At 40.6% G+C, this 144,179-nt stretch overlaps 1 protein-coding gene across 1 annotated transcript; it reads left to right on the forward strand.

Annotated features, from left to right (window-relative positions):
• The first annotated feature begins 30,703 nt into the window (after positions 1-30,703).
• On the forward strand, positions 30,704-76,373 carry LOC149298371 (laminin subunit beta-3-like). Its single transcript, XM_089487516.1, has 22 exons — positions 30,704-30,728; positions 31,531-31,685; positions 55,124-55,238; positions 55,355-55,428; positions 56,339-56,521; positions 57,067-57,124; positions 57,847-58,040; positions 58,245-58,365; positions 61,161-61,349; positions 61,831-61,986; positions 62,413-62,609; positions 62,845-62,941; positions 64,125-64,494; positions 64,975-65,135; positions 65,411-65,616; positions 66,218-66,421; positions 67,107-67,251; positions 69,189-69,396; positions 72,223-72,364; positions 72,718-72,894; positions 73,509-73,662; positions 76,237-76,373. The coding sequence occupies exons 1-22, from the start codon at positions 30,704-30,706 to the stop codon at positions 76,371-76,373; spliced, it is 3,468 nt and encodes a 1,155-aa protein (XP_089343642.1).
• The last annotated feature ends 67,806 nt before the right edge of the window (positions 76,374-144,179 follow it).

The raw sequence follows: 144,179 nt of genomic DNA on the forward strand, positions 1-144,179 counted from the left end.
GGAGAACTGCTACAAGGTCCTCTCACGCTGGCATCTGACACCATCCAGACTTCATCGTATGTTCCCGATACTCTCGCCTCTTTGCTTTAGGGGCTGTGACGAGGAAGGGTCCGTTTTGCATACGTGGTGGACCTGCCCTCAGGTAACGCCTCTCTGGTCCCACTTCTTCGGCAGTCTGAGTGCAGCCCTTGGTGTCCGCCTGACTCCTGACCCTTGGACGGCCCTTCTCTGTAGAAACTATCCACTGGATACGTTGCCCAAACCGGCTCATCGTTTAATTTTCCGCATTTGTACGGCGGTCCGTCTGGCTATCGCTAAAATCTGGAAGTCGGGTGCCCCCGCCATCCCATTTATTGAGGCCAAAATATGGGACATTTTTAAGCTGGAAAAAATCACCGCATATTTGCATGGAACGTCACACATCCTTTACCTCACATGGGACCCATGGCTAGACAAATTCATGCCGCCCCACGTTGCTGTAGCTTGGCTGTGAGGGTCGTCATTTTCCCCTTCCCCTCCCCCTCCCTCCTTTTCCCTTCTTTCTTCTTTCCCTTTCTTTTTCTCTCTATCTTCTCTTCTATGCTCGCGGATTTCCGTAGCTGTGTTACGGTCTGTACAGGCGCTGGACGGGGAGACCGTTTTAGTGGCATTCTAGTTTCGGCTCAATCTTCTGCAATCAATGCTTATGTATTATGTGTTCCACCATTAAGTGTCTGTTTCTTGTGTGCGGAGCCCGTCCTCGCTATATGGCTCTCGACTGTTCGCCATCTATGTTGCCTGGTTTGGTGTACTCACCACTTGTCACCTATGTACCTCTGATAATAGCTATATTGGAAATCCTGCCTTGCTTTTCTGTTATACGTTGAAAAATACAATAAATTACTTCTAAAAAAAAAAAAAACAGTACAAGGGGGTAATTTACATGTAATAGTAACAGCCAAACACACATCAGGCCCTCCTTTCCCCACAGTTCAGTATTTGCACTCAGCCCACCTCACCCCTGTAGGGGGTCCCTATAGACTGTGGGGAAGATGGTAAAGACTGGCGGTTCCCTTACTTCTGGCTGAAACCGGCTGGATATGTCCTGTAACGGACATTATCTGAGTTTTCTACAAACTCTCAAAATTGGCTGTTTCTTTAAAAATAAAGTTCAGACGACTCTTAATGCACAAGTAGACAGACTATGCATGAGGACTTAAACCGGCAATAGTTTTGCTCTTGTTCTATGCCACAAACCACACATTTCTCTTCTATCCATTAGGTTACTTTAATTTAACCAGGGAGATAATAAAATACAAAACAATACTAACCTTTTCCACACCCTAGCAGCCATAACCAGCTATATAGTTCAGTCATCATGGAAATGTTGTGCTATGAGCTCTACACAAACAGTTTTGAGTGGGACCTTTTGGTTTTCTTATTGAATGACTGTATACAATGTGTGAGTCATTTCATTCATGACAGGCAAGATATGTCAGCCACTGGGTTTACTCATATCCCATGTGTGAAATGAGTCCCATTTGTTAGGAGGTGTCAACATAATGGATTTGTGTGAAGTGCAAAGTACTTGTGGTTGGTTTTTTGTTTTATTACTTTCATGACCGTAATGACTTGAACTTCATTGCCATTTTTACCATAATTTCCATTTCAAGTAGGAGTGGTACAGGGTGTTTGGGCACCGATTAGAATTTATTAAAATTATTACTTTTTTACATTCTTGATTGGAAGTGTCTCTTAGGATCAGATGGTACACGTTATCATGTCAGGAGGACATGACTGGGGTCTGTTTAGTTATCTATTAACTTTGAATTTAACTTCGAGGGTTTTTTTTAAATCCTTTTATTTTCTTCTGTTGCTTTGATCCTCCTACAGCTGAGCCCAGTAACAATGATCACAGTACTTGTGATCAGCCTGCAGAGGGTACTGATCAAAGTTCCCATGTGAGTCTCGATAGAATTTTTCATTATGTGATGTATATTTTATGGACTTACAGATTTTTTGAATTCTGCATCTTATGGAATCAAGTTTTTTTTTTTGAGAGAACACTGCTGTACAAGATGCATTGTATATACCACTTTATAAATATTAAAATGTTAAAGGCAGATGGGGGCTTTTAAGAAAAATACCGTATTTGCTTGATTATAGAATGACCCCCAAAATCTGAATATTAATTTAGAAGAAAAGAAAAAGCCTGAATATAAGACTACCTTATAAGAAAAAAAGTTTTATTAGTAAATATTAATTTGCATGTAATTTTTTTTTCATATTTAATCAAAACTGATTGATTCATTTTATTTGCCAACCTGCCCTCCCCCAGTTATGCACATCTGCCCCACGGCTTGCTACTCTGCACCCAAGATATGCCTTATACTCCCTATATGCCACTCTGCCTCCCTGATATGCCACTTTGCCCCCCTATATGCCACTCTGGCCCCCCGATATGCCTTACACCCCTTATATGCCACTCTGCCCCCAGATATGCCTTATTCCCCCCTATTTGACAATCTGCCCCCCTGATATGCTTTATACCCCCTAAATGCCCCCCAACTTACCATTTGTCACTATCCGGAAGTGAGCTGGTAAGTGAAAGGTTCCTAATAGCAAAAAACTCCAATACACACAGGACACAAATCCAGGCGAGGTACAATAGGGCACGAGCGGAGGCAGAGTCAAAAAACAAGCAGGGGGTCAGAGGCAGGCAGCAAATAGATAATGGTCAGTAAGCGAGAATAGGGTCTGGTACACAAAGGGTCAAAACACAGAGAACGCTTCGGTATAGGAATCCAACTTCAACTGATACTTCAGCAAAGGATACTGGGACTGAAGCGTCTAAATACGTACGAATTTGGCGCCAAAATGACGTCAGTATTTGAAACGTGTTGCTATGGCAACGGTGGAGCGTGTCCTGCGTCTCACTGGATTCTGCCGGCAGCTAGAGAGAGACGCGTCTCCCTGGCAACGGAGCGAGCGCCCCCTCCCTCCTGTTAACCTCCGGCTGCAGCTGCGTGGGAGTGTAGCTGGAGAGGCCCTGCTTGCTGCTGTGTCAGTAAGCCGGGAAGGAGCAGAGATGTCAGCGTGGGAACGATGGCTGGGGTAAGTACTTGCTTTATGACAGTACCCCCTCCCGAACGGTAACCTCCGGGAACCGATAGGACCAGGTTTAGAGGGGTAACTCCTGTGAAACCGACGAACCAAGACAGGTGAGTGAACTAAAGAGGCCGGTTCCCAGGAACGGTCAGCAGGTCCGTAACCCTCCCAATCCACTAAATAATACAAACGGCCTCCCCTAAGACGGGAATCCAAAATGTCTTGAACGATATATTCAGGATAACCTTCAACAATGACAGGAGGAGGAGGTAAGGAAGACCGTGTGGCCAGTCTATTGGCAATAACTGGTTTGAGCAGAGAGGTGTGGAAAACCGGATGGATTTTGACAGATGGCGGTAACGCAAGTCGATAAGTGACTGGGTTAATACGGTGAGTGATGGTATATGGACCAATAAATCGGGGTCCCAACTTTAAAGAGGGTATGGCTAGTTTCATATTTCGAGTAGATAACCATACTTTATCCCCGGGTTGATAGTCAGGGCCAGTACGTCTATGTTTATCCGCTTGACCCTTATATCGTTGTTGAGCAATCGTCAGATTTTGTTTTGCCATACGTAATGCTTTATGTATTATTCGCAGTCTTTTCGCCGCCTCTGGCACCATTACTGGGGTTATAGATATAGGTAGGTCAGGAGGATGATAACCGTATAGCAGAAAGAACGGGGTTTCTTGTGTTGATGAGTTCTTAATGTTATTGTGTGCAAATTCTGCCATAGGTAGCAAAGAGGACCAGTCCGATTGGAGGTAAGATGTGAAACAACGAATATATTGTTCTAGACTTTGATTTATTCGCTCCGTCTGACCATTAGTTTGAGGGTGATAACCAGAAGATAGGGCTGGTTCAATCTTCAACCCTTTACAAAATGACCTCCAGAATTTTGAAGTGAACTGAGAACCCCGGTCAGTCAGTATTTGAAGAGGAACTCCATGTAAGCGAACAATCTCTCTTATGAACATGTCAGCTGTCTCAGTTGCTGATGGGAGGTGTTTCAGTGGTATGAAATGCGCCATTTTGGTCAGTCTGTCTACAACAACCATGATGGTATTATATCCGTTAGATAAAGGTAATTCCACTATAAAGTCCATTGATACGGAGGACCATGGCGATTGGGGAGTGGGAATAATTTGTAACAATCCCGGAGGGCATTGGTGTGAGGTCTTGTTCCTTGCACAAACTTGGCATGAGTTCACATAGTCTTTTGCATTCATTGCCATGTTAGGCCACCAGAAGCGACGGCGAAGCAAACTGAGCGTTCCTGAGATCCCTGGATGCCCTGCCAACGGGGCGTCATGGCAGATGCGGAGAGCGTCGGTCACAAAAGGTGGAGGTATTATCAATTTATTTTGATGGTAAAAGAGTCCTCCTTTCCTCTGCAACGGTTGAACTGTAGGACGATGAACTCTGAATTTGAAGTAGTCCCTCAGGGAGCTAATAAAATCTTTCTTGGTGACCAAAAAATGTCTCGGGGGAATTATTGGTTGGGTGGTGTTGGGGTCATCCTGTTCATTGACGTATTGGCGAGATAAAGCGTCAGCCTTGCCATTTTTACTTCCTGGTCTGTAAGTTATGTGAAAATTGAATCTTGTAAAAAAAAGAGACCAGCGCGCCTGACGAGGTCGTAGTCTCTTGGCTCGTTGAAGATATTCCAGATTGCGGTGGTCGGTAAAGATAACAAACGGATGTCGAGACCCCTCGAGATGATGTCTCCATTCCTCTAGTGCACACTTTATTGATAGCAACTCACGATCGCCTATGTCGTAATTCTTCTCAGCCGGTGAGAGTTTGCGAGAGAAAAATGCTATAGGGTGAAGTAGATTTTTAGGTCCTTGTCTTTGAGAAAGGATAGCCCCCACCGCTACTGTAGAGGCGTCTACCTCCAAAATAAAAGGCAGATCAGAATTGGGATGTACCAGTATAGGAGCAGAGGTAAATCTTTGTTTAAGCGTGGCGAAAGCCTCCTCGGCCTTTGTGCTCCATAAAAACTTGGTATTTTTGGATGTTAGGGTTGTGAGAGGAAGGACGACTCTGGAAAAATTATGAATGAAACGCCTATAGAAATTAGCAAATCCAAGGAATCGTTGCACATCTTTACGTGATTGAGGCTGTGGCCACTGTTCAATGGCCTTCACTTTAGTTTTGTCCATTTCGATGCCTTTGGATGAAATGTGAAATCCCAAGAAGTCTATATTATTAGTTTCAAACTTGCATTTTTCTATTTTGGCGAACAAACGGTGGGCACGAAGACGTGAAAGAACCTGGTGTACATGGCTGCGGTGCTCTTGGAGGGTAGCGGAAAAGATCAATATATCATCAAGATAGACAACCATGAAAGTATCTAATAAATCCCGGAAAATATCGTTGACAAAGTTTTGAAAGGTAGCTGGAGCATTACATAGTCCATAGGGCATCACTAAGTATTCGAAGTGTCCATAACGAGTACGAAATGCAGTCTTCCACTCATGACCGTCTTTAATACGCACAAGGTTATATGCTCCTCGTAGATCTAGTTTAGTGAAAATAGCGGCTTGCTTTAAACGTTCGAATAGTTCCGGGATGAGAGGAAGAGGGTATCGATTTTTTATGGTTATAGCGTTTAGTTCTCTGTAGTCCACGCAGGGCCGTAAACCCCCATCCTTCTTTCCTACAAAGAATATTCCTGCCCCGGCCGGAGAGGTGGATGGACGAATAAAACCCTTGGCTAGGTGTTCGTCGAGGTAATCTCGTAGTACTTTCAGTTCTGATTCCGACAAGGGATATATACGGCCGTAAGGAATTTTAGATCCAGGTATGAGGTCTATAGGACAGTCGTATGAACGGTGTGGCGGAAGACATTCAACTCCCTTCTCATCAAACACGTCCTGGAATTCCATATAGCATGAAGGCAAACCCGGTATGGAGGTTCTGGATACAGTAGGGGACGTTTGAAGAGAAATATGTGCAGTACTGAGACAATGGCGGATGCAGAACGGAGAGGAAAATGTTACTTGTCCTGTAGTCCAATGAATGACGGGATCATGTTGCTTGAGCCAGGGCAGGCCCAAGATTAATGGAAATAAAGGGGAATTGATGACATCAAAGGTTATTCTCTCTGTATGCCTATTCCCTATAGAACAGGTGAGTGGGACAGTTTCTAAATGCACTGGTCCGGAAGACACGGGTGAGCCATCAATGGTCTGGATAAATACCTCATGTTTCTTAGAAGAGGTAGGGATCTTCTGTTTGGCGAGGTATTCTTTATCAATTATATTGCTGCTTGCCCCGGAATCGATGATGGCTTGGAGATGAAGTTGATGAGATCCCCACTGTAAACGCAGAGGAACAGATAGGTGAGTAGCGGTCTCCAGAAGTATGGACGAAATACAATAGGATCTGTTTCTGGACTCACCTCTAGGTGATTTAGGACAGATAGGGCAGGCCGACAGGAGATGGGAATCCGCTCCACAATATAAACATAAATTATTGTCCCTACGTCTGTTCTTTTCCTGAACGGACAGAGAAGATCTGGCTAGCCCGATCTGCATAGGTTCCACCTCCGATAGAGGTGAGGGTGTAGGAGTAGGATCCTGTGAACGAGGCATAGATGTTCTCCATGAGGGAGTCCAGGGACGTTGTTTCTTGGCCCTACGTTCTCGCAATCTCCGATCAATAGAAAGAGCCAAAGCCATCAGAGGTTCAAGTGAATCGGGAACTTGGCCATGAGCCAATTCGTCACGAACAGCATCCGAAAGACCCAGGCGAAATTGGTCAGCAAGGGCGTAATCGTTCCATTTAGTATCTGCAACGAGGCATCGGAACTCGGTAATGTACTCCTCCACTGGACGGCGGCCTTGCGATAAGGTACGGATAGCTGAACATGCCGAGGAGTGGAGGTGTGGGTCATCGTATAATGAGGACAAAGTAGCAATAAAGGAGGTGTAATTATGAATAACAGGATCATTTGAAGATAATAAACGATGTGCCCAACTTGCAGGTTCACCCTCCATTAACAAAATCATTGAACGAATCTTCACGGAGTCAGAATTATAAGTACGTGGTTTAACAGAAAAAATGAGTTCGCAATTAGTAATAAATGCACGGAAAGTCTTTCGGTCTCCGGAGAATTTGGTTGGTAAAGGAACTTGGGGTTCAAACGACGGTCCTAACTCTGGAGCTGCAACGGAGGGAGCAGGTGGTGGAGAAGGGTTAATAGGAGCAGCAACTTGGTTTTTGAGGTCAGCTACTTCATTATGAAGATTTCCATATTGAGCTTGCATGTCCATCATCATTTGGGCCAGCTTCTCCATCTTGTCGTTCATATCTGAAAGTGTGGCTTGGAGTCCTGCAGGAACCATAGTAATGGCTGAAGTATACTGTCACTATCCGGAAGTGAGCTGGTAAGTGAAAGGTTCCTAATAGCAAAAAACTCCAATACACACAGGACACAAATCCAGGCGAGGTACAATAGGGCACGAGCGGAGGCAGAGTCAAAAAACAAGCAGGGGGTCAGAGGCAGGCAGCAAATAGATAATGGTCAGTAAGCGAGAATAGGGTCTGGTACACAAAGGGTCAAAACACAGAGAACGCTTCGGTATAGGAATCCAACTTCAACTGATACTTCAGCAAAGGATACTGGGACTGAAGCGTCTAAATACGTACGAATTTGGCGCCAAAATGACGTCAGTATTTGAAACGTGTTGCTATGGCAACGGTGGAGCGTGTCCTGCGTCTCACTGGATTCTGCCGGCAGCTAGAGAGAGACGCGTCTCCCTGGCAACGGAGCGAGCGCCCCCTCCCTCCTGTTAACCTCCGGCTGCAGCTGCGTGGGAGTGTAGCTGGAGAGGCCCTGCTTGCTGCTGTGTCAGTAAGCCGGGAAGGAGCAGAGATGTCAGCGTGGGAACGATGGCTGGGGTAAGTACTTGCTTTATGACACCATTACATCCCTAGACTTGTCCCCTTGTGCTCCAGACTCCCTGTTGTCTAGTGGGGGCAGCCGGTGGACATCTGTGCGATTCGCGCAGACAACCTCCGCTGCTATCCGACACTTCCGCCAGGGCTTCTATGACTGAGCAACGGAAGGTCATGTCACGCTGTCGCTCCATCATAGAAGCCCCGGCAGAAGTGCCGGCAGCAGGTTGTCTGCGCACATTGTACTGCTGAAGGTCCAACAGACACTGCAACCTGTACTGCAGCCTTCTGAGGTCCCTTTTCTTATCACTGGCCTGCTGTCTATCCTTCAGGAATCAGCGAAGTTTGACCTTGGTGTACTACCACCACTGAGCTACAATGGGGAAACTGTTATTTACATATAGTGTATACTATGCGCAGTTCCTTCACAATCTCTAGTCTCTGCACTAGTGCAATGTTTAACTTCCAGAAACCCAGGCCAGGCCAATCCTATGTATAGAAATCAAACGGCCCTGTGGTAAACGAAATAGGAGGGGACTATAGAACACTGCCTATGATTCAATGACAATGATGTGAACATAGTCTTTCCAGAAGCGTACGCAATTGAGCCCATACTGTTCCCAGGGGAACCTCTGTGATCTTCTCTCTTAGAAGCTTGTAAGTTTCGTCCAGCTTATCTATACTAACACATGAGCTACATCCTCCTACCTCAATTGGCAGTTAAAACCCCCCTGAAGCCCTTTGGTGGTTGTCAACTGGGTACTCAGGGTGTGGAAGAGTTCCAGATATTGCTTCCCATACAGAGAGGCATACATGGAGATAAGCCACAAAAGCTCATTAATGATCAGAAGATGACCGCAGGTCTAGCTCCCTGACAGAATCAACTGTGAAATTGCTTCTCCTGGATCAGGAAGGCAAACCCTGCAGCCATGGAACCACTCCCTGCTAAGGTGCTGGTATGACTGGAAAAAATGGTACACCGTCTTCTAAAATCTATCGCTTACACAAAGCATGTTAACCATAATGAAAGTACTAAAGGTTAAGACTCACTAGACAGAAGCTTAAACTTCATCTATTGTGTGCTTGTCAAGGAAACGGTTTGGCCTACCGACATCCAGGTGGTTGAGGTTGAGGGCTTTGGTCTCTGTTGCCGGCTCATCGGATACAGTCAGTTCCTCAACCATTTTCTATATCATTGGAACCAGGAGAGGGTGGGGAAGAAGTTGGGGCCTCTTTTCTGATGGGAGCCTTTGTGTGGGTTTCTTGAACATGACAATGAGTTCACTGTACTCCCATGGCCCCCACAGTCACCAGATCTTAATCCAATAGAGCTCCTTTGGGATGTGGTGGAACGGAAGATTTGCATCATGGACATGCAGCCAACAAATCTGCAGCAACTGCCTGATGCCATCATGTCCATATGGATCAAAATCTCTGAGGAATGTTTCCAGCACCTTGTGGAAAGTATGCCATGAAGAATGAAGGTGGTTCTGATGGCAAAAGGGGGTCCAACCCAGTACTAGCAAGGTGTACCTAATAAAGTGGCCAGTGAGTGTATATATCACATACACAATGATGCACACACACTTATCATAAAGCCTTGAGAACCAGGTTGATTTCCGATGTAATAATATACAGTAATTACCAAACATGAGTAGTCTTAGACAATTTACCCACTCCATTACCAGAGATGAGCAATCTCTGACAGTGGGTTTCTTACCAGATACTGGCTGCAGTATACAATGAGCTCTGTGTGGAAGAACTCTCAGCCAATCAGGAAAGTGGAGCAGTCGCTCTTAATTGGCTGAGATCTCCTTTATCCTAGTGAGGGCTCCTCCTCCAGGCCCCTCTAGAGCAGTTGGTGAGATAAGATATCTCCCTTATAACTGCCCTATTTACCAGTGGCACACCAGAGGTCCTGATTACCCAAGAGGGGATGTACCCCCAATTTTGCACCAGGGAGACTACTACCCCTGATACGTTTGAGATGTCTAAGTTTATTCTTCCTACTAAAGCTATCACATTTTGACCACTAGGTGCTGTTCAAATAATATATAACCCGGCTTTGATATGATAAAATTAAACTCTTTTGGTAACATGCAATATTAATGTTTGCAGACAGCAGCTAAATAGCTTATGCTATTTGACAAGATTCCAAGGTTGAACAAATACAGGACTCTCTTTTTTTCATTTGGGACTCTTTTCTGTGGCACAGACTGTTTGGGTTGGCCTTTATCTTGGTAATAATTAACTGTCTGGAGTGCTATTTCCTAACATACAATCCTCTTAGGCCTGTGTCGCTTAACTCTTTCACATGCTTTGACAGTGGATAGAATTTTAGCAAAAGGCAACATTTAACATTGGTGTGATTAGTGTATCCTGAATGCACATTACCTATTGATTTGGTATGGCAAAAGAATAATGATTCCATTTTAATTTTGTGAAATTGAATTTGAACGCAGTATGTATTCAATTACTATATCGGTGGTCTTCAGGGCTGGACTGGGAATGAAAAGCAGCCCTGGAAATATTTGGACACCAGCCCGATGTATTGTATCGCGTGGTCGAGCTCTTGCAACCACACACCACACCCCTTACACACGCCTATCTGAGCCACGCTATTTGCCATCCAAATAGCTATAAATCATTATTTTTAAAACTATATTAAATTGTTCCTTTATGATAATAGAATACCACATTATTATTAAAATCCCAGGAACCAAAAGTGTTAAAAGGTCCAAATGAGTACCTGGGAATGGACAGAATCTCAACTCCTCACCATCCATGTGTGCTGGATTAAGATGACATCAGAGCTCGGCAGATGTATGCGATAGAATGTGATGGGATTGGGAGTAATCAGTACACTAAAAAAAGTCATGATACATCTGAAGCCACAATTTAGTGCCACTAATCCTTTCTTATAAAATATGCGGATTGAAATAGAGAAAATAACACAAAACCTTTACTTTTCCTCTGACTGATTTCTGGGCCTAGGACATTTTGTCCTCTGAAGTGACTACAAATTCTCTGGATAAGCAAAAATGAAATAGTTCTCTTTATTCCTACAGTAAGTAAAGTGTCAGGAAACAGATAAACATATATACACACCAGGACAGGCCCTGCCATACCGACACCCGAACACACACACACCACGACAGGCTCTGCAACACTGAAGCCTAAACACACACCAGGACACGCTCTGCCACACTGACACCCAAACACACACACCAGGACAGGCTCTGCCACACCCACACCCAGACACACCAGGACAGGCTCTGCCACACCGACACACACACACACCAAGACAAGCTCTGCCACACCGACACCCAAACACACTGACACAAGGACAGGCTCTGCCTCACCAACACCCAAACACACACACAAGGACAGGCTCTGCCACACTGAAGCATAAAAATGTATTTTCTACACTGCTTTGTCATTAACTGCGCTTTTTGTATTTTTGCCCCCTTGTGTATTGATGCCCCAGCCAGGCCCCCTTTACTATTGATTAATGTATCACCCCCACAACCTTGTGTATTGCCCCCCTTTGTGCATCTATGCCCCCACACCCTTGTGTATTTATTTATGTGATGTCCCAGCTAACCCCCTCCCTTGTGTATTGATGCTGTTTGTCATGGGCAGGGCTATCTGCCGTGCCGTGACGTGGGAGTATGGGTGTAACAAGGGTTAAACGCCACCCAGACTTCCGGTGCGTTTGGTCACTTTCCCCGCAGGGCACCAAGCAACCACCACCAACCCCAACCAGTCACCCCAAAGCTCCCAGTGTAAAACACGCTGCCACCACCAAGAACTTTAAAACTGGGCATCTTAGGTTACCCAAAAACAATCGGACTGCGATATATACACAATCCTCAAACTGATATCTATATAGTTAACCGCTTAGTAACGTGACATATATATATGTATACAAAAGGTTATCTCTAGGCTGAATTCGATTAGAGAATAAAGACAGAACTGATTAAAAATGTTTAATCTGAGTATGAAATGGGCCCCGTGCTGTTACACACAAAAATGCATATTATTGAGACATAGACTTAGATAGTACAAGTACATAAACAATTTAAAATAAATGGGGTAAAGCAGAATATCATACCATACTTCCTTGGAGCCTTGGTGTTGTCTCTGTGGTGGTAAAAACAGACTCTCTCCCATTACCAATTGCCCACCTTTTTATCCCCCCCCCAAGACCGCTCTTTTCCTGTTACCTGAGCAAGGGGATGGGAGTAGGGGGTTCAGAACTTTCAGAACCTTCTGGGATCACAAAATATGTGATATGACGCCGGCCAAGCTTGGCATAATTATGACACCAGGGTCATCATAATTCTCTGGTCCTAGTGATAATTTTCATACCAAACAGTTGGCACAAGGACACATTCGCATAACACTTGTTATGGTCATGCCTGCATGGCGTGTTTGGTCTCCTGGAAACCAGCACATCGCAGGCATAAGGATGTAATGTACGATGGGGCCCAAAAGTTATGCACCAATCATATTTTGGACATTATGCATTCAATAGTTTTAACCGGTGTCCCTGGATACCCTGTCTCCACACCCCAGGGAGATGTAGCCAGGATGTCTGGCCCTTCACTCTTCCACAGGAATCCCTTCCTGTCCAAGGTGACAATACCTAGCATGGGGTAATCAAGTTTTATTTTGGGTTCTGGCTCAAAAGAAAAGGTGTAAACAAATGTTAATGAACGTAGCCTCAGTCAAATCCCTTAAGCCAATCAGTGCCAAGCCCCAGTTACTCAATAGACTTGTCTATTGATGCCCCCACTGCCATGTGTATTACCCCCAGCCACACACACCCCTGTTTATATTTATCTTGTAATGCCATAACCCAGCAACCCCCCCCCTTGAATATGGGTCCGCTTTCCTATAACCCCTAACAATTTTTTTGGTAATACTTAAATTTTTGTTTTTTCTTTTTTCCTGCTCTCCTCCAATGGGATGACCCTCTCCTTGCCATGAAGAACACCTTCTGTGAGCCCTCCCCCTTGAACGTCATGTGTTCAAAGCGGCCGCATGGCCGTGAAGTTCAAAGCAGCCGTCGTGCGTCTGTAAGACCGCCTCCGCCAGCCGCCTAATGAAGTTAAAGCGACCGGCGGAGGCGGTCTTACACCGGTTTCCCGGTGGGCCGGTCTGACCCTGGTAGAAGTCAGAGGCTGGAGTAGACAGGGCTAGAGGCATGTGTGGGCAGGGTCAGAGGCATGGCAATCTGCCCACCTTACCCAAAGAGCCACCTTGTGGGATCTGCGATCAAGGTCTGTAGAGAAACAGCACAACCCTCCATTCATTTTATCTCACTGGCCTGTACTTGAACACCCAAAAGGGGCATCACACAAGCCAGTCATTTTTTTTTATTGTGCATCTGAGACACACACAACCTGGCATAAGAAACACATTGTACTCACACTCCAGAAGTATCTCACTTCCACGTGACACTTCTAAGCTCTTCAGGTATTGGTTTTGCCTCCAGGACACTTTTATACCGTGTGTTCTCTATGGTAAGATCATTCCTCTGGAGAGACTTCTGACAAAAAATTTGTAACTTATTTGTTGGCCTAATAAAAGGTATCAATGTCCAACTATACGCAGTTTAGTACCCTAGATAACCTAATGTAATAGTGTTTACAGATTAAAATAAACAATTGCAATCACATAATATGCAACATTTTAAACTAATCTTCTGGAGACAAGGTGAGCAATATTGGTGGATGGAAAGCTCCACAAATGAGTAATTAAAATATGAAGTGTGAACTGGAAGACAAATCAGAACTTGAATAAGGCAGAGATAAATTTGGGATGAAAGCTGAAAGATGTAGAATGTTGGCAAAGGTTCTGACTGTGATGATGGCAAGTAATTGTGGTCAGACATGATTGAATGATTCAGTGTCTGGCGATACACTGGAATGCACAATTATGAAGTTGAATATACCGTATTTGCTCGATTATAAGACGAGGTTTTTTTCAGAGCAAATGCTCTGAAAAATACCCCTCGTCTTCTAATCGGGGTCGTCTTCTAATCAGACCTCAAATAGAGGTCTGATTATGAGACTAAGATCCAGATCCCCCGCACCGCTGCAGGGGACCTGGATCCTCCTGTCTCCCCCCCCCACACTTACTTACCGGTGCTTCCTGCTGTATTGCCGGGGCAGCGGGTTGACGTCTACGCGATCCGCGTAGACAACGTCCGCTGCAGCCGGAAGGAGGTGTGGCTAGCAGCGGGGGTTGTCTGCGTCCGTCGCGGATACCTTCCCCGACTGTCAGAAATCAGAGTTCCCCGCACAGGTGCCGGAACTCTGATCTCTGACAGCCGGGAAAGGTATCCGCGACGGACGCAGACAACCCCCCGCTGCCAACTCCACCTCCTTCCGGCTGCAGCGGAAGGAGACGTCAACCTGCTGCCCCGGCAATACAGCAGGAATTTGGAAGCACCGGTAAGTGTGTGTGCGTGTGTGTGTTAAATGGGGGACATAGGGCATTTCTGGAATGCCTTATACCCCTATATGCCACTCTGGCACTTAGGGGGTTAAAAGGCATATTATGGGGCAGAGTGGCATATAGGGAGTTATAAGGCATTTCAGGAAGCAGAGTGGCGTTAAGGGGGCATTTAATAGAGCACTCTGCCTCCTGAAATGCCTTATAGAGTGCTCTATACAATGCCTTTTAACTCCCTTAATGCCACTGCCTCCTGGAATGCCTTATACCTCCCTATATGCCACTCTGCCCCATAATATGCATTTTAACCCCCTAAATGCCAGAATGGGATATAGGGGTATAAGGCATTTCTGGAGGCAGAGTGGCACATAGGGGGTCAAAAGGCATACCATGGGGCACAGTGGCATATAGAGGGTTAAAAGGCATATCATGGGCCACAGTGCCATATTGGTGTGGCAAGCCTGGGGGCAGATGTGCGTAACTGGGGGACAGGTTGGAAAATACAAGGAAATAAAAACAAAAAAAATATTTTTCTCAATCATAGCTTTTATTTAAAAAAATAGTTTACATGAATTAACATTTACTGGTAAAACTTTTTTCCTTTAGGGTCGTCTTATATTCAGGCTTTTTCTTTTTTTCCTAAGTTAATATTCAGATTTTGGGGGGTCGTCTTATAATCAGGGTCGTCTTATAATCGAGCAAATACGGTATATAACAACTGCAAGAATTATGGGCAAGTTACTATTGCACAGTATCTGTTGTAGGGCTTTGCTGGTAATTCAACCTCCTGGAGATGTTAGTGTTGTAGTCAGTGGCGACTCTAGAAACAATATATGGGGGGGCACACAAGATACCACAGTCAAACTGGGGGGGCATTAATAATTTCCACCATTAAATCACACCACTGAAAAAACACACACACATATATATATATATATATATATATATATATATATATATATATATATAGCCAAAAGTAATGTGCTATGGAATGATACTTTTGTTATTGGACAATACAATACTTGATCATTCAACATGGGAAGCCTGAAGCCACAATTTAGTACGACTAATCCTTGAAATCCTTTAAACACAATACCTTAACTTTTCCACTAAATGATTTCAGGGCCTAATATTAGTCCCTGCTGCCGATATATATATATAAATATATATATAAATATTAGACCCTGCTGCCGATAGCAGGTATAGATCAACACATTAACACACAAACCCAGCTTTGCATGTATAGATCAATTGAAATTCACTTGTGATCTCAGCACTGAAGGTATATATCAAATAAACAGAATCAGACATACAAATCCTGTATTTGCAGGTATACAATAATAATATATGAAATGTAGCATTGCAGGTATAGATCAAATCAATACATGGAAACAGCATTGCAGGTATTAATCAACTGAACAAGACATACAAACCCTATATTTGCAGGTATACATAAATAATGTATGGAAACATAGCATAGCAGATATGGATCTACAGAAGAACACACAAACCAAGCTTTGCAGGTACAGATCAATTGGAATTCACATAAAAACACGGCATTAAAGGTATATTTAAAACACCATAAATTACAGGGATAGATCACAGGTTGCACACCCAACCACGCTGCCCACATAGAACCTGGCCAGCACCCAGATAACACACATAAGATTTGCCATCTTTGTCCCATATACACCCTGCCTGTGCCATCCTGTTCCCCAAGGCTCAAACATCCTGCTAGTGCCATCTTTGCCCTTCCACAATTATACATCTATGATACACACAATCACATTAACTCATGCTCTCCCTCATTCAGGCAAATCATCCACATATTAACTCATGCTCTCCCTCATTCCGACAATTCATCCATTTTAAGAAACTACACCCCTTGGAGCTTCAAATGAGGGGTTACATGTATTTCTAGGACAAAAGTTGAGTGCACAAATAATGATGGAATATGTCGCTTTGGCTTGAAAATATGTTTTTTCTAACCATAACGACATGTTCATTTGTGTCTTGCACACTCCAGGTTTGTACTAGAAACACATGCAGCCCCTCATTTGATGCGCCAAGGGATGTCGTTTTTGCAAATGTGTACTTTTTGTGCCATAATTTAACTTCCTACGTGAGCAGTAATGCCACGTCAAGGCTTCAACCCTAATTACTGATCATTCACACGCCTTTCATATCTCCATTCACTCACAGAAGCACACGCCATTCTTTCCATACATTTACTCACAGTAGCACACACCATTCTTTCCCCTTACAATCCCAAAGAAATGGGAGAAGAAAAAATCACTTTTACAGCAAAAATAAGTTTTGCAGTAAAAATGCAAGGCGCTCCAGGGATGATATGGTTACTCACATACCGCACAGGCTAAATGGCTGATTTTAATAATATTTGCAGTTCATCAGGATTTCAAAAATTGCCTCCCTCTACCGTTGGCTAAATTTAACCCCATGATCAAAGGGATCATAGGATTAAAAATTAGTATCGGCCATTTTTAAAAAGGGAATGTGACTTTTTATAGCTATATGATCGCTGTGGTAACATTGGCTACCACAGTGATCATTTAGCTAGAATACTTAAACTTTATTTTTTTTTTTAAAGTTAAACTACTTTATGTTTAAATAATTTAATTTGGGGGTCTCTAGGCAATTTTTATCTTTTTTTATCTGCCTTTAGAGACCCCCAAATCATTTTTTTTACATTTTTATTTTTTTTTAACTTAATTTTTTATTCTTTTTTTACAATCTATATACCAATGGTATATGTTGGGGGTATGTAGCTGCTTAGATGCCTGAGATACAGGCATCTAAGCAGCATGCCCCGATACCTCTTTAACTGACAATTGTCAGTTGTTAATAAAGTTGCGCGGTGATGTCATCGCGTCATTGCGGAGACGTCACCGGGCAGATCGGGTGGCCCTGGTGATGCCCTTCAGTGTGAGGGGCAGATCGCCGGGGTAGGTGGTGATGGAGGTCCACAGACCTCCATCAAGGTAAGATAGTGCTAGTGACGGCATGGTGCCGTCATTAGCACCTGACTGGGACTGCTAGCGACGGCACCATGCTGTCGTTAGCAGTCAAGGGCTGTCCTGGGTGGTTACAAATTCGGCGGGGGGGCAATTGCCCCCCCTTGCCCCCCTGTAGCGACGCCACTGGTTGTAGTCATCAGTTGTGGCTCATCACAATAAGGATAACCTTCACATTTCTCTCTAGATCAACTTCGCTGGTGTGGCAGGCCGGATTTTGTCGGATCAGCAAGCTGTTGGCCGGATCCACAAGCACTAGCGCAAAGAGAGGTTGCACAGACCCTGACATAAACGTGTAGATTTTAAACTGAACAAAAAAGGGCTTTATTGTCCTGCTGGTAAAATGAGGTTAGTAATTCTACTTTTATCTTCTAACACAAAACCTCTATCAGGAACAACACAGGTCACTTGGGGCTTTAAATTGTTTTGCAACCTTAAGTCACTTCAGGGACATCTTGTGTACCTTTCTTTACCTTGTGAGTTTGGCAAGGGAGCAGAGAGATCCTTGAATGTATTGTTGCTTTCACATAATCACATCGCCTCCCATTTTTACCATGGGCATTATTTATCCATTAAACATAAGCTACTTAGCTGTAAATCTGCGCTTTAACATGTGTCGCTTTGCAAGCCCATCTGTCTTTAAACCTTTGCCTTGTCCATATCCAGAAGGCAGGTTCTGCCAGCCCTTTGGTTCTTCTAGTGTTTTGCAAAAGATTCTGACCACAATGTGAGGTATACTACCTATAATTACTTGACATGCTGTGCCCTGTAGATCTACATAACTTCTCAGTATACGCTTACCGGATCATATTCACCTTTGAGCTTTGTGTGCTATGAGGCAATTTAGAGTGATTCTCACAGCTTTGCCTGTTCTAGCTTGCATATTCAGTAATGTGAGGCACAAGATGAATATTTTAATGCACACCCTTACAATGTTATTCTGTTGCAGACGGGACTTTCCTGCATTTTCAAGTGTTCTGTTTAACTGTATCTTTTATTTAAAAAAATGCATTTCTTATTCACTGTTCTTGTTTTAAAGTTTATTTTCCAAAGCAAGAGTTAAGAAAAATTATAATTTCCCTACATAATGCATAGTTCAGGAAATCTCACTGATTTAAATACGCTTAACAAAGAGCTATCCAAGTTATTCTCAGAGCTGAAACTCACTGGGTAGCCCCTTTAAATGTAAAGTTAAGTAAGGTAGATGAAACAACTTGACTGACAATGCCCTTGTAAGAAATTAAGGGTGCCTTTAAAATGGGACATTACATTTATTGCATAATGTTTTGGGGACGATTTGGGTTTCTATAAGGTGAGATATCTGGTTTTACAATGTAAGGTAATTTGCATAGTAATGCATTACAAAGGGTTTGGAACAAAGGCTCCAACAGAGGTGGGATACCCCACAGGGGGTCAGACAACTGAAGCCGATGTATATTAACATAACTGTGTGCATGTTTGCATAGACTACCTGTCTCCTCCATAATTGGGTCATACAGGAAATGTCTGAAAAGAGGGGTTGGGTGAACCACTTTCTGGGAGGTACAAGGAATTCTGGGATGACTAGTTAGGGGCTGCAGGAGAAAGAGCAGTCTGAGAAAAGGAGAGTCTGAGAGAAAGAAGAGTCGGAGAAAGAAGAGTAAGAGAGAAAGGAGAGTCTGAGAAAGAAGAGTAAGAGAGAAAGAAGAGGGAGAAAAGAGAGTCTGAGAAAGGAGAGTCGGAGAAAGAAGAGACAGAGAAAGAGCGCAGTGAACAGAAGTGTCCTGGGTCAGGAGACTCAGAACAAAGCTGCGCAAGATGGCGTTCGGGAGAAGCCTGTGAGCTGAGAGAGGTTTCCCAAGAATGTGCTTAAGTATCCCTTTTGTTTTGTATTATTATCAAACGTTTTCTGTATGTTATATGTTTTATAACCTGTAACAGTGGCCTAGTTCAATATCAATATACATTTTTCTATACGCTTGTATTTGTGCTTTATTCGTCACACATTCCCTAAAAGAATAACCCTGTAAGAGGGTCAAAATTTCTTACATATTGGCGAGCCAGGTAGGAGGGATTTAGTGTGATTTATGAGTATATTTATAAGTGTATATATTGTGTGTTGAATTGGGATAGTGTTCGGGTTTTGCATATACAAATTTCAGTGAATTCTGCTTTGTTAATGATGGAGGGTTTATTGAAAAAGGTTGCTAGGGCCACAAACCCCGATGGTATTATTCAGTATATAGTAGGAACCTCAGATCCATGGTTCCAAGCTCAGGAGTATGTGGCCAAGGCAATTTATGAAAAGAAATTATCCAAATCAAAGGGGAAAACTGTTCTGGATTTTGCTGCCCGTTGGATAGCGGAGCAGTACAAATCAATGAAAGAGCAAAAAGAACTTTTGGAAGCAAAAGTTGTAAGTTTGAACATTGAACTTGAAAAGTGTAAGATTTTTGCACAGAATGCTGCAGCTTTATGTGTAAGCAACCAGCAGACTTTGCAGGAAAATGAGGAATTGCGTAGTGCAAATGAGCGGCTTACTCAGAGGCTAAGGGATGCAGAGGGGGAGATTAGGACCCTGGCAGCTTGCAGTAAGAGGGAGGCTGATCGTGTGCATTGCACAGCTAATGGTAACACCTTAAATGTACAGCTACAGAAAAGAAATGATGTTGTGGCTGCAGTCAAAGTGTTAAAAAATGATGATGTGAATGAAATAGATGGGCAAGGTTTAGATGAGAAGCACAATAATGCTAATCATAAAGTCATCCGAAATCACAGCAAAACCATTGCAAAGCCTGTGTCTATATTAAGCCCCTCGCTTCAGAGACAGTTATATCAAAGCAGGCTCCAAAACAATCAAGGACCCATAGGTAAAAGGGAAGCCTTTAAATGTTTTGCTTGTGGTAAAGTAGGGCATTTTGCCAGAAATTGCCACTCTCGCTCTGCCAAAGAACACCATGTTCAGGAAAGAGCCATGGTTGATAATTGGAGGCAGGGAGATAAGATTTGTTTTAATTATACTAGGTGGGGATCTCAGGGAAGAGGTAATGGTGTTAGAAAAGACTACATGAAGCCCTGGGTTCCTTACAAGGTTATTAAGGCACACAAAGAAAGAGTAGAAAAAGAGAAAAATGAGCTACAGTGTAAAGTAACAGAGTATATGAAGGAACTGGACACTGTAAAGACAGAAGTGTCCAGAATAAAAGAAATGCTAGGAAACAAAAAGATAGCTAAATCAGAAGAAAACTAGTGTGCTCTTCTAGATTTGTTGTAACATATGATGCTAATTTATTTGTTTAAAGTTTTGTTTTTCAGACAAAGAGACGATACTAAATGAAAAAGGAAAAAAGAAAGGAGACAAACCTGTGAGGAGATCGGGACATTAACACGTGTGATTTCTTGCAGGAAATTCAAAATATTAATAGAGGACCTTAATATCTATTTTTATTTTTCTTAAGGATAAGCCTCTAAATTTGTTCAGTACAGTCAGGTGGGCAAAATTTCAAATGATTTTTGTTTTATTAGTTTAGGACGCCTGCACTGCCAGCTACAGATACCTTAATTTTTGTTTGTTGCTGGATTAAATACATTTAAAATCATAGATTAGGTGAATTGTTGCCAATATGGGGTTTATGTTTTGATCACAGTGGAGAGATGTGATTATGTAACATTATTGTTGGTCTTCAGCAGTATATATTTTTGCTGCTCTAGATTTTTGTTTTGTTTTAATTTTTGATTACAAACAAAATATAGCCTCAATCTGATTTTTATTCATATTTCTGAATGGCAACAGACTTTTTATATTTTATTTTATATAGATTGCATTCTGCCAAGACATTGTGAATGTAATGGTAGCATTCAGTCACCTTTTTGTTCTCTCTCCATCTTCGTAGGGATTGGTTAAAATTAACATTCTCAAAGTGGATGCCGAAGACACCACAAGGTTACTGTTATGGGAAGTCTTAGTATTTTAGTATCTGTTATGTACTGTATGTATGTTTTGTGTATTTTATGTGTTTACAATGTTTTAGATCTGTAAAACCAGATATTAATGCTGAGACAAGAAGGATAAGAGAACCACTAGTAATTTGGGCAAGATAACAATACACACTTTCTGTGTAGAGTATCTTTTAATTTCCAGAAGCCATGGGCGAAGTATCAAACACCTTCAAGGGCTGAAGCACAAACCCACTCCAGCTATACAGGTTTCAGTAAACGTGCGCAAACACCTTCACGAGTATTACCACTACACACATTCAATAAACCGAGTTTCTCTCTGGTGTGGTCTCTTCGATACACTGTGTAAGTGAACAGCAAAGGGAATGCTGTTGGTGTGAAAATACACCAGATGTCACGGTGGGCAGAGGTCAGAGGCCTAGAACAAGGCATGCAATTTGAGGGTTAAAGGAAGCTATGGTGGGAGCAGCGTTGGTGGCACAGGTACCTGAGAGTGATGGGAGTGAACACAAATGGTTGCAGTGATGCCAAGTCTGTGAGGGTAATGGAAAGTTAAAGATATGGCTGAAGGAATTCAAACTATTAGTGAAAAATGATAACTGTGAGTGCCTCTATGATTTGGATAAAATATGCCTTACAGTACCCTAAATTTTAAATATCTGTGGTTGTCAGGTCACTCGTGTCTCAGTGAAAACATACAATCTTCAAAGCACACGTGGTAAATGTACTCATTTATTTGAGAGGGCTCATTTTCTATGGGAGTCATTCGCCCTCTAGGTGGGGACTGTAAGAAATTAAGGGTGCCTTTAAAATGGGACATTACATTTATTGCATAATGTTTTGGGGACGATTTGGGTTTCTATAAGGTGAGATATCTGGTTTTACAATGTAAGGTAATTTGCATAGTAATGCATTACAAAGGGTTTGGAACAAAGGCTCCAACAGAGGTGGGATACCCCACAGGGGGTCAGACAACTGAAGCCGATGTATATTAACATAACTGTGTGCATGTTTGCATAGACTACCTGTCTCCTCCATAATTGGGTCATACAGGAAATGTCTGAAAAGAGGGGTTGGGTGAACCACTTTCTGGGAGGTACAAGGAATTCTGGGATGACTAGTTAGGGGCTGCAGGAGAAAGAGCAGTCTGAGAAAAGGAGAGTCTGAGAGAAAGAAGAGTCGGAGAAAGAAGAGTAAGAGAGAAAGGAGAGTCTGAGAAAGAAGAGTAAGAGAGAAAGAAGAGGGAGAAAAGAGAGTCTGAGAAAGGAGAGTCGGAGAAAGAAGAGACAGAGAAAGAGCGCAGTGAACAGAAGTGTCCTGGGTCAGGAGACTCAGAACAAAGCTGCGCAAGATGGCGTTCGGGAGAAGCCTGTGAGCTGAGAGAGGTTTCCCAAGAATGTGCTTAAGTATCCCTTTTGTTTTGTATTATTATCAAACGTTTTCTGTATGTTATATGTTTTATAACCTGTAACAGTGGCCTAGTTCAATATCAATATACATTTTTCTATACGCTTGTATTTGTGCTTTATTCGTCACACATTCCCTAAAAGAATAACCCTGTAAGAGGGTCAAAATTTCTTACACCCTCTCTAGTGAATAAACCCCAACTAGGCACATAATCATGGGACGAGAGAGGACGTCACCGCAAGCACCACCATATTGCCCTGAGTTCGTGTGTGGGTAAAATAATGGTGCTTTTGGTGAAGATAGAAGACAAGAGAGAAGAGAAGGGAGAAGATAAAAGATAGAAGATAAAGAAAAATACAATGAGGAAGTGGTCTGCAGAAGTGTAAGTGTTTGGCAGATAAGTAGGGAAACATTTAGAGAGTTTGAGAGAGTGAACATGAGAATGGGTGAGAGGATGAGAGAGTGTAAGTGAATGTGGGCCCACACATTTTGGATGAAAATGCTGCACTTTTTGCTTAGTTTTCTTCGAGTTTGTAAGGGGTCTTGTTCAACTTTGTTCAAATGGCAAAATTTACCAAAATTTGGGAAATTTGCATTTCATACGAATTTGAATACAGATGTCTACTGGCCAGAATTAGGCTTGGCTTCTTAAGTAATTCTGGGGCTTTGCCTACCTTAACTTTGTTTAAATGCTCAACTACTTTTTCCTGCATCAACCAATTCTATGTTTGTTGCAATCAAGTTTTCTGCCTTTAGCTTTTTGCCATTTACATGCTATTTTGAGGGATTAGTTGTACTCGGGATTAGCAATCGGTTTGCTGATTTTCCAATGTTGCCTTTTTTGCAGGATTTGTTGGCATGATGGGGGAGGCCTCCAGCAGGCCCCATGTGGCAGTATCCCACGACGTCCAGCGGATCCTTCTCTGGCTAGCTCCAACTACAGTCCAACTGCTGGTTGAACCCAAAAGGCTCAGCCCGAGGGCGATGAACTAGTCCTACCCTGCACCAGCGTCTCCTCTACTGGGCTGTGCATGACACATTAGTTTAATTTGCCTCTTTTGTATTTGTTTCCAAAAGGTATATATTGATGTGTGTGTAATTTTGTACTATATGCTTAAAGGTATTCCACTTGTTTTCCGTGTTCTGTCCAGAGAACAATGAATCCCAGTCTGTGTGTTCAATAGATGCCCTAAACCTGTCAAATATGGCCCTTTTAAAATTACATGTTTCAGTGGAGTAGTTACTAATTTGCTTTATGTAATTAATCTCAAATGAAACCATGTTATGGTCACTATTTCTGTTACGTGGATGTTTGAGACACCCGAGGTCAGAACTTACCTGGCCCCTCAGGTCCCATGCAGGAGCCCTCTCTTCAATGCCTCCTGGCAGATAGTCTCCACACTGAATCCTGAAGCAGCAGACATCTGCAATCCGCCATCCCAAATGGCCGACGCATGCATTCCACCATGCGTTCCACAGCACAAAATGGCGGACGCATGCGTTCCACCATCCAATATGGCGGACACAAATACACAAAGAAAATACAAACACCTGAGGAAGATACACTCTCTGAAATTACAGTATCCAGGAATCTCTTTTTCCAATGATATTCCAAATGCTGCTGCTCCACCCTTCATTTCCCTGGCAACGGAGGCGTGACGGGGAGATCAGGAAGCATAAAAACCCACGACACCATGCCTTCAGTGCTAGGTTATTCTGAGCCTTTATGCAGAAGATATCCCAGAGTTAATATTCCTGTTTTTGTTCCAGTCGCAGTTACCAGACCTTGTCTCTCCTTTGGACCGTTACCTGCGGCGTCCTTGCAACTGTTCCTGACTACAGCTTGCCTACTCCTTCTGTTTAGACGTTCTGGGCCTTCTGTACCTTTATCTGGTCCTTGTCATTGGGTTCCCTATCCAAACACCACGAGGTACTACCTCCAAGCGTGACATTACCAGATCCAAACAGGCATCCATTCTGGTGACATAAATTTGTTATTTGGCAGGTTCAAAAACTTGCTGCTCTTAGTGAAACTAGTTGTTCCACAATTTCAATCTATATCTAGATAATGAAAATCGCCTGTGATTAAAACATCAATCAGATCTGCAGCTTTTTCAATTTGCCATAAAACCTGATCCTCCCCATCAATTTAAGGTTTGGTGGCTTGTAGCATACACCTACCACCTATCTCCACCAATAGGGTCTCCATATAAGTTATCACCAACATTTTCCTTAATACTGGGCTTTAATTTAGGATTCACATATATAAACAAATCCATCCCCCTTTTACTCTCTTGTAGGATTATAAAATTGCTTTTGCAACATAAATTCACAGAAAGCATTCCATGTGCCATCTTGTAATCAATCCAATATACATCAAGGGCAGATCCAGAGTCTGACGTTGGGAAGGGCACTCACACTAACACACACACACAGACACTTACACCAACACAACAAGACACTCAACACTTACCCCACTGGTAACAAGACCTTGCTCTGAATATACTCCATTGACTACAACCCTCTGTTATCTGTCACTCAGCCACTGTCTAATCCATTCAACAGTATTGGGATCTAAACACAAAGATTACAGTTTATTTATAAGTCTTCTATGTGAGACAATGTCAAAAGCCTTACTGAAATTTAGATACGCAATGTCTACTGCACCACCTGGATCAATTATTTTAGTCACCCAATAAAAAAAAATTAGTCTGGTATGATCTTCTTAAAGTAATCCCATGTCGTTTTAGTCTTAAAATCCATGTGAATTAAGATGCTCAACAATCCTATACTTTAACATAGTTTCCATTAATTTCCCCAATACTGACGTAAGACTTACAGGCCTGTAGTTGCCTGACTCCTCCCTACTGCCTTTCCTGCAAATGGGTGCAACATTTATTAATTTCCATCTCTTGGAACTAACAATAATTAGTTAAGTAAATATGTTAACTGTTTTGCTAGAACATCACTAAGCTCTTTTAATAACTCAGGGTGTATCACATCAGGCTCCATCAACTTATTTGTCTTTACCTTAGACAGCTGAAGTAGAACCTCCGCCTTGATAAACTCATAAAATCAAATGTCTGTCTTTTTCCTAAATGAGGTCCCTTTATTTCATTTTCATCTGTAAAAACTAAACAGAAATATTCTTTGAGGCAGTCATCTAGTCCTTTATCTTCTTCTACATACCTTCCTTTTTTTGTTTTTCATCTAACTAATCCTTGTTTTACTTTCCTTTTTTATTTTATCTCCCCTTAAAAATTGCTTTGTCTCTTTCTGCCTAATCTAAAATACCTACATACACAACATACCCATTCACTTACACTAACATACCCAGACAAAGACACATGTTCACACACTAACATACCCAAATGCACACTAACATACAGACACATTGGGACACCTGACCATTACAATTACCACCAAGTTGAAAGCATAGCATCCAAAATGGCTTGGTATGCTGAAGGAGCCATACCAAGGCATTTAGGACAATGTTATGCTTCCAAATTTGTGGAAACAATTTAGGGAAGTCCCTTTTCTATTCCAGCATGACTGTGCCCCAGTGCACAAAGCAAGGTCCATAAAGACATGGTTGGATGAGTTTGGTATGAAAGAACTTGACTGGCCCGCAAAGCCCTGAACTCAGAACTGGAACAGAAATTGCGAGCCAGGCCTTCTTGTCCAAGGAAAAGCATTGAACCAGAGTCATGGGTGGCCAAGGCTCAGTGATGCACATGGGGGGTGAAGGCTGGCCCTTGTGATCAATTCCAACAGATGAGCTAATGTAGCTCAAATTGCCAAAAAGGTTAATGATGGTTCTGATAGAAAAGTGTCAAAACACACAGTTTGTTGCATATGGGGATGCATAGCCACAGGCCAGTCAGGGTGCCCATGCTGACCCCTGTCCACTGCTGAAAGCGCTTACAATGGTCATGTGAGCATTAAAGCTGGACCACGGAATAAAGGACGAGGGTGGCCTGGTCTGATGAATCACATTTGGCCAGTTTTGTGTGTGTTGCTTACCTAGCGAACACATGGCACCAGGATGCATCGATGGAGGCCTCTCCCTGCAACGTGCAGGACTTAAAGGATCTGCTGCAAACATCTTAAAACCAAATATCACAGCACCCCTTCAGAGGTCTTACATTAACAAACTTATCACAAATTAATACATTTCATCATATTATATTTGATCATGTTGTTCAAAGGGAAGAAGGAAATAAGTAAAGGAGGAGGAACAAACAAGAGGGGGCAAGAGGCCCATCAGTGCCTGAATGAATGGTTCAAATCTCATACATGTTTTATACACTGTGGTTGTCTTGTTCCCAATCTAAAAATCCCCCCAAAATGCCCTCTTATTTACAAAATTCTGCTTGTTACCCCTTCTTTTTTTCAATAATCTGAAAATGTTTGTTATCTGTAGATGTTATTTCATTGGTAGTAATGCCATTAAGATGTTCCTTCATACTTTTTTCAGCGGTCTTATAGTTTGCCTTACATATTGTTTTTTCCATTTTTCACACTGAATGATATACTAAAAAAGGCATAATACAGTTCTCGAACTGAGTAATATTAATTTTTTGTTCCTGGATTGGAACTCTTTTCCTTGTTTTACATACGGGGAACAGAGACACTTTCCACCACATTTGTACATTCCTAATGTTTTTTTAGCAAATTTTTCCTTCTAAACATTGTTTACTTTTATTTTGAAATAGGCTTTATGTTATCTTATCTTTATATTGATCCTTTCTAAACTTTTTTCTGCCAATAAATCTTCCTGTTGTTTGTTGCTTGCAATTTTATAAGCTTTTTCTATATCCCATTCTGGATAATTTCATTGACGTAGTCCCTGCTTTAACCCCACTTTCAAATGTTATTATTGAAGAACAATTTCTTTGTAAAGGTAGGAATTCTGCTATTGGAACCTCTTGAAAAGTATGACTTGGATGACAGCTGGTTCCAAATAGTAGGGTGTTGCCAGCTGTTGCCTTCCTATAATTTTCAGAGAGGGAGGGGTAGATGGTAGACGAAGTTAACCTCAATTTTATGTAAATTTACCAGCAGTTTATCTCTCTCTGTTCATGCTCTCACATGGGAAGATCAGCTTTGAATGGAACTCTGGTGATGCTTGTGCCCTACGCAGCTGCCACTTTGTCCTCACCCATAAAGACAAAGGACATGAAAGCAAAACCTGGAATGGTTCCTCCATAAAACAAAGCCTAAGGCTGATATGACCGCTCTTAGGTTTTAATACTAAAATATGAACCTTAATTGTAGTGGCATGGTAATAAATTGCAAAGTCGCATACACATCACATACTCACCACCAGCCAGCTCTGGTGCTGTCTCCCGAGAGAGTTTTAGGGGGTCTTACAGGATTCTCTCTTGTGTATGCTCAGTAAGCACGCCTATCGATTTAAGAGTGGTGCCAAAAAATGGGCCACAGTGGGGGGGTGCAGTTTCTCCTTCACTTAAGTGCCTTTATTTTTTCCCCTACAGGGTTTAAAATAATTGAAGAAGGATTGAATATTTAACTGCATAAAATGTCCCTAGATTCTGAGAAGAATCTTACTCCAGCGTGGACTGGAAAATAATATCTGAATGATGGATTGGCTGATTCAAGGCATCACTGCTGTATTTTATATTTGTGAATGAAAAATAAATCACATTTCACTATTTACAAAATTACTATGAAAAACACACGTTCTCTATATGAATTGCTACAAATATGTTCAGTTAAGGAATTTGTCATATACTAACAAGCTCAGAAAGAGTACAGCGACGTCTTGACACATATTTGCTATGGAGGCGCACAGGAAAAGTGGCTGTACTGTGAGATTCATGTAAGCCTAGCAGACTTCTGCATGAGGAATACTACCTGACACACCCTGGGAGGTACACTAAGTACTACCGGAAATCAGACAGCCAAACCACAAGATCTTTTATATCTTGAGGGCATGTTATTTATGTCATTTGGGCCCTTCTTAAAATGAATCTGACATTAACCTATTCAGAACCAAAGTGAATAACATTGCAAAAAACTCCGCAATATCAAATCGAATTTTCTGAAGCTCACTTTACACTGTATCAAGACTTCACTGCAGGGGCTTACAATATAATATGTGTGCGTTGACAACATGTACATGCAGTTGCCTTGGAAGACAATTTGTGACTCTTTTAATATGAAATATTATTTGTGTTAATGGATGAATGTCCTATCAGCCACTACTTTTCTGGGTTGAGCAGTCTGGTGGACAACAAAGCTGTTGCAGAGAGACAAATGCACAAATGGATTGTATTATGCCATGTCGGTCTGCTTTGAGGGCATTCTTGTAATAGGTGCCAACATCTTCTGGTGGCATCAATAGCGTTAATTGCTGACTTCATTAGCATTGCTATAAAGAATCAACTCGGTGTGGTGTGTGAGCTGGACAAATCTATTAAAAATATCACATGAGTGACAGTAATAGCATAGCTCCAGGTCTGCAGATAAAAGAAGGGTGATTGGAGAAAAAAAACCAAGATAAAACCAAGTTTTTGTTAAAGTTATCTTATGGGATTTCCACTTTAAGTAGCTGGGTGCCTAGTATTAGTACCCTGCCCAGGACCCTATGTATTTATAATGCAAATGTTATTGCATTATAGACATAATTGTTATTGTTCATAGACATTAGTTGTTAAAGTGCCAGCAGACTATCAAGGAAAGGGTTACCAAGATGCATGTGGGTGTGTGATTTGACTGTACGCTGAATCCTATTAAGTTCTACCTGTCTATTGTGCAGAAGGCATGCTGTGTCTACGATCTGGTATGTGATGAGTAACCATGTTTGGGTGTGTGCGTCTGATGAGGATACTGACACACTCCCTTATCACATATATACTCAAGAAACTTGTAGGTGAGCCGGGGTTTAAATAGGAAGCCCTGGGAGGAACATTTCAGTAGAGATTTCAGGTGGAGGAGGAAGCAGGTTCCTAATACTGGATATCAGGAAGAAGTGAAAGTCCAGGTGAGTCTTACTACAATCCATCAGTACATTAACTCATTTCATTTCAGTGCCCTAAGGTCAAGGTTTTATACACAACGGATTTCCTGAATGTTTGCACAAAGAAAACGGTTGTCGAAGAGGGAGTTCCTGTACAACGATACAGAGTCTAAACCAGACATGCCGAGACCCTTTAATGTACTGTAATTAAAAAAAACATTTTGGTTTGAAAAATGGAGTCTATGAGCAGTTTGCATTGCCTCGATGTGATTCTGTCAACTTTTTCTGTGCCAGAATTGTTTGCAGAGAAGGCAATCGTCAGGAAGGTGTCTTCAGGATAGTCTATGGGAACATTTTTATAAAGGAGTACCCTACAAATATCTATGGAGAATAGTCCTTGTGTGCAAAGATGGCATTTTTCATGTTAAAAAAATCCAGTTAAATCTATTTGTTTCTAAACTGGCAACCACCGTGAATCATTTAGGGACACCGGTCTCCTGTGAACAGGTCATGGCCATAGAAGGAAAGTTTTGTTACGTTGTATCAGCTAAACACTATTTCAGTCCTTTAACTGCAAACACAACTCCTAACATCCACAAACATGGTGAGAACGATGGAAGTTGGAAAACAACAATCTCTGGTGCTCCTGTGATTGGACCACCATTCAGCGAATATATGTTCTTTCAGACTGTGGTTTTAACTTGAATTTAATAAACATACTAATAGCAGATATTTTCACAACCCTAAATGTGAGTGGTAGCAATAATAGTAATTAGGAATTGATATAATGTCTTTATGGAAAGATACATTTCCTAAGGTGCCATGAATGTTCTGTAAATACGTGTTTCTGTCCATCGCTGTACAGGTGGGGAGAGTTCAGACCCTTGGATGATGTGGCTGCACGTTATACTTCTGGGTAAGGATAGTTTTTCATTACTTAACAGCGGGTTATTTTTTCTGTACTAGCAGGTATAAGACTTTCTGCAGTGTTCACAATATGCATTGTTGTATCAGACAGTGTCAGGCTACATCATGTTTCTCAATGCCAGTAAAAAATAAAGGATCATTGTTGCTGTAATCTGAGTTACCCTGAGAAGTTTTGATATGCATAGTAAATAAACACTACAATTTTCCAAATATATGTATTACAGGCATACTACATATGATATATTTTTTTTAATACATTCTGAAAATAATTTACAGTGAATATACTTCTGAACAAAATTCAATTAATAAAAGTCATTAGAATCCTTTGTCTGGGATTCATATAACTATCCAAAGCCCATAAAGGAAATAAAATACTGGTTTATCCATCTTCCGTAAGCAAACCAGGTGCCAGCAAACAATGCTGAAAGACTATTAACACAGTGTTAAATGTTATTTATTTCATATTGATGACATTATCAAAATCACCTTTTTTTATTTTCCTATGTTTAGTATTAGTGTGGTTGTTATGTCACAACTTTAGATGCCATTGTGTTAATGGTACACAATGGTTATGTTTTAGTTACATTGGAAACGATTTTTCCAAATCATATTACTGATGTATCTGTGCGGGAACAGCTCAGACTTTCTTGTAGGACAAAAAGGCTAGGCCTTCATAATGCAAAGTGCATTATTCACACAGGTCAATTGGACTTTGACAAGCACCTTATACCTTGAAAATAAATAATATATCTCAAACACCAAAATATAACCACCTGCTGTCTTCGTCATAGTTTTGCCGGGCCTGCTGAACGCACAGAACGACTGTTTTCATGGCGCGTGCTACCCTGCAGTGGGAGACCTTCTTATTGGAAGAACAAACTATTTGAAAGTCTCATCTACTTGTGGGCTTGTGAAACCAGAGACCTACTGCACCCCATATGGAGAGGTAGCTACAGAACAGCTTTCCATTATACATAATCCCGAATTTTGATGCTTGATATAATATAGTTTGTTTTAATTCAGGGATGTTACTAATGTTTTCTGAGTGTTGAATTCACATATTTGTCTTATATTAATACGATTCAAAACACTTACAAGATATATTGCACATAATTTGAGATGTGCAGCTAAGCAAACAATCTAAACGGAGCTGGAGATGTTATCTTGATCCAAAAGACTTTATAAAGTGCTTTAGAAAAAGTGCTTCTCGAATTGCTTTAGTTTTCCAAGGTGCATCCCAAATAAAATCCTATATACCACATGTGAAAATGCTAATAGAGTCCACATACAAATGCCTGTAGCTTTAGAGCTTTAGGGTAATTTCTAAGCCCATAGCTTAATATATAGAAATAAAAATGCATAAACATAACTGTAAAAAATATATATCACAATATAAAAAAAGTCTTATGATAATCCTCCATGTGTTTCGCCTCTATGTGGCTTCTTCAGGAAGGGAAAAAAACATTCATAGTTTGATCCCCACGTCACTGCCATATCCAGCATGGCCAACGTATAACTTCCATGTGTAGGTTTCAATGTAGTGGATGAGTAGTTTTTCTTCCACACGTCATCACGCAATCCAATTCGGTCCATGCATAACTTCCGTGTCCATACATTGGGCCATATACATACATGCAGGCAGATGGGGAGGGGGGGTCATCTATGCTTACTAAAAAAACAATGTATAAATATAAACAAATACTATATATCATGTAAAAAAAAAATTATATTAATGCTTTAATAAAAGCAACTGTGCAAAGGCAGCCCCTTAGTGGATTCATATCATATTGAACATTTGGAGAATGTTTATCTTTGGTTGCTGCTGCATTTGGTTGGGAAGTATTTATATTGTATTACTTGGTGGCCACTTGTTTCCCTAATATTGGCAATATTAATTTTTGCTGTATTGATATTATGGATTCAAAGATCATGGTTGTTTGGAATATTGAAAGAATTTGATAATTTTAAGAAGTGAAATATTAAGATAAGTACTTGTGAACAGCAGGGCTTTGCCAGGTTAAAAACCCCAGTTCGTATCGGGACAAGCTGGCAAACATGGCAAGTCATTTTCTGGCTCTACACCACGTTTGATGACATAAACTGGTTTGACATTCACATTGAATGTCATGGTGCTTCATTCTCATTGGGCCTTAGTTTGGACAGACATACCTTAATGCCCTAGATAACAGATCTATTCTTTCTCTGGAATACTTGGCCGTGTCCATTAAAAACTTGGTTAACCCTTGCATAATACTTAGTTCTGAGAGGAAGCACAACATATAGTCTTACAAAACATTTCTTTTTAATTGCGGCTAGTAATTCAAATAATTTGGAAAATCTTCTTATGGGTATAGCTCTCTCTAGCAATTGTTTAAATTACAAGTTAGTGTGAATGCCACATGTTGACTTCACTCTTCATCTATTGATGATGTCCAACTTTGGATTCTTTACCTTTTTACTAGCTAATGGTATTTTCCTATTTTATATACTTTGCCTATTAATATAATTTTAAAAGTATTGCATAATTATAAGGCAACAAATAAGGGTCAATGATGGGTTATATTAATAGTGAATGAATCATTCAACTTAGCCTCAAATAATACTGATCCGCTAGCAGCAAGGGTACTGAACCTTGCACAGAGTTACATGGGAGGAACTATAGACCTATTTTGTAACTTGTCTGGTCTACGTGACCCTTGTAGAGCTGAATAGATTTTGGACTCTGTTCTGCCAGTCTGCAGCAAATGCCTTATGCCTCACTTGGCCTGTATGCCTTTGCCTTGGGTCAATAAGCAAGGGTTATAATCTAAGCCTTTTTGATCTTAATGGAAAATAGCAACATGACAAAAATAATCCATCATGTAGAAAGTGGCATTTATATGTCATAAAGACACAAAAATTAGTATATTCCCTTCAAGTCCTAATGGCAAAACATAATTATGGATCTCATACCGCCTTTAAACCTTTTGTTCAATGCTTCCTTCCATGGCTTCACCATTTGTAATCTCTGTTGCATCCTAAGTAAGTAAATGACTCAAGGTTCTCTTAATTTTTACTATAATTATTATTTACTATTATTATTTACTACCTTTTCTTGTATCACTCACTGTCCCACCATATGAGTTCCTTACTTTCGGAATCACTTTCATTTCTCATAATTCTCTAACCTGGGAAATATCTCTCCAATGTGCCATGTTCTTATGTAGTACATCACCAAGGCTCTAGTTGATGCATTTATATTGCAATTAAATTGTTGTTATTCAAAATCAGACATTTTGCCAGTCCTTACATTGGTGGTTTATATGCTCCAGGATACAACTTTAAGTCTTGTTACTGAGATACAAAACACTCGGTAATATGACTCTTATTTCATCTTAAATACCACCCAAGCACCTTTCCGTGACCTTGATTTACACCTCGGCCCTCTCAATCTGCCAGATTTACTCTAGCCTTCCAAACAAATCACTCGAGTCCGTCCTTCTGTTTCCAACCAATCAATAATCCAGCTATCCCAACACACCCCTTAAATGGCCCACTTTTTGCCCTTGCTCTTTAGCACTAAGTATCAGAGCCTTCAGTATGACTATACCAGTGGTTCGACAAGCACATTACATTTTCACTATGCATGGATTACAATGTTTATTGTTTCTTCATAGTTTACAGTTGCGTGTGTCATTTTCTACATGGTCAGTTGTAAGAGACAATCCAGGAAACAATTTTGTACATACAGTATAAAATATCAGTAGATTAACACTATGGGTTGAGTTGCAGCAAGGTCTAGAAAGCCAAATGACACCCTGAAACGACTACATCTTGGCAATAATGAGATACTAAGAAGAGCGGCCTGTGCCTCCCATTTTAAGATTTGTACATCTCTACTGGATGGTAGCTATGATAGAAGATATTTTGCTATGTACCGCCCTTCTCTTGCTTCTTGTTAGTTGTTTTGCTAGTATGGATTTGGGCTGCTAAATTCTCCCCAGGTATCAGTGTATACAGTGACAAAAGTTACTCAAAAGCAGGACATCTCACAGGAGATCTCTGTGAACCTTGCTAGATAACCAATGATGGACACCACTGTTAAACCAACTACTTATTTTTGGCTACGAGAAGTGGCATGGTTTTAAATTATTTAAAACCAGGAGCAAACCCTGCTCCTTGTTGTTATGGCGTCTCCTACTAGAAAACAAATAGGGGTCGAGATGAGAAGTGGGTTGTCTAAATATGTTGAAGCATGGGCTCTATAACCAGGAGCAGCTCCAAAGTTTATTGAAAACAAAACACTTAAGACTACACAGCTTTTGGGTCACCATTTTATAGATTTATTAATTTCATTCTTCAAGAGGCTCCTTTAAACAAAGTTTGCCACCATGCAGCTGCTCTGCTTCACCATCCCTTGGACTTTTTTTTCTTACTTTAAGGGGAACTTTTAACTTCACCATATTTACTATAACTAAATTATTAAAACAGCTTGTCAAACCAAAAAAAAGAGCGATGATATACCCTTTAACATTACAGTATATGAAGTTAGCTGTGAGTAACTTTTTATGCTTGTCTTGCACCAAAGCTAATTATTCCAAAGTTCACATCACTCTTATTTTGAAATGAACTTCCTCTCTGTGGAAAAACCCCACTTGGCTGAGTTCTGAATTGTGTTTTTTATACGACACAACATAGAAAGCTGTGTTTTTAAAGTCTCCATACATAGATACAGAACGGGGAAAAGAAAAAATGTCGGTGCGCTAAACTAGTCACAGGCTCAAATAATACAAATATGTAATACGAGGCCTACCAAACAGGTGTAAGCATGCAGCAAGAAACAGTGTATTGGCTGTACAATGTATACAAAAAACAAAAACTGTCTGCGCTTCTTACCCTAATAAAGTTGGCAACAAATATATAAACATAATATAAATGAGAGGTTTTGGTTATATGAATTGGCCAAAGCATAATTAAGCTCACCCGCCACGTCAAGGCACACTCTCAATAGGGTGAGAACCTACTCTCACTTCCTACATAGTGGACACACAAAGCAGTTTATACTGCTACCAAAACCTTATTAATGTGTTGGGGGAGGTGCAATTAAACCTCCTCCCCATTAACCCCTGGATAGCAAGCTGCAACCAGACTGATGAGGAGCCAACAACCTCAAATATGTGCAAACAGGGAAAAGAAAAAATGTCGGTGCGCTAAGCTAGTCACAGGCTCAGGTTTTTTGTATAGATACAGAACGTACTTATTTTTGTTGTGAAGAATGGAGGATTTTAATGTATCCACTTGTCTCAGATATAAAGTTAGCTGGCGGCACACATGCAGCTCAGTTTACCAGAAGACCCAAAGGTCATTGGCTGCTGATCTTTAACCATCAGTGTGTACTGTCTGGGTTTTGTGCCAAAATGAATTGTATCGAAGTGCGCTATTTTGCAAACTCCTTCTCTTTTGGACTGCTTCCAGAGCAAAAATACTTTCAAGTTACATTTTAGGGTGCCCTTTGTTTTCTTTAACTTGTGTGTGTGTCCAGATCCAGTTTAATTAACTCTATAGCTCGAAGACATCTTAAATGGTAAAAAAAAAACAAATGGAGAGGCTACAATCCCATATAGTTTCAAATAATAAATCCAAGCGTAGCTGGGTGCTGCAGCTCCAAAAGGACCCGGTCCAGGTTCCAAACAATGACGCAAAATCAAATAGCTTAGTGGTTTAGCCTTTCTGTTCGTGTTTTGGTTCTGTTGTTCCTTTTGATTTTATTGTCCACGGACGTTTAATAAATTAATTTTATACATTCATGGATATCCTTGTGTGATGCTGGCGTCGGCTGGCGCAACTATTTGTTTTTAATTCATGGTAGCTGAAAGCTCAGTATAGTAACCTATATTGAATACACACCTTTTGGGTGATAATTATATGGTCCTTATTGGTTTTTGGGTCCTGCTGCAACTGCTTCCTCTGCTTGATTACTGCTGGACACTCATTAAATGTCATTTTAGAGGCAGACAACATTACTATTTACTGTTTCAAGTAATCTGAAAATGTTGTTCCATCCTTTTTTTACCAAAGTAGCACTTCACTTGCAATGCCGGTGATTATGCCTACCTAAGCGTCAGGGGAGCTGTAGTTCCACAACAGTAGGATCAGTCATTTGAAGCCCATTGTATTCAACTTATCAAACTAGTATATATCATATGGGTCCAATATGTAAAACCCTACATCTTTGTATTTGGATTTTATTTACACTTACAATAAAATAACTGAGAGATAAATGAGAGATTTAACACATTTTTTTTAAAAAAATTGTCAACGCAGATATTGGATAGGTGTTTCCAAGAAGCTGCAGGTTGGGAATACAGACATGCTTGCAGCCTTAGGGCTGGGCATGGCACGACAGCAGTAAGAAGAGTTTTTCCCCCCCAGCACTTTACATCAACTCTTGAGTACCTGTTCAAAATTACTAACAGTCTAAATCTTCATATTGAACTGAGTCAGGTGCTGTAGGCTAGAGGAGACCTGTGCATGTACCTACTCAGAAGCCCCAATATGGTTGAACCCTCCACAACAACATATTGGTTGTCCCTGATGTCTAGTGGGGAGTTAGGAAATCAGTACCTCAATGGCACCAATAGCACCTGCTGTCAGTACCTGCCCCAGGACACAATGCCATATTCAAGCATCATCGCTGACAACAATAGACAGAGGGCAAGTGATCTCCTAAGGTACACTACTATCTATCCTGAATCAGCAACAATCAGAATCTTAAAAGTTAGCAACAAATCAATTAGAAGGAACAATTATACAGATCAAGTGAGCAGGAGCTTTCCCCATGATATAAACATAATGTAGATGTTCATACATTTATACGGCTTATTTAAAATTTGCAAATAATATTACATGGTTTATTTAGAATATTGAAATGTAATTGCAAGGGTTTTTTAGGGCAAAGACCAGCTTTATCTTCTGCTAAGTATTTTAACAAAGGGTATCACAGTGAGTGTCAAATTATTGAGGACGAACATTGACTGATGTAAGCTTCTTGCTGAGACAATGACTTTTAGTTACAAGGCTGGAATTGGGATTCCATCAGAGGAGAGACATTCGCTTCCATTAATAGACCACTATAATTAAAGCTGCACCTCATTGTATTATCTCTATTTGCTACCTACATCTGAAATGATTTTTGTTATGGATTACATGGTGTTTTTGTGTTCTGGGAACCACCTTTTCACCCCTCTGAGAGGATCTTTTAGCCCACCAAATAAATTCACTGAACATGAGGTTGTCATTGCTGATATATGAAAAACAACTGAGTTTGGCCTCTGGCCTACCATACAAGGTGACCTTGGATGGTGCTAGAAGAGCCAGTTTGACACAGGCCCAAATATCTTACTGAGTTGTGATCAAGCCTTCATCACCTCTATAAAAATACCTGACTCTATTAAACACTTTGGCATGACTGATAATTTTCACAAACTCTTCAAGCTGTTTCTAAATTAGTAACAGATAAGGTAGTTCGTGCTTCTTCAAAGTCTGTTTGCCAGTTTGGTATTTGCATGTTTGGGACTTTCCAGCTGAAATCACATATTTATCTGTGTTTTTTTTGCCTATGACCTTTTTTATAATATAGATATATATCTATATATATATATATGTATATCATCTCGTTGTAGTTTTTTTCTGTCCAAAACTATCGACCCAAAATCTTTTTCTCCAACGATTCTGGTACACAACACAAGTTTTGTTTGACCCTAGTGGTGACAGATCTAATGGTACGTTGTGCTGCCCAGTGTGGGTATAATGTGCTTAATTTTTAATATTTTGAGGTTTAGGTTTCACAATCTCAGTCTGCAGCTTTATGTAACATCAGATGCAGGATGATGGTACGTGACTAGACTGCTTGCTTCACAGTAGTAATGACTCAAGAACAGACACAGCTGACCCTGTTGTAAACCAGCAGACTAATGGTTAGAAGGTAAAGAGATAATTCTGTCCAGGGGAAAGGGCATTATGCTTCAATCTCTTTAAATAAGCTAATTATGGCCGCTTAAGGCGATCCAATGATTCAGCGTGCAGGCAACTGCTGGATTCACACAAGTGCATTCCGCAAAAATATAACATACAAAAAGTGTAGCATGTCATTTATTTGCCACTGACCTTAATGTGCCAGATCCGATTTTCATTCCCAGTCTGTTGCTGTTGCCGTTGCCGGTAAGCTGATGACTTCATATAAAAAATGTATATTTCCAAGGATCAAAAGTATATTTTTCATTTCTTTACAGAAGGTTGTAGTGTTCAAATTGGCTTAATTCCCTTGTGGGAAAATGTGCCCTCATCCCTGGCGTTTAAGGAATAAAATACTTTTTACATATTGCTACTGGGATATACAGTGGGGCAAAAAAGTATTTAGTCAGCCACCAATTGTGCAAGTTCTCCCACTTACAAAGATGAGAGAGGCCTGTAATTTTCACCATAGGTACACTTCAACTATGAGAGACAGAATGGGGGGAAATCACATTGTCTGATTTTTAAAGAATTTATTTGCAAATTATGGTGGAAAATAAGTATTTGGTCAATAACAAAAGTTCATATCAATACTTTGTTATATACCCTTTGTTGGCAATGTCAAACATTTTCTGTAAGTTTTTCACAAGGTTTTCACACACTGTTGCTGGTATTTTGGACCATTCCTCCATGCAGATCTCCTCTAGAGCAGTGATGTTTTGGGGCTGTCGCTGGGCAACACGGACTTTCAACTCCCCCCCCAAAGGTTTTCTATGGGGTTGAGATCTGGAGACTCGCTAGGCCACTCCAGGACATTGAAATGCTTCTTATGAAGCCACTCCTTCGTTGCCCGGGCGGTGTGTTTTGGATCATTGTCATGCTGAAAGACCCAGCCACGTTTCATCTTCAATGCCCTTACTGATAGAAGGAGGTTTTCACTCAAAATCTCACGATACATGGCCCCATTCATTCTTTCCTTTACACGGATCAGTCGTCCTGGTCCCTTTGCAGAAAAACAGCCCCAAAGCATGATGTTTCCACCCCCATGCTTCATCGTAGGTATGGTGTTCTTTGGATGCAACTCAGCATTCTTTCTCCTCCAAACACGACGAGTTGAGTTTCTACCAAAAAGTTCTACCTTGGTTTCATCTGACCATATGACATTCACCCAATCCTCTTCTGGATCATCCAAATGCTCTCTAGCAAACTTCAGACGGGCCCGGACATGTACTGGCTTAAGCAGGGGGACACGTCTGGCACTGCATGATGTGAGTCCCTGGCGGCGTAGTGTGTTACTGATGGTAGCCTTTGTTACTTTGGTCCCAGCTCTCTGCAGGTCATTCACTAGGTCCCCCCCCCGTGTGGTTCTGGGATTTTTGCTCACCGTTCTTGTGATCATTTTGACACCACGGGGTGAGATCTTGCGTGGAGCCCCAGATCGAGGGAGATTATCAGTGGTCCTGTATGTCTTCCATTTTCGAATAATTGCTCCCACAGTTGATTTCTTCACACCAAGCTGCTTGCCTATTGCAGATTCAGTCTTCCCAGCCTGGTGCAGGTCTACAATTTTTTTTCTGGTGTCCTTTGACAGGTCTTTGGTCTTGGCCATAGTGGGGTTTGGAGTGTGACTGTTTGAGGTTGTGGACAGGTGTCTTTTATACTGATAACAAGTTCACACAGGTGCCATTAATACAGGTAACGAGTGGAAGACAGAGGAGACTCTTAAAGAAGATGTTACAGGTCTGTGAGAGCCAGATATCTTGCTTGTTTATAGGTGACCAAATACTTATTTTACCAAGGAATTTACCAATGAATTCATTAGAAATCCTACAATGTGATTTCCTGTATGTTTTCCCCCCATTCTGTCTCTCATAGTTGAAGTGTACCTATGGTGAAAATTACAGGCCTCTCTCATCTTTTGCACAACAGGTGGCTGACTAAATAATTTTTTGCCCCACTGCATAGTGAGAATGGCTTTAGAAAGCATTTCTGTCATAACAGGATCCTTTTCAATGGACCTTTTATAATTTTATAATTTTTCTATGTATTTCTTTTCTGAAAATATATTTGAGACAGGACTGGATACTGCATGTGGAGCAAGAATAAGAGTCTTTTAACAAAATCATTGGTCAACAGTGATACACTTATAGCCCAAATATTCTTTTTTTCTATTTGCAAAATATCAAACTTCTTTCTGTTTGGCACAAAACATGGAAATATAGAGTGACCATCTAGTCTGCCCAACAGCTCACACCTTTAGTAGCCATCATGCAGTCCTCCAAGTTTGAAGAACAAAAGATCAATGGAGTTAAATGTTCTCCATCTACATCCTTACTGTGTCTTCCTTACATTTTACTCCTCTACGCAACAGATTAGGTAAATGATATTTGAGATTATTAAGCAGCTATTACTTTTTTGTGCAACTTTTTTTTCCATCAGATGTTCTCAGCTGTTAGGTACAAAATGTTCAGACTCTCAATTCTCCTGCAACATCACTGCATATTTTATAATCGTTTAACATTTTACTCTTCTTATCAGCCCTAGAGCAAATTAAAATAACAATTTTAATAAAATATTTGTTTTATTATCTTTCCTTTTTCCTTTAAATGATTCCAACAACTAATAATTATATAAACTAATACATTTGAATATCCCTTAAAAATGAAGGGGTTTATCTTGAATTTATTGCTCTAAAAGTAGTAAATTTAGCATTTGCAACTAGTCCTGTAAAAATAATAAAACCCAACTACTACGCTAACTGCTTCACAAAGCCACCTTCCCACTTGTCAAGTTTTATTGCTTCTTGTTATGTTAGCTATAAACCCAACCTAATGTGCTAAGCTCGAGCTTCATTCCTAAATTACTTGCTGTGTCTCTAAGGATACATCTAAATATGTTTTGTAGTTGGCATTGAGGAGTGTATGAGCATTTGCAAAGTAGGGCAAGAGGATGTACCTTTTGCCACTCCTAGTATGTTCTTCCCCACTGTTTTACACCTGAGCTCTTGGTCCGTCAGGACTGTTATATTGTTCAGTGTATTTGTCCCAAAAGGGTTTTCTGCCAGTAAAGCCAAGCATAGACCTGTCCCTTTCTCCATATTCCTATTGACAGCCATAGTAATTACTGTAGAGAGCTACATATGACATTGATATCTTTTAAATAATTATCTTGCCAAATATCAAATGGCTTCTTACATAGACTATAGGGTACAAATTTCTATCAAACTATGCCTGATCCAGGGGAGCACCCTTAGCTGCCCAATCTTTGGAAGCCCTCCATGCTGCTGCTTACTATGATGTCCTTTCCTGGCATTCTGCATCCTAAGAATGATTGGTAACAGGAAAAGTCTTTAAATGACCCATTGAGCACACCTAGGAGCTTAATTATTTCGCCCCTCCTTTTGTTATAAACCTGAACATGGTGCTGCATGTATATATCTATATCTACTTTTATATCTATCTCTCAATATCTACTCATTGTACATGCTACAAAATAGGATGGTGCTATATAAAACAATAAATAATAATAATAATGAAAATATTGTCAGTTGAGACCCAGACAAAAATACCACTCTGGGCAAAGAAGTACAAACAAAATTTATTTCAATAATCACTATGGTATAATCAAATATTCACACATTTGAGAAAAGCCTAAGATGTTAAAAAATAAAGAGATCAAAATCAGCCTTGGGGTAAAATGTAACAGAACTGAGCTATTCTATTGATCCTGATACCTTTGCCCCAGTAATTTACCAAACATCAACACTAGGTTGTCTGTGATTGTCCTACCTGCTCACCTGACTGGTAGGTAATAACTCAATGATGTAGCCAATGTAAGCCAATCAGTTTAAGCTGTAATTTCTGTGTGTCCTAGAGGTGCTTATTAATGAAGTAATAAGGGTGGGAGGGATATGACTTTTTTGGATAATAATTTCTTTGTAGCTCACCTGTCTTTTGATAGACTAATTGGATTAGCGTTTCCACTTGAGTCTTGCTTGAGGCTACTGAGGTGCAGGTTCATCTTGCGTGTATTTTGTGTGGCGGATGACATCTTAATCTTAACTACTAATGTCTGGTAAGTGTAATGAGATAGTCTGTCTGCTTCCCAAATAGACATTTAATTTGGAATGTAAAATACTTTACATTTAGATTATTTATGATAACCTTGCATGTTAATAATACACACTGTGAGGTAATATACAATAAAACGAATGGAAACTAAAGATAGTCCTGCTCACTAGAATCTGTGGATATTTGTCTGTTTTATGGTATATACAGACCATTAAAAAAAAGTATACATATTTTATTCTCTGGTAATTTAAGTATTCTTTTGTGGAGTATACATGCCTTTATATAGTTGACTAATTTCAACTTTTTGTAGTAATTTAGTTTATTATTATTATTTAAGTATCTAGTACATTGATTTAGAGCTTTTGATTCACAAGCTATCCATCCAAAGTTTTACTAGTAACAATAATATATCCAAGTACTTCTATCTACCTCATTCCAACATGTACCCCTAGTAGATCTATATCCAACCATATTATGTTACTGAATTTAGAAAGGTATTAAAATATGGCAAGAAGTCATCCTTAGTAGTCCATGGGTTACTTCTATGTACCAGAAGTTGAGAAGCATTTCAAGCATCAACAACCACCAAGGACCACATTTTACTAAAAGCGCTTGGAAAGGTCCTAAATAAAGAGAAAACCCAATAGCAATCAATGTAATGTTCTTGATGATCCACATTACTTTGCAGGAGAATTGTGATAAATATGGCCTTTAATGTGGATTATAAAAAAAGATTTTCTGCAAATAACATCATCAACTATTTTATAGATGAAGGCTTGGTTTTGTATATATATATATATATATATATATATACACACACAAAGTCATTCTGGGTAAGTAAACCCTATAAAGAATCTTCTGTAACCAGGTGTTATGCCCTGTGTTTAAATAACCCAACAGCATGGTGTCTCCCTGCTTCTGTCCTTATTACATATATCTAATCTCCATTGGTATTGATTTTAAATGTACTGCAATGTTTACATTTTGCAACACTCTCATATGTATTAACAGGTTCTAGGCTTGTGTTCAAAGAGAGCACTGACTAACAGTGTTGTTTATTACTATATTAGATTTAGATAAGGTGATGATGTATTTTGATCATGCAACTTTTACTCTATGGATGGATCCTCGTTGTGTCACATATGCTGACCTGTCTCTGCTAACCTGTCTTCTTTGAATGTCTTTGGGAGGACCAGGGCAGCCTGTCAGTAGCGTACCTAGCGTGGGGCCGGGGGGGGGGGGGGCGGTCCGCCCCGGGTGTCGCTCATCAGGGGGGTGCCGTGGGCTAGGGTGACCACATGTCCTTGATTGCCCGGATCTGCGGCAGCGTAATCATTTTTTAATTTTTTACGCGGAGGAGACAGAGCGGCCCTCAGTCTCCTTCGCGAGGCTTCTAACTCTGTCGCAGTGCTGGCATCTCATGCTGAGCGCCGAAATATGACGTCATATTTCGGCGCTCAGCAGTGAAGCAGCGCAGCGGCAGAGCAGGAAGCAGCGGCAGAGCAGGAAGACTGAGGCATCGTGCTCCCACCGCAGGACTTCTGAATGGTAAGTCCAAAACCTTTAACTACAAAGAGTGGGTAGATATTGGGGAGGAAGGGAGAGGAGCGTAGATAGTGGGGAGAGGAGGGTAGATAGTGGGGAGAGAGGGAGAGGGGGTTAGATAGTGGGGAGGCAGGGAGAGGGGGTAGATAGTGGGTAGGGAGAGGGGGGTAGATAGTGGGGAGGGAGGGGGTTAGATAGTGTGAAGGGAGAGGGGGTAGATAGTGAGAAGGGGGTAGAAAAGGGGGAAAGGTAGATAGTGAGAATGAGTGAATGTGTGGATGAATTGTCTGAATGAGGGAGATAATTAATGAGTTTGTGAGAATGCATTAATGAATGTGTAAATTTATGTGAATGGGTGAGAGAATAAATGATTGTGTGAATTAATTATGTGAATGAAAGTGTGAATTAGTGAGTGACTGTTAAAGTGTTTGTGTATATGATAGATGTATATAGCAATCATACTCCTATCATGCCAAGTCAGCTAGTACATGCTGGAATCTGGGTATGCCTGAGCATGATAGGAGTGTAATTGTTGTTAACAATCATATATATATATTAATATTGTTAATTATTATTTTTTGTCCTATTTTGCTGTGTTACTTACTTTAAATAAAAGTGAGATTTTTTTTATGGTGGGGGTCATATTCGGTTTCAGACAGGTAAATGCTGCATTTTCGGTTTCAGTCCAGAAGTTTCGGTGCATCCCTAAGCCAAACAATGAAGTGGTAGGCCTACACCACATCAATGTTTGGCTTAGTATATAGTGATAGGAGTTATGCTGCACTATTATCAATGTCTGGCTCAATGTATAGTGATAGGGATTACGCTGTACCACCATCAATGTCTGCCTCAGTATATAGTGATAGGTGTAATGCTGTACCACCGTCAATGTCTGCCTCAGTATATAGTGGTAGGTGTTATGCTGTACCACCGTCAATGTCTGCCTCAATATATAATGATAACAGTAATGCTGTACCACCTTCAATGTCTACGCCAGTATATAACGATAGAAGCTATGCAGTTTTAAAGTGTTTGTGGGGGGGTGCCACATACAGGATCTGCCCCAGGTTCCAAATGCTCTAGGTACGCCCCTGCAGCCTGTGTATTCCAAAAGTTTGTGGATCACAGTATTTCTGACTGCTCTTGTGAGGTTACAATATGCTATGAGTTGGAGGGGTAAAAAGAGAGTAGATGAGCCACTAATCAGGATTTTATTGTAGCAAAAGTCACATGGAGAAATCAGTGGCCTGAAGATCTTCAATGTGGTGGAAAGAGTTTCTAATTGCAATGGGGTTGTTGAGAGTGGTATATTGAGAAAGGAAAAGAGAATGAGAAGAAATTACTAGAGAGCCATGGTAGAAAATTAGAGCTAGTGAGATCAAATACTGAAATCCTTCCAGTTGAACTCCATTAAACTCTGTCAACTTATGATTCGTTTGTTTTGGATGAGTGACCTACATAGCTATACTAAGCAGGGCCCGGAATTTATAAGACTACATCTCAAATGACCAGATCAGTTGATTTGCATACACAACTGAAGGGCACCAAACGTTAACCTCTTGAAATCAACAGGGTAGCAGGGAAAGCCAAGCAAAATCAGAGGGTAAAGGCATGAAAGACATAGGAGTTACAGGAGTGAATCTCAGTTGCAGTGTGGTTGTACCAAGCATAAACACGGAGTCTAAGGACCTTCTCTACCAGGAGATGCCCTTATAAAGTAAATTGTGGAGATCAAGCTCAAAAACCCATCTTCTCTGCTACAGTGTAACAGCATACAATGTCCCTATCAGTTCAATAGGAACACATTTCTATATTCCTAGTTTAGCTTTTCAATATTCATTAAGCGGTAAATGTCTAGGCTACATATTAACTGCTGAGTTGTCAGCTTATTTTTTTCATTATCTTTCATTTAATTTTCTGGAACCATGTATTTTTCGATAACAAGTCCTCTTTCATCTCAGTGGAGGGCTTTTAATGTGCTTATGAATGACCATAAAAGCAGAAGTAGCAATTTACTTGGACAGTGAAACTAAACCGATCTTAATATAAATTTATATAATTTATATTAGATAATAAATTAAAAAGAAAACATATTTTCAGAATAAAGAAATAAAGGGATATGAGTCAGATCTAAAACCTTGATGAGTACCAACCAAGGCACAAAAAAAAAAATAACTCACAAAACTAAAAAAATGAAGTTCCTAATCAGCGTTCCCACTTTCTGAAACAACAAAAGGTGTATGGAAAGTAGAGGGTAACAGAAGCAGGGATGAAAAGTTAGGGAGAAAGCAGAGTGATAGTGCTGAATTCTAAATTGAGTAACTTATCCAGTAAGTATGTGATCCCTTTTAAGCACCCGCAGTTCATCGTCCTTCGCTATATGAAGGTTGTTGGTGACTCAGCATCCATTTGTTAACTGCCTGGCATCATATGTTGAAAGCTATTTGGTCCCACCTCTTCTTTCCTCTGGACAGCAGCCAGCTCACTGCTGCCATGCTCCCCATGGTTGGCTGTCCAACCGACTCTATAAAAAAGTGACATGGACAGGTGTTCTTGAACTGGCCAGCTGCTAAGCAGAATAGGCTTACTGATGTAACACTTAAATTTGTAGCCCACAGACTTAGTTCTAAAAATAGTAACAACCATATAGAAATATTTGTAAATGCCATGACTGGGTAGTTTATAATATAAATTGTAACTAATCTGGCCCTTTAACAGACCTAATTAACATCCTTAGGCACCCACTTGATTTTGGTGTATATTTGTAATGCTAGGTATTATCATCTCTTTATAAACTATTTTATTACCCAAGTTATTATATTTATTTTGTACAATGCCGATAATAATTCCTAAAACCTTATGTGGTACAATAAGCGAACTTGGCTTTCATTTTAATTTCTGAAATGTTTCCAGTGTAGATGCGTATTCAAGTGCTGCCATTCCTGCTCTGACCTTTAAAAGCATTTAACAATTAAGGTCAGACGTGGCTCCTTAAATATCCCCCACCTGCAGTGCTGCCGGCTGGTAAATGTAATTATTTTCTAGGTCCTGAAGTGAGCATAGACTGTGTAGGATTCTGAGTCCTAAATACCTTCCTTCCACTATATACTGTATGTGTATATATAGAATTACATTGCTGTCTATCAGAGCTGCTTTCTGGGATGCCTCTGGTGACATCACCTGTTGGGGTTCCCCTGCACAGCGATCAGGGGGTTCCTGTGTACAGCAGAGGGTTCCCAGTTGCTGTAGTCGCGGGGAAAATCCCAAAGGAACCCTCTGATTGCTATGCGCAGTCCCTTTCAGCATACCAAGACATTTTGGACAAAGCTATGCGTCCAACTTTGTGGGAACACACAAGTTTTTTTGACTGTGCCCAGGTACACAAAGAAAAGTCCATAAAGACATGGTTGGATGAATTTGGTGTGAAAAAACTTGACTGTCCCCACATAGCCCAATTGAACACCTGTGGTATGAACTGGAACAGAGATTGTGAACCAAACCTTCTCGTCCAACATAGGTGTCTACTGAATGAATGGACAAAAAGTCCAACAGAAACGCTCCAAAAGAGTGGAAGCTGTTATAGCTGCAAAGGGGGGGACCAACTTCATATTAATGTCTATGTATTTAGAATGCAATGCCATTGCAACTTGGATCTTTGTTCAACTCATGGTCTAAATACACAAGTTTTGCCATGAATGTGTGCAGCCATTAAAAACATGCACAGAATTGTTTTTTGAAGTCAAGTTGTAGGGAACCTTAAGTCTCTGTGCTCTAAGAAGTTAAGGTGCGGTATACACTATTTTACTTTGTATTAAGTTACATAAACCAATATAGTGCTATATATCTGATGTGAAGTGGTTGGAGAACCTCTTCACCTGTTTTTTATATGAATACGTCTGCAATAATGCATTTTTTTTATAGAAGACATCTGAGTTCTCACATTCGTGTTAACGTTAAACAAACTGGCTTTTTTCTTACACTAAAGAGAAAGCTATAAACTGAACCCCAAGCATTCTGCCAAACATTTGCAGAACAGTAAACAGACTGGACCAAGATATCTGCATATTACCGTATTTGCTCGATTATAAGACGAGGTTTTTTTCAGAGCAAATGCTCTGAAAAATACCCCTCGTCTTCTAATCGGGGTCGTCTTCTAATCAGACCTCAAATAGAGTCTGATTAGGAGACTAAGATCCAGATCCCCCGCACCGCTGCAGGGGACCTGGATCCTCCTGTCTCACCCCCCCCCATCATACACACTTACCGGTGCTTCCTGCTGTATTGCCGGGGCAGCGGGTTGACGTCTACGCTGCCCCGGCAATCTCTGATCTCTGACAGCCGGGGAAAGTATACGCGACGGACGCATACAAACCCCCGCTGCCAACTCCACCTCCTTCCGGCTGCAGCAGAAGGCGACGTCAACCCGCTGCCCCGGCTGGAAGCACCGGTAAGAGAGGGCTGAGAGGGGAGAGAGGGGAGAGAGGAGAGAGGAGAGGGGAGGGGAGGGGGGGGAGAGAGTGTGTGTGTGTGTGTTAGTTAAATGGGGGCATAGGGCATTTCTGGAGTGGCGTTAAGGGGGCATTTAATAGAGCACTCTGCCTCCTGAAATGCCTTATACCTCCCTATATGCCACTCTGCCCCATAATATGCCTTTTAACCCCCTAAATGCCAGAGTGGCATATAGGGGTATAAGGCATTTCTGGAGGCAGAGTGGCATATAGGGGGTCAAAAGGCATACCATGGGGCACAGTGGCATATAGAGGGTTAAAAGGCATATCATGGGCCACAGTGCCATATTGGTGTGGCAAGCCTGGGGGCAGATGTGCGTAACTGGGGGACAGGCTGGAAAATACAAGAAATAAAAACAAAAAAAATATTTTTCTCAATCATAGCTTTTATTAAAAAAAATAGTTTACATGAATTAACATTTACTGGTAAAACTTTTTTCCTTTAGGGTCGTCTTATATTCAGGCTTTTTCTTTTTTCCTAAGTTAATATTCAGATTTTGGGGGGTCGTCTTATAATCAGGGTCGTCTTATAATCGAGCAAATACGGTAATCTGTCATTGTTTTGTGTCATGTTATTTTCTTGTTTCTGTGCCAGGTATACCCATTACTCTTGTCTATGCTGGATAACCCAGTATGGGCATTCCTAAGCTATGTGACATTTTCTCCCTGATTTTAAAATGAATGCCATGCCTGTATTTTTCCTATGTCTGTTCTGTCTGTTTATCTCTGCTCTGTGCTTTTTCTGCCCTCTATCCAGTCTAATGGTATATTTTACACTCCCTTCTACTGCCCTAATAAAACCTGCCCCAGATTCCTACATCTTTCTACCACCTGCCCCTCTACCTTTTAGACAGTTGATCACCTGGTCTATTTAAACTTTAAGTCTTCAGCCAGTAGAGGGCACTAAAGAGACGATGTTTTTTCCACATATAAAACTTAACTTTTATTCCTTCGTTGTAAAAGCAAAATAGCATGGTGTGATGAGGAACATCTCCGCAAACCACCTGACGCATTTTGCCCATAGGAACTGTTTATATGGTTTTGTCTAAATCTAACTACAGCAAATCTAGGAACATTATCTCAATCTCCCATCACATTTCGTAACATCACATTACTTTTCTTTTTTTGTCGTTTATTTTTACCATTTTCTGATTGGCCGATCCATCTTGATGCTTGACTTAATTTGGAAAATGTATTCATGCTTTGATTTAGTCGACAATTTGAAATTCTCATTGCCCTATGGCTTAAGGAACTGGTGTGAAAACTGAGCCAAATTCCTCTTGGCATGGGATCCTGTAACCAGCAGCAAAAAAACCCACAAGGTGTCTGCTAGATAGGTTGCAATTATTGCCAAATGCAACTCCAATTCAAATCTGCTGTGCATTCCTACCGTAATGCTGGCTAGAGCCAGGCAAAAGCCTAGTCAATGCCTACACTGGCCCTAGGGGAATTCTATCATGGTTAGGAATAACATAGGTTATAGTCTCTAAGATATGCCTATTTTTTAACAGCTATCATATCTTGCATTCACTAAGTATAGTGAACACGCTTAATTTTCAGCAATAGAGCTTATAGGTGATCCCCAACATCCTTAATATTTCGTCTATACAAAATGAATTAGGCAATACAAATGGCATTGCCTTATGTGATCAGGAGGAAATCATCTGACAAATTTTTGTGATGTAAGACCATTACTAATCCTTCCAGTTTCTTCTAGTACTAGGACAGTACAGACTGTCAAAGTGTGTTTTTTTATTATTAGGTCAAAGAGTACTGAAATCTGTGGCTTATTTGGTGTTCCCCAATTTTTTTAATTACCGCTGGGAACGCATGTAAAATGACTCATACAGTAGCTGTCGGCATTACAGAGCCTTGTTTTAAGGTCAGTGTGACATTGTTACCCATGAACTTACATTATAGTAAATGAAACACATGAATGGAATGTTCCTGGAATCCAGACTGCGCTCGTTCTCATAGTAATGTGAAGTTTCAGTGCTATTTCTGAACGATAATTTCACAGATTCTGAAAATGTTTAAAAAATATTTTCTAGGAGGAACAGTGCTTGATCTATGTCCCTTTTTCGAAAAAATAATCGGTATACTACTGTAGGCTTCTCTCTAACCAAATTCCTGTGATAAGCCCTGGTTCCGTAAACATTAAGACGTCTGTTCATATTATTATTATTTTACAAGTTCCTCAACTTGTACACGTTACAGTTAAGTATACTAAATAACCCGATGAATGCCGTTTCATGTTTAAATAACCACCGCTGGGAACAGCCAATCTTTACTTCTGCTTGTTAGCATCATTATTATCCCTACCTGTTCATTGTTTCTCACCCATTATTACATTTCTGGTTGTTGCTAAATGTTTTGGTACCCTTTATAGGAAGGCCCAGACTAGTCATCTAGTAAATCAGGCAAATACCCAGCAGGCCATGAAAGATGGCGTGATCACTTTCCATTGGGCAGCTCCAGTCCTTTAATTTGCAATCACAGGCAGGTCACACAAAATGTGTATTCAACAAGAGGCCACAAGTATGTCATCTATCGATCGCTGGCCTTAAACTGTAGGGGCCAATTTAAATTCCCAGTATGGCCCTGTTTTTAAGGCTGGGATAAGCAGAAGGGAAATAACTTCATAACAGGGAATTAATTTGATATACTAACCAGTCCACCCTATGCCACATAGCTTTCTCAAAGTAAACTTTGCTACTAAGCATCTCCTCAATGAAATGCTTTGGTATGTCAAAATATGGGAAGATGACAGCATCTCACCAAGTATACTAGATCCCTTTTTAGTTCATGACCTATTTGTTCTGCATATGTGTAAACCTTTTTACCTCCCAGTGCTAAAACTGACATGTTTTCTGTAGACGAACCCTATCAATCAGGAATAAGGAACAGATTCTCGTTTTACATATTGTCTGACAGGTCAGTGAAAGAATTCAGTAGGCATCCAACATCCCACAGCATTTCAAACCTGGAGAGTAGTTAGAATAAGATGTATCTATCCAGGCCCAGATTGGCTGTAAGACACATCGGATGCATACTTTAAGTCCACCTGGATGGCCAAAGTAATCCTTAAGTGTGTGGCTGCCTGCTGCGTACAAGCAGCCACACACTGTAAACGTGTATCCGGCAGACACAAACCTGGTATTTATTGGTCTTTTACCTTAAAGTGCCAGGCTGATATTTTTTATTGCAGTCAAGTCCTCGGTGTATGTATCTTGTTATCTGTGCCTCTACGGCTTTGATCAGAAGGTCCGGCTGCATGGGATCCAGCCACTGGAGAGTCTCAAAGTCCCCCCATTGTCCCACCATCGTTTACTCGTTCCACATCTATATTTTGATTACTGATTAAGTGTTTTCAAGGTACAGGGTGTAGTTGTACTTAAAATTAGGAAAGCCCAGGAGAGGAAGATGTAGGTTTTTTTGGTTAACAGTGAGTTTTTTTCTTGACATTTACTTTGTAGTTCCTATCACGTTCCAGATAATGCCTGATCATAAGTTTTACACTTATTAATCACGTTTTACCTTTTACGTCCTGATATATGTGGGAGTTGGATATTAGTGTTGTATTATTTGCGGTAATAGCTTTAGAAGGGAATTGCTTGATTGTGTAAAGTCCAGGAAGCAACTTCCATCTTGGGCTGACAGTGAGACTCCAATGTAGTCTTGGGGAATGCAGGATAATACACTACAACTCCTGGTTATACCTCCAGTAAATGTCAGAGGTGGAGAATATAAACATAAATGTTTTAAAATGTAGCATTAAAGGCATTCTAATGCTGGTTTTACCTCAGACGTGATATTTTTTCTTTGAATAATGAGTGATATGGTCAGCAGTAAATATTGCATTTAAATTTCCATTTCCCTTTCCCCCTATTTCCATGATGAACAAATGTTTCAGCTCTTTGCCAAAAATATCCCACATTTCACAATTCTTGCTATAAAAATCTACAACTCACTGGAGGATGCATTTAAATTTAATATGCTTTTTACCATTTTGTTTTCTGCTTGACACTTGACCAGAATGTCACAATTTCAATATTTCACATTTTTTTAAATTTTATTGTCTGAGCGAAAATATTACAATAAAGGCTCATATGTGTATATATACCATATATAGGCCGCACTTTTGTCCCAAAGTGGTGGTGGTGCGGCCTATAATCGCAGTTTAGTGCAGGAAGGTGGAATTCGTATTGCGCGACATGCAGTTCCGGGTGCCGGGAGCGCTGCAGGAGACCTGGATCCTACTCTCCAACAGTCGGTGGGTGTGTGCGCGATGCACGTAGACAACCTCCGATGCCGGCACTTCCGTCGGGGCTTCTATGGTGACCAAACCTTCTGGTGCTCCACCATAGAAGCCCGGCGGAAGTGCTGCATCTCGCAGAAGTCCACCGGCCGGCCCCCACTAGACACCAGGGAGTCTGGTGGTGCATAGGTAAGTCTGGGGGAGTGGCATTTCTAGGGAGCAGAGTGGCATTTCAGGGAGGCAGCGTGGCATATTAGGGGGGGGCAGCAGAAGGGCATATCTTAAGTAAGGTGCATTATGAATTAAAGGGGGGACCTTAAAATGACCATTGGTTTTCCAACTTTCTGTATATATAACATATGGTCACTAACTGCAAAATAGATACCAAAAAATGTTAAGATACATGTATTTCTGTGTATTAGCTAAAAATCAGGTGCGGCTTATATTCGAGCCAATACGATATATATATATATATATATATATATATATATATATATATATATATAATATAATATACATTTATATATATACCGGTATATAAATATATAATTTCTAACCTCCAGTCAATAATCAAATTGTCTTTACAGATTTTATGATTTTGTTTTTAAATTGATTACATTAAACAGAAATGTTGAATTCAGAAATCCACCAATTACATAAAATGCAAATGTAGTAACAAAAAAAAATATTTAGTGAAGAAGACAACATACTCTCCCAGTGAGAAATTCTTCAATGTGTAAGGAGTGTATTATGTGAAACAGCTGTGTCTGTGGGAATCTTAGGAGATCACACAAAGCCTTTTACATTACACAGACTGGATTGAACCTTGTACAGACTGACTCCTTACCCAGTAACCTTTCACCTACTTCATGTAAAGCTCGGCATACAAAAGCCACTACACATCCCTGTTTGTGATGTCTGATAAATTTCATTTTGTTACCCTAAGATAACTTTCTCCCTTTTTCCAAAAATAAGAGTTTATTTATACAAATGATTTCCAGTAAATACCACTTAGTCACCCATTCATGATAGGTTCTTCTTTTATTTAAACTTGTCAGATTACCAGCTCTCAGAAAATTCTAAGATTTATTTGCCATTTATTCACCATTCACATGTCAGTGGGTATGAAAGTATTACACATTTTGCTATATAGTTCCTCCTTTTATTATTTCCATTATTATTCTTAATATATACACACATAAATATATATATATATGTTATATGTTATATATATATATGTATCTCGAATCTAATTTAAGTATTGATTCCGGTTCTTGTCAATACATTTTAGCTGTATATAAAGAAGGATGTAATAAAACCACTGCCCCACGGGACAACATGTATCAAAATTTCAGAATTTTCTGCGATATCCATACTCGGGAGCTTTCTACAAGAGCTGACCCTGAGATGAGACTATTGAAAAATGAACCTTTTACGAGCCCATCTTGAAGATTCTATGTAGTGACTTGCTAGATGGTTTAACCAAAACCTTGACTTGTCATTATTTAAATATACACTTCATTGCATTTAAGCAGGGATATCGACCATGACCATACCTCCGGTCAAGACCCGAAACCTCCAGGTCGCGGGAATGGGTTCTTGACACGCCCTGCTCCCCGCCCATTTTTTCCCTTTAAATGGGGGTGTTTCCCGCTGTCAGTGTGCAGTCCTGGCCGCGTCCCACAAGGGACTTACAGTTGGTGCTTAGGCTACCAGCATGTCATGGTCATAACTGGGAAATTCTCGGCTCCGGCTACCCAGGTATGACATGCTGGTAGCCTAAGCACCAACTGTAAGTTTTAGAAATGGTCCCAGCTGTGTAGAATATGAAGCAGTGAGACTATGTGAACCTGATCATCTGCCCCTTATGAGATTCGGGCAAAAAAAAACCTTGAGGCTCAGGGCCAAACCCTGAGAGTTCCGAGTATGGCTATATCTTACAGGTCTAATATTGTCAAGTGTCTAATCAGCACTGAAGTTTCTTAATATTGCCTACGTGTTTATTTTCCAGACACAACTGAAATGCTGTCGCTGTGATTCTCGGGAGCCTTTTACAGAAATTAGCCACCGGATCGTTAATGTGCTATCTCCCATTGGCCAGCAGCGTTGGTGGCAGTCTGAGAATGGTATGTTTCAGTGTTAAAAGTAGGTAGATTAATGGTACACAGCCAGGCTCACTGTCAGTATTTTCTTACATCTGATACAATAATGACAATAAGACGTAATGTTTTCTGTACATCAGGGGTTGATCATGTTACTCTTCAGTTTGATCTGGACAGGAGGTTTCAGCTCAGTGACATTATTCTGGATTTTAGGGTAAGGCTTGTTTTTTTTTGTTGAAAGATTCATATTTTGTCCTGACACTCCCTGAAAGCTTTAACCATATCATGATATAATGTACCTAGGTCACAAGAGTTCTGTATAGAGATAAATAAACCTTGATGTTTCTAAATTAGTATGTATTTAATGGAGAGTCGTCCATAAAATTCGTAGAATTATTACAATCAAAGTGTGTGAGGCAGTCATAGTGCGGTGTGAGCCAGGGCCAAACCATGCACCAGCTTGGCTTACGGAGAAAACAAGTAAATCTGTCTTTTCAGGCACACAGCAGTTCTCCATTATAAATGCAAGGAGTCAATGGCAATGGGTGGGGGGGACATTTCTTCTCCTTCAATTAGTAGTTCTCAACAAGTCAGGAATTGTACTAGAGGCTGGCTCAAGCCCACAAAGGCTACTTCAGCTCTAACCACAAACTCCTGCCTCTGCCCAAGTCCTATCAGAATGGCTTTGTAGGTAATTAAGAATATAATACAAGCCAATCTAGTCTAGGCTTGCATGCCAGGCTGTAGGAGACACTTTAGTACTTCCAGCTATGGCAAGCGTAAAATGTTTCAATGAAATGTCAGACCTACAGTAAGTACACATTTTCCCTGGGACCCAAAAAAAATTACTTATTGGCCATGTGCTTAATTGTGCATTATAGTTGAACATGGTGGGACATACCTTGGCTTTTGGAGTCAGACATTTAAACCTGTTTTAACCTTTAAGAACATTGCACAAGCCTTTGGCACTGAAAGATATAAAGATATGTAATCTTTCTTCAAAAAAACCTAACTCATTCGTGTACTCTCCTTTTCTCTTATATTTGTTGCCTCTTTCTCTGTCTGCCTTTCTCTTTATACTCATTTTCCCCCACCCCTCCTCCTCCCCCTCTTTTGCCTTCTAGAGCCCTAAGCCTGCTGGCATGTCGATGGAGCGTTCTTCTGACTATGGGAGGACATGGCAGGTGTATCAGTACTTGGCTTATGACTGCGCTGCCACTTTTCCGCATATCAGCCGTGGCCGTCCCCACAATCTAGAAGATGTACGGTGTCAGGAGCTTCAAGGACACCCCACGCAGGGGGGGCAGGTAAAAACCTAACTAGAACAAACCACTACCTGCATTGAACACACTCATTATGTTCTACTTATAGTTTCTCATATATTGTGAAGCTGTGGTATCATTATTGCCATCTATTTATTCTGACCAGGTTTTTTACACTGTCCTGCATTCACTAAAATGGGAAACAACATTCATTACAGTATTTCAACATAATCCGCAGTCCTGTTCAACATGTCTTAAACTAAAACCTTAAATCTTAGAGGTTCCCATTTGCTAAACAATAAAGGAAACAGGAATTGAATTAAAGAAACCATTTTTCATTTAGTACGGCAACCAAAATAAATGAGCGTTGCATTAAAACACATTTTTTAAAATCAAGGATATCATGTAATAATATGACTTCAAATATCTTTAACCCTATAGGTGACAGGGGGTGAAATGTGTTCTGTATTATGGCCTCATAACATTCTGGCATTTAAAAGGTTAATGCTTTGTACAATTGGCATTTTGTTAATTACATGAGTGATAATTTTCTTGTATTTGTGATAATTTGTCTGCATTTGCTCCTGTAGGTACGATTCAGTCCAATGGAACTAGCTCCTTCAGTGCCTGCATCTCAGCGAACATATCGTAAGGGCTTTACCTATTTTTGTTTTTTTTATGATTTTTTTTAAGGAAAAAATGTCAGGCATAATCATCTTATATTTTTCTTAGTCACATATTATAGAATATAATTTACTTTTGGCTAGATAAAGCAGGCAAACACCAAAATAACAGATTTAAAAATCCTCAATTTTGCGGTGGCATCGTTTTTTTTATTTTGTATATACAGCATCATCACTATGAATCATTATATAGTATACATAGAACCTTAAAAGAATTTCCATTTTAATCACAATAACTTTCTAATAAGGAATCTGTTAAAATATGGCCGCTTGTGTGATATATGAGAAAAAAAAAGTACAGAAATACCTATAAGATTTGGCATACTATACAAAAAGTGTATTTATTTATCATCTGAGATTTTAGGGTATGATGACTAAATTAAATTAAAGGTCCCACCCTGTTGTCAATTAAATGAAATACTTTAATCTTAGTATCTGGCTGATGAACATTCGGCATATGTTACATTATCATAAATTTTAAGGTTTAAATGTCAACATTTTAGTAGACACAGAAATGTAACTAGGTCAAAATCATGTAAGACATGACTATTTTTTGTTTTAGTGTTTTCCATAGACTGTCCTACTAAAGGTTTTATCCATAAATATTTCAGTGTTCTTTATTGCCTACTTCTTTTTAATTTTTTTTGTTCTTTTATCTTTTAGTCATTTTGTCTTTATTTTTTTCAGGCCTTGGAGAGTTTACCAATGTTAGAGTTAATTTTACGCAGCTCGTACGTCTTCCCGCCCGGAGGTATCGACAGCCCAACGCGTTCTATGCTGTAAATGAAATGCGTGTTCGTGGCACCTGCCTCTGTTATGGCCACGCAAACCAATGTGTACCGAGTGGTATTCAAGGCCGAGATCCATATGGTGACATTCAGGTACACTTACAGTAACAATCGCAATCTTAGCAAAGGCCTGGATAAACTATAGTCATGTGGCTGTTACATAGTTACATAGTTACATAGTATATAAGGTTGAAAAAAGACCTAGGTCCATCATGATACATAGATATGTATTACGTAAACTTATCTGAGTGTACTTGGTTTTCTTGGCTCATTAGCATTTGAATGTTCTCCCCACAGGTACACGATACATGTGTTTGCCAGCACAATACTGTTGGATCAAACTGTGAGCGCTGTGCTGACCTGTACAATGACCTGCCCTGGAGGCCAGCAGAAGAAAACAACCCAAATGAGTGCAAAAGTGAGTATCGGGCATAACAGGGCAAAAACTTTCACTTAAAAAAACAAGAAAAGTAAACAATGGAAATAGTTTTCACATAAAGCAAGGCATAGAAAAACGTGATAAAGTCCAGAGGGAGATCTTGAATGCCCTAATTGATTACAGGGAGATAATTCATGCCATAAAGGGCTTGAAGAGTGGTAAAATGCCAGCCCCTGGTAGGTTCTCAGGGGCATTTTATAAGCTACTGTGCCCACATATCATTGGCATCCTGAGGGAATTGTTTAATGATGTATTTCTGAGTGAGATTCCTGTTGATTCCCGACTGTAGCTAGGATAGTACTTATTCCTAAACCAAATGAGGGCCCATGACTCTCCACCTCATATAGACCCATTACCCTACCCAGGGCATCACGCTTCCGACTAAAATCAAAGCAGAAAAACTGCAGAAAATTCTGCCTAATACCCTACATATGACCCACAGGGGGTTCATTAAGGGTAGACATTCAGTTGTTGGTGCACGGTCAACCTTCATACTCTTGATGAAAACGGTCAACATTTCTGACACTATGACACTAGTTAGCTTGATAGTCTGTCATAGAAACTTCAGGATCTCGGCTATCACAGATGATTTATTGCTATTCGTTGCAAATCATCTTAGGTAGGGGAAGGCCCTCTTTAGGTTTTTTACGTGGGAAGCCCAGGCCCTGACATACGGGTGCGGATCCTGAAAGGCCTATCACTGTTATATTCCATGAACATTCTGCCGATGATCACTGTTTTACAAAATTTATATGGCATCTACCTATGCCAAAAAATTACAATATAGTAGTGCTAGCGGGCTTTGCAGTGGATATGAAAAGGAGATTGAACAGGTGACCTGTCAAATATAAAAAAAACCATTTCAGTGTCAGCCATGTATGTTATAACTCCTTATTTTCACTGGGCACTGTTATGGGTAGGCAATTACTGCCCTGGTCTAGTCCAAAAGTCTTCACAAAGGGCTGGTCCAAGAATTCTGGACTGGCAACAAGAGGCGGGAATGCAGTGGGGTTACATGACACACTGTGTGAGCAGCCAGAAAGAAAACTGTGGCTGCGGTTGAGGTGAGGGGATGAGAGAGGTGTATGTGAGCACGAATGTGTACGTGTGTGAAAGGGAGTGTGTGTAATTATGTGTTAGTTTAAGAATGCATGTGTGCGTATGTGTGAGAGTGTGTATGTAAATTTGTGTGACACATATGTGCAGTACCAGGGGGCCCAGGGGGCACGAGGGGTTGATGAAGGTGCCAGGTAGCTTTTGTGGGAAATGGGGAGCATGGCTGGTTGGGGAGATCCTTTCATCTCCCCTGAGTAGCCCAGGGAGGTCAGTGGAGGATATTGGTTTCCACCCTTACAGAAGGCTTCTATGAGTCATACGTTCTGTTAAAGAAGCAAAGACATATGTACTATATATGTATACATGTATATATGTACTATTAATGGGGGACATGAGACCAGCTTCTCTAGGACTAAAAAAAAGTTAAATTAAGTTCTGATCGGTCCATTGAGTAGGTAGCTGAATCTGGCCGCTTGCTACCATTGAAGGGGGGGATTTAAGTGCCAACAGCTGGTCTGCTATGAGATTATTGTGCAGGGATCAGGTATTGTGACAAATTAAACGATCTTTTTCAAAATGATAATTGTGATATATATATAGTTAAGAAAAAATAGATGTGCATCTGTGGACAACTCCCATCACCCTCAGTCAGAAGTATGATAGGCGTTGTAGCCTTTAAGGGCAGGTGCACCCCATGTGCATTTTCTACATATTTTATGTCTTTAGCGTGATTTTGGAATAAAACCTCTTCATTTGTGTGCCCAAACTACTAATTTATTGTGTATTGTCACCTACATGGGCTATCTATAGGATAAATTTACAAAAGCGGTGGTAGTTTGAAAGTTGTTTTGAATATTGTTTTTATTATTTGGTTTCAAATTTATGTGGGTTTTTTTGGGGGGGGTTAACTGTTTTTTCAGTGATTGGATTTGTGGTTTGCGTTAACCTAGGTGTCTATGAAAAGCTTAACTTGTCCTTTTGAAAAACAATTACGTTTCCCTAGATAAAGTTTAAAGTGTTTGTGTGGTTGTCACCTAAGTTTAACTTTAGCAAAACTGGCATAACAAAATTTGCCCAGTCTCCCAAGAGGAAAAGTATGCTCCAACCCTGCCACTCAAAGGGTTAAACAAACTCTTCTATAATTTTGGTTTTTCCTCTGAGGTCTTTTGGTGATTAAAATAATAACAAATGACATAAAGTTAAATTTGGAAGGAGGTTAAGAAAAAAAATATGATGTATACTAAATTTATCTGATGTCAGTTACATATTTTGGACCTTTTAGCTCAGGAGACATTTGAAATTCCACTTTGACATCCTGATATCAGCTGCGCTGGAAGACTCGTTGACCTTTCAATAGTTACCAAAGTCACTTTAGACTTAGAACTTTTTACATTTCGGCTCAGCCTTGTTTTAGTGCAGGGTGTCAGCGCCCTCATGTGGCCACATTAGTGCAAATTCACAAGTTTTGGGGTTTTTGTTATCCAGTTTGCCCTTTTTGGGAGATTTACCTTCCTCATACAGAAAAATGTATTTCATAAAAAGACTATAAGAAATCAAAGATGTATTGAAGTCAGAATTCTGTTATGTGAGTAACTTTGCTTGTACAATGATGTATATCTTAATGCATTTTAATATCTCCATTTGTTTGGAGATGCTTGACATGTAATGTGGCATTGCTGCCATATGCAGACCTGTGAAGTGTTGATGCTTAATTTCAGAATGTGACTGCAACAATCACTCGGACAAGTGCCGCTTTGACCCAGCTGTATATGAAGCCAGCGGTAGAGTGAGTGGTGGTGTCTGTGAAGATTGTCGAGATGGAACCACCGGAAGAAACTGCGAGAGATGCAAATCTGACTATTACCGGAATCCCAACAGAGACATGAATCACAGGGATGCCTGCATCTGTGAGTCCCCTTAACATAGGATAAAGAAGACCTTCATTTACCTGGAAGGGTTATTCTCCCATTCTATAATCCCCAATATTCTATATGTTGATTAGCTTGCTACTTTTTGTGGAGAGAACGCTTGGTGAATTCACCCCTTGCTAAGCTTTCAGCAGCACATATGATGTTATTGATTTTAAGTGAGATCCTCAAGATGCTATCCCCTGAATTATTATGTGTCAAAGGGAAATATTATGAAGGGCCAAGTTAGCCATTCAAACGTATTATGGAATTTCAATACATACCTTAAAAATATCCCTTAAAGTGTTCACACATGAACAGCTGTTTTTGAACGTTATTAGATATTTTTATTCAAATATCCAATACAAAGGCCAGCACGGCTGAGAAATATCTGTCATGTATGTTCTAGTGCTTATCCATGACCATAGTCGTATGATTGTGTAAGAAGTATGCTTACTGTAACCCGACTGTTCTATTATAGCATGCGACTGTGACCCTGAAGGCAGTGTCGAAGGTGGTAGCTGTGATTCTATGACTGGACGCTGCAATTGTAAGGAAAATGTTGGAGGTGAAAGGTGTGACCAGTGCAAGCCTGGATATTACCAGTTTAGTGCCTCCAACCCACAGGGCTGTACAAGTAAGTGATGAGGACACAAACAGGAATATGTCATGAAACATTAAAATATATATTTGATTCCACTGGCATCCACAAGAGAGCAGTCCAGTACCTTCTCTGAGTTTTAGTCACATACATAGACCTCAAATGCTACAATGTGTGTATATATGTATCATTACAACTCAATGCAAGTTTGGTCAGGATGACCATCAAATTCACTGTCAGTTAAAAACAACAAATTTTTTTAGTTTTTGAAGGAACCCCCATAGAATAAAGAGAAACTTAGAAGAAGAAAAACTCCAGACATGCTGTCCTGAGCTCTACTTCAGGGCTTTATTAACAGAATATCTGGAAACTACATGTTTGAAATATATATATTAAGTGCATAATTGCTTTAAAAAGACTATTTTCATACCAACAACTTTTCTTCTCCTCCTGATATTCTAGGATGTGTCTGTAACTCTCAAGGAACCCAAGGTAACCATCAGTGTAACAGTGAAACAGGACAATGTCAATGTCTCCCCGGTGTCAGTGGCCTACAATGTGACCAATGTGCCTCCCACCATTGGAACTTTGTCAGTGGAAAGGGATGCCAGCTTTGTGGCTGCCACCCCAGGAACTCTTACAGTCTCCAGTGTAACCAGGTAATATTAGACCACCAACCAGATTTCAGCCTTATAGAATTCACTCTTTTGTTGTAACATTTGACAATTGATACCCAAGTTATTAATCAAATATATAATCTTTTTAACATTATGGTTCATTATTTCCTAAATATGAAATCTCAGCTGTCTCCTTATGTTTCTGTGTGAAGCAAATTATATATTATGGTGATCAGAAAAAATAATAGCAATTTACTTCCTCACGTGTTTTATGCAGGTCACAGGGCAGTGTCTTTGCAGAGAGGGGTTTGGAGGGCGACTGTGTACAGAATGCCAAGATAGGACTTATGGAACCTTGCAAACAGGATGCCGAGGTTTGTGCGGGAACCTTATATCTTACATTAGTTTTTCAGATTGGTATATCTTATATACAGTGAAAAGGGTTTATTTACCCTGTAGATAGATATATAAATGGGAAAAAGGTTAATACATTTTGGGCAGCTCAAGATTAAAGCAGTGTAAAACTTGCACTATGGACAGATCCTTAGTTAGTACTTGATGCCAGAAATGCTCATTTATAAATACGTTCCTTTAGGTATGAATGATTACCATAGGTGTTGTACTCTGATAGACATTTTAAGGATGTGAGAGGAGACAGGATATAATGGCCTACACCCCTAGCTTGGTTATCTCGAAAGATCCGTAGGTCAACTTCATAGGTCACTCGGGATTTTATAGACCAAACCTTAACTTCATTAACACTTGCCAGATAAATATGACACTTATTTGGAAACTAAGTTAAATAAAATAATATAACAGCTGGGAAAATCCCAAGTTTTGTCTATTAAGAGAACTCCAGGACCCAGCAGAACTGAGTTCATCTCAAGTTTATGAATGGCTGAATTTTCTGTTAAGCCCAGTAGCTAAGTAAAATGTTTTGTTGACGTTCTGTTCAAAAGCAGCAGTGCCAATACCCTGTTACATCAGACTAGCATATTTGCCCATCATATAAATAATATGCACTTTTTTCTTACTTCTTTACTACCCCTTTCTCTCTCTTGTCCTCTTTCTTCTCTCTATTTTTTTCTGTTTGTTCCCTCTTTCTTCTATCATTCCCCTTTCCTCTCCCACCTTTTCTTCCTTCTCCACCTCTTTTATGTTCTATTATGTGTGTGTTAGAGTGAGTGTGAATAAGTGTTAGTGCGCATGTTTCTTGGACGTCAAGGTGCCCTCTTCCTTCCTTTTCTCTCCCCGCTCTTTCTTCTGCTTCTCTTTCTTCTATCCATCTTGCTTTCCTTCTTTTTACTTCTATTTCTCTTTTCTCTCTTTTGCTGTTTTTCTTTCTCCTCTCTCCTCTTTTTTTCTGCCTCTCAAACCCACCTCGCAGTCCCCCCACTTGGCAGCCCCATCGTGACCCCACTGCACACAGCATCATCAACCTCCTGCACCACAGCCTGCCCCCATTATTGAGCTGGTCACCAAAATAATATATGTTTTTAGACATTTAATGTGTTTTCTCAGATCAACCAATACTAAGTCTCTCTGTTTTAAACGCAGCCTGCAACTGTGACCCTCAAGGGACCATAGACATTGGATGTGATAAAGCAACTGGCAGATGTCTGTGTCGTCCAGGATTTGTGGGAGCTCGTTGTGACTCATGTGAACGTGGGTACAGTGATACCTTCCCCAACTGCATAGCCTGCCATTCCTGCTTCCAATTTTATGACCATGAGTTCAAAACTCTGGGCTCCCACCTGCAAACATTACGCAACACCAGTGCTATGGAGGAAGGAGAGTGGGACTTGGATCTTGGACCTCAGATGGCAGGGGTGGAATCTGAACTTCAACGCATCAGTGGTATTTTCAGTGGATCTGGTATATTGGACAGTGAGCTCTCACGTATGGATAACCAGCTGAAAAGAATGAGGTGAGGCATGACTGAATTTCCCTTAAAACAAAGTAGGCATGTGTCAGGAACATAGGTCTAGTATATCTAAATATTAAGCCTTCCAGGTGCTCAATGCTATGACCAATCCCATAAAGGCATGGCTGGTAACAACTGTGGTTGAATTTGTTTTTGAAGAAGAATTTCAAAATGTTATTTTACTTGATTTGGTGTTTGTAATAATAGGTTTTGACCTACTTATCTTGAAATGATTATGGTATAAATCACTCTTACTCACTTTTACTCATGCTCTCTTACATTCTCTGACAATAATTTAAACATGCATCGCATAGGCAATAGGCAAATGGCTAACCTGAATATAAGGTAAAACCAAGCACCATTTGGGTCTTTGTAGCCGGGATGCACTTGATGGGCAAAATGATTCTTATCTGCTGTCAAATTCTGTCTTTGACATAGTCAAAACTATAGGATTTTGATTTGTTTCTTTATTGGTGTTTGCAGAGGAGAAGCACAGCAGCTGAACCCCAACTTACCACCAGCAGAGGACATTGATTCTTTAACCACAGACTTGAATTCCCTGAGATTGGAATTTAACAATATCAATGTACTTTACCAGAACAAGAAAACGCAACAAGGAAGCAGTACTAGTGTGGATTCCTCAGGTAAAACTAGTTACTACCAGCCAGTATTCTACTAGCAGTTCTAGAAAGAATGGACACAACTGTAGCAAGAATATGATTGAAGTATTTTTTTTCCAGAAAAGGCAGTAACCCTAAGAAGAGCATTATTGTTATAGTCTGGATTAATAATGGACTGATGTATATGACGATATCTGTTTCCTCTCTATGGGGGGATTCCGCGACTAATAAGCACACATCTGTGCTGGGTGGGTTCATAGGCATAACGCATAATAATGATTGTTATATTTTCTCTTTAGGTTTACTGAGGGCTGTAAGCACAGCCTATCAGTCATCACTGGAATCAGCAGAGAGGGTGGCAGCAGCAGAAGTTATTGCTTCCCAGTCCAGAGAGAGTAGGAGGACAGCTCAGAACCTAGAAGGGAAGATACGAGATGAACACTCTGATCTGGAGACAATGAAGGAAGAGCTGTCCTACCCAAACCTGACCCCTACCATCAACAGGGTAACGATAAGATGGATTTATATGGGTTCTTTTTTTTTTCCTCTGGGATTAGTACAATGGTTGCTCCCTCTGTTGCCTGTTTTTCAGAGAAATGAGCAATGTCTTGACGTTTTACCTTTCTTAGCGACTGCTGTTTATCTCCTGGGAGGTATAACCACTGGATCTTTTGCAGATAATGCAAATATCTATTTCATAGGCATTTCTTAATGTTTTCCCTAAGGTGCAAGGTTCAGCATTGAATCCCCTGGCACAATTTACCCAACCATTGGCCAGCATGCCAGTGCTATGGCTGTTAACTTATTCTGTGTGCAGCATGTCATAATATATTCCTGAAGAACTTCCCTTGCAGAAGTTGCCAGGATGTCATAATATGCCCTGAGATCATTTTCCATGTTTATGTTGTCTGTTGCATCCTCAAGGGTAAAATACCCTCCATCCTTAAGTGTTTACAATTAGATGGTATTAATGGTATTAACATCTTCAGAGACAAATGTGTCTGACATATCTATTTTATTAGCACCATTGAAACAGTATGTGTCTACTTGTAGGGTATTGCTTACCCTGTGTGATATCCTTAGTTTTCTTGTGTTTTTTTGTCAAGATCTGTGAAGGTGTGAGAACCGAACCTTGCACACCAGAGAACTGTCCGGGTACCTTGTGTCAAAGAAACAATGAAACCTTGTGCAAGGTGGGCTCCCTCTGCAGAGGAGCGTTCCCCTTGTCCATGAATGCATTGAAGAACACTGAGAAAACTGCTCGGGATCTGCAGGAGCTGAACAACCAGTTACAAAAGAACACTCAAATGGTACATCATGGGAGATCCTATTATATCTAATCGCTACTACCTTGAGTAAACCTATGCAATATTTAAATGTGCAATATTTATGTATTAGAAACCTTCTGTGGCATCAGCCATTTTCAGTTGCTTTCGCAGAATCTGCTGATTGTTGTTGTCTGGTTCAGTCAACCTTTGTAAGCTGTGAGGGACAGAATATTTAGATCTTCTGGACAGGTCATTGATTAGATATTGTTAGTTCTGCCATATTTAGGCACGTAGCTCATCGCTCATGAGGTAAAATAGCCTCAGCTACATACCACCAAAAGTAGTCGTGCAAAACTCACTGACCCATTTTTACTTATTTAAACCAAAGGAAATAATGTCAAATTTTGGGAGGAACATGGAAATTTAGGAAGGCCTAAAGGTCTTTAAAACAGTTATTTTTCAAATAAATGCAATTTACACTAATCAAGTCCCAGAAGCCGGTAATAGAGAGCTCAGTTGGTAAATGCCCTCACTGCACAGCCTGTTCAAACCTCAGGGTTGCAGGTTCATATGTGTGAAATATTGAAATATGTTTAATTATCATACCCAACAGAACTGATTACTACCTAACAGCACCTGTTAGTAAAGTGTGTAGGCAGCATTACAGGACTAGTATTCACTGTAATTAATGAATGTTTAACAGCGAACGTGTGTGTTCTGATCACAGATAAATCAAGCAGAGAAGACAGCCAATCAGATCCAAGATAGCGCTCAGCACCTAACAGAGCAGGTAACCAGGGCCAGAACACGCATGGAGGAGGACATGGGACGTACCCGCCAATTCATACAGCAAGTCAGGGACTTTTTAACAGGTCAGTGCAACGTATGATGTCCACCATCCTTCAGTTCTTGCACATAATTCACATTCTAGCCAATAACTGTCTATGACTCTGTGTTTCAACAGAGCACCATTTATTATGTATACACAGCACCTTCGGCCCCTTGTGTTTGGCACAACACTATGACAAAACTCTGAGTTTTTCATATACTAAACACAGGGTTAAAGGGGCATTAGGTAAAAGGATCAGAGGAGCAACCAGATTTATTTTCCTGGTGGGTGGTGGATCATCTCTTGGTGGATCATTGCTGGATCAACTATGGCTGCATCCATGCACAGACTTTGGAGGCACGTGTTTGCACTCTCACAACACAATTCATTATTGAACCCTGCCCTAACCTGCCTAAAATATGCAGGGATTAGATGCCTTACAGCACGTTTTAAAGAAAACAGTCTGTAGCACACAAGAAGGCGCGGGAGACTTCATTAGGAGCATCTTTGTCAAAACATGTTGCCTACTCCTTTAAACTGTGGCACATTTACCAAGCAACCATTATTATGTTATTGATTTTAGCAGAGAGTTAACCTGCTTGAATCTAAAAATGGGGTGGATTTACTCATTCGCTGTTTCAATATTATGTAAATAAGCAGCTGTTGCTTTAATTGCATAAAAGTACTACTTCTGGGATTCCTGCACATTCCAAGATTAAAACTGCTATTTATTCTATTTTAGTATCTACCACTTGCTACATGCTACCAAAGCGCTCTCCAACCACTCCCCCCCATTCCAATAAAAATGTTCACTTTTACAAAGCTTCAAGCATTCTTTACTAAGATTAAACGCAGTGGCAGATTTATCAAGTACATAAAAAGTCTAAAGAGAATTATAACTGGCTTCTTTCCTTGCTTCACTGGTGATGCACCTAGTAGACTGTTGTAGATAGACTCGCAACCTCTGCAATGCACTTGACTCCTCATCCACGTGCCTCGCGGTCCGGTGCTACCTGTGCAGACTGTTAATCAGACTACAGGTCTGAGCAGTGAACTAAGCTGCTGACATTTTACAATGTCAGCTTATCATATTAAGAACGGGACATCATAGCAAGCCTTGCAGGATAACTATGATGAGCTGTGCCACCAGTCCCCTAGAAGGGGTCTACCCAACTATCAATTGTAGAAAATGAAACTGGAGGCAGAGCCGGAAAGCTTCAATGCCAATCGTGTGTTCGCAGTAAATAAAACCATAGTTTTTTCCCAGGCTTCACGGGAATGCATCGACGTAACAAGAGAACAGAAAATGTATTTTAATGCATTTCTAGGTTCAGTATGCTGCAGTATCCTGGAGTGGCCAGTTATAACATTTTATTATCAGATGCTGCATTGCAGTGAATGTATAGATGTTTAGCATTTTGCCATAAATAGTTCTGTTGAACCTTCATATTAAAAGGACATTCTAGCTATCGTATTCACTTTAATGCATATGATAGCTGCACATTCCCTTTAAAGTTTGGTGGTCCCCTCTGGTTTTTAAAGATCACATAATCATTATACTCAAAGTAATTTCATATGCCTTCTCTTTTTACTGGGGTGTTAGCTATCCATTATTTGAATTTAAAATATTTTTTATATATCAAAAACTATTGCTTTCAGGTGATCTTTATTAAGCTAGACAAGGTTGCAGACACTTTGTCAGGAAAATCAGTAGCACGGCGAGTATTACTGTCCTTATCCCTTAAGCCAGGAGAAAGCTATACATGAATACACAGCTTTAGATATAGTGCATAATAAGCAGCTCCCCGGTACACTGTGATCTTCCCAATTATTAATGTTTACATATCTTAATGGTTCTGTGTATATAACACTATACATCAGGATATGTGACTTTGAAGTCATTTGTATGCATTAGAGCATATGCTGTATCAAGTATTGTCAGGGAACCAAATTATTATATTTAAATGTCATTTTTTGCAGAACCCGCGACTGATCCAGCCACTATCCAGGAGGTCAGTGAATATGTCTTGTCACTCACGTTACCTGCCGACTCTGCCACTATCCTGAGGAAGATGAATGAGATTCGCAGCATAGCAAGCAAACTGCCCAACATAGATTCGGTATTATCGCAGACCAAGGATGATATAGCAAAGGCTAAGAAATTGCAAAGCGAAGCAGAGCTTGCCAGGTGGGTTTCAATATTAAGCGCCAATTCATAAAACGAACCTCTTGAAAATAAAAGGAATTCATATTTTATAAAATCATCGGAACAAATGTAATTTGGCATGTTAAAAGGCTAAGGCGTATCTGTAGATTTTCTTAATTTTTTAAGTTATTTACATATCTGTCTTTACATCTTAATTTGTGTTTTCTCATTGTTGCTTACGTAAGCGTATTCACGATTTAGAAACTCACTTTCATTGAGTCTGCTGACATAACATAACTTGGTGCTCGCGATGTACCAGACTGGGAGAGCTGCATTAGCCAGATTAACGAAGCCCTGTTAAAGACACCAACTTAAACAGAAAGAAGTGTTCTACACACACAGTAGCAATACACACAGGGAGGACTCTTTGTCTACTTATACAAAGACCTTTGTATCTCAGGTAACATGATGATCAAGCTGCAAATACCACAGTAATCTGATGTGCATGGGCCAGTGATACATAATCAGTGTGTTACACTATACTAGAAAGAAAAATATATCACATGAAATCATTTCTCCAGCAGCCTGGGTACAGTGAGGTCAATAGCTATGAGTCCATAATAGTCACAAACTCACCGGGCTTTACAGATAAAGAAATAGGTAGTTTATTCACATAACCATCATGATGGTATGCTGAAGGGACGTATCAAGACATTTTGCACAATGCTATGCGTCCACGTTTGTGGGAGCAGTTTTGTTGAAGGCCCTTTTCTATTCTAGCATGAGTGTGACCCATTGCACAAAGCAAGGTCCATAAACACATAGTTGGATGAGTTTGGTGTGGAAGAACTTGACTAGCCCTGACATCAACCCCATCGAACATATTTGCGATGAACTGGAATGGAGATTTTGAGGCAGGCCTTCCTACATCTTTGCCTGACCTCACAAATGCTCTACTGGATAAATGGGCTGAAATTCTGATAGAAACAATCATAACTCCCAGAAGAGTTGAAGCTGTTATAGCTGCAAAGGGGGGACCACCTACATATTAATGTCTATACAGTAGCGTACCTAAAGGGGGGGGCGGGCTACTTAAGGGGCAGAGGTGGCACAAGCAGGCTGCTTCAGGGGCACAGGCAGGCTGTGTCAGCAGCAGAGGATGCGCAGGCAGGCTGCTTCAGGGGCACAGGCAGGCTGTGTCAGCAGCAGAGGATGCGCAGGCAGGCTGTTTCAGGGGCAGAGGTGGCACAGGCAGGCTGTTTCAGAGGCAGAAGATGCACAGACAGGCTGCCACATCAACATCTGGCTTAGTATATAGCGATGGAAGTTATGCTACACTACCGTCGATGTTTGCCTCAGTGTATAGTGATGGGGGTTACGCTGTGCCACCATCAATGTCTGGCTCAGTATATAGTGACAGGAGTTATGGTGTACCATATCTGTTCAGTAAATGCTATTTATTTACTCTTAATTAACTTATAAGTTCATAATTTATTTTTTACGTAAAAAAAATCTGCCCCATGTACCAAATACTCTAGGTACGCCCCTATGTATCTGCATATGTATATATATATATATATGTGTGTGTAAGAAATGTCAGCGCTGCTTTTTCTCATTTCCTAATAGAGGGTGAATCATAGATTGTCTTTTAATGCTCCCTTATCAGAAAAACTGTTTTTGAAAAATGAGTGGGTAAATCATAACACTGTAATTTTCTTTTGCATTTGAATTTAGCACATGTTTTACATTAGCAGAAAATGTGTCCTGACATTAAGAACTTGATTCCAGAAGTACTTATTTAAAAAACAGAATTCAATAGAAAATGCTACTAATCATAGCTCTGGTTGGATCCATGTTGCAGAAGGTTGTTTTCACTAAGGCATGATGTAGAGTAAAGCTTCAAACTGGAGTGCAGCCATAAACCTCAACTCAAAATAGGTTATTTTGTTGAAAATGCACTGTTGGTACCTAAATAATTAGTATAATGTTTGAGGTCACCTGTTGTATTTGGGACAAATTTGTAAAACATGGCTGCTAAACCAAACATTGTCTAGGATTAAGCCGTTTTGGCAAAACATGTCAGACCGGTTTCCTCCATGAGACAGTAAAGAATCCTTACTTTATTCACACAAGACTCCGCTGCGATACTTTGGATTTACTGGCAGAGGTAATTACAAAAGTTATGGTGGGTAATGGAAAACCCTTCCACTTAAAATTAAGGGGGTAGTAGAAGCATTATTAAATACTCATATTAAACACTACAGACACCAGACAAGCCAGAAGGCTGATTTTTTTCCCTCCAAAATCTCATGGTGCTGCCACAACCACAAGGGATTCTGGGTAGACGCATGCAAATAAGGTCAACAATGATCACCTTTTGCCTCTATATCCACTTTTTACATGGAACCCTTGAAAGTAATTGCCCGCTGGTCAGAAGTGTGCTGCTTGCTCATTTCAATATTGTTCACCAATCCAAACCTTGTTGTTGCAATATAGTTCCTGTAGGCCACTGTTGTTGGCAGCCATGCGAATACCTCTGCGCAAACACTACACTGAACTGATCATTTATGGCAATAAAGTCCTGATTACCTACTTTTCCCTAGAGACTTAAACAGTCAGGGGATCATCTGGGCGATTAAGACTGAAACAATTTACTACGGTATTTAGCACAAGGCAGTAAGAAAAGGAGTCAGTGGGGTTGATTTATAATGGAGTCACAAGCCCATATTTCCGATTATAGTGCTTATTTCTCCCTCATGTTCCTGTTTTCAAATATTATTGTACGTAGTTTTTGCACCCAATGCTTTATATTCATGTGGTGTAAATGAATGCTTTGGACCCTATACATTAAACTGTCTTTTCTTTTAGGAACAAGGCCATGGATGTCGAAGGTAATGTTGATGGAGTTATTATGAATTTAAGGAATGCGAAGACAGCCCTTCTGGAAGCTGAAGATAAGATTCGTGGGACTGGTACTTCTTTAATGCAGATCCAGGACCGCATGGAAGAGGTTGCTTTCCAATTAGTAACAGAAATGTACATTATGTCTGATACATTTTTGAAAGTGGGATGCATTATAAAAACAGATGACTCTATTATAGAATAAAAACTGGGCAGTTTCATAAAACACCAAACGAAAAGTAAAAAACAACCCCCCCCCCCAGAAAATACGTTATTGTCTTTATGCATTTCATTGTGACATTTAATGGTCCAGTTGTGTTGGATTAGACTTTTCTACCCACACCGCCCATTTGTGTCTATAAGTCAATATAACCATTCAACACAGAAATTATGTAACATATTCTGTATCCTAGTATGTAGAAGGATACTCTGACATATAATAATACGTTGTTTTTTGTACAGATCCAGGAAGTACTTGGCCCAGCAGAGAGAGGGTTGACGGGCACGCATGACCAGTTACAGGGCTTCTCATTGCAAATAGAGAACCTGCGTCAGAAAACTACAGAGAGCCTGCAGAAGGCAGGCAAAGCACAACAAGCAGCTTTGAGTGCTCATGGGAAGGCTGAGAATGCACAAGAGGTACCAATGATATTTTGCCTATGACTGTATTTTTCCAGTAACAAATGCATGATAAGCAGGAAAATGGTAGATGTTACACTGTTATGGATGATAGTTAACGTTGGCTAGAATTAGCCTAACTTTAAATGCTGCTACCAGGTCAAAGACAATAAGGGTTATTTATAAAGATCAGTTCCAGTGCGAGCATTTAAAATTGGTATTATCACCATAGGAGCAGCACCACACACCATCATTTATTGGTTCTTGCACCATAATTATTTTTCATGAATAAGTCCCATTAGTAGATTGAGGTTGTACTTCTCAGGTGTGGACAGATGCTGTAATCATGATATAGTACAATCTTTATGATTTTTTGATAAATGTACACTCAAGCAGTGGATGGTCATATAATGTTAGGACAAGAGGATATAATATTAAACTGTAAAGCTAGAGGTTTAGGTATGACATTAAAAACATCCATGGTATTGGCAGACAGCTATGCTGAGCATAGGAGAAGGCCATGGATTGAGTAAGTTTTGAGGTCTTACAGCAGGTAGAAAAATGTTGTTTCCTGTCTGATTCAGTTTGTTTTTAAAAAATATAAATGAACAGTGATTCATTGTTATTTTTTGCAGGGTTTGGCGTTAGTAAAAGACAAATATGCCCTTCTAAAGAGTCGCATGGGTCAGAATCCCAACCTGGGAGCTCAAGGAGAAAAGGTTGCTAGTATCCAGGCAGAAGCAGACAGTCTTTTTAAAGAATCCGTGGAAATGATGAACAGAATGGCTGGTAATATACCTTTATGTGTCAGATTTCCCCAGAAAAGGGCCGAAAGCTTTCAGCCTGTGGTGCTGGACCACTCAAATAATTCAGCACGATAGGAGCCCAAAACATTTATCAGACAACAGACCTGTTATGTTTAACCACATTGCATTTGTCAGACAATAGATCTGTTGTGTGTAACACACATTGACTAAACAAAGCATAGAAAGGATCCATCCAGGGTCTTAATACCGCCAATTTGGGATACTTTATGCATGTTGGTGTCTATTTGCAGAACTTTAATTGAATGCACTCAAAAAAAAGTGCCCCCCTGGCCAGGCCTGTCCTGCATTTTTTCTTAAATAATTCTTAATTCATCAATCCAATGTTTAACTATTTTCTAATTGTCATCCTGATGTCCAGAGGTATCATGCACTCAAATAATTATTTTAAATAAAGCCCTTAATTCAGATCTTTCATCCACCGCTCTAGTTTCCTATTTGTCTAAAGGATTATTCATTTACTCATTATTTATTGTCATCGTTGGGAATAGCTGCTTACTACTACTATGGAGGCAGCATACTGAATGGGAGGCTGTGACGTTCCTCTCCATCCTCTCTGCAGCCGCCTACTCGTTTTGTGCAAGCGTCAGAGACACACTTAGCAGTGTGCTGGGTTTAAGACTGTCATAACACTCCTGCTCAGCATAGCATAGTATCATCACGTTCCCTGCTGAATAAAATCTGCTATGTGCACAGATTAGAAACACTGAGGTCTAAAGATATAATATAGGCTTTTTTGGATTATAAAGGCGTTCAGCACAATATAGTAGAATGTGAGTCCATTCTGAACATACGGGACATTATATTTAAGGGCTAATTCAAGCTAAATGCTGGCCATTCCACTGGGCCATTACATGAGTTTTCATGATGACTCATTTAAAATTTGCCGTGCTATTTATAAAACTGTCCCTCTTCCAGAAAGCCATTATTCATTTTATAAATCTCTCTTTAGCAAGGCGGTCTCTCATATTGGTTTCAGTTATATTTCACCTCTCAGATCCCACAGTTTTTCACCCGTTATAATATACAAGCTTAGCTTGTGGAGCCAGGGCCATCTTTCACACTGGGCAAACGCCCCGTGTCCAGTCATTCCTGCAGAGGCCGTTTGGTGGACGCAACCACAATTTGTGCTGTTCCCCACCGTGCCAGCTATCTCCAGAGGCACAATGGACTGCCTACTGCTTTGGGAGATCCTGGATCACCCTCTCATGGGCCCAAAATGAAGGGAACTCGCGGTCTGTTTATACAGGCCTCTGTTTTACTGCTCCTTGGCGAAGCATGCTGTTTTTGATGCTGATATGATGTTATATCCCAGTGCTCAGCATTGAAGCTGTGTGCACAACGATGGAAATCTGAAACGGAGGTCTGTAGGAACAGAACTTGCTCTCCCACCACAGGACTTAGAAAAAAATGAAAAGCGATAGGGAGAAAGTGGAAAGATAGATAATGAAAGGAAGAAGAGGTAGTAAGAAAATGGAGAGAGAGAAAGATATAGGGAGGAGATTATGAGAAGAGAGGCAGAGGAGAGGAGGGAGAGATAAGGAGAAAGATGAGAGATGGGGAGAAAGGGGAGAGATAATGAATAAGGGGAAATATAGGCAGAAAGAGGAGAAATAATGAGAAGTAGGAAAGATGGGCAAAAGGTGAAAGGAAAAAAGGGGAGAAAAATGAGAGGTAGTGAGAATGGAAAGAGATAATAAGAATGAGAAGAGATAATGAGAAAAAGGGGAGATAGGGAGAAAATGGAGAGAGAAAGAGGAGAGATGAGATGAGATAAAAAATACTATTTAATTTAGTTGGATGAATTTGAGGCTGACATATTTACTTACATTAAAAAAATGTATGGGGGCCAGCATTTCATGCTTGGATCATTCAGAGACTATGTGATTCTCATAGTATTGTGCTCAATGGTATACAATGCTATACTGGGTGTCATGCTAGGCTTAGAAGGATTGAAGACCGAGCTGGCTTTCCTCCTAATTTGCAAAGTCAGTGTAACAAGCCACATAATATACTTGCGTCCAAAAGTGGGGTTTTGCAAGTGTCACAAACTTGGAAGACCCATCACCCACCATCAGCAAGCAGGGAAGCCTGGTCCATCCATTGATTCTGCTAGGGAACGTGGAGGGGGGGCAAACAAATATTTGCTATGGAGCCAATCAATATTAAAGACTGCATTGTGTGACGGGGCTGATCCTTACATATAGGAAAACAAATCGTCTAGGATAAGATCCCAATGGATAAACACAAACTTTTAGCAGCTACTTAACTTGCTTATATGATAACTTCACCAGCTGTCATTTAGCACAGTTTACTATACCATGAGCCACAAATAACAAAGCTAACAAACCTCTTTAGCTACTGTTGACTACATGTTAAATTACTGAAACAGAATATCTTTTTTACTAGTAAAATAAACACATTAGTACGGATTGTTTCCCTGCTTTATACTTTTATGAAACACAATTCTTGACACCACAGGTTAATCTCCAAACCCATTACCTTTTTTTCTAAGGTGTGTTATTTTCTCTTCCCATAGAAATTGAGAGTGAGCTGCAAGAGGGCAGACAATCTCTGATTATGAAATTCACACAGCTGGGTGGCTTGGAAGAAGAAGTCAGGAACATCCGCGATTACATCAGCGAAAAGGCACATTACTACGCAAACTGCAAATAAGGGAGTCAGGGGACCTTCATCTCTCTGATGGATTTCAGCATTGTGCCTTGCGTTTCATTTGACTGTGTATATCTCCATTGTCCACCTCTTCTAGAGTCTGCTTAAAATGGATGAGTGACCCACAATAATATTGCAACAGCTCATCATGTGAGATTTATAAAGATTCAAAATCAACTCAGATGTATCTATGGATTCAGAAACATTTAGTATGCATAAAATGTTAAGACTGGTGTCATTTGGTTCCATAGGTCAATGGCATCCATCCTTGTGTTTTAGGTAAAGAAACTGACCCAGTCACTGGTTGTAAGCTAAACTATACATTGTAAGGAAAGATTGAGATAACATTTTTGTATTTGTTTTCCTTTTTTCCCTAGTGATGACAAGACTATATGAAGTACCATATGCAAATTAATTTTACCACAAAAAAGTGTTAACGGGAAAGTTTAAAATATCAGACAACCTAACCAAAAACAAATGCTAAATGTCTCCTGTGCAGAAACTATCTGTGGTTGAGGATAAGAGGCAAATATAAATGAGGGATTCTGCAGAACCCCCATGCGTTTGTGCATTAGGGTACATATAGTGGCTGGAGAGTACCTTTAGTTTGCATATGGTGCCACATTATGATATTATACACATCGGGCAAATCCAGCAAATATATACCTATTTATGAACAGCTATATGTGTTTATGGTCTGAACCGATTCCTTCGAACAAAATGTAGTCCACCACAAGGTAGAATGATGAAACCCAACATATAAATGCAGAAATTGTATGGAGCAGCTGTATTCAAATCTGGATTATTTTAGGTATTTATTTAATACCTAAAGCAGTGCAATCCTCTTTAATCAACGTGTAATGGAAATTGAATTAGGGGCATTTAAAGAGAAGTCTGGTCACCTAATCCCCATTCTACAAAATACTTGAATAGTAACTGGCTCATTCATATATGTTCTGCAATTCCATATCATCTAAAAACTGGTATATGTAATGTTTAGTTACAGTGTATAATATGGTCAAACTAACTCTATATTTTAATATATTTATTTAAATTTCTCAAAGTTTGCATACATATGTATTTGATACAAATAAACAAACTACCCAACACATTTTGCATTTACGTTATTTTAATTCTTGTGTAATTTTCCCTGCCAATCAAATATTTGACAAATCAACTACAAAGAAGCAAAACAAACATTAATGTTTTATTAAAAGCCCTGTTCCAAAGTGATACTAAAATGGAGGGGAAGGGAAATGGTACCATTAGCAGGGAAAGAAAAAAACAACAGTATCATAAAGCCAATGTCAGTAACAACTATACTTTATATAGCACCTTTTGTAGAGCTCTTTATCAGAAAGATGAATGGCTGAGTTGACAGTGATGGGATTTAAACATACAGCACTGAGATGTGAATAGAAATTGTAGTTACAGGAATTACTAACTGAGCTATAGAATGATCAACCACTACCTTAGAAAAAGGGAGCACTGTACACAAGTCATCCTCAGTGAAACAGACGTAATATCCAAATCATTTAACAGCTTTGTACCACTCAACCTATATGGGTTATTTTATATCCAATAAATAATGAATACACTGATGCTGAAAATATGTGTGTTGGAATATATATACAAAATGTGCCCTTGTCTAGTGTGTAATCATGTGTTTATGCTGTTATGAAAAAGTTATTTTAATGTGAATGTTAAATTACTTATTAAAGCACTTAAGAGGAATCAATTAATTTAATATAGTATTCAATCAGGTCACCATTGATTGCTTATATGAAAACAATATTAAATTATAAGATAAATAATTAAATTGAAATGAGTTAATGTAGCTGAAAATTAATCTGATGTAGATATAATGAAAACATCAAATTACAAGTAATGCCGAATTATATATACCGTTTTTAGATAAATTAGTGACTCCGTAGATAGAAAATAGTATACCACACCATACCAACCAATCGTAATATTCCTGTGATTGAACAGTAATGTCATGTGAGTAAAGATTAAATAGGCATAATTTGATTACACATGGCCATATTTAAACAATCAGTGTCATATTACAAACTTAACTACTCCGTGTTTATGATAGAGAATAATCTTACATGGTACAATAAAATTGGCCAATTCCAATGAAGCGAAACATTTTTTATAACTCTTAGTTATATCCTTAACATGATAAAATCTGTATATGTGTGTCACATAGCTGGATAGTCTGACCGACTACCTCCGCTGACTTGTGCTCCCTTAGCCTGGGTGTCACGACCGAGGTACGGGCTGTGGATCTGCACTGCAGGCAATAGAGTAGTCGGGGTCACGAGCAAAGGTCAGGGCAGGCAGCAAACAACGTAAGTCAGGAACAAGCAGGAATCAATACCAGAAAGTTAAAGTAGGTCAAACGCTAGTGTAGGCAGAAAGGCACTATAACAGGCAAAGGTGTAGCGCCAACTGAGGGTTTAAATATCCCTCCATGAAAACAGATCCTTCTACCCACCTAATTAGGGGGAGGAGAAAAAAAGATTAATGTCACTTTAAGAAGTGACATGAATATTCATGAGTTAGCCTCTCATGACGTTGAGATGTGCGCCACCTTAGATCCCTTGAACTCCGCTGGGACGCGTGTCTAGGAGGAAGATGGACCCGGCAGCGGCTCCTATCAACGGAACGAGCAGGGAGCCGAACGCGCGGGCTGCGTCTTGGCATCCCTGCTCGTTGAAGAGAAGACGCCACGGAGGAGGTAACACTGGGTCAACACACTCTTTCCCGGTTTCCCAGTCACTAGCCAAGACTCAGTGTAGAGTATAACCAAAATGAAAACTACTTTATTTTTCACACACATGGCTGGATATAGCTAGCAAAGCACACAATATAAATCAAGATATTGGGATACAATAGGTACACAACCGCCCCCTTAATCTGCAACCCAGAGACAACATGTTCAGTTAAGGGATTAACAATACAATAGTCCCAACCGCCACTATCTATTACCGGACGAAATCAGTTCCAAGGTTTTGCCAGGGGAAATTAAACTGAAACAATAGCGGTCACTCCCTGGTTGCATATCCTGGCTGTCTGCCAGAGATAATCCCCTCAGCAAGTGAAGAGATGATATACTTCTGGGGGTAGCCACAGCCAGGGCCCATAGTCAATAGGGAGGAGGCTAGCTCTCAGGCCTCTCTAGTGGCCCCAGTGATGGAGGGTTCCGTCACATTTCTCCCCCTTCCAAATGGAACTGACCCAGGAGGAGACCCCAAATGGGTTGACTCTGTAGTCAGTCAGTTAATTTGGCCATCAATGCCCTCCCAAAACTGGTGCCCCAAACCATTTGCCCCTGCAAGAGCAGATGCCTCTGCCTCTCCCGGAAAATATAACTGCCACTGGATAAAATTGCCAACTGCACCTTCTCTCTAGAGTCTTCTCAGCCGCTGGGGAGACGACAGGGTGGCGGGGGCCCCTTTAATCCAGGGTTGGGATCTAAGCCAGCTGCTTAGGTACCACAGGTGGCGACCACAGTCTCATCCACCTGTATGGGATATATGTTGTCCAGTGCTTGTTTTGTACGATCCTCTGGTGGAGGGACCTCTGGTGAGGAACGGCAGAGGACAGCTGTGCTGTGACCCGGAGAAAGCACTTCTATGGAGTTTGCGGGGACCTCCAATGCTGGTAGAGAGAGGCCATACTGTCTTTCTCATGTTGCCAATTCTTTGTCTGGGGTGGTCTTAGCGGGCACTGCTGGAGTGTCACGGTCAGACTCAGGAACAAGGGGGATGGGTGGGCAGAGACCAGTGGTACTGATGACAGCCCTTCTGCTGAGGAGTGAGGATCTGGGCCAACTGTCCAACATTCCGGCGACCAAGGTGTGGAGACCTCAGTCCCATCCACTACCACAGTTTCTGGGGCCGCCTGACTGGACCTTACAAATTGCTGTGGTCAGACTCAGGAAACAGGGAAGGGAGCAGGCAAAGGCCATGGGCACTGTGCCCGGATGGCAGCTCTTCTGCTGGGTGGGTGCTAGTGGAGACCACAGTCCCACCCACTACACCCAGAAAACTTTCTTCCTTTCACTGGGAAGGAAAGTCAATTGCTTTTCCTCCCGGACCAACATTCTCAGATGTAAAATCAATTAAATCAACAAAATCCATGGACACGGGGGGTATACTGTTGAACACGGTCGAACAGTTTTTTTTATATGCCTTCTCCACTTCCCACTCCTATGTAATTAAAAAGTCTAAATCACCTCTCAGTCCTAGTGTATCTGGGAGGTCCAACTACCTGAAATCCCGGATGTCCTCAATCTGCCCCTCTGCTGTAATGCAGAAGTCCGGATCCTCCTGGAGAATATCCCATAATAATACCGGACCCCCAAAGCCAGCCCTCTGGAGAACATTATTTTGCAGTCCCCCAATCTGCTTGATTTGCATGCCACTGCAGAGCCCGATACTGATTTTCCAGCTCTACCACCTGTTGGACCAGCTTGTCCAATTCAGATACCCATTGCTCCTGGGGTTGCTGTCCCACGAATGACATCACAAGCTGGTTGGGGGCAGAGAAAACACAGATACGCTGTTTGAGGGTTAAGATGGCACTGTTAAGCTGCTTTGTACTCACAAGCTGTTGGAGGACAAATGTGGCACTCACAAGCTGTTGGCAAAAGTGGCACTGTGACATTAGGGGCCCCGGGTAATTTTCTCCCCGGTGCCCTGTGGTTTGTAGTTATGTCCCTGACTGGAGAATCTAGTTTATGTTTGATTAAGCCAATGTGCTCTAAGATTCTCCATTGTAAGTAATTAAGTAACAAACAACAGAAGAGGAACAGTTAATGAATAACCCTAATAGGAAATTCATTGGCTCTTAATGTACTCTTCAAGAATTTAGCTGGCTGTATCTACTCACAAGCCTTGCAATGGTTGCATCATTCAAATACTTAATCAACCACAACATGGGACAGATGGGACAGTAACATAGAAACAAAGAAAGTGACGGCAGATAAGAACCAGTAGGCCCATCCAGTCTGCCCAACCTCTGAGTACTTTCCTTTAGTACTTGTCCTTATCCTATATCTAGCTTGGCCTTATGCCTATCCCATGCTTGCTTAAATGACTTTACTGTATTAACATCTACCACTTCTGCTGGGAGGCTATTCCATGCGTCCACTACCCTTTCCGTAAAGTAATATTTTCTGATGTTACCATTAAACCTTTGCCCCTCTAGTTTATGCTTGTGTCCTCTTGTTGTGGTAGTATTTCTCCTTTTAAATAAACTCTCTTCCTTTACCTTGTTGATTCCCTTTAAGTATTTAAATGTTTCTATCATATCCCCCCTGTACCATCTTTTTTCCAGGCTATGTAGGTTAAGATCCTTTAACCTGTCCTGGTAAGGTTTATCTTGTAATCCATAAATCATTTTAGTAGCCCTTCTCTGCACTTTCTCCAACATTTCTATATCCTTCTGGAGATATGGTCTCCAGTACTGTACACAATACTCCAAGTGAGGTCTCACCAGTGATCTGTACAACGGCATGAGCACTTCCCTCTTTCTACTGCTAATACCTCTCGCTATACAACCAAGCATTCTGCTAGCATTACCTGCTGCTCTACTGCATTGTCTGCCTACCTTTAAATCCTCAGAAATAATTACCCCTAAATCCCTTTCCTCACACGTTGAGGTTAGGACAGTACCAAATATTCTATACTCTGTCCTTGGGTTTTTATGCCCCAGGTGCATTACTTTGCATTTATCTACATTAAATGCCAATTGCCACAGCTCCGACCATTTTTCCAGTTTACCTAGATCGTTTGTCATTTGGCTTCTTCCTCCAGGAACATCAACCCTGTTGCAAATTTTTGTGTCGTCAGCAAATAAACATACCTTTCCATCAAGTCCATCTGCAATATCACTAATAAAAATATTAACCCCTTAAGGACCGGGCTCATTTTTCGTTTTGTACCCTGTGGGACCGAGGCTGTTTTGACACTTTTGTGGTGCTTGTGTTCAGCTGTAATTTTCTCCTCACCCATTTAGTGTACCCACATAAGTTATATATTGTTTTTTTCAGGACAAGATGGGCTTTCTTCATATACCATTATTTTGATCGTATCATCTTATTTACTATAAAAAAAATAAAAAAAACATGGTGAAAAATTGAAAAAAAACACATTTTATGACTTTTATTTGAAAAATCTTTTACTCACCTAAAAAAGCAAGAAAAAAAACTAGCTAAATAGATTCTACTACTTGTCCTGAGTTTAGAAATACCCAATGTTTTTATGTTTTTTTGCTGTTTTTTGTAAGTTATAGGGCAATAAGTACAAGCAGCGTTTTATGATTTCCAAATCTTTTTTAACAAATCTGGTCAGTCTGCCTCCATCTCCTGTTTGGAATATATTTGAAGCCGGTTAACTCAATTTAACCCGGTCAGACCATATATTTTTGAAAACTAGACACCCCAGGGTATTCCAAATGCTGTTATTTTAACCCTTTCCATGCACCAATTATAGAACTACACTTTGTCAAACTTTGTAATAGTAATTTTTTTAATTTTTTTTTTCACACAAATTGTACTTTAGTTATAGATATACAGGTCCTGGTATATGTCACTGTCAAACAACACCCCAATATGTGTTCAGGAACATCTCCTGAGTACAGCGATACCCCACATGCATGGGTTTGTCAGATTGTTTGGCTGGTAAAAGGCTACTTTTGGGGCATGCGTAATCCAGGTGGTCATTTGGTCAGTCTGCCTCCATCTCCTCTTTGGAATACCTTTGAAGCGGGTTAACTCAATTTAACCCATTCAAACCATATATTTTTGAAAACTAGACACCCCAGGGTATTCCAAATGCTGTTATTTTAACCCTTTCCATGCACCAATTATAGAACTACACTTTGTAAAACTTTGTAATAGTAATTTTTTTTTTTTTTTTTTAACACAAATTGTACTTTAGTTATAGATATACAGGTCCTGGTATATCTCACTGTCAAACAACACCCCAATGTGTGTTCAGGAACATCTCCTGAGTGCAGTGATACCCGACATGCATGGGTTTGTCGGGTTGTTTGAGATTTAAAATGCCACATTTGGGAAGTGCGCTTTTTTTCTCCATTTTGGTCAGTCTGTACCTATGCCCTATCTTTGAGCTCGGCCACTCCAATTTACCCCATCACTCATTTTTTTTATATATTAGACACCCCTTGGGTATTTGAAGTGCTTTTATTTTAACTCTTTGTTGAGATTTTTGAGAAATTTTAGCACTTGCTCAAAATAATAAACTTTATTTTTTTATTTTATTTTATTTTTTTTATACTTTTTTTATATTTTTTTTACACATTTTGCTGGTACTGGATGGCTCATCAAGTGACATCACTGCATAATTATTTTTAAATGTTAGCACATTTTTTTTTATTTTTTTTTCCATTTTTTATTTTTTTTTTGAATATTTTACTAATCACATAGTGATTAGAAAGCTGGGTTCCATTGACTTGCTTGGTTGAATGCAGTACCTGTATTCAACCTGCAAGTGGAGCCAGAGTTCTCTAGAGGGTCAGGAGACCGTCTAGCGAACTCTTTCTTCTTTATTGTTTTTTTTCCCGGGCCGCCGCCATCTTGCTTGATGGCGAAGATCACCGGCAGCTGCGGCTGTGACCGCTCTCTGGAGCGGTCACAGCCCATCCAAAGGTAAGTGTTTGGTATCGTTGATCGCCTCCTAAACGCTTTTAAAACGGGCGTCCGCCGCCATACAATGTATGGTGGCTGTTGACGCCCCGGGGAGGGGCCAGACATGGCCCCCGATGCCGATCGTTGATCACTTTCTAAGCTTATTTAATTTTTTGACGGTTCAGGACCGTCAAAGGTCATTTAGTGACCTTCTTGTCATGACGGTCCTGAACCGGCAAAGGTCGCGAAGGGGTTAAAGAGAATGGGTCCAAGTACAGATCCCTGAGGTATCCCACTGGTAACAAGACCTTGTTCTGAATATACGCCATTGACTACAACCCTCTGTTGTCTGTCACTCATCCACTCCTTAATCCATTCAACAACATTGGGATCTAAACCCAGAGATTGCAGTTTATTTATAAGTCTTCTATGTGGGACAGTGTCAAAGGCCTTACTGAAATCCAGATACGCAATGTCTACTGCACCACCTTGATCAATTACTTTAGTCACCCAATCAAAAAAATCAATAAGATTTGTTTGGCAAGATCTTCCTGAGGAAAACCCATGTTGTTTTTGATCTTGAAACCCACGTGACTTCAGATGTTCAACAGTAGTAATTTATGTTCTTTCAGCGGCCACCTCGTTCACATGCAGTGTTGCATACTAGTTTTAAATGAAGGAGGGCGTCTTTGAGATAGAGCCCGGTGAGCTGCCTGAACGCACCGCCTTCTCTTGAAGCTGTACGTTTTTATGATACACCCGATCGCTTCATCATACAAAGGGGAGGTCCACGCAAAACGAGGAAGCATTTGGACAATATAAACGGGCAGCAGACAGAATTCAAGTGTATATACTTCTTTCTATAGATTCGTTATTAGATTTTATACTATTACTTTTTTCTCCTGAGTAAGCCAAGCTTGAACTTGGCAAAAAGCGTTGAGATCATCCAGACTACTACCCTGATCGATTTATATTTCTTCCTATGATGAGAAGTGGGACTTCATTCATGTGGTTGAGCGTTTGTGCATAACATATTTGTTACGCTAATTTTTCCTGTACGTGCAAACCTTATTTTACTTTTTATTTTTTCATTGATACTTCCATTGAGTTACTAGAGTGATACTGTACAATTGGAGTTCTGTTATTATTACAGATTTTAAGGAAGATATTAAGTGTTTCTCCATACTTCTTGATGAGCTTGCTTCAAACCTGTTTGTGAGTGGTATTAATCTATATGATGTTTTTGATATTTTATTTATACAATAATGCATTTTTTTTATTTTTCAAATAAGTGCTAGAATGTGATGTCACTTCAAGGGGCCAATTGTAACTGCTTATAGGTGCTAGCAAAGAGCCATGCAATTGCATCCAAAGTACAGTACAGAGGTGACACTTGGCTATCATATATATATATTATAAAAGATTATGTGGTTACTTATAGTTCCATTCAGTACACTGCTTTTTAAATCCAAAAAAAAAAAAGTAAGCTTATTATCTAATAACCAAGTAGGACCTAAAATGATTAAGTTGACAATTTGGATGTGACTATGTTCGAAACTTGATTTTTTTTTTTCTTTTTCTTTCTGTTATGTGTCATCTGTTACTTGTCAGTGTTTTATATATATGTTTATAACTCAATAAAGAGATAAATAAAATAACATTAACCTTATCTGCAAATCTCCCATGCCTCAGGCAGAACTTTACCAACATAAAAAAATAGTATAACCGAGAACTAGAAAATAAATGTACAAAACAGGTAGCATGGGAAATTAAGCATTCAATCCTATTTCCTTTTGAAATAAAAATGTACTGTTCCATCTAATAGAAGAATGCATATAATATAGTCCGCGTACACAAAGGATAATAACCACTGTGTGGCTACTTCTATGCAGTTGAAAGCAGCGTTAGGTTATGTAAGTCATTTTACGTTAATATGGACACTGCTATCCACTTTGATGAGAAAAAAAGCATTTCACATTGCAATGTAATGGTTATATTTATCAGGGTGAAAGGCATGAAACATTTCAGATATTAAAAAAGCAACACTGAATATTTAGAATGGAACGCTGTATTTGCCACACAGAACTCTTTGTAATAAAAAAGTTTTGTTTATTTATAACCTCAAATGACAGGAGCCGAATACATTTAATACATTCATATTTACAGGAAACGCATTAGATGATCCCCACATTTAAAGAGATAACAACAATTTTAATTAATTTAATGTATGTGCATCTGATTCATTAAAAGTGCTCACGTTGACGCATTTTAAATAACCAACAGTGCTTTCTGAAAAGAATTTGTCATATTTGTTTTTATATTCCAGTACAAATTAGTCATATGTAGTTTTTGACATTTTACAAAGTACCGGTAAATGCTAAAAAAAAAATAAAAAAATTAATACATGATTAGCCACCTTTATGGTCTGTAAAAGAAAGGGCTTAAAATATACTTTGCTATTTACAAACTTCCGCAGTTAGGCTACACAATTCATGTTGGTTTGGAATTTGTCCTAGAATAGTTAAACGTAGGCGAACATCTATTTCTATAGGATAGACTCATTAAAGAATTACAGAAAAAAGCTCTGCATTAGTGCCATGATGGGCCTCTTCTGTATTTCACTTTTTAAATGCAAGTACATATACATATTTGCAGGCATTTAGATAATATACTATAATATTATTATACAAGAGTTAACAAAGAATCTCAGAAATTAGTCTTTTTCCCATACATATTTCATAGAGCATGAACGCAAAGCCAGAAGATCCTGCTTATGATTTTAACTTTAAGACAGCCGTGTCTCATCACAACTAGTATTATTATGTCTAATCACCTGGACAGCACTCTTACAAGTACTATGTGAAGAACTGAAGAACTCTAGAACCTTGGCTCAAGTCAAGAAATTCTTCAAAACAGAATGCTAATCTGGCAAAAGCCCATCATTTTCAATGCTGATCAACATGCAGAAAGCACTAGGATTTTTTAACAGAAGTTGCACGATACTACACCTTCAAACACAAAATAAATTGATCAACAGATAAAGTTATAAATGTCTTTGTACAAGGACTGTTTGAATGTCCACCTAGACTTGTCCTCCTTGTAATGTCCAAGAATGCTTGTTTAAGATGGTGAAGCCAAGCTATGGAGCACTGCAGGACTGATGCCTCTGTGAAGAGCGATCAGTTCCGTGCCCAACAAAAATCACTGCCTTTGTCCTTCAGAATACGTCCACGTTATTTAGACGGTGTTCCTAGCAAGGAAATGAAAGGGAGCTTCTTCTGCTTCCCTCTGAAGCGTGATCAATGTTTGGCTCTAATGCACAGACAAAGTGCAGCCTTTCTGCAATACATAAGCAAGAATGGTCGTTATCACGTGGCATTTAAAGACTTTCATTAACAGACCTACAGTTTCATGCTTTTAATTTCCTAATAATATATACAATATATGGGGAACATAGTAAATAATGTGGAATTTGAGCAATCCCCCAACTGAACTCTAAGGTTGTTTTCAAGCCTTTAATCATTTTACTTACAATGACGTGTAGCGACTCCAATTACAGTCGTGGAAGTCACATGATTGAGCAAACCCCAGTCTGTCCACTGCCACAATGCGTGTAGTTTGTCGCCTTGACAGGAGGAGTAACACCATTCATGAAAGGTCTGTGGAAAGGATTATAAATAATTTACTACAAGTCTATAATAAAAATATTACATAGAATCTACAGTTCTAAAGGGTTCATCGCAGAATAATGCCAGTAAAACTGGCTCTAGGGTGTGAGACTGGTCATCAATCAATTATATTCAACAGTGTATTTTACTTTGAAGGTAAGTGGTTGTTTTCTATTAATTTAGCTCTAAAAAAAACCATTAAAACTGTTACTGAGCTCTTCAGTTTGAAAACAATGCCAGCACATGCTGCGTTACTCACTTAGTTACCCAAGTCCAGGGCCGGCCGAAGACTTAACGCCGCCTGGGGCGAAGTTTAAAACGCCGCCCCCCCCCCCCGCCGACGCCGGGGGGGGGGGGGGGGGGGTTGGCATTTTAAACTTCGCCGACGGCATAATCTACGACCCCCCCCCGGTACTTACCTTTAAACAGTCCTGCGGCGAGTCTCCCTGCTCTGCCACGGTGCCGGCTTGTAATGCTGAGCGCCGGAAATTGACGTCACTTCCGGCGCTCTGCATTACAAGCCGGCACCGGGACCGAACAGGGAGACTCGCCGCAGAGGAGAGAGAGAGAGGGGCGCCGAGCGGGTAAGCTAAAACCACTCGGTGCCCCTCTCTCTCTCCTCCGCTTCAAAAAAAAAAAAGCGCTTGGGGCGGCAAAGTGCCGCCCCTTCTAAAGTGCCGCCTGGGGCAATTGCCCCAGTCTGCCCCATTATAGGGCCGGCCCTGCCCAAGTCTGTCTTATATATAGAGAGAGGTTTGAAGAAGGATAACACTGGAATTAATTTAAAGATAGTCCATCTGGACTGGTTTCCTCATATATAGCATCTATGTAGTCACATACTTTTATTTTAACATGTTTTCCATATATTTATAGTTATTTAAATATTTTTTGTGCCGTCACGTTACTTGTTTTTTAATTGTTAATCACTGAAACTTGGCCTGTAAAATCAATGATTATGCTATTTTCAAGCCCAATTGATTAAGCAAACATGTTTAGTCCTTGATACCATAACGTGTTCCCAGACTTTATAATGTTAGAATGTTTTGTTATTGACATTATGCTTAGTTATACTAAAATCAATGTGTTATTTTCAAAGTAATGTATTATTTTTGCCACATTTTGGTAATATTTAGTTCATCTATTCAATGGAACAAAAGCTGTGGAAATAATGTATTCGGTGTATTAGACCTCAAAATGTTTCTTTTTTTTTTTTTTTAATAAGTAAATATCAAATATACATTTTTAACTCTTTAAGAGCCAAAAGTAGCAATGTAGAGCCTACTAGATTGTATTAGATTTTTTGCACTTTAAGCAAATAAACCTCTACAAACAACCAACTAGGCCTGCTTTTGTGCCACATGTCCAATGTTCCTTGCAAAAAAATATGATGCAAAGATCTACATGATTAAAGAATTATTTCTGGTTAAGGTTTTGGGCATACAGTAGTACTATGAGTGATGTTTCTAATGCTGTATATAATCACAAACACATTAAATTTACATATTCAAAGGGGAACAACACCGTTAAGCCCCATAAATGCCAACTAAAACTGGAGGTTACTAATTACTTACTAATGATTCAGATTTGAAACAGAATGTTAGTCAGTATTCATAACAGGGGGATAACTATGTGATTTTAGGACCTTGGTTACATTTATAGTAGAAATGAATTGCGTCCTATGATAAATGTGAACTTACTGCTTTTTGTGAGATTTCTTTTGCAGCCCGGTGTCTGAACATAATATTGGTTTTCCTTTTTCATACGTATCTTTTGATTTCCCATTTGCTACATACAGGTTAGTTACACCAGGATTTTTTTCAGTCTTAACTGTCCCATTAGATAAATCCAAAGGTTTGCACTGAGGAATCTCCATGCACAAAATGTCATAATCCAAAGTGGACTCCTTTGAAGGGCTGATTTTTGGGGCTTTTTTTTCTTGGACTGAGGTTTGTGCAATAACTATTTTGGAAGGGGACTTTGGAGAACTGGCTTCCTGTCCAGATGTCTTCTGGGAAAGATGAATTATGTTTACTTGTGGAGGAATTTTATTAACAGCGACAGATGATTTCTTGGAAGGTGTATTGGTTGAAGGTGCTTTCTGGAATGAATTTCTTTTTACTTCATTTTTTGAGAGCGGTGGTGTTGGGAGATCAAGAGACTGAGAAATGTTTTTGGAGTTTAAATTTTGATGCCGATGTTCTTTTGGATTTGCTTCCTTTTGGGTTGTTTTGGCTCCTTGGGCAGTGTTGGAAGCATGATTGTTCTGTGTCTTAGAAGACTTTGTTTGGGAATGGCCATCCTTCATGGGACAGGCTTGGTTTTGGTCAACAAGCATGAGATGCACTGGACTGGTTTGGGTGGCACTGTTTTGGGTAACACCCTTAGGAACTGATTTCCTTGAACTCGCGGAGTGAATCTGGACATCTTGATTTGTTTTTGGAGGTGTTGGTTGTAGAACAGATACCTTAGACTGAGAACAATCCTTGTGTGTCATATTTTTATTTTGCTCAGTTTTAGATTCCAAGGACTTCATTGATGAGGTATCTTTGAGGTTGATGAGACATGTTTCTGCTGCAGTTTTTATCTCCTCTGCCTTAATAGAGTTGCAAGCCATTACTTTTGGCACACTATCAGGAGACAATTTATTAGAAAACGATGGATGTAGCTTGTCTTTTTCATTTATAGAGTTCCCTTCTGTGTTACTGTTAAGAATGCTTGGGCCTGTAGCTACAGACACTTTGATACTGGGGAGTCCATTCTTTTCTTCTGAGGTGCCATTGTCACTGCTCTGACTGTTGTTCATGTGCATCTTTTTCATGTGATAAACCACTGCTGCAGCATTAAATGCTTGCTGTAAGTACAATAAAATTTTCTTTAGCGTACCAGCTATAAAATTGTAACTCAACAGTATATATTTGTTCTTAAGATTTGCCTCCATGTTCAATCAAATCCATAATCATTGATCTGACTAGTATTCTTGAACAGACAAAAAGACTTAGTCTGTCAATATGGAGCTCTGTTCTACCCAGTCAATTGCAATCTCTCTTCCACGTTGTAAACCTCAATAACTGTAAAAATTATAATGTTTAATTTTCACAATTAACTCACCCTCCACTTGCTTTTAGCGAAGTTCTTCTTGATTTGCATGCTGACCGAGCGGTATATGTCTCGATGGAGAGCAGTGTTGCCAGCAATCCTGCAAGTGATGGAAACATAAGGAACACGTTTTAGCTCATCATTGAGCGGCCGAAATGAAAAATAGGATAGTTTAAATACCTAATGTTTTCATGTGCTTTTTTTGTGACGCTATACTGGTCAAAGTATCAGAAACCTAACCATAACACCTCTTCCACTAAATTTTGCTAGAACATTTATAAATCAGGAATTAGAGTATGGAAATTAGTACTCATGGTGAATGTACTTCTCTTAATGGAAATATATAGTTTGAGTGCATGATAGTTCTTCTTTGATTCTGGTAGCTTTTCAAATTTGTAATATTTCATTTGTAGTATCTTTGCCAGCTGGGGTTTCGAAGGCATGACATGCAGAATTAATCGGTAAGTGTCTCACCAAGGATGCTTAAGGGCATTCTCACAGTTGTATCTTTTCTTGGGATCCTTCTCCAGTAAGCAGGTTATAAAGTCTTTTGCTGAAGGAAGAGGAATAAAAATGGCTAAATGCTATAGATTGCACAGGACTGGATGTCTGTTGGCAAGATAATAACATATCAAAGATTTCAACTCCATATTGGACAGATTAGGATGATTGGGGGGTCCTGATACTATTTTTAGTAAAATGGTCTAACTCAAACTGTTTTCTGCAAAATGTTTACAGCATGGATAAAGTTTTTGTAATAAGAAAGAGTTATTTGAAGAGCTACTATTACATGTATGGAAAAATGTTCCGGATTAGGAATACATTTTAAGATCTCAATACAGAAGATGTATAGGCAAAATTTAAAGTTTTTGCACCATTTTTTTTAAAACACACATCTTTAATAATGCATGTTCTGCTAAATATGGAAAATGTACATACCTGATTTGGAAATGTCATCCCAAAATGGGGATTCAAACTCATATGTTCCTTCTTTTATTTTCTCAAAGAGTCTGGATTCAGTCTCCTCATAAAATGGAGGGTAACCACACAGCCTTAAAGAGAGGACATCATGCAAAAAACATAAGTTATGCAACAGAGCATCTACTGGGACTTCATCACACCAGACTGCTAGCATCACCTAACATTAATGGTCCTACTAACTTGAAGAAATCTACTATGAGACCAAGCGTAAGCTTTTGTAAAGTTGACCCCAATACTTGAAGACATGTAGACTAATCATACAAACATATCTGAAATTAGGCTAGAAATCAGCTAAGTGGTTCTCTGAAATGTTCACACCCATTCACTAAACCTTATGCTGTGGTTAAAGAGTCCTATTAAGTGAAATAGAGTTCTGTGTGAAATCTCCTCCTTGTGATTGCTAACTCAACTCAAGTTTACCGTCTGTGAATTGAAGAGTTACTGTGTATTTGAGTACATCTTACAAGTTAGCCGTCAAGTTGCAACTCAGGGCAAGTCAACTTAAACTGTGGTCAGGTTTGGCATTCAAGTTTATTGTAACAAACTGACGATTTGAGCAATTTCTGCCAACCAGGTTACTGTGTTCTGAGCAACTTGGCTTGACAGCTTAGTAAATAGACCCAAGTTAGCCAAATAACAGCCGTATACTCTGGTAGTAAAAATAAGTGCAAAAATGCAAAATGCATCAATACTTACAAAATATAGGTAATGACTCCGATGGACCAACAATCCACAGCTTTACTGTATGGCTTCTGAGCAAGGACTTCAGGCGCTAGAAGACATTAAAAAAAATAACAATCAAAGTCAAGTTAATAGGACAAATGTACTCATTGTGTGTCATAGGTTGTGTTTGAGCGCCAGTTTTCTTTAGGCACATGGGAACCAGATACCTCATCACAAACAGCAATAGCATGATCAAATTAAGGTACAGATAAACTAGAATGCCCTTTCTTAAAGGGACACTCCAACAATCATATGTACTTTAATTAATATGATAGTTGAGTTTTGCCTTTAAATTAACACTTAGAACTTGAAATTAGAGCATATTTATTCTATTTATACTCACCAACATATCCTGGGGTACCACAAGCTGTGGACATGATTCCAGTTTCTTCCATCTTGGAAAGGCCAAAATCTGTTATCATGATTTTTGCGTTTTCATCCGAGGTTAGATAAAGGAGGTTTTCTGGCTGCAAAGCACAACAGTTGGATGTAAATTTGATTAATGTTCATCTGTAATCTTCCTTAGTGTACATTATTCTTGCCAAACATTGACTCCATAAGAATGGCTGAGTTCATCTAAATACTATAGGCTCTCTCAATTTGTATATAAAAGTTCCCCCGCACACACACACACACACATCTGTAGGGATGCTGACATACAGTAATTTGTGTAGGAACACACTATACAAAATAAGATTCTGAAGCAATTATCTTCAGGATAGATTGTCACAGGTGTTAGTGTTTGCAATTTCACATTGATTGAACCACTTATTACTAAATTTATTTCCATATCTTGAATGTCGGTTGCTGTGAAGGAAACAACACAATTTTCCAGTTGACAGCTTTACCACTGAACAAAACCAATGTAACGTTGTAAACATTGGGGGAGGGGTATAAATAGTGCATTTAAGTATATAAATATAAACCTCAAGACTTCTTATTACTTCGATTTGCATAAAAAGCTCAGAATAAGATTTAAATACACTATATTTTGAATATGGAAAAAATAAAAGGGACCTTCAAGATGAAGCCAACAGATAAAAGGGGACTGAATAAAATATTATTTGTTAGTTATATTATAGCTATATATTAGTTATATTTTCATTCACCTCTAAAATGTGACTTCTCAGGTCTTGTTTGTTCTGTTTTTATCAAATACTAAGTTAAACCCCTTGGACTATAGACATGAGGCCCTATGACCTACATACATCCAGGTACAACTTCCACTCACCTTTAAGTCCCGGTGCACAATGCCATTGTCATGAAGATATTTCACAGCAGACAGCACTTGGCGGATCACATTGCTGGCATCTTTCTCTGTGTACACTCCACGCTCTAATATACGGTCAAACAATTCTCCTCCAGACACCCTGCCATAGAATACATCAGTTTTACATACATAGAAAGTTTTTTTTTTAATACTTCAGCGATATACTTTATGTATGAAATGAATACACTTTATAAGAATCCACCTGACATTTGAGCAAAAACATAAGAAAACTGTCAGGAACTTACAGTTGCATGGCAAGGTAGAAGTGGGAAGAACTCTCGTAGATGTCTTCAAGTGTCACAATATTATCATGCTTAATCCTACAGATCAGAGAGAATAAGAGAATGTATTAGTTGATTACATGAACGGAATCATTAATTAAAAAAAAAACATTAAAGCACTAAATGCGAATGAAAATTTTAAGTTAACAAAGTATGTATTAATAGTATAACTTGGTTGCGTTAAATTAAAAAAAAATTACTTTTACATATTATATTGCTAAATGGTTAATAGTTTCTTAAAGGTTAATCAAGGATGTTATTGAGAATCAGTATTAATATGCTCCCAAATACTGAGGATTTTTTTAACAAGCATTACAACACAACACAACCTGTTTCTTGTCTGCTAAAAAAAACAACAAGATCATGGGTCACTTGGGACTTATTTCACAGATATTTAACATTGTTTTATTTATGTTAATAAAACAGTGGTACTAAGCAACACGCTGTAAATTTTAGAGAAAGAATAGTTTTATTCTACATTCATTCCAGTTTATTTTATTTGTACCTGTACAGAAGGAGACAAAACAGATAAATATAAGAAGGACTCACTTCTTTAGCACGGCTATTTCATTTTCCAGGCTCCTGTCTCTTGAGCTGTTCACCTTTTTAATACACTTCAGGGCAAAGTGCTGTCCGGTGGATCTGTGCTTCACCAGGTAAACCTCAGAGAATGCACCACTGTAAAATGGAAAGAGTTAATTCATTACCATTGAGCACGATTTGTTTTACATAGGGGCCACATCTCCTATAGTTCAGTTGTCCAAACTGTGTTGGTGGGTTGCGGATGGAGGCAGGGAGAGCTATGGTTGGCCGGGGAGATCATAGTCGTACTTTATTCATTTACCCTTCTCAATAATTATGGTCCTCATTTAAAATTACTTTTGATAAAGCCCTACCATTATTCCATAATGTGTGTGTATGTATGAATGGATTTAGATGGCGGGAAAAATATATATATATTTGCGCATATTCAGTTAGAGCAAATTAAATTATAGAAAAGTTATTTTCTAAAATATTTCCTACACATTTCATAATGACAGCCGTTTAACCTTTCATGGGTATTGTTCTGTATTTACAAAAAAAGGGCATTATGTATTCTAATCTGATATATATATAATCTGATGATTCTAATCTCTCTCTCGATATATATCTAAAATTGGTTTGAAAAAGGTTATGAATCATACTGTTTTCCAATTTATGTTCAACTGCAATGTAGAAACACTTTTTGCTAAATGATCAACTAAATCTGCGCAGCACAAGAACCGAAAGCCGAAACACGTGTGGAAGTCTTTGTAGAATCACTAAAAACATGTGTAGATTTTTACAATTACCCAAAAGACTTGCTCACTAATGGATACATAGAGTGCAAAAAGAGCTATTCTTCCATCTGAAACCGTGCTTGATGTTTTTCCATTCAAAAGCTACCACTTCCATGACATATAATACGCAGTGATAATGTGTATTTTCAAATTGTTGCAATGCATTATGTGTGTATGTGGTTGTGAATCAGATTTGTGCGTTGATTTCCTTGCAAATCCGTGCTTTCACAGTCACATGGCACTCAAATTATATGTACATTTAGATAATATGTAGCATTTTGCTTATCATTGAGGAGTCTAAGGAGTAGAAAAAGTCCTTAGACATGAATCGCAAAAATTGTTAAATGAGGGCATTAAATCCGAATATTTTCATCATAAACAGCCTCCTGACTCCAGCCATCACATGAACAGTTAAACCTTTGGCCAAACCCCTACCGATTAAGTTTGATTCTATCCTTGGTATCATTGACTGCATTCTCTGATTAGCATCTACTAATCTCCTCTAAGTCCCTCAGTGTCTTAGCTACTGATGCTTTCAAATCGGGACATTGGCTTTGAAAAGCCATTAATAACAAGCAGGGACATCGTGTCCAGCTTTCAATACAGATTATATCCACTTTGTTGACTACAACCAAGTGGTTGTTGGTGGTTTACATGGAACCCCTGCTTGACTTTTTTTCATATGTCCAGGAGAAAGTAACTTTTACATTTAATGAGATTAGATAGATATGAATCAAAGAGACAAACACTTAATGAAGATGACCATGCTAAAACCAGCATATAATAGGCACCATTGAGTTTGTCTTTTACCATTTTACCATGGTGTTATTAACATTCATGTTTAATAATCCCTAGATTAAATTCTATATTTGAACTACATTTTATTACTGTTCGGACTGGTTCATAGGCCATATAGGAAACATTGTCCAATGGACTGAAGCTGTTGGGCGCTATGAGAACATGACATCAAGCAGATCTGAATAGATTTTGTAACAAAAGAGCACATGAACTAGATACCATTCGAAAGCATAGCAATCTCATGCACTGTCAAGTACAAAGGAAGCAATACACATTATGCGCTTCTTCTTCACACTAGGTGCAGAGCCTGCATTGAATTAACTCTGTTTATTCTGTCTTCAAAAGCTTCTATGGAACATAAAGTACCCTCCAAACTACAAAGTGCCAACAGAATGCCCGCAATCAGTTATGGAATGAGAGTTAGACATTGTCAAATTCATAAGATGTAATGTGTGACAACTGCTTATTATAAGTCCCTCAAATGTGCCTCAAAAATGGGAAAAAAATCTTCTTTGACTTGTTGACTGGATCAACAAAGTATAACTAATCATGTCCTTATAACCTGTTATATGAATGTATATTCTTATATGTATATTATTCGATGTGAATCATCCATCCCATATCTAAAGGCATTCATTTAGAGGTACATTAAAAGGATTTTTTTTAGCCAAGCAAACCCTGAAATGTACAGATATGGGAGCCCTTGTGTCCTTAAGGACTAAAGGTGAGCATTACTGTAATAAGAATTTCTTGTGAAACAAACAGCAGGATAACTCTACAGCCCAGTATACACACAGACACCATAAACCAAACCGTATAGTATAAACACGTACTGTGCATAATTTATATTATGGCTAAATCTGGTCATCATCATCATCATTACACATAGTTATCCATAGTGAATAATTTCCCCCCAGTTCATGTTGTGCCTACCAATTGTGCAACCAAGGATTTTGGGAATCAGCAATTTTGCCCTTGTCTTTGAAGGCTTCCTAATGTCAACAACATTTCCACCAGGCACAAACTGGTTAAAATATGTTTCTTTAATTTGTTTCCACTATAAAGCACCTTGCTTTAAATAACCTGTTGAATAGATCTCACATTCACCATGGAAACTGTATATTTCCCATGCTGCAGCTTCTACATGGTATTAGCGTGGGAATCGGTTATACTATGAAGCTTCCAGGGACGTATTGTTACCTAACAATATCCGAAGGTCAATTCAAATAAGCAGGAACCTTTTTATGTAAAGTATCAACTCCTAAACTCTGGATTTAAATGTAATCTATGCTAAGTGACTTCACTACATAAGAGGTTAATGCTGGGGCCCTATTGGAAACGCCAAAGGTTATGCAAGAGACCTTATTTTTAGAGTTAAGCAAATCCTCATGGCTTTTTCTTTGACCTACTTTCCACTTTTCACATCTTTTGCCTCAAGTAACTCTATTCTTCTTGCATATCATACATGAATATTTTGTACTTTTGGTATTGTTAATGTTTATGAAATGATGGCCTCAGAAACCTGGACTACTATTAAAATTAACATATTAAGCAAGCTCCTTGAAGAGACATCATGCTTTTTGTGGGGTCTGTGAAGTATTTTGCAGGGGTGCCAACATTACGTAAAGACTAGCTGCTGGTTTCATTTCTGAACCTAGTAACTTGGAGAAAATGCTTTGGGTAGATGCACAGTATCAACACAGGAGATACATTTATGGGTAAAAACACTTTATATCCTACTCAAAGCGAACCTTATTGTACACACATCGGCGCATGACAGGTCCAGATGAATTTATTCTTGGGCCATAGCTTATTAATGAAACCTCCGGGATCTGTTAATTGACATTTCTAGTACAACATAAATGCTATTGTGATTTGATTTGTTTTTCTTAGAAATGGAAGACTGCCCGTATTCAGAAAATGCATTGTGTTTCATAAAAAGCAAAAGAGGTGTTCTGAATCTGTCAAAGCACGTAACCTTGGAGTCCCATCTGCCATTGAGCTAATGAACCAAAAATGACATCACACGTATCACCCCCTAACTTTTTTTGCATCGGATGCAAATCCTGTCCCGTTTGCCTCATTTTTGAAGTCGAAAATAATGTAATTTTAACCTGCTGGTTAGTTTTAAGAAAAAAAGATTATCAAAAAATATTTGGTTATATTATGTGTTCCTTTTAAAGCATGTTATTAATGATTTATTATATTTGTTGGTAACAAGAACAGAGCAGATGAGAGTTGGTAAAGCTGGTAACTACAGCCTCCATGGAAATTTTCTGTTAAACACAAACTTATGTTTTTATATTGTCAAGGTCGGTGTACCATACTATCCATATAATGATCGCAGTCTCTGTATTGCTAGGGTACCAGAGAGTTCATTTATTCTTCTGCAGATTATTGATGTGTCGGTTTTTCATTCTCTCTCCCTCTCAGAAATACAGTGTAGACGTTATTAATGTTGTAAATGACTATTGTAGCTGGAAACGGCTGATTTTTAATGGAATATCTTCATGGTCGTACAGATGCCCTTTATCAGCAGCCATCACTCCTGTGTTCTAATGGCACGTTGTGTTAGTTTAAAAGGCTAAATCATCAGTAGAAAATCCTTTTGGAATTATGTTAGCACAGCTGCAAGTTAAAACAACCAATTGACCCCAAAGTTTTGAATGCTAATGTACGTATGATAAACAGGAATCATTATGAATCATTCAAACATTTTTTTTTAAAAAAAGGATGTTTTTGTAACACCAGCATTTATAGTATGTGATACTTGTATGTAGGCATTTTAAAATATGTGCTATGTACAGGTATTATGAAGTATGATGTACAAAAAAAAGTCGTAAAGTTACAGTAAAAGAGATGCAAGGAGAATTAAAAATAAGAAAGCGCAACCACGTCACTATTTTGTTCTGATATATATAAAACTAATAAACACATTTTAATCAGTGGCATATTCTGGCCTAGCCTGACCAAGCCTATGCAAGGGCACTGGTCGGGGCAACCAAACTGGGGGCAAATCTCCCTATTGGGCAATTAGGCCTAATTGGAATTTAGTAAATAGCAGACAGATGCATATTAAAAATGTCAATAAGGATGTGACGTTTAGAGGTAGTAATAATAGCATTATATACATCTAATTCTATGCGATTCAGTGGAATCTCCCAATGGTCGTAATAACTAAAAATCATAAAAATCGTCTTTTAGCTTTATGGAAAATATGTCCATTGTACTTAACTATGTGAATGATAAAGAAAATATATTTCAAGTTCATTAAAACATATGTTTCAAAGTAAAAATATCATCCACCTTGATTTTGTTATATTACAAACAAATCTCCCAGAAGATATGAATCTTTGCTATGTACTTCTAGGAACAATATATAACCACGCATCAGCATTTTTTTTGCAATTTAATAACCCTATTTAAGCCTAATAGGATTGTTGGGATTCCTCGCAGGCAGATGGCAGACATAGATGGCTGTATCCCAGCTGCACGGCTACTGTGATGCCTCGTGATTCACTATAAGCCAGCCGCATGAAAACAATCCGCTACACGTGTTCATTATAACATCATACCACAGCCTTGAACTCGTGTATAAAAACAAACAAAAAAAAAAAGGAACGGGAAATAGTCTTCTGGTTTACCTAGCCAATCAGTACCATCTGTTACTCTGCTAGTCCAAAGGTTTCCTGATTTTGTTTGTTTATTCAGTATTTAGCTGGTTAAATTAAATCACCCTCCTTTCTCAAAGACGCAATATATTAATAAAAAATATAAAAAAACACCATCTATGACAAAAAAAAATACTGTTACGTAGAGTGAGTTTTTGAAAGATTTTTCTATATTCTCATTTATTAAGTATAGGGGACAATGTCAGCTCATTCCAATAGTGCAGAGAATAATGTACATTGCAAATGCTGGTTCTATGCTATTTTGCACACTCTGGTCTTATTCTAATTCTTGCTTTAACTGATCGTACTTACGATCCAAGAACTTCCATGAATACGAAGGTATCTCGTATGTTGTTGATTTGTTTCTTCCAGATACAGCCATCTTCTTCGTCTTTACGGTCCACCTTATCCAGTGTTGACACCGTAAATTCTGAAAGCGAAATTTGGGGAGCAAAGCAATTAACATGGGATCATAGGGCATATCTTGTGTATATTGTAAAAGAAAATTAGGTTTACACAAACAATCAAAAATTACTCACCTACTGGGGAGAACGCAGTCAGTTTTGCACTAGGCATATTAGCAGTTAGCCAACCTGAAAAAATGTCAGGGTTACAAATTTAGCCCTTTAGATCAAGGGACTGGTCTCACAATCAGATTTGTATTAATACAGAACTTTTTGGAACAGACCAAAGAGGGTAAATTTGATTCACTAAAAATATTTTTAAATTGTTAATGATCATTATGAGACTTTCCAGATTTGTTCCAGTCAGACCTCACATGGAGTGTTGTCTACAGTTCTGGAGGCCCCATCTCCATAGAGTTCAGGTGGAGAGCTACTTAAATTGCCAATGTTTTCCAATCAGAAAAGTCTAAAGAACATGAATATGTATAGCTTCGAGGGGGGAGGGGGTGTGATATATATATGATGCATTTAACTATTGAATAGGGATTTAACAAAGCACAGAACTGGAGTTTATTTCAAGCGAAGATAAATGTTAGAACAGGAGGTCATAATCTAATCAGAAATAGCAGAGGCCAATACAATACAGGAATTTAGACTGGTGTGGGATAGGCATATGGCTATCCTGAATCTAAGATGAACTCAAGAGCTGGTTTTACATCAGGAAAAATGGCCAGGCTAGATGGGGTATCTTGAAAGTCTATATTTCCCATAATCTCTCGTTAGTTCACTCCACAAGGGTCACATCAATGCAACTAATTAGAACAAATGATACGATATAGTCAGATGGTTACACATTCCATTTAAAATAAAGATGGCTCGTTTTACTTTAGAACAGAACCTACCATATCATTTCATAATTTGTCAGTGCTAATCCCCTCCATTACCTAGACAACCTTAATTGTGCATTCTAAATAAAAGGCTTGTTTATTTGTTATGTTTCTCACCAAAGCATAGGATGAATGGAACGCTGTGTTTGCTAAGTGGTACACAAAGGATGCTAAATTACATCTTCAAACCCTTTACTAACTGCTTCTGCTTGAAATATGTGGATATGAAATCTACGATCTATCATTTGATTATTATTAATTTTAAATAGCCGATCTTTTCCAGTGTTGTTTTCTCTCCAAAATCGACCTTTTACATTATAAATATAAGCTTCTAAATGGACCACCTTCATCACGGGAAAGCATAGACAGGTAGCATAACATAACTTTTGGCGCATGGCATGTACATTTTTTTGGTGGTAGAACCTCATGGTCTAGATCTTCTCCGAAATGTGGCCCTCCAGCTGCTACATCTTCTATAATGCTCTTTGAGCTAAGAGGTTGGCAGAGCAGTATCGGAGGTGTAGCTGGAGGACCGCAGTTTGGAGACCCCTGGTCTAGATTTTTGCCTTGTATGTCTCCATAATGACAGAAAAAATTGGTTTAGTTTGTTGAGTACCGGATTTTGGGACATGATTAAAAAGGCAACATCAAACAGTCACCCCCCTTCAATGATACTAAAGATCTTCCTATTCTCATGTGCTGAACCCAATGGTAGCATAACAAAACATGTCATTCCAATAATGATCAAATATTCCATAAACAAGACTGAGTTGTTTTTTTCCCTCTTCCAGAAGAGAGAAAGCCATTTGAAGATAATTTTCTTTCCACGGTGTAATGATATAAAAGTTACAGACTTAGACAGCCCTCCCTACAGTACTGAAGCCCTTAGCTTCGACCATGAAAAACAAAGATTTTAACAAAGATTTTAAATAGGATTAATGTGGCCAATGAGCCGGTACATCAAAACTTAAATTTAAATTGTGTGGCTTTGGCAAAGAAGGCTTCCAGATCTGTGTGGTTCCTCACATTCTACTACAACTCTCAGTAGAGGTTCACCAAGGGTGGGAATGGTAAAGGTAATAGGATGCCAAAATATGATAGTGCTCCAGGCAGGAGTCCAGTACTTTAGCTGCTAACATTTCCAAAAAATATCTAGAGGTGTCTTGGCGGTGGGTAATTATAATTTACAGTGCGCCAGAAAGTGTACAAATAATTGCATTGTGTAACATTACACATTACAAAACAAGTAAACGTTTCACAATGCATTGTGAAAGGTATTATCCCAATTCATGAAACTGATACATGTGATAAGAAATGTTTCTTGAAATAGTTTCACCTATTCCAGTTATATATTCCTATTCCAGTTATATATCGCCATATAATTGGTCTATAAACAATATCATATGTTTTATCATAGCCGACAAAACATTGCCTTAATCCTTGCAACAGATAATAAAATAAAAATTGTAGTAAATATACTAATCACAGCTAAGTGTCAATAGTATAACAATAATGCAAAAAGTATAAATAAGGAGTGCAGAATATTTCAGGTTTCTTTGGCAGCCATGCAGCTGAATATAATGTAATAATGTCAGATATAATGTTTTTTCAGGTGTTTATAAGCATTGAGTCATACTGGCAATTAGCAATTTTCTTGCAATGTCCCAGCAATGAAGCAACCTACATGAACATTCGATTGGTTTTCATAGAGATTGCCCCACATTTAGCAACAATATGGCTCATTATTTCATATTAAAACTGAGGGAGCACATAGAGAAATAGGATTTAGACTTCTCAGTTAGCAGTTTGCACCTGATCTGTTCTTCATAAATTCTGCCCAATAAATGCACTGCTTTTGAGCTATAACCTTTTATTTGGCCAACATAGAAAAAGATATAGTTTCACATAAGCGAAAGGTCCACAGAGGTCTCTTTTTCAAATGAAATTGTAATATAATTGGCAACAATCATTGTCTGATTAACATATATATATATATATTGAGATATTATTTCCATTCATTCGTCTTGGATATGAATGCTCTCCCACCATGATCAAACACATAGTGGGATGTAATCATGTATAACACCCATTTACCAAATAAGCCTCATAGATAGACTATTAAAAGGACATCATAGTCTGTGACAAGGTACATTGAAATCATTGGTGCATATGGAGCTTTTGGTGAAAACCCTGTCATAAAGTACATTTTACAGATAGGACAAAATAGAGAAATATATATATATATATTCTAACTTACAACTGTAGAAGTAATAATATTCAATGAAAAAGTCAATAAAGAATTTTTTACTATATACCGCATGCTAATAGGGTTCAGTTTACCAAATACTGTCTATTCTGCAATTGTGCACAATTTTTACTTGTGACAATAAAAGTTGAATGTAGTGGGAAGAGAAGAAGAGATCACAAAAGGGCTTCCAGCTTTTCTGGTACAAATCAAAACATTATCCTACCTGGGGTAACAAGAGACAGCCTGCTCCTCTCTGTTCAATAGTCACCAGAACACTGAACTGATGCCCGAGACAAAGTTTGCTAGAAGAACACTGGAGGGGAGTATCCTATGGGATTATCTGAGAAAGCATGAGCTAGACAGGCATGCGTGATCTACTAGTACAAAGCTGTAGAAATCCTATCTCCTTAGCTGTCCTGCGCCGATGTGCAAAGAGGAGGAGGAGAAGGTTAATGAACCTGACTGCCCCAGGTCTGAGAATCAGTTCACACATGGGCACAATGGACTCAGATTTTTCTTTTCTAATGCCGGCTTAGTTATCAACTTGGTTCTCTTTGCTCATACACCTAACATAAAATATTACACTGTAATGTTGTTGCGAGTTTTATTTTATATTAGAGCTTTTTTAGAATTAAGTGAAATACTCAGCAGAACATCATTTACTCTGGACTGATATTAGTAGGGTAAAATTCTATGTAATATGCGTTACTGTCCATAAATTGATTAGTTGAAAGATCCAGTGTTGGTCAGTGGCATACTTAGGGGGGTGAGGAACAGGGGGCAGAGGCTGTCTAGCCTTTTGCTGAGTTACGCCAAGAGCCCAGAGTAATGCAGACAGATTCACAGAGAAAAAGAGGTACAGAAATGCTTCTTATTCCACAAATCTGTCATTATTCTGGCCTCTCAGAGGACTGCAAAGTGGTAGAGACATGGGTGCACCCCCCTCCATTACTCCAATCGGAACTTTTGGCAGAGTTGGTCCAGGTGGCCTAATTCATAGAGATGCAGACGAAGCATGAAAACACAGGGAGAAGTGAGCAAAGAAAGAAGACAGAAGAAGAGGCAAGAAAATAAGCGGAGCTGCAGTAAAGGGGACACGAAATAGGTAGGCGGAGAATGTAGAGAGATATTGAGAGTGTGAGAGACTGAGTGAGAGACTGAGTGTGTGAATAAGAATGAGTAAGAATGTGGGTGTTTTTACATTTTAAGGGGTGGTGTGATGGTGCCAAATAGAGGATCCGCCCTGGGTGCCAAATACTCCCGGTGCGCCCATGGTATTAGACTCTGAGTTAAAGAGAACCCTCCCAACAAAGAAAATGTACTAGCATCAGATAAAAATACATTTTCAAAAGTATTGTGCTAGGTTCCTTTTTATTAAAACAAAAAAAAAAAAGTTCTATTTTTTGCATAATGTTTCAGACAGCTACATATTATGTAGTCATATTATGTTTTTCAACTGTGTCGTTTTAGCCCATTTTACTAGACGACCACTCTGACTGATTTTCATAATGTCTTACAATATAATAGAATGCCTCTGTCTAAATCGCCCACCATGACACTCACATTAAGGAAAGTCCATGGAGGAAATGATGAGGAGTTCAATTGCCATAAAGAATCAGCTCAGTGTGGTGCTTGAGTAGGGAAAGGCATCCAAAATATCACATCACTGACACATCACAGCCCCTGGTGTGATAATAAATAAGGTTAATGGAGCAAAATTAAATAAACCTAAGTTTTTGTCAGTAGTATATTTCTGAATGCAGCACTCTATTTTATGCTTAAATGAGAAAAATATTTTTCTCTATGGCAGTGGTATTGAAATCAAATGTAACTGCAGGTAAAATAAAAAATACACATTTCTAGTACCTCTGAAGTTAGTAGCCTTATTAGCTTATTAGTAGCAGTATTCCCCCAACTGGCTTCCTAGCCATCAAGCAAGATCCAAATTAAATCAGGTTCTGTAATCTGTGCGATATCTCTAGCACTATTATTTCCCTCTGCTTTATTTACCCTGTGTCCATGGGTGCTCAGATACAGTGGCATTGTTTTAATAATGGAGAAACGTATGTTATCATGCTGAATGTCCAAATTGTATTGAATTCTAAGACATATTGACTGTCAAACAACACCAGGCAAGGTTATACAAAACGACTCCTTACTATTGTGACCACCAACCTTAAATAACCTCCAACCATGAAAAACCATGTAGTCCATTCTGGCCCCTGTGGGGGTCATTCATATTAATATTTTCATTTTAAATAGACATATAAAATATTTGTTTTTATTTATTAAATTCAAATATTGTGATATTTCTGCATTTATATTATAAAGCAGGTTATTTAAAATTTTAGACAAATGTATGTGCGTGAATGTTCCAGAATGCATAGCAGTGTATGCATTTTGTTTTTACACAAATTCTAGGTGTTTACATCCACAGAGCAGAACTATAGACTGCAGAGTTGGCGTGGTTCATACGTCCATTCCGCTTGACTGTCACCTGCTCTCTCTATGCACGTGTCATGCAGAGGGAGCTGCAAAGCTGCTTACATGAAGTCATGATGCTATGATAAGAGCTGTTCTTCTGCTGACTCAGGTGAGGCATTTCAGTCTAGCCCTTGGGTACAACAAAGACTACCTGTTGTATTAAAAACTGATCCCAGCTAAGAAGAACAGCTTGTTCCATTCAGAATGCCATGCCGTATAAATGGGATGTTAGCATGCAACCTTAAGAAGTTCATTTCAATAACATGACATCCAATACTCTAAGCGTTTCCAAACATGTTTTAAAAAATGCCGGGTCGCTAGTATTTATTACATTTAAATGTGAAATTTGGCTGACATTAAGTTCTCTTTTACAAGGTGCTGTTAATCTTACTTCCCTTACTTGCCTCTGTGAAAGTGGTGGAGATATGTGTATATTCTAAAGCAGCTAATCCCCACAAAAACAAAAATAAACAAATGACTCTAAAACATAAAAATTTATTTTTTAAAAATACTTAAAATGTATACTTAATGTTATATTAATTGTAAATTGCTGGAACACAATGCTAAAGTTATTTTGTGATACATTTGGGTATATTAATTAAGCAATTCCAGCTTGTAAGTTCAGTTCCTGATATTTATACAGTAAAGTCTGATTCTCAGCAAATACCAACTTTGCTATATCTTCAAACCCTTGGATTAAATCAATTATCTTTGAATTTTGCTCCTGATGAGTTAATAAATATGCCCTGTAGACAGGGCCGGCCCAAGGCAAAATGCCGCCTGGGGCGAATTTTAAAATGCCGGCCCCCCCTCTTATATACCCTTTCTCTCCCTCCGTTCCTGCCGCCCCCCCATTATCTACCCTTACCCCCCCATTATCTACCCTTACCCCCCCTTGTACTTACCTTTCAGCAGTCCTGCGGCGAGTCTCCCTGTTCGTTCTCGGTGCCGGCTTGTAATGCTCAGCTTTACAAGCCGGCACGGAGACCGAACAGGGAGACTCGCCGCAAAGGAGAGAGAGAGGGGCGCCGAGCGGGTACTGACAGCGTTGTAAGCGAAAACCACTCGGTGCCCCTTCGCTTTAAAAAAAAAAAAGTGCCGCCTGGAGCGGTTGCCCCACTCGGCTCCATTGTCGGGCCGGCCCTTCCTGTAGATAAATCTTATGAGACAGAGTTGGGTGAGCCAATGTGGGCTTACAAACAGAAGGACACATTTGATGAGTCCAGCTCAGTTTATGTGGCTCATAAACTGAGAGCAGGGTTCAGAGTTGCCCCCAATTCAGCATATACAACACCAAACAAATACATATAAACGCGCACCCATACATATACAAAAACTATCCTTTACCCATACACACACACTCACTGCCTCCTGCTGTGCTATCAACACTTCCTCACTTGGAAAGCTTATCGACAGCTTTGGCTTCAAATACCATCTCTATGCAGACGACACACAAATCTATCTCTCCACCCCAATGTCTCTGCATCTGTCCTCAATCAGATCAGCAGCTGCCTATCTGGCATCTCTTCCTGGATAGCCTCTCACCACCTCAAGATAAATATGTCTGACTGAGCTCCTTCTAATCCCTCCCTCCAACTCTATTCCCCTTTCTGACCTTTCTATCACTGTCGATGGTATCTCTCCTTCACCACAAGTCCGCTGCCTCGGAGTGACCCTAGACTCAAACCTATCTTTTATCCCTCACATCAAATCAGTCTGTAAATCCTGCCACAACCAACTCTGCAACATTTCCAAAATTCATCCTTTCCTGACTGCCAGCAATGCAAAACAACTAATCCACCCCCTTGTAATCTCCCTTCTAGACTACTGCAACAACCTACTTACCGGCCTCCCTCTCTCCCAAATATCCCCCCTCCAGTCTGTCCCCAATGCCTCTGCCAGACTAATCTATCTGTAACGGGTTCACCAAGAGAGCTGTAGTAATTCCCAGAGATCACCCACATGTATCCTCCTGTTGTCCCCGGAATCAATTCCAGCACCAGTCAGCATGCGCACCTTGGAACCCTGCTATGTGTACCCAATAGACCTGAATATCCCCCTGGCAACCATCCTGTTAATGGGATTAGTTTAACAATGGAGTTTCTGCCTGTTTGGCAGCCAGGCTGGAGCCATCTCTGACTACCTTGGGGCCTTATATGACAGGTCATTCTGTCACACTATCTAACCCGATGCTGTGCATCTGCCACACCTCTCTGCGAGTCCCTCCACTGGCTCCCCATCCAAAATACTCACTCTATCTTACAAGGCTCTCATTAACGCCACTCCCCTCTACTTATCCTCCCTCATCAGCAAATATACTCCAGCCATCCCTCTAAGATCCAACAATGACCTGCTCCTTGCATCTTCACTTATCACCTCCTCCCATGCCTGCCTACAGGACTTCTCTCGCGCAGCACCAACCCTCTGGAACTCTCTTCCCCGTGCTGTCCAACTCTCACCAACTCTACCCTCCTTCAAACGCTCCCTAAAAACGTTTCTCTTCAGGAAAGCCTACCACTGACATAAACATCAGAACTTCACTCTCACCTATTTATAACCCTTATCTCACCGTACATTAACGTCATTCACTACCACGCAGTCCTCACCTCTTGTTTCTCACCCCTTATCCACCTAGAGTGTAAGTTCCTGCGGGAACAGGGCCCTTCCCCATGTCACCCCTCCACAACCCCTATATGATCCCTCCACAACCACGAAATTGCCACCCCTTCACAGGGTATCCTAAGACCTGTAGTGGCAAATATTTAGAAACATTACAACTTTACAAAAATTGCTGGTTTGCTTCCCAGGTTTGCGCCACTGGAGTCTTCCATAAAGAAGCCAGGAGGGAGCAGAGCCAAAGTTGAAGAGGTGGGCACTGGCATAACTACAGGGGTCCAAGCTCCAATGGGGCTGGTGCCTCTAGGGGTCCCGGTGTGATCCCTGCAACCCCTTCTTCCTGTCTCCTCGTACCAGTTAAAAATAGTTTAGAAAGGGCCCTTCCGACCTGGACCGCACCGATCTGGGTCAGAAGCGCGGGGGTGGTAGTGAGGTGGAATGTATGTACATATGTTTGTTTGTATATATATATATATATATATATATATATATATATATATGAGTACTTGTCTGTGTGTGAGAGAGCATGGATGTGTACTTTTGTGTGTGTGTATGAGAGCATGGATGTGTACTTGTGTGTGTGTGAGCACGGATGTGTACTTTTTTGTGTGTGTGTCAGGACTCAGGTAAGCAGGTCAGGAAGGAGCCCAGTTGCAGGGGATACCAGAGGCTGAGTTTGTACCCCATGATACATTATAACTAGAAGCCGAGTCAGAAGCCGAAGATCAGAAGTAGGATGCCAGGAATGATTCAGGACCTGTTACAGAGCCACAGCAATAGGCTGCTAAACTACAATGCAAAGGCATTGAATGGAGGAGGAAGCACCTATTTAAGGGGTAGGGTTACACTCAGGTAAGCTGGTCAGCTCGTTAGCCTACAGGAAACTGTGTACAGACAGACGGCCTCTAGAGGCTGCCGCGGAAATGACACCTAGAAAATGAATACAGATTCCTGGCTGACAGGGTGGAATCCTGACAGTGTGTGAGCATAGATTTGTACTTTTGTGTGTGTGTGAGCATGAATGTGTAGTAGGTGAGATGGAGTATGTGTTACTGAGTATGATTGTGTGTAATTTGTGTGTTTTACATATGTTGGAAGGGGGGACAAGGGGCAAAGAGGGCACTAACTAGTTGTGTGGGGGCAATTATGGCACCGGCTAGCTGTTGAAGTTGGGGGGCCTAGGGGAATTTTTGCACCATGACCCTGTGGTGGGTGACTACCTGTAAACTTACAAGAAATAGGTGGTAAGTGAGTGGAGCTGCGTGGAGTTAAAGGTCACTCCCTGCTCATGAATGAAAAGAGGGTTTATTCATTAAAGCGAGAGTTGTGGTTTTGTATTGTTAAACACTGATGCCAAATCCTCTCTTTGTGAATGAATCCCTTCAAAATTTGCATTGGATGAGTCAGTAATCTGCTGTGATAGCAAATAAGTGTACAGTTCCTTTATTTATTCTAAATATAAACCATGAATGTTAATAGGTTCTATTGTCTACGTATTCACATCTATCAGTAAGTGAGGATTTAAAATAGTAGAAACATTGTTTCCTTATTATCACGCACAGTGTTAACAAATGGTACCTGCCAGGCACAAAATGGTCAGGAATATCTCTAATACGGTAAGGTGTTATCAATACCAGAAAAAGGATGCTGTCTCTGGCACTTACGGCTGTAATATAAAAGAGTTGCTGGTTATTCGGGCTGCTGTCCAGCGATAACATGTTCAGTGTTGTTGAAAGCTCATTTATCTTGTTCTTAAGCAAGATAAGCGGAGATGCCTCTCTATCTATTGAATCCCTTTATCTAAGATTCTTAGATTTCTACCTCTGTGTATTGGTATCCTTGCTTTGAACTTGTACCATTCTTTCTACATGATACAGTTGTGAATGATATACATGAAGCAATATGAGTACTTTAAGGACCTGAAATCTAAAGGAAAAAATATTTTGATTACACAGCTTAGGATTTTAAGTCAAAACATTTGTGGGACCCAAAAGGTGCTAAATGTAATCAAAATGAATGTAAGGAATGCAAAAGGGATCACATATGTTTGATTTTAAGATATGTTATAGTGATCATTCCAACAAATCACACCTGCTTAGATCTCTTCCCTACTCACTTTAGTGACAATAAGGTTTATTTTGTGTTTTTCTTTAATAAACCATTTCCCTATCAGTGTACTTGTCACCTATCTCTGCAATATGCTTTATTCCATGCCCAACGGAGTGTGTCTGGAAGCTACTTCATCTTCTTTCCGTGTATCATGAAAGCATACAGCACCATTACTTACATACTAATTATTTTTTAATTATGCTTCTGTTTATCAAGCAACTCCTAAGCTGCTTTTATAATTTTTCAATTTATCAGGCCTAGTCACAGCTAATTAAACAATCCCCAGGAATCACTGTGAGAGACATTGCTCAAAATAGATTCATGTGACGTCTTCTACATTCATTGCTTCTGTATACTCTATAAGCATATTATTTATTGTTGCGATAATGTTTCGAATTATTTTGGTCACATCTCTCAGTGCTTATTTTGAACTTTAGGAAAAACCTTTTGACTTTCGTGTAATTCTGCTATGATGCAAAACATAGAAAGTGACGGCATGTAAGAAGAACCATTCGGCCCATCCAGTCTGCCCAACCTCTGAATACTTTCCTTAGTACCTGGCCTTATACTTTATCTAGCTTATCCCATCAGGCCCCATCGACTTAATTGTCTTTACCTTAGACAACTGAAGTAGAACCTCCGCCTCGATAAATTCACATGTATCAAATATTCATTGAGGCAGTCAGCTAGACCTTTATCCTCTCCTACATACCTTCCTTCCAGTAGCGTACCTAGCGGGGGGTGGGGGGGTGGGGGTGGTCCGCCGCTGGAGGACAGTAATGTCCGCAGCTGGAGGAGCATACTGTGGATTGGTATGTGTGGATTGGTATGTGTGGAATCTGTGGATTGGTAAGTGTGGATTGGTAAATGTGTGAGAGTGATGGGTGTTATGCTGTACCATTTCCAATGTCTTTTTCATTATATAATTATGCTCTAAAGTACATCATAACTCCCATCACTCTATATTGTTCCATACAGTGGCAGAGCTGGGAGACAGAGGCCTTGCACCCCCACCGCAGGACTCCTGAAAGGTAAGTGAACTTCAAAGGGGGGAAAGGGTAGATAGTTAGGAGGGGGTAGATAGGGAGAAGGGAGTGAGACGGGGGGATAGGGGGTAGATAGGGAGAAGGGAGTGAGAAGGGGTAGATAGGGCAGAAGGGGGTGAGAATGGGTAGATAGGGAGAAAGGAGGGTAGCAAGAATATTGAAATAAAGAGTCAGAATGAAAGAGAGAAAATGAATGGATTAATGTGTGGATGAATTGTGTGAATGAGTGAGAGAATTAATGAATTTGTGAGAATGCTTCAATGAATATGTGTAAATAATTTGTGTGAAAGAATAAATGATTGTGTGAATGAATTGTGTGAATGAAAGTGAATTAGTGAGTGACTGTAAAAGTGTTTTTGTTAATCATAGGTGTATAGTTGATTTGTCAAAAAGGCAAAGATGGTATAAGCAGGGTGTTTATTGGACAAAAATGGCACAGGCAAGGTGTTTATGGGACAAAGATGGCACAGGTAGCGTGTTTATGGGAAGATGGCGTACACTCGGCTGTTTGGGAACAATGCTGACTCATGCTGGGCTGTTTGGGGGCAAAGATGGCACGTCCTATGTGTGTGTAATTTGGGTGCTGGTCAGGTTCTATGTGGGCAATGTGGACGCCCGCTTTGGGGTGTGCAATCTGTAATATATGCCTGTAATTTAGGGGGTTTTATCTATACCTTTTATTGTTTTTATGTGATTTCTAGTTGATTTATACCTGCAATGCTGTTTCCGTACATTATTATTGTATATCTGCAAATACGGGATTTGTACGTCTGATTCTATGCCTCCAGTGCTGAGTTCACATGTGAACAATAATAATAACAATATTAATATATATATATATGATTGCTAACAGCAGTCACACTCCTATCATGCCCAGGCAACCAGTACATGCTAGAACCTGGGTATGCATGGGCATGATAGCTGTTAACAATCATATATATATATATATATATATATATATATATATATATATATATATATATATATAGATAGATAGATAGATAGATAGATTGCTATTTTTTTTGTCCAATTTTGATGTGTTACTTACTTTTAATAAAAGTGTGAGTTTTTTTTATGGTGTGGGGGGGTCATTTTCGGTTTTGGCCAAGTAAATGCAGAATTTTTGGTTTCGGTCCAGAATTTTCATTTTGGTGCATCCCTACTAAGCCAGACACTGAAGTGGTAGGCCTATACCACATCAATGTTTGGCTTAGTATATAGTGATAGGGATTATGCTGTACCCTCGTCAATGTCTGCCTCAGTATATAATGATAGGTGTAATGCTGTACCCCCGTTAATGTCTGCCTCAGTATATAGTGATAGGTGTTATGCTGTACCACCTTCAATGTCTGTGCCAGTATATAACGATAGCAGCTATGCAGTTTTAAAGTGTGTAGGGGGGGTGCTACATACAGGATCCGCCACAGGTGCCAAATACTCTAGGTACGCCCCTGCTTCCTTCTTTTGTTTTTAATCAAACTCATCCTTGTTTTACTTTCCTTTTCTCATTCATATATCTAAAAAATGATCTCCCTTTTTTTTAACTGACAAATCTTGTTTTTTACGATTTTGGCCACTTGGCCACATCGGTTTCTTAAATTTTTTACTCTTACTGACCAGCCTAATATAATTTTCTGTAAAGGAGTGGCATAAGGTATAGCTGCAACATGATCCTTTGCCCAAAGGCGTAAACAACGGTCCTGACTGCAGGCTGTTAAGTGGCTGGCAATAGCGGATGTACAAGATCAAAACTGGGCAATGGGCATGGGCTAGACGGGATGAAAGTGATCTCACAAGGCATATAAAGTAGATGGTGCCATAGATGATGTCATGCATTGTTGAGTATCCTGGTACATAAAATATTTGATGCAAAATAGAAGGTGCCATGTATGATGTCATGCATTGTTGTGTGCCCTGATACAGAAAGTATTTGGTGCAAAATGTGCAATATGCAATATTACAAATAATGAAAGGACAGGGTTACACAACAAAAAATGGGTTTAAGAATTCTAATTTATTTCCATTATTTATACTTTTATGTACAGCATTCTTAAAGGTACTCTGAATAGTAACTGGCTTTTTCTCACCTTGAAGCTTAGAATGGTGCTTTACAAGATTTCATGACGTTGGTATGTACTCAGTTTCCAGGGAAAAGTACTGGGAGTTAAATGGTTAAATCCTTCTAGAGGAGGAGGTGTGGAAACACTGCTTTGAACTATAAAGTGATTAAAATTATTATTCTGCTTCTGCTTCAAAAAGAAATGTATAGTATGCATATGGAAAACATCCTCTCTGGTTCTAATTATTAAATTCGTATTCTTTACTGTTGTGCATTCCAATATCTGTTAGAACACTGGCAAGGTTTATTGTATTGTTTCTTTTTTTATTGTTGCTGTAACTAAGTTAGAGAACTGCCTGGATGCCGGTCATATAAAATCTTTTCGGCGGTTTCTTAAGCAACAGCTAAATATTTTCACAAGTGGAACGATAAATGTGTCTGCCTTTTGTTATAATTTTACTTTATGATGTAAAATGTGGTAGTTTATAGAAGACATTGTTGCCACCAACAGAGATAAATCCAGCATTCAGCTTTGGAAATTCTGATCTTAAAATTGACATTTTAATAGAAGGGATCTGGCTTTTATCAGTGAGATTCAATTTAAAATTGCAAGTCAAAGTGAAACTAGAAATGAGACCCCTTCTAGAAAGTGCTCCATGGTAGAGCTGTATACTATAAGACATGTAGAGACCAGACCCAAAGTGGCCATCAGCAAACTGGGCAAATACTCAGTGAGCTGGTGATCAATGAAACTCACATTCTGTACCTTCATCACTGCAGTGTGCAGAAGATCCCATCATTTAGTGCTGGATACACACTCTGAAGGCAACTTCATATATCTCAGGGGCCAATGACAGCTGCTCCTTGGGCGCCTGAATAGCCACCATATTCTGGAGTTGCAAGTCAGTGCAACCACCACCAATACTCTCTCTCTAGTGGCGTGGGCATTACTTGCTGGTAAAGAGCTCCATGGTATGACACTGTATCTTTGCTCCTAACAGATGGGAGCACACAGACCACAAAGAAATAAGTGGAAGTGGAAGGTCTCTGCCAGTGCTTACACAGACTTCAACCTTCATTTGTACTAAGGCTCAATTAGAGGGTATGGGGAACTTGCCCCAGGCTCGATTAGATATAAAATGATCCATGTTTGTAATATATTTTGTCACACATGGATGTGCAGACTACAGTTGGAGGGAGACTGGCCTCAGTGCATCAAAAAGGAAAAATTGTATATTAGGCTATGTCTAGTAACATTAAATGAGAGAATGAATGTATCAACCCTCTCTATAAGACATCATAGCTAGTTCCTTATCAACCCATATCCCTACCTATTGAAAAGCTTACCAAATGTAAGTAAATATGAGAAATGGGGTCAAGTACTTCCAGAGTATAAATGATTATTTTGATTGATCAACGTATGGAACATTCTGTACTTACTCCTTATGATACTAAAATTATTAGTTGTTGCTGGACATTGTCATTTTTATGGTTATATATTTCTGCAGCTAAGTGCTATGGTAAGCCAAATTAATTTCTGCTAAGTGTATATATTAAGAGGAAATACAGAAGCTAGTATACATTTGCTGCCAGGGGAACAATCAGCAATATGGTTTTATTCTCATAAAAACTGCCAGAAAAAAGATTGTTTTAATAAATCAAGGCATCTTCTGCCATCTTAATTTTTTTATCATTTACGTTTCCCCTAAGGCTGATAAATGCATTAGCTTGTACATAATGATGTAAATATAATTTCCTCTATATAAGAGCCCAGTTCTTCCTGGTAACATAGAAGTTATATTGTGTTATTTAATAAACTGTGCCCCAGCTCCATATACTTTTGTATGGTATTGCGACCACAATGAACACTTTTTCGGCCATATTCATTACAAATCAGGAACAGTCTATTTACATTGTCTATTCACATAATACAAATGCATGCAAGATGGATGCGCTGCATCCTTCGTTGACTTGAATGGATAGGTGTTGGATTGACCTCACCCCCTTGTCTAGGGGATTAGGTTTGGTTGAGAGTTGGTAGGGGGTGGTAGGGGTTTTCTTAACTGATTTTTTTAACATGCTACCTGTGGCATGGAAAATGCTACCCCTGGAAAGGCACAGCATAGGGTGGTGGTTCTCCAGGCAGGTATTTTTATTAACTGTGAGTGCTTGCAAGCTGTAAAAAAATGTGAAAGCACAAAAGTACAACTTGCAAATTCACTAAAGCCTCATAAACTCATAAGCTTTTTCCCCACAAAGATCTTGTGGGCACAAGGTGCGAGTGTATAAAAGTTGAAAAAAAACAGGCAACACGCAAATTCTTAAAGTTGGAACTTTTGTTTTAACTTGCAAACTCAACAAAATCAACACTGGAGGATAACAGATCACAATTCATTTTATAGTTCCCTAGGCCAGTCACACCAACTGGCACACTTTCCTCACTGACCCCTTTTTCAGCTACCTGGTACAGCGTCACAGTATTTGGAAAAAAAGGAACGTCTCATAAAAACAGTTGGGAGTTATGGAATTGTCATTCAACAAGCAAGTTTAATTGCAAATTTCAAGTTATCACTTGACCCAAAACAATGAAATGAATTGGCCTTGAAAGTATGGCCCGGTATTTGTTACAATGTGAGAAATTAAAATCAATGAAAATAATGGTGCAGAGAACTGAACGAGGAAGCTTTTGTAGATAGGTCTGCACCATCTATTGGAGGTGCAAAAGACAGCTACTGTGGAGTCCTAACGTAAGGCAAGCACAGATCTTGTCCCCCTCAACGTCTTCAACATTGTGGATCAATTTAGGGAAATTCCTTCTTTAGCAGAACGGGCCTACTTCAATTCTAGTGTTACATATAGATACTGGGCCCAAACATTATTAGTTACCCACTGAGCCACAAACATAATGAGACACTACAACAAAGTTGATAATGTCTACAAAAGCACACATTTTTGAGTTCATACAGTCAGGGCCGGCCTTAGGGGTGTGTGACCTGTGCGACCGCACAGGGTGCCATGGTAGCAGGGGCGCCTGCCCGGGACTTAACTTAAAACATTGGGGTTTTTTGTTTTTGTTTTTTTTTTACTTTATTTAACACCATTTATGTTAAATAAAGTTTAAAAAAAAACAACAAAAAAAACCCGATGCTTTAATCTAAGTCCCGGGCAGGGGCGCCGAGCGGTTGCTCGTGAAGTTCTCAGCAACCGCTCGGCGCCCTTTACTCTCCGTGACTCCGTCGCGGTGCCGGCATCTCATGTTGAACACCGCGGCAGGAGCGAGAAGACGGATGCCTCCCGCTCCCACCGCAGGACTCCGGCAACAAGGTAAGTGTGTGTGGGGGTGTAGTTTGAAGGGGCAGAGGGGGGGTGTAGTTTGAAGGGGCAGGGGGGGGTGTAGTTTGAAGGGGCAGAGGGGGGGTGTAGTTTGAAGGGGCAGAGGGGGGGTGTAGTTTGAAGGGGCAGAGGGAGGGTGTAGTTTGAAGGGGCAGAGGGGGGTAGTTTGAGGGGGGGTAGTTTGAAGGGTCAGAGAGTGGGGGTAGTGAGGGGGGGCACCAGAGGAGTAGGCCGCACAGGGCGCCACAACGCCTAAGGCCGGCTCTGCATACAGTAATATATTTTTCTTTAAAAAACAACTTTTGACCAGCTGTGTGTTATGCATGCGGTGGAAAACAAGTGAATGACGCTCTGAGTCATTCATTTAATTAAAAGTTGAAGATCATCAGTATATCTCCACATACTACTGGTGTGCTGTAGATAAATAAATGAGACTCCTAAAGGAGAACCGTTGATTCACTTATGATTGTGGGCGAGATACAAGAAAAATCTCTATAACTAACTATACTATATAAATCAGGGATAGGCCACAAGGACACCAGTGTCTGTGGCATGGTTTGTAAAGGTCCATATATCATTCAATTGTCAACCAAAGACCCCTGCGAATGTTCACCATCAGCAATGCTGATGCCTAGCCCTGATATAAATCCCTTTTATATTGCATGGCTAGGAACTTTCTGGTTATGCCCTGTGGGCCCTGAGAATCACAACTGACCAAATCTCCAGGACAGTGTTTAGTTTGGGGAGTGTTGCTTGGCCCCTGTCACTCCATGCCCTGGATCGGCCTACTCCAACCCCTTTTGCATCTGTTAGATCTAGGTCTGCGTTATGCCTGGCTAACCTTATCTCCAAACCCGGCTCTGCCACCTCCCATAAGGAGTAGGAGGTAGAGAGCTGTGTTCAGCCAGCCCTGGTAAGTTATAATTATGTAAATCTAAGTGGGAACTATTCTGTAATGTGGGAAATGTTTAGTGTATCATATCTGCCAATTGTCCCCTTTTGAAAAGGACAGTATTAATTTTCAGACACTGTCCCATAGAGCCATCCCACTGTCCCAGCTTTGAAGGCAGAAGTGCTTGTGGGGTTACTGGGGGATATCAGATGTTCTCTACTGACAGACCCACTTTTGTCCCTGGCTTTTGTACATCACAACTCCTATGTCATGCTATGAAGTGGCGCTTCAGAACATCAAATCCTTAAGTTTCTCCTCATAGATTGCAATGTACAGGTAATTTTTTAATTTAAAATTACAATTTAGTGCCCCTGACATTTTGCACTACAGAAGAATTTGACGTTCGTGGCTTTAAACGGGTGCAGAAAGCGATCTACGTTCGCTTTCTTCACCCAAACGGTGTTGCTGTAATGAGGCATTCAGCAACACCGAGATCGGCATCAGGGGCAATGTTTGGCCCCTCCCCGGGGCATCAATGTCCACCATACACTGTAAAAAGTTTAAGAGGCGATCAATGGTCACAAGGCATGTCGACACCGAACTCTCACCCCAGGACGCACCGTGACCACTCCGGAGAGAGGTCCCAAAAGCCACTGTGAGTGATTTTGCCACTCGCAAGATGGCAGCGTCCTTAAAAAACAAACAAACAATGGAGTTGAAAAGAGTTCTCAGGAGGGTATTTCTAAACTCAGGACAAATAGAATCTATTCAGCAGGTTTTTTCATTAGCTTTTATAGATGAGTAAAAGATTTTTCAAGTAAAAGTCAGAAAAAGTAATTTTTTCTAAATTTTCCACCATATTGTAGATTTTTAGATTAGATTCTATGTTTATTTTTTACTACTAGTTAAATTTTTGATACAAAACCAAAATTTTGTTTACTTGAATCTTTAATATCATTTGAAGTGAGCATAGTTTTGTGTTTCTTAAATAGCATTTAATTAGGTCATTTTTTGGCGATGGACATACTTGCGGCACCTAAACAATTTACTATGATTTCTAGAAATATCTCTTTAGTGAAGTAAAATGATGCACCGTTTTGTTGGGGGTTGAATAATGTTCATGTGACAAAAAAGCGGGTGCAGCTTGTTTGTTGCGATTGGAGTTGAAGAAACTTCTCAGATGTGTTGCTGCTATTTTGTGTCAAAACCTTCACAAGAATAAATAAAATGGCAGATGCTAAGGTCCGTTGCTTATAATGTTAGAGAGTGCATTTTATGTTATGACTAAGAGAAACAGCACCTAAGTTTACCACAAGTGGCAAAAGCAACATACTTGCAAATTAATTTAGGTGACCATTCACCTAACACACCTTCTACACCCGAGGCTATGTGCTACAAAGATAATATTTAATTGCGTGTGAGCTTTATGCATAAATAATGCTGACGGGTGACCAGATGGCTCCATTTACAGGGGATACTTATAGAAAATGTATTCTGCAGGGCTGCATTAAAAACGCCGCTGCCTTCATGATGCACTTACAATAAGTGCCCCTGGTTAAAGGAGCCATCTGGTCATGCTAATCTGAAATCAGTTTGCATGTCCCCGGGCAATAGGCAATGGATGTAAATAAACAGATTCTCAGAGCCAGACCTGGAGAATTGAGAGCAGCGTAAATTAGGCACATGGAGCATCTCAACCAAATATTTAAAAAAGAATACATTGAGACCCTGTATCTTCAACATGATTCTCATCTCTTCTGTGTACACGAGACATTCTAACATGTACTAAACAAATGAAAGCAGAGATAATTCCCATTGTGCTGTGCAATGATACTTAAAGACCAGTGTACAAACTATTTTCACTGCCAGCGAGACACGGGCTTTATTCACTAAAGGGAGAGTTGCCGTTTGATATCCCTAACTTCACTCTACATTATAGAGGACCAACATCACCAACCTTTTGCTCAATGTACATCTTGGATATTCATAAAGTATATTAAAATTAGTGATATTAAAGAGTGGCATTCCCCACTTGAACTATGCAAAGTATAGGGCCATATCCTAAACAAACCTCATCACCGTCACAGATATGAAACAATTCTTCCTAAAATGCATTCATCACTCATCAAGGAAAATCCTCACTAGTAAACGATGTAAATCAGTGAAGCACTACATCATTAAGCTACTGAAGGGATATCTCAGTGTCTGGTGAAGGCACAACATTACGGCACACTTGTTGGAAACACTATATGACAGATGACTTGAATGAAAAGGCTGTTTCTCTACTGAAGTCTGAGAGATTCCGGAGTAAATGATGCATCTAGGTTAAATACTGCTTTTTGCTGTAAACTTACATTAAAATTCAGAACGATTAGTCTGGATAGAATAAATTAAATACACTGGTAGAATGTTCACGTGATAGATTGATAAGGTGAGTTGAATGTCAGACGCTAACATAATACACGACGTACACACATATAGCCTAAGTTGCTGTTTAGAAAAATAAACATTGAAGAGAATCCACAGATTTCTATTGTAAAACAAATGTCAGCTGAGTTTTACTCACCAACAGATCAGAAAATAAGACGAGACTCTTCAGATCTTCAGTTCCAGAGTATGTGGTTATAGAACTGGTACTCTGTTGGCAAGAATCAAGGATTATAGAGGAGGGAAGATGATTTTTTTCCTCTCCTCTGGATGGTTACTAAGCAGCGTTTAGAGAGGAGGATGGAAAGAGCCACATAACATACTCTACCTCTACAGTTGTTCTCCTGTATTTGTATGCAGGAGGGATCTCAGTTGCAAATGCACAGACTTACGCTGACTGTAGGATGTCACAATGTATAGCATAAATCCATGGATCTGTGTGATTGATTAAATCCACTTACATGCATGAGTTTCTTCCAAATCTTACTATGGTTTTGGTTTGTGCTTCCCTGTTTGTATGATACCTTATACAGGGGGGTATGTTAAAATACGGGGGTCATTTCCCTTTGGTGCTGCCATTTTGATATACACAATTGTAATAAACTTTTGAGAATCATCATCATGGTTTTGTTGCATAGCACAGTGATAGTGATAAAAAGTTGCATGTGATCTGTAAGAAAAATTGTAGTTTGAAAATTCTTATTGACATATCATTTTAAAACAAAGGTTATCCCCATCAATGTTATATGTTCCCTAAAAGACACATCTTTTTGATCATTTCTCAAAATATTTGCGAGAAACAAAATTCCAGATTTTACACTTTTTTATTCTTAGACATAAAACCCATCCTAACAACTTCTTATATTGCACACAAATTAGACTTGGGCACCAGGGGGCTCTTCGTGTTCGTCTTCGTGCTCGTCTTCGGGGGGAAAAAAACCTTCGTATTCCGCGAATATTCGCCCGTTCCTGTCTTCTCTTCGGGCGAATATTCGCGGACATTCTTCGTGCTCGTTTAATCTTCGTTTCCTGCCCGGTTGCCTAGCAGGGGTTAATACGGGGTTAACAACACATCGGAGCAGCAGCAGCTGCCGTGAAGGAACGTGTGTGCAACTCTATTGGTCGTTTCGGCAGGGGGCTGGTCTGGCATCAACAAGTGAATTGCAGAACGCACTTCATTCGTTGATGGCAGGCCAGCCCCCTGCCGAAACGACCCATAGAGTTGCACACACGTACTGAGGTGTACTGTACACAAAATGACCTAGAGACAAATGCTCCAAGGAACTTGGCCTCCGTTTATCATACACAAGATCATCATCCATAGATGTTTAATAAAAGAATAGGGATTATTTTACATTTTTAAATTGATTTTGGACCACTTGTAATACATGCCTAACATTTGCTACCTATTCACAATGGCATACTTTGCAACAACCCAACTTTTACTGGACAAGACTGAAAAAAAGCAGGACTGTCCACCAAAATCTTAGGTGTGTTGGCAGGTATGCGGATAGAAAAATGTTGGACAAGAACTAAAAAATAGCTTAGGGTTAATGTACGGTTATGTTTAAGATTAGTAGCAGTGCACTGGTTTGGTTAAAGATGTATTATGTCTAAATAATAATTTAATTTTAATTTTAATGGGTTTTAAAAAATTAAGGGGTTTATTTAAATGTATTTTAAAGTTAGATTTATTATTTAGTACTTTATTATATTTATTTAATGTTTATACTAGTGCTACCTACCGAGCTATAACTACCAACGTGTATTTGCATACCTAGATAGCTAAATTAGATGGGACAGGACTGGAAAAAAGCAGGACTGTCCCTGAAAAAGTTGGGTCTGTTGGCAGGTATGTGGATGGAAAAATGTTATAGTATGAAGTGTGAGTTATAGCGTTAATGCTAGTGAGTGTAGAAGTGAAGGCCAGGACAAATAACAAGAGGAAAGGTCCTTGTGATTTGTGCATTGTACGTGTATGTGTTATGTGTGTTATGTGTGTTGTCACAGTGTGTTATATCTGTTATGTATTATGTCACTGTGTTATTTGTTTTATTGTGTGTGTTATGTTTGGTTGGTTGGTTGTGTATCAGAAGGAAAATAATGAAATGGAAATGGAAAAGGAAATGGAAAAGACGAATGAGTGGGCAATTGGCGACCCACTCACCTGTTTCACCCCAGAGCAAAGCATCCAAACACTGTCAGTCCTAGACGTTTGGCAGCGGACTTCCAGAGCTCAGACACAAGGCCCTAGCGTAAGCTGGCCACTCCGGCGGAGGTAGCAGGCGTTGCCACACCGCAAACAGACGCAGCCAGGGGGGAGAAACTGCCCTTACCATTAGGGACATTTTGGGCATGACTCTAGCCAGGAAGCGAACTGGCACAGAAGAGATGCTGGCACCACCACAACCACCACCACCACCACCACCACCAGCAGCAGCATTGAAAAATGGGAAAGGCGAATGAGTGGGCAATTGGCGACCCACTCACCTGTTTCACCCCAGGGCAAAGCACCCAAACACTGTCAGTCTTAGGCGTTTGGCAGCAGACTTCCAGAGCTCAGACACTAGGCCCTAGCGTAAGCTGGCCACTCCGGCGGAGGTAGCAGGCGTTGCCACACCGCAAACAGACGCAGCCAGGGGGGAGAAACTGCCCTTACCATTAGGGACATTTTGGGCATGACTCTAGCCAGGAAGCGAACTGGCACAGAAGAGATGCTGGCACCACCACAACCACCACCACCAGCAGCAGCATTGAAAAATGGGAAAGGCGAATGAGTGGGCAATTGGCGACCCACTCATCTGTTTCACCCCAGGGCAAAGCACCCAAACACTGTCAGTCTTAGACGTTTGGCAGCAGACTTCCAGAGCTCAGACACTAGGCCCTAGCGTAAGCTGGCCACTCTGGCGGAGGTAGCAGGCATTGCCACACCGCAAACAGACACAGCCAGGGGGGAGAAACTGCCCTTACCGTTAGGGACATTTTGGGCATGACTCTAGCCAGGAAGCAAACTGGCACGGAAGAGATGCTGGCACCACCACCACAACCACCACCAGCAGCAGCAGTGAAAAATGGGAAAGGCGAATGAGTGGGCAATTGGCGACCCACTCACCTGTTTCACCCCAGGGCAAAGCACCCAAACACTGTCAGTCTTAGACGTTTGGCAGCAGACTTCCAGAGCTCAGACACTAGGCCCTAGCGTAAGCTGGCCACTCCGGCGGAGGTAGCAGGCGTTGCCACACCGCAGACAGAGGCAGCCAGGGGGGAGAAACTGCCCTTACCGTTAGGGACATTTTGGGCATGACTCTAGCCAGGAAGCGAACTGGCACAGAAGAGATGCTGGCACCACCACAACCACCACCACAACCACCACCAGCAGCAGCATTGAAAAATGGGAAAGGCGAATGAGTGGGCAATTGGCGACCCACTCACCTGTTTCACCCCAGGGCAAAGCACCCAAACACTGTCAGTCTTAGACGTTTGGCAGCATACTTCCAGAGCTCAGACACTAGGCCCTAGCGTAAGCTGGCTACACTGGCGGAGGTAGCAGGCGTTGCCACACCGCAGCAAGTGCAACCAGGGGGGAGAAACTGCCCTTACCATTAGGGACATTTGAGGCATGACACCAGCCAGGAAGCGAACTGGCATTGAAGAGACGCTGGCACCACCAGCAGCAGCAGAATTGGGAAAGGCGAATGAGTGGGCAATTGGCGACCCACTCACCTGTTTCACCCCAGGGCAAAGCATCCAAACACTGTCAGTCCTTGGCGTTTGGGAGCGGACTTCCAGAACTCAGACACAAGGCCCTAGCGTAAGCTGGCTACACTGGCGGAGGTAGCAGGCGTTGCCACACCGCAGCAAGTGCAACCAGGGGGGAGAAACTGCCCTTACCATTAGGGACATTTGAGGCATGACACTAGCCAGGAAGCGAACTGGCATTGAATAGACGCTGGCACCACCAGCAGCAGCAGCAGAATTGGTAAAGGCGAATGAGTGGGCAATTGGCGACCCACTCACCTGTTTCACCCCAGGGCAAAGCATCCAAACACTGTCAGTCCTTGGCGTTTGGGAGCGGACTTCCAGAACTCAGACACAAGGCCCTAGCGTAAGCTGGCTACACTGGCGGAGGTAGCAGGCGTTGCCACACCGCAGCAAGTGCAACCAGGGGGGAGAAACTGCCCTTACCATTAGGGACATTTGAGGCATGATTTCAGCCAGGAAGCGAACTGGCAGAGAAGAGACGCTGGCGGCACCACCACCAGCAGCAGTAGCAGCATTAGAAAAGGTGAATGAGTGGGCAATTGACGACCCGCTCACCTGTTTCACCCCAGGGCAAAGCATCCAAAGACTGTCAGTCCTTGGCGTTTAGGAGCAGACTTCCAGAACTCAGACACTAGGCCCTAGCGTAAATTGGCTACACCGGCGGAGGTAGCAGGCATTGCCACACCGCAGCAAGTGCAACCAGGGGGAGAAACTACCCTCTCCATTAGGGACATTTGAGGCATGATTTCAGCCAGGAAGCGAACTGGCAAAAGATACTGGCACCACCACCAGCAGCAGCGTTGGAAACGGAAAAAGGTGAATGAGTGGGCAATTGACGACCCGCTCACCTGTTTCACCCCAGGGCAAAGCATCCAAAGACTGTCAGTCCTTGGCGTTTAGGAGCAGACTTCCAGAACTCAGACACTAGGCCCTAGCGTAAATTGGCTACACCGGCGGAGGTAGCAGGCATTGCCACACCGCAGCAAGTGCAACCAGGGGGAGAAACTACCCTCTCCATTAGGGACATTTGAGGCATGATTTCAGCCAGGAAGCGAACTGGCAAAAGATACTGGCACCACCACCAGCAGCAGCGTTGGAAACGGAAAAAGGTGAATGAGTGGGCAATTGACGACCCGCTCACCTGTTTCACCCCAGGGCAAAGCATCCGAAGACTGTCAGTCCTTGGCGTTTGGGAGCGGACTTCCAGAACTCAGACACTAGGCCCTAGCGTAAATTGGCTACACCGGCGGAGGTAGCAGGCATTGCCACACCGCAGCAAGTGCAACCAGGGGGAGAAACTACCCTCTCCATTAGGGACATTTGAGGCATGATTTCAGCCAGGAAGCGAACTGGCAAAAGATACTGGCACCACCACCAGCAGCAGCGTTGGAAACGGAAAAAGGTGAATGAGTGGGCAATTGACGACCCGCTCACCCGTTTCACCCCAGGGCAAAGCATGAAAGTCTGTCAGTCCATGGCGTTTGGGAGCGGACTTCCAGAACTCAGACACTAGGCCCTAGCGTAAATTGGCTACACCGGCGGAGGTAGCAGACGTTGCCACACCACAAACACGTGCAACCAGGGGGAGAAACTACCTTAAACATTACAGAGAAAAAAAATTAACTTTCCAAGCTAAGAGCTGGGTAACCCAACCTGGGCAGATTGAATTTAAGAAAGGCAATCTGCTCCATCAGATGAGGTGCCATGCGTGAGCGCTGTGGACTCAGTATGTTTCCAGTCATAGAAAACACGCGCTCACTTTGAACAGTGGTTGGCGGACATGATAGTAGCTGCTGCGCAACCCATGAGAGTGCAGGCCACACACTCTTCTTTTCATCCCAGTAGCTAAGAGGATCAACATTAGGCGCAGAAGGAACTTCACAGAGGTAAAGTTTGACCATTTCAGCAGCACTACTCTCCTTTCTGCTGATAGCTCTGTCAGATGGTCCAACTATACTCCCAAGTGCCTCTTCCCAAAACGCAGCTGCTCCAATCAGCTGTGTTGTGCTGCTTGTGGCACTGCTGCTGATGCTGATGCTACGAGTAGCAGACCACATCATCTCTTCCTCCTCCTGCACCTCTCCCTCCTCGGACAGCATTCCCATTTTACGCTGCCAGTCACGCACCTTGTTGACCAATTGCTCCCGGTAGCTACTGAGAACATAAAATTTCAAAGCTAGCTTTTCCTTAATTCTTGGATCGCAAAGGCACGCTAGCATCATTTCGGGACTCTCTTCCATTCGTTTGCGAAGGTGTACTTTTAGCAGATCCTTCAGCTTCCTGGCTATGGCTGCTACGTCAGGATGTAGAGTGCCACCTTGAAAAGCCTCACGGTTTCCAAGGAACACATCCATCTTGCTGCCTAGATGGGAGAACACTGGGATTACCTGGGCCAGACTGGCAGTGTTTGAGCTTAAATTTTCTGTGGCATCCCTGAATGGTTTAAGGACTGCCACTAGCTGGGCGATCACTGTCCAATCCTCTCTATTCAATGGAGAGGTAATCCCAATATTGTGCTCTGAGGCAAGATTATGGATTGCCCTCTGCTGCTCCAAAATCCTCTCCAGCATGTCTAACGTGGAGTTCCACCGTGTACTGACATCCTGGCGTAGGCAGTGTACGGGAAGACCTGACCTCTCTTGCTCTTCCCTCAAAAGTTGGCTAGCCTTAACACTATGGTGAAAGTGCCCAGCGATCTTTCTGCAGCGGGACAGAACTACTGCTGCCACATTAGTTCCTTCTGACATTGCTGCCTTCACTACAAGATGGATGATGTGGGCTGCACAGCGCACACCAACAATATGACCATCTTGCAGCGCTTTCACCATATTGGCACCTCCGTCAGTTACCACAAAACCAACTTCAACATTGGTGCCCGCCTCTGCTCCCACCCAAAGGCTAAACATTTTCCTCATTGCATGCAGAATATTTTGGGAAGTGTGCTTTTCATCCATCACTTCTGCATGGAGAAGGAAAGATCGGTAGCCTGCTGCAGCAGCTTCCTTAGACACACCGGGCTGCCACCAGTGTGCTGTCAAAGAAAGAAAGGCATGCTGGCCGCTAGGTGCACTCCATAAATCTGTAGTGAAATGAACACACTGACCAGCAGCCTTGGAAAGCTCCTCTTTCACTGCTGCAACACAGGACCGATACAATGAGGGGACAATGTTCCTGCTGAAAGTGGAACGTGACGGAACTGTATATTGTGGAGCCACAGCCGCCATCAATTGTTTGAAAGGCTCCCCTTCGATCATAGAGAAGGATGCCCCTCCAACAGCAATGAACTGACCAATCAGTCGCCTTACTTTATTGGCCTGCTGTTTGGGCATTGACCTTTTGGATTGGAATGCCACAAATTGTTCCAGGGTGGGCTGGACATGCAGTGCTCCAACCTGCCTTGGTCTCTGGCTGCCAGCACTAGCTGCTGCTGCTGCTGCTGCTGCTATTGGCTCAGAAGAAGAAGCTAGCACTGGTAAAATGGCCAGACACTTTCCCTCTGCTTATTAGCTTCCCACAATGTTTGCACTTTCCATAGCGCCCTTCTTCAACATTTTCAAAGTGCTCCCAAATTGGGGCGCGCATAGCCTTGGAGTGTGCCTTGGGTGCTGCTCCTACTGCTCGGGGTGGATGAACAGAGGCAGAACTAGTGGTGGTGGGACTGGTGGTAACAGTACTGGCCATAGTGGGACTGCTAAATGCTTTAGATTTGCTAGGTTTTGCTGCTGCTGCTGCTGGTGGTGGTGGTGATGGTGATGATCGTAGCGGAGAAGGTGGAGGCTCAGGGGAAAATTGTGCACTAGTCATTTGGACACTGCTCCCTGAGGAATCTGATTCCTGACCACTCATCTCCTCTACTTCCTCTGGCTCATAGTCTAGCTCTTCATTAGCCAGATCGAATGGAATTCCTGCTAGGCTGGAGCTAAGACTGATATCGTCGTGAGACTCGTGACTAGTAGTAGTGCGAGCAGGAAGAATAGACTCTGCACTTGGCCTCTCAGTCTCAGGCTCCTCTGCTACCTCGCTAGGTGGAGTCCCACTATGTGTAGCCCTCTCTCTAACTGTCTTTACAAAAATTTTGTAAGGACTTGGTGGCTTGCTAGAGGTACTAGGAGGACATGGCGTGGCGGTACCAGTGGGAACAGTAGGCGCAGCACTAGTGGTGGTAGAGGCGGTGGGGGTGGTGGTGGTTTTCCCTACAAAGGAATGAGATCGCTTTTGTTTGGGACCCCTCTGAGTCTTGCTGCTAATTTGGCTCTGCTTGGTACCTTGCATGCTGCTTGTGGATGGGGAAGATGCTGCTTGGGGCAAAAGGCACTTCTTTTTAGTCACTGGGCTGGTACTACGTGTGCTACCCTTTAACTTTGAACGTGCTTCTGGTGCTTTAGGCTTTCCGTAAAAAACCATAGAGCTTGTGGGCCTAGCCGCACTACTACTGCCTGCTTTTGGTGCCTTTCCTTTACTTGATGATCCTTCAAGCAATGCTTCCCCAAATGATAAGCGAGAGCTTGGCCTACTTGGCCGACTAGACTGACGCAAAGGCTGCATCTTAGAACTGGTGGTGGTGCTGGTGGTGGTGGTGGTGGTAGATGGAGCTTGTCCCTCCTTAGTCCCAAAAGGAGGATCCATTTCAAATTTTGTGTTGTGTGTGTAGTGTAGTGTAGTGTTTAAAAAACTATAAAAAAATAAAAAATAAAAAAAAATAAAAAAAGGAAAAATGAATTAAAGACAAAAAAATTAGAGGAAGTTCTCTTCAGTGCTACTGCTTAAAAAGTAAAACTATGCACTACTGCACTGTGCTGTTGTGTGCAATCTGGCAAAGTGCTAAAGTTATTTAAATTATTAACTCAAGATTAACTATTTAATAACTAGCAGTATTTTATTTTTAATTTGAATTTACACGGGCCTAAGAGCTTAGCCTACTACTATGCTAGCCTAAAGCTATATTTCCTTACTATAAGTCTACCTCTAGGCAGACGCTCTCAAACCCACTAAGCTAAAGTGAGGTTAAATCAGATTCAGTATGATTTATTAATTAATATTAAGTTATATAATATTAATAGATTAGAAATAATTTACTTATATATTATGCATTATAGATAGAAGAATATAGATTATGAATTAGAATTTAGAATTAGAATTACTTATATTATAGATTATGAATTAGAATTTATATTGTTATATATTATTTATAATATATTATAGATTAAGATTAAAGAAGATTAGAATTATTTTAGTACTACAGCTAGTAGCTTGAAGCTTTGCTTAGTACAGCTCGTCACAGTCAATTTTTCTTGAAAAGAATTAGAAATAAAATAAAATGTCACAGCAAAACAGTTAGCTTCACTGCTTGCTGAACAAAAACACACAGCACTTATGCGGCTGCACTCACTAGCCCAACAAGTTCACTTCACTGATGGACTGAGGTGAGCAAAACACTAAGGGTACTTTTAATAAAATTGAAATAAAATGTAAAATAAATGAGAAAATCTTTGCAAAACAGTTAACGTCACTGCTTGCTGATCAAAAAAAAACACAGCACTTATGCGGCTGCACTCAATAGCCCAACAAGTTCACTTCACTGATGGACTGAGGTGAGCAAAACAAATGAAATAAAATGAAAGATTATTAATTAAGAAAAAATGACTTGGTCTCTTGCTGTTGCTAAAACAAAGCACAAACTATAGAGCTGCAGCACCAGTACTAATAAGATTAGCTGAACTATACGCTAGTAGTAATTAATTAATATTATTACTTTTATTTGTTGCTAATTTAATTAACTATTAAGATAAGAAAGAATTATAGAATTATTGATATTACTGATTTTAGATTAGACACTAGTAGATGTCTTGAATGTCTACAGTACACTCTACACTAGTATACTATTACTAACTATAACTGACAAATATATATATAATTTTATAATGAATTCAATTATTAATTATATTAATTAATATTACTGATTTTAAATTAGACACTAGTAGATGAATGTCTACAGTACACTCTACACTAGTATACTATAGTATATATATATATGACTGACAAATATATATATATATAATATTATAATGAACTATTAAATTATAGACTCTATTAAATTATTATTTATAAATTCTATTTAATTTATTTAAGCAGGACAGGCAGTAGGCACTAGTGCCAGCCCAGGGCAAGGGCACCCCAGTGCCACTGAGACACTGGGTGCACTGTCAACTCAACAGCACTTACACTACAGTTGATGACAAATTAAATAAAAAATATTAAATTAATCAAATTATTATTATTAATTATCTTAAGTAGCACTGAAGTGAGGATGAAGTACACTGTGAGAAATGGCAGGCTAAGGCTTACCAGTCTCACACAGAACAGAACAATCTCTCTGTAACGCTCGGATGCAGCACAGCAGTGTTGCCAAAGCAGTCACAGCGAAAAATGAATGGATCTCTCAGGCAAGCTCTGGTCTTATAAAGGCGCCTTCAGAATTCAAAAAACAGCAGCACAGGCATTGGACGAGACCCTTAGCGTGACGTCACAAGAGTGAGCTGATTGGACAGACGAGATCAGCTCACTCCTGTTTGAAATTTTGGCGGCTGCGCGGCAAAAACGAAGACGATCACGAAGAATGTTGTGAGTCTTCGTCTTCTCCTACGTTTTGCCGGCACTGTATTCTCTTCGGCGTGTCTTCGGAACGAACAAAAAAACGGCCTCTTTGTGCTCGTTTTCATGTTCGCCCGAAGACGAATGCGCAAGTCTAATATTTAACGCCTCCATTCCCGGTTTGCATGGGTGCAGGTAATAATTACTAGACTTGGGCACCAGGGGGCTCTTCGTGTTCGTCTTCGTGCTCGTCTTCGGAGAAAAAAACCCTTCGCATTCCGCGAATATTCGCCCGTTCCTGTCTTCTCTTCGGGCGAATATTCCTGGACATTCTTTGTGCTCGTTTCATCTTCGTTTTCTCCCGGCTGCGAAGGAGGGGTTAATACGGGGTTAAGAACACAATGGAGCAGCAGCAGCAGATGCGTTCGCGCCATGAAGGTACGTGTGTGAGACTCCATTGGTCGCCGGAAGGGGGCTGGTCTGGCATCAACAAATGAATTGCAGAACTGCAGAATGCACCTCATTCGTTGATGGCAGGTGAGCCCCCTGCCAAAACGACCAATAGAGTTGCACACACGTACCGAGGTGTATTGTACACAATACACATTGCCCGAAACTGAGGGCCAAGTTCCTCCGAGCAGTTGTCTTGTCTGAGACCTAGACAAATGCTCCAAGGAACTTGGCCTCCTTTTTATCATACACAGTCACACATCCATAGATGTTTAATAAAAGAATAGGGATTATTTTACATTTTTAAATCGATTTTGGACCACTTTTAATACACGCCTAACATTTGCTACCTATTTATAATGGCATACTTTGCAACAACCCAACTTTTACTGGACAGGACTGGAAAAAACCAGGACTGTCCACGAAAATGTTGGGTGTGTTGGCAGGTATGCGAATGGAGAAATGTTGGACAAGAACTAAAAAATAGCTTAGGGTTAATGTACGGTTATGTTTAAGATTATTAGCAGTGCACTGCTTTGGTTAAAGATGTATTATGTCTAAATAATAATTTAATTTTAATTTTAATGGGTTTATTTAATTTTATTTTAAAGTTATATTTATTATTATTTACTTTATTATATTTATTTAATGTTGTAGTGCTACCCTACCCAGCTATACCTATGTGCACTAGCATACCTAGTTTAGCTAAATTTGATGGGACAGGAAAAAAGCAGGACTGTCCCTGAAAAAGTTGGGTCTGTTGGCAGGTATGTGGATGGAAAAATGTTATAGGGTGAAGTGTGAGTTATAGCGTTAATGCTAGTGAGTGTAGAAGTGAAGGTCAGGGCAAATAACAGGAGGAAAGGTCCTTGTGATTTGTGAATTGTACGCGTGTGTGTTATGTGTGTTATGTGTTATGTCACTGTGTTATATGTGTTATGTGTGTTATGTGTGTTATGTGTTATGTCATTGTGTTATATGTGTTATTGTGTGTGTTATGTTTGGTAGGTTGTGTATCAGACGGAAAAAAAAGAAATGGAAATGGAAAAGGAAATGGGAACGGCGAATGAGTGGGCAATTGGCGACCCACTCACCTGTTTCACCCCAGGGCAAAGCACCCAAACACTGTCAGTCCTACACGTTTGGCAGCAGACTTCCAGAGCTCAGACACTAGGCCCTAGCGTAAGCTGGCTACTCCGGCGGAGGTAGCAGGCGTTGCCACACCGCAAACAGACGCAGCCAGGGGGGAGAAATTGCCCTTACCATTAGGGACATTTTGGGCATGACTCTAGCCAGGAAGCGAACTGGCAAAGAAGAGACGCTGGCACCACCAGCAGCAGCAGCATTGGGAAAGGCGAATGAGTGGGCAATTGGCGACCCGCTCACCTGTTTCACCCCAGAGCAAAGCATCAAAAGACTGTCAGTCCTAGGTGTTTGGGAGCGGACTTCCAGAACTCAGACACAAGGCCCTAGCGTAAATTAGCTACACCGGCAGAGGTAGCAGACGTTGCCACACCGCAAACACGTGCAACCAGGGGGAGAAACTACCTGGAACATTTTGGACATTTGAGGCATGACACTAGCCAGGAAGGGAACTGGCAGAGAAGAGACGCTGGCACCACCACCAGCAGCAGCAGCATTGGGAAAGGTGAATGAGTGGGCAATTGGCGACCCACTCACCTGTTTCACCCCAGGGCAAAGCACCCAAACACTGTCAGTCCTACACGTTTGGCAGCAGACTTCCAGAGCTCAGACACTAGGCCCTAGCGTAAATTAGCTACACCGGCAGAGGTAGCAGACGTTGCCACACCGCAAACACGTGCAACCAGGGGGAGAAACTACCTGGAACATTTTGGACATTTGAGGCATGACACTAGCCAGGAAGGGAACTGGCAGAGAAGAGACGCTGGCACCACCACCAGCAGCAGCAGCATTGGGAAAGGCGAATGAGTGGGCAATTGGCGACCCACTCACCTGTTTCACACCAGGGCAAAGCACCCAAACACTGTCAGTCCTACACGTTTGGCAGCAGACTTCCAGAGCTCAGACACTAGGCCCTAGCTTAAGCTGGCTACTCCGGCGGAGGTAGCAGGCGTTGCCACACCGCAAACAGACGCAGCCAGGGGGGAGAAACTGCCCTTACCATTAGGGACATTTTGGGCATGACTCTAGCCAGGAAGCGAACTGGCAAAGAAGAGACGCTGGCACCACCACCAGCAGCAGCAGCATTGGGAAAGGCGAATGAGTGGGCAATTGACGACCCGCTCACCTGTTTCACCCCAGAGCAAAGCATCAAAAGACTGTCAGTCCTAGGTGTTTGGGAGCGGACTTACAGAACTCAGACACAAGGCCCTAGCGTAAATTAGCTACACCGGCAGAGGTAGCAGACGTTGCCACACCGCAAACACGTGCAACCAGGGGGAGAAACTACCTTGAACATTTTGGACATTTGAGGCATGACACTAGCCAGGAAGGGAACTGGCAGAGAAGAGACGCTGGCACCACCACCAGCAGCAGCAGCATTGGGAAAGGCGAATGAGTGGGCAATTGACGACCCGCTCACCTGTTTCACCCCAGAGCAAAGCATCAAAAGACTGTCAGTCCTAGGTGTTTGGGAGCGGACTTACAGAACTCAGACACAAGGCCCTAGCGTAAATTAGCTACACAGGCAGAGGTAGCAGACGTTGCCACACCGCAAACACGTGCAACCAGGGGGAGAAACTACCTTGAACATTTTGGACATTTGAGGCATGACACTAGCCAGGAAGCGAACTGGCAGAGATGAGATGCTGGCACCACCACCAGCAGCAGCAGAAGCATTGGGAAAGGCGAATGAGTGGGCAATTGACGACCCGCTCACCTGTTTCACCCCAGAGCAAAGCATCAAAGACTGTCAGTCCTAGGCGTTTGGGAGCGGACTTACAGAACTCAGACACTAGGCCCTAGCATAAATTGGCTACACAGGCGGAGGTAGCAGACATTGCCACACCACAAACATGTGCAACCAAGGGGGAGAAACTACCTTGAACATTAGAGAAAGAAAATTAACTTTCCAAGTTAAGAGCTGGGTAACCCAACTTGGGCAGATTGAATTTAAGAAAGGCAATCTGCTCCGTCAGATGAGGTGCCATGCGTGAGCGCTGTGGACTCAGTATGTTTCCAGTCATAGAAAACACGCGCTCACTTTGAACAGTGGTTGGCGGACATGATAGAAGCTGCTACGCAACCCATGAGAGTGCAGGCCACAGACTCTTCTTTTCATCCCAGTAGCTAAGAGGATCAACATTAGGTGCAGAAGGAACGTCACAGAGGTAAAGTTTGACCATTTCAGCAGCACTACTCTCCTTTCTGCTGCTAGCTCTGTCAGATGGTCCAACTATACTCCCAAGTGCCTCTTCCCAAAACGCAGCTGCTCCACTCAGCTGTGTTGTGATGCTTGTGGCACTGCTGCTGATGCTGCTGCTACGAGTAGCAGACCACATCATCTCTTCCTCCTCCTGCACCTCTCCCTCCTCGGACAGCATTCCCATTTTACGCTGCCAGTCACGCACCTTGTTGACCAATTGCTCCCGGTAGCTACTGAGAACATTGAATTGCATCGCTAGCTTTCCCTTAATTCTTGGAATTAAAGGCACGCTAGCATCATTTCGGGACTCTCTTCCATGCGTTTGCGAAGGTGTACTTTTAGCAGATCCTTCAGCTTCCTGACTATGGCTGCTACGTCAGGATGTAGAGTGCCACCTTGAAAAGCCTCACGTTTTTCAAGGAACACATCCATCTTGCTGCGTAGATGGGAGAACACTGGGATTACCTGGGCCAGACTGGCAGTGTTTGAGCTTAAATTTTCAGTGGCATCCCTGAATGGTTTAAGGACTGCCACTAGCTGGGCTATCACTGTCCAATCCTCCCTATTCAATGGAGATGTAATCCCAATATTATGCTTTGAGGCAAGATTATGGATTGCCCTCTGCTGCTCCAAAATCCTCTCCAGCATGTCTAACGTGGAGTTCCACCGCGTACTGACATCCTGTCGTAGGCAGTGTACGGGAAGACCTGACTTGCTCTTCCCTCAAAAGTTGGCTAGCCTTAACACTATGATGAAAGTGCCCAGCGATCTTTCTGCAGCGGGACAGAACTACTGCTGCTACATTAGTTCCTTCTGACATTGCTGCCTTCACTACAAGATGGATGATGTGGGCTGCACAGCGCACACCAACAATATGACCATCTCGCAGCGCTTTCACCATATTGGCACCTACATCAGTTACCACAAAACCAACTTCAACATTGGTGCCTGCCTCTGCTCCCACCCAAAGGCTAAACATTTTCCTCATCGCATGCAGAATATTTTGGGAAGTGTGCTTTTCATCCATCACTTCTGCATGAAGAAGGAATGATCGGTAGCCTGCTGCAGCAGCTTCCTTGGGCACACCGGGCTGCCACCAGTGTACTGTCAAAGAAAGAAAGGCATGCTGCCCACTAGGTGCACTCCACAAATCTGTTGTGAAATGAACAGACTGACCAGCAGCCTTGGAAAGCTCCTCTTTCACTGCTGAAACACAGGACCGATACAATGAGGGGACAATGTTCCTGCTGAAAGTGGAACATGACGGAACTGTATATTATGGAGCCACAGCCGCCATCAATTGTTTGAAAGGCTCCCTTCAATCATGGAGAAGGATGCCCCTCCAACAGCAATGAACTGACCAATAAGTTGCGTTACTTTATTGCCCTGCTGTTTGGACATTGACCTTTTTGATTGGAATGCCACAAATTGTTCCAGGGTGGGCTGGACATGCAGTGCTCCAACCTGCCTTGGTCTCTGGCTGCCAGCACTAGCTGCTGCTGCTGCTGCTATTGGCTCAGAAGCAGCTGTTGGGGTTTTTCCACGGCCACCAGCTATGCTGCCTGCACTAAGTTTTACTTCTGCATCTTTCCCCAATAGCAGAGTTGTGTTGAGTGCTGAGGTGATGCTAGCACTTCATGCTAGCACTGGTAAAATGGCCAGACACTTTCCCTCTGCTTATTAGCTTCCCACAATGTTTGTACAATAGCGCCCTTCTTCAACATTTTCAAAGTGCTCCCAAATTGGGGCGCGCATAGCCTTGGAGTGTGCCTTGGGTGCTGCTTCTACTGCTCGGGGTGGATGAACAGAGGCAGAACTAGTGGTGGTGGGACTGGTGGTAACAGTACTGGCCATAGTGGAGGTGGAGGCTCAGGGGAAAATTGTGCACTAGTCATTTGGACACTGCTCTCTGAGGAATCTGATTCCTGACCACTCATCTCCTCTACTTCCTCTGGCTCATAGTCTAGTTCTTCATTAGCCAGATCAAATGGAATTCCTGCTAGGCTGGAGCTAAGACTGATATCGTCGTGACTAGTAGTAGTGCGAGCAGGAAGAACAGTCTCTGCACTTGGCCTCTCAGGCTCCTCTGCTACCTCGCTAGGTGGAGTTTCACTATGTGTAGCCCTCTCTCTAACTGTCTTTACAAAAATATTGTAAGGACTTGGTGGCTTGCTAGAGGTACTAGGAGGACATGGCGTGGCGATACCGGTGGGAACAGTAGGCGCAGCACTAGTGGTGGTAGAGGCGGTAGAGGTGGTGCTGGTGGCAGTTTTCCCTATGAAGGAATGAGATCGCTTTGGTTTGGGAAAACCCCTCTGAGTCTTGCTGCTAATTTGGCTCTGCTTGGTACCTTGCATGCTGCTTGTGGATGGGGAAGATGCTGCTTGGGGCAAAAGGCACTTCTTTTTACTCACTGGGCTAGTAGAAGTACTAGTTGTGCTACCCTTTAACTTTGAACGTGCTTCTGGTGCTTTAGGTTTTCCGTAAAAAACCATAGAGCTTGTGGGCCTAGCAGCACTACTACTGCCTGATTTTGGTGCCTTTCCTTTACTTGATGATCCTTCAAGCAATGCTTCCCCAAATGATAAGCGAGAGCTTGGCCTACTTGGCCGACTAGACTGACGCAAAGGCTGCATCTTAGAACTTAGGTGCTGCTGGTGGTGGTGGTAGATGGAGCTTGTCCCTCATAAGTCCCAAAAGGAGGATCCATTTCAAAAATTGTGTTGTGTGTGTAGTGTAGTGTTTAAAAAACTTAAAAAAAATTTAAATAAATAATAAAAAAAGGGGATAAAAAAATTAAAGACTTTGAATTTACACGGGCCTAAGAGCCTAGCCTACTACTATGCTAAGCCTAAAGCTATATTTCTTAGTATTCTAGTCTAACTCTAGGCAGACGCTCTCAAGCCCACTAAGCTAAAGTGAGGTTAAGTTATATATAATATTATATTATTAATAGATTAGAATTACTTATATTATGGATTATAGATAGAATATAGATTATGAATTAGAAAGAATTACTTATATATATTATAGATTATGAATTAGAATTTATTATATTATGTTATATAATAAATATTAGAAGAATTACTTATATTGTGGATTATAGATAGAAGAATATAGATTATGAATTAGAATTTAGAATTACTTATATTATAGATTATGAATTAGAATTTATATTATATTATGTTATATAATATATTATAGATTAAGATTAAAGATTAGAATTATTTTAGTACTACAGCTAGTAGCTTGAAGCTTTGCTAAATACAGTTGTTGTCATCACACAGTCAATCTTTCTTGAAAAGAAATTAGAAATAAAATTAAATGTCACAGCAAAACAGTTAGCTTCACTGCTTGCTGAACAAAAACACACAGCACTTATGCGGCTGCACTCACTAGCCCAACAAGTTCACTTCACTGATGGACTGAGGTGAGCAAAACACTAAGGGTACTTTTAATAAAATTTAAATAAAATGTAAAATAAATGAGAAAATCTTTGCAAAACAGTTAACATCACTGCTTGCTGATCAAAAAAGAACACAGCACTTATGGGGCTGCACTCACTAGCCCAACAAGTTCACTTCACTGATGGACTGAGGTGAGCAAAACAAATGAAATAAAATGAAATACTATTAATTAAGAAAAATTGACTTGGTCTCTTGCTGTTGCTAAAACAAAGCACAAACTAAAGAGCTAACTTCTCCGTCTTGGAACCCTGAATCTAAAACTCAACTCTAGATCGAGAGCCATTAACAACCTGAAACAATACACCTCCAGACTGAAGTCTATTAGGGCTAACCAGACATACTTGTCTCCTGTAAAAAAAATTTCCTTATTCCCTCTATATCACTGAATAGACCGTCCACATGCTAGACGCAACTAAATGCCGGATCAGTTCATCTGTCCAAAGAATACCAACTGCCACAGAGCCAACCTCCTAAAGCATTCCCACTCAAAACGAGACAATGAATCAGCCACCTCGTTTGCAAGGAGTTCCACTGGCATGCTGACACAGTGAAAAAGAGCCTGACAATTGGCCAAACATTCACCCCACAAAGCACCACTACGATAGGAAATAGATAAAGCAAAGTCAAGTTTTTTGTCAGCCTCCTTTGTACCAACGACTCTGGCCAAGCATCCGCACACCACTGACCTCCAAAATAAGCTCCAAACCCCAGAAACGGTAAATAGCTCCAGGTCTTCATGGAATTCCACCTACCCAAGCCACAATGAACGCCTATTCTAAAAGCCCAAAAAGGACTCCCATAAGTCCTCCTTGTGACACTGTGTGTCCCTCACAATGAGGAGCCTTAACCTTACATGTAGCCAATGCCAAATAATAAGTGTTACCTTAATAGCCCTATGAACCCTGACTATATGACAAAATAATTCCTGTAATTCCTGTAATGTAAAAGAGAAGGAATTCCAGACTCCCTCCAAACTATCCACTCAAACAAACTAAATGTTTCCAAAAAAGAAATTAAACAACCCATGGGAAGGTATCTGTCAACACAGTAACCCCTATCCCAAAAACAACCTAGCATATGGAAACAAGATGGATGAATGGGTAACAACTGAAATGCTGCCTCCACGTCCACATTAGCCAACAATGACCCTTTCCCAAACGAACAAACCAACTTCAAAGCGTCATCAAATAATGTGTAAGTGACTCTACAATGTTCGTAATCTATTCCATCATTAAGCGAATCCCCCATGGAAATAACAAATGATGAATGATCCAAAATTTACCAGGCTCATTCTTTGGAACTATATCCAGTGGGGAAACCCATAAATTATGCAGGAGCGATCTCGGGCCCTCGACCAACGCTGCCTGCTGGAAATCATATCTGAAGTCCGAGCCATTCAGGAGACCTGGAAACTTCACCACTGGAAGATCTTCTTGCTTGATCTGTCAACACCTCTTCATCCTCTTCAACATAACCATCTGATAATCATCAAAAATGTTATCATGTTCCAAAAATATTTCCACTTCACTCATTTGTATGTTATCTCTTTCTTGTTCAAACCATTTGCTTTCACAACTCTTATTTTAAATGCAAATCCGTTTCCCCTCTCAACACAAAAATAGCTTTCTTTCATGTGATATAGTTCATTTTCACTTTTTCAAAGGACTTCTATTTACTAAATGTGAAGATGCAGTAAAGAAATCATGAATCCAATGCTACTTAATGGCACAAACCTTAATTTTTATTTCTCTGAATTGTCATAGTAATTACATGAAACAACTGATATAGGTTTACTATACAAGCACATTCATGATTCCTGTACAAGTGTTCACAAAATTGACAGAGGTTTCAAAGACATAGCATCAGAACAGTCCTAAATCAGCAATCAATACTTGGGAATGAAGGAAGAAATTCCACATCAGCACTAAAACACTGGATCATATTACTCTCTCAGCACACACAAATATTTAGAAGTTTTATATATGTGTCAGAGCTAATCGAGTTAAAAGAGTTCACGTCTCCATAAAATGTGCATTTAATGAAATGATAAAATTATCTCAGACTAATATTATCTGTCAATTCAGAACATATTTTAAATTGTGTAAATAACTTTTATTTTGAAAAACAATCATTCCTTATGTCAAACTGGTTATCATCAACTGCCCCATAATAATAGTACGAAGACTGATTTATTTTAGACACACAGGGCTGGATATATATCCAGTAAAACATACATTAACATAATCAAGATATTTGGATACAAACCGCCCCCTTAATCTGCCTCCCAGAGACAATAGGGGCAGTAAAGGGATTAAATAGGACTTCAAGTGAAGCCCACCTGCGGACCTGCAGGCCCAAATTAATAGATGGACGTTTATGTATTGCGGATGTCTTATAATGTCAGTAAAAACTAGACTTATTCACCGGCAAAGCCTTCGTGTTTGTCTTCGGGAAAAAAATCCTCGTATTCTCCGAATTGTCGCCCGTTCCAGTTCATTTTGGCGAATATTCGTATAGGTTCTTCATGATCAAGTTTCATTTTCTCTGAACTAATGCTATGTTGAAGTTGGTATAGGGGCCAATCTGGCCTCACAGTTCCCCTGTATTATCCAGCTAACTAAGCTGCTTCCCGTCACAGCCTCCTCTGGATCACCATTTAAAACTTTCTTTGTAAGCCTTGTGCTTATACCCAAAATAGTCATGTATTATATTGTTCTTGGTTAATCGTTATTGCAACTAAATTTGGAGACTATTCATAAAAAATGAAAGCAGTTGTTTATTGTGTTTATTATACTGTGTTTGGTAGCTTTTTCCTGCTCGAATACATAGTACACATAGTCTAATAGTGTATTACAGCTTCCCACAAGTCCAAGTAGTTACTATAACACATTTATCTGAAGCTTAGGCTACTATTCTTTTTCCTCTTTTTTATTGAAGTGTTTAGGTGACACCAACAAGAATAGTGCCTATGTCCCCAATGGAGGGAGGTGGAGGACTGTGGAGGCTGGACTCCGACAGAGGTGCCTTAACAGCCCTTGCAAATGGGTAAAAGCAATCTGTAACTAAACGTCTATATACGCAGATATTGCCATGCTCCATGAGATACATTTCACACGCACACAACAATTCCCCCAAATCCTGGGTGCACTACTACCATAAACATTTCCATGCAATAAACATAAACGGGTCTCTATTCTGATCTGATTCTGTTGGCTGGATTTCGAGCTTATACATGTCACTAAAGACACTGAAGCCAGGTTTTAGACTTCATGGTAAGGTAGCAGGCCTGGAACTCTATGTCCTTTATATCTACTCCGCAACACCGCACAAACCTGTATTTTATCCCTGTCACCTTCCGTGGACCCATATTTGAACAGGTAACATAAATAGTATGTACACTGAAGATTAACTAAGTATTACACTTTACATGTTTAAACTTTGTGGCATAGCCTTTGGAGCATGTTAAAATAAATAATTATGATTTTTATTGTTGTTGAAATTTTATATAAACAAATTAGCAGATTCAATAGAATAAATGTTTAACTGAGGTAACAAAATACTGCAAAGAAAAAAAAAAATATGGAGGGCATGTCTGGGATTTGAACCCAGGACCTCTCGCACCCTAAGTGAGAATCATACCCCTAGACCAACGAGCCAGCTCACCGTGTGTTTCCTGCACATTTCATTCTATACATATACCTGAGAACTTTAGAGGATAGCTTTACCAGAGCTCACCAGCTTCTGAGGTAGGGTTAAAAGCTATTATCACAAACAACTATTAAATCTCTTCAAGTGCAATTTAGAGCTCTCTATATATATATAGTTTTCTATCACGTATTTTAGGATTAATTCCATTCAGTTGCAAGCTTGAGTCGTAAATTCTAGAAACGCTTTTGTAAAGCCTATGTTCATTTATCTTTTACTTTTGTGTATTGAGTTTAGCAATTCTGTTTTGATTCACAGCCCCACTGATTATGCCTACGTATATGTTTACATGGATTAAAGTAAGCATTTGTTCTATGTACATTTTAAACACTGACACACAGATACTTAAAATTAAGGGCTTGTACAGGATTTGAACTCGGGACCTCTCACACCCAAAGTGAGAATCATACCCCTAGACCAACGAGCATGCAGCCTATGACCATTTCATTCTATACATATACTCATACCTGAGCACTTTAGAGGATAGCTTTACCAGAGCTCACCAGCTTCTGAAGGAGGGTTAAAAGCTATTATCACAAACAACTATTACATCTCTTCAGTTGCAATTTAGAGCTCTCTATATATATAGTTTTCTATCACACATTTTAAGATTAAATCCATTCAACTGCAAAGCTTGAGTCTTAAATTCTTGAAAAGCTTTTGTAAAGCCTATGTTCATTTATCTTTTACTTTTGTGTATCGAGTTTAGCAATTCTGTTTTAATTCACAGCCCCACTGATTATGCCTAAGTATATGTTTACATGGATTAAAGTAAGCATTTGTTCTATGTACATTTTAAACACTGACACACAGATACTTAAAATTAAGGGCTCGTCTGGGATTTGAACCCGGGACCTCTCGCACCCAAAGCGAGAATCATACCCCTAGACCAACGAGCCACATGGCAGCTCTGGATCATATCCTTGCTTGGAAATGTAGCTGCTCCGCATAAGTGGATAGTTCAGAGTTACACTGGAGTGAAACAATAAACGACACACCAAGTAACATTGCAGAAAGCATGTTACTATGTCCTTTTCCCACAAATTTTACAATTACTGCAGCCTCTGCACCCATTGACAACGCCTCTACAGTCCACATATCTCCATCAACATGGTTGACATCCTCAGACACTACCTCTCCTGCTGCTCTCTCTTACGGTGGCCTTCACTTCACCTCTCTCCCCGCTGCACCTTTCAATGTCTACCACCAATTCCCTCTTTCTCGTCTTTCGAAGTACACTCTGTCCGCCTTTTCTCCCCTATTGCTCTTCGCGTGGCCCCACCTCACACTTCTTTGATCACTTTGCTGCTTGGCTTTCCCACTTTCTTTCCTCCACCATCCCTACACTAATCCTAGGGGACTTCAATATACCTATTGATGACCCATCCTCACCTGCTGTTTCCAAACTACTTTCACTCTCCTCCTCCCTCGGACTCTCACAATGGACTAGCTCCCAGACGCACCGTGGCGGTCATCAAATCGATCTAGTGTTCTCCCATCTTTGTTCCACATCTCATTTCTCCAACTCTCCCATCTGTCTGTCTGATCACAGCCTGCTTACATTTAGTCTCAACATACCACACACACCTTTTCTACCCAAGAAACCACCCCAAACCTACCATATCATCCACAACCTCAACACTCCACAGCTTACACTACGGCCACTCCTCTCAAGTATATCCACCTCCTGTCCTGACACAGCTACAGCTCAGTATAACCATACACTAGCCTCAGCCCTAGATATGGTTGCCCCTGTAACTGTACACAATCCCCCACGCCGTCCACCTCAGCCATGGCATTCCACTCAGACATGCCTCTTTCAAAAGTGTTCACGTACCACTGAGCGCCTGTGGAGGAAGTCTCCTTCACCTGAAGACTTAATTTACTACAAACTCAGGAATTACATCATGGATGGCGTAACCAGTCTCCCCCTCTCCCGCCTTTCACCACTTCAATCCATCCTCAACACTGCTGCCAGATTAATTTTTCTCTGCCGCCGTTCCTCATCCCCTGCCCCACTATGCCAATCACTTCATTGGCTCCCCATACCCTCCAGAATCAAATTTAAACTTCTGACCATGACCTATAGAGCCCTTAACAACTCTGCACCCCCTTACATCTTTATCCTCCTATCCAAATACACCCCTACGCGCCCCCTTCGCTCCTCCAACGACCTACGGCTGTCTTTTACTGTTGTTACCTCTTTCCACTACCTTATTCAGGATTTCACCCGCACCGCACCCGTCCTGTGGAATTCCCTTCCCCGTTCCCTCAGACTTTCTGCCTCGTACACAACTTTCAAAACCTCTCTGAAAACCCACCTGTTCAGGGAAGCGTACAACATTCCTTCCCAGTAGTCCCAATCATCATAATCAGACCATCTGAATAATCAACAGCTTCAACACATCATCGGAACCAGATCAACTCATCCCCATCCAAGCAGTTCTCTCCTATCGTCTCACTTCCCCCTTAACCACAGACTAGATTGTAAGCTCGCAAGATAACGACAAATGAGA

The sequence above is a fragment of the Sceloporus occidentalis genome, unplaced genomic scaffold (assembly GCF_023333645.1).
Source record: "Sceloporus occidentalis isolate IW3139 unplaced genomic scaffold, rSceOcc1.0.p SCAF_33, whole genome shotgun sequence".
NCBI lineage: Eukaryota > Metazoa > Chordata > Lepidosauria > Squamata > Phrynosomatidae > Sceloporus > Sceloporus occidentalis.

Coding starts and splice junctions, on each gene's coding strand:
- LOC149298371 (XM_089487516.1), top strand. CDS start 30,704: ATGTGGCTGCACGTTATACTTCTGG. Junction 72,365..72,717: donor TCCAGGACCGCATGGAAGAG/GTTGCTTTCCAA, acceptor TTTTTTGTACAG/ATCCAGGAAGTACTTGGCCC. Junction 72,895..73,508: donor AGGCTGAGAATGCACAAGAG/GTACCAATGATA, acceptor TATTTTTTGCAG/GGTTTGGCGTTAGTAAAAGA.